Source organism: Vulpes vulpes, chromosome 8, assembly GCF_048418805.1.
Source record: "Vulpes vulpes isolate BD-2025 chromosome 8, VulVul3, whole genome shotgun sequence".
Taxonomy (NCBI): Eukaryota; Metazoa; Chordata; class Mammalia; order Carnivora; family Canidae; genus Vulpes; species Vulpes vulpes.
Window position 1 is genome coordinate 69,525,683 of NC_132787.1, and position 144,179 is coordinate 69,669,861.

General features: G+C 34.4%; 1 pseudogene; it reads right to left on the minus strand.

Annotated features, from left to right (window-relative positions):
- Nucleotides 1-33,347: 33,347 nt before the first annotated feature.
- On the minus strand, nt 33,348-96,214 carry LOC112916884 (Y-box-binding protein 1 pseudogene; annotated as a pseudogene).
- Between the last annotated feature and the right edge of the window lie 47,965 nt (nt 96,215-144,179).

Sequence of the window (144,179 nt, forward strand, 5' to 3'; positions counted from 1 at the left end):
TCACTTGGGATACTCCACAATTCTCCCAGACAGTTAAAATGTCCTTTTAGTATTCAGTGAGCCTTACATTAGTAAGAATAAAACCTTGGGGGGGTAAATTTGTGTCTTTTTGCCTTTTCCTCTCAAAGAACTTAAATCAGGTCTGAAATTAGAAAACATGAATATATATTTCTTCATGAATCAGTTGAATGCCCCAGCTCCCAATAGACAGCTTAAAAGTGAAAGGACTGTTATGCATGGCTGACATACTGTGTAGCACAAAAGTTAGATCATGGGCTTTAAAGCCAAACTCCCTAAGTTTAAATTCTGGCTCTGCTATTACCTGCTGTGTTTTGAGTTAATCTCTCCATGCCTCAACTTCCTTACTTGGAAATTGGATAATAACAATACCAGTCGCATAGGACAATTGTAAAAAGAAAGTTGATTAATACATCACAAAAGTATGGGACAACTGGGTGGCGCAGTAGATTAAGCATCCAATTCTTGATTTCAGCTCAGGTCATGATCTCAGAGTTGTGAGATTGAGCCCCACATTAATCTCCTTGCTGGCTGTGGGGTTGCTTAAGATTCTCTCTCCCTCTTCCTCTGCCCCTCCCCCAGTCCCACCCCTACTCACTGTGATCTCCCTCTTAAAAAAAATAATGTATTTGGTGGTATGGCCAATATTTTTAACGAATGAATGCATAAACAATATAAATGAGAATACTATTCTGTTTTTCTGGAATGTATCTCACCTCTGCCAAATCATTCTGCTTGGGAAACCCCTCATTCATTCACCAAAGCTCAAATCAAATATGCTCTGGTATTTCAAGGAATTTTGTTTTATTTGATATCCAATGCTGTGGCTACTAAGCATGTTTGGTTATTTAAATTTTAATTAATTAAAATTAAATGTAATTAAAAACTTAGTTCTTTAGCCATACAAGCCACATTTTAAATGGCCACATGAAGATAGTGACTATCATACTGTGTAGGATCAATTATAAAACATTTCTATCATTGCAGAATGTTGTATTGGACAGTGTTTTACCTAAGACAAACTGGGAAATTGTTTCAGTAATTTAATCTCTGTAGTATCATGTATTATTTCTTATTGTATTTATATACATATACAAAATTACATATATATTTACATAAATATATGTGTTTAAAGGATATATACATATTTCTTACATATACCTTAATGCATATTTTTACATATGTGTATGTTATATATATGTAATATACATATCTACACATGGGATATGTCTATATATTCTTTATACTAGGTATGTTCCTCATGCTAGGGAAAATTATCTTATTAATTTTGTATTAGGTCTCTTACTAATTTTTTCTCAATATACAGTAGTGTTCATGATGCATACAGAAAACACGTCAAAATAATTGTGAAGTAAGAAAATGAGTTGGTCAATGAATAATCTACCTTACAAACTAAAATAGCAAGGTTTACTTTAGATTCCTAATAATATACGTATAAGCCAATGAATTTTAAAAAGTGTATAGTATGCAGCAATTGATACCATGATATAACATTGGTGTATTACTTTAATAACATACTCTGTAGTATATATAAAAAGTTTTAAATTCATGACTTATCTCAGTAGCATACTAAATACTGTATTGCAACTTTCTGCTTTACAAACAGCTGAGTAGAACTCATCTCAGAACAACCTCTTCTTAAATGGTCCATTCCTTGCCAATATAATTCTTTTTAAAGCTTGCATCTATATGCTCCATATTCATATACTCTGAGAGAGTCTAAATAGTCAATGTTTGGATAATGGTATATTCATACTTAACCTACACTGCCAGTACCTAATCAGTTAGTGAAATTCTGGCTCACAAGAGAGAGCCAGAAAGGGATTAATCTTTGCAGACAGACTTGGTATGGCATGATACCAATTATAAGGGGAAGTGATAACAAATATTTGGAACCTTTATTAAGCATCTAACTTTCCTCCCTGAGCAGAAATGAAGGCATCCTACCTATCCCAGTCATTTGATTGCCTCTTACTGCCCAACTTCCTGAAGGGCCCAGCTATTTGCAGGACAATATATTCCCACTTTTTAAAAAAACGCCTTGACTTCAAAGAGATAAAAGCAGTAATTCATTTGGCAAATTATAAGTATACATCAACTACCAATAATTATTTAAGGAGGAATTATCTTGGAAAAAATAAAGAGGGTTGAAAATGTATCTTTAAACATCGCTTAGAACAGAAGCAGATTGAAAAGGATGGGTCTGCTAAACACATGTCTTCAGTATATTGCCACATATGTTCAGATGGCATGCTACCCTCCAGTTCTAAATTTCTGAAATAGAAGAATTTTGTAGGTGTGTTATATTTAGGTTTTAAAAATCATTTGTAATGGTAAGTGTATAGAAATTACATCCAAAGTGTAATTGGTAAACCCAAAAGTATATTTATATTTCATGTACTGAGGTGTATACAACTCAGACTCTAAATGGTACTAATATTAATCTTTTAAAATTTTCTTAATCTCCATGTTTCCTGTTAGTTAAAAATATATCTGTCAAAATCCTTCACTGTGGGCAGCCTGGGTGGCTCAGCAATTTAGCGCCACCTTCAGTCCAGGGCATGATCCTGGAGACCCAGGATCTAGTCCCATGCCCAGCTCCTTGCATGGAACCTGTTTCTCCCTCTGCCTGTGTCTCTGTCTTTCTCTCTCTCTCTCTCTGTGTCTCTCATAAGTAAATAAATAAAAAATCTTAAAAAAAAATTCCTCACTGGGGGGCAACTGGATAACTTAGTCAGTTGAGCGACTGAATATTGATTTCGGCTCAGATCATGATGTAAGGGGTGTAAGATTGAGCCCCCCTTGGGCCTCTGCTCTCAGCATAGAGTTGACTTGAGTTGGCACTTCCCCTTTGCCTCTCCTCACCCCTCACTCTCTCAAATAAATTAATCAATCTATATCTATTATCTATCTATCTATCTATCATCTGTCATCTATCTATCTAAAATAAAATCTCTTACCCAGAATTGTAGGAGGCAGGGGGTATTGTGAAAAATTTTATGTTCCAGAGAGTCTGAGTGGCTCAGTCAGTTAAGCATCTGACTCTTGATTTCTGCTTGAGTCATATTCTCATGGTCATGAGATAGTGCCCCAGGTTGGGCCTCATGCCCAGCACAAGTCTGCTTGAGATTCTCTCTCTCCCTCTCCACCTCCATCACACTCTCTCTCTAAAAATAAATAACTAAAATCTTTAAAAAATACATATTCTAGGGGGTGCTGTGGGTGGCTCAGTCAGTTAAGCATCTGCCTTTGGCTCAGGTCATGATCCTGCATCAGGCTCTCTGCTTATTAGCAGGGAGTCTGCGTCTTCCTCTTCCTTTGCCCCTTCCCTCCCACTCATGCTCTTCTTCTCTCTCTCACTCTTTCTCTTTCAAATAACATATCTTAAAAAGATATGTTCCAATTATTTTCCCTTCAAATAATTAAGCTATAGAATTCTGTTTTAGAGTAATCTAGATGTTACATAATTCTTTTTATTTTAGAGGTCAAAGGAATCAATGCAGCATTTATCAGGCTCAGACTTGGGGCTCAGAAAAAAATGGAAATTCTGTGTTTACAAAATAAATAGATGCAATTGCTATAGACCTAAGCTTCCTTCTTTTGAGGGTACAGATTTTATGTCAATATAAGCCAATTAGCAAAACCATATGGGAGGCGATTCATATTCAATTCTCTCCTTTTATCATATGATGATCTGAAATGAATCTTTAATTTTTTTGTTATTTTTTATTTTATTTATTTTTATTTCTATTCTGAAGTGAATCTTTCCTTTAGCTCATCCATGTACAAATGCCCCCTTTCCTTAGATCAGCATTATTCAAATACCTCAAATTGTAATAGGGACGGACTATCCCTGGTATCTACCAGGAAGCCTCTTTTCCTGGTAAGGCCTTATCACCTGGACCTAGTTTCTATCCTCTTATGTTGAGTAATAGTAGCATGTATGTATCTGGTAAACAATTGTGTTGGGGCCTACTCTTTGATTTCAGTTTGTATTGACTTGATTTAGTTCATCTCAGGACATTAATTTGTTATTAGTAATTTCTCTGATAATACAATTAATGCTAACAAATAAAAGCAAGGCAATGACTCATGCAGATTTTGAGAGGCTCCAAATATAAAATAAAATTAATAAATCTCTGATGATGGGAGTTTCAAGTTCCTTAACAGATTAGAGTAACAAGATAAGCAGAAATATATTAGGGTACCAAAGAAAAAGAGCTTGTAAAAGAGTGTACTAGTTAAATGGTATACATCTTAATTATCATAGTCTACCTGCAGTTTCTAGAAGTTATTTTTATTCTGAAGTCACTTCTGATTAGTCAAGTGTTAACCTAGAAATCTTATTTTTATCTAGTTTCTAGTTAATGAGAGATCCTTTTTCTCTCTTGCCATTACTGTGGAGATTGAGGTGCAGCTATTCTAGTACAAGCAGTTATTCTAACACTCCACGTGAGGTAGTATATCGTATGCTTGGATTCCAGGGAACAAAGGGCTAGATGAAACTTCTCTTTCATTTCTTATCCCATTTTCAAACTTGGCAAAACCTACACCAGACTCTCTAAAGACACTGGATGACAAATACCTTTGTGTTGCTTTCTTTGCAACCCTTATTTGGGAAGGTCTGTTTTTGGAGGGACTTTTGGATCTGTTAGTTCCTGCTTCTTAAACACCACAGGTTTTACCAATCATGAAGGGGAAAAAAACCTACATAAAATATGTATTTAGGCAAAAAAATAAATAGATGAAACTTTTCTCTCTCCCTGTTCTTCGACTGTCCCTTATGAATTTGTATCTATTACTGTTTTTGAGACTCTAATTGGTATATTTGCATATTGACAGTTTTACTTAGTATTACAGTTTCCTTGTAACAGAAGGTGCTTGTTCTATTTTCATTGATCTAATTAGAAAATTTACATATTGACAGACCTTAGAAGATTCTACCTGGAACATATCCTTTGCATTTATTTGAATATTTTTCTAAGCCTCCAGGTTGCCCTGTGACATAGTTTCCCAATACCTAGCATGCCCTGGCACCCTCTGGAGGTGTTTCAAGTTCTCTGTTTCCAGAGACTCAGTACTTGATTTATCTCCTTTTCTGAGTAGTCTGTCATGTATAATATAGTGCTGATGTTTGGTTTGTTTAATGAACTGGTGCACAATTGATGCTGCTTTCATAAGCCACTTAAGCAAAGAAAATGATATCCTTTCTGTGCAGGAGACCCATTTGAAACAACACATCTTTTTGGAGTGTGATTTTATGGAAAGTTGCATGAACCATAAGAGAATGCTAAGCAAAACTGAATAAGGTATTTTCATTAAAAGTTTCACCTTTAAGTTCTATCCTTAAAATGCAAGCTATACAAAATCTAGAAGGTAACTTACATTTATATTAGTATTTATTTTGTACAAGCTTAAGTACAGTTAGGACAGAAGTTTACAAAATGCTTCCTTTCAAATAAAAAAAAATCAATAGATAAAAGATATTGTTAGTGCTCCTGAGCTAGGAAAGTTTGATAATCTTGTATATGAAGAATTTTCTTTATGAACTATTATATACCAAAGAGAATAAATTACCAGACCTATATTTGGAGTTTCAAAAGAGCTAGATGAAAAACCAACAGAAAGAAGAAAACAGGAGGGAGAGAGAGGGAGAGAGAGAGAGAAAAGGCAGTAATAAGAAATTCCTTCTTAGATCATGACCATGATTTCATAAGTGTATAAATCGGTCTCTGTCTCTAACATGAGATGAAATTATCAATCTCTATTGACTGGGAGGGATTTCATCACTTCCTACTTCTATCAAATTTATTGGTCAAGTTAAGGATATCTTAATAGACCACCATCACAGAAGCTGGGCTTTTTGCATGTACAGAAAAGGGATTAAAGGAAGCCCACAGATGAGATAATGTTTTTGGCCTGCTGCCTTTCATGTGAACCACCCAGGTGATGAGAGTGAGCTTCCACTTCACCTTGTGGGAAGGACTACTTTCTGTATCTGCTCTTGTTCTCCCTTTCATTCTTGGTTCTTGAGATTTTTTTTTTCCTCTTCTCTTTCATTTTTACTAAAGATATCTGGGAGGGGTCTCTTCTCATTTAGGAGGAAATGCTTTTCCCCACTTCTCTGTCCATCTTGAATATTTAATAATAGCAAGAGTGAGACACAAAGAAGACCTAAGATCTTTCCTATTTGCCATTCCCACAGATTTTGGAAAGCTCAATTGGTCTAGAATTCAGAATCACCAGTTGCTTTAGGATTGGAATTCAATTCAGCTAGTAACTGAAAATCTGTTAATGCCAAGTATGTCATCAAGAAGTCACAGGGTTATTAGTGGAAGCTAGAAAAGTGGATTGGATTGTTTCTACATCTTGCTTATCCAAATCCCTTCTTTCAGGATCTTTGCAACTCCATAAAACAAAATATTCCACTGAGCTTTCAGTCCCATATTACTAAATGTAGAGAAAGAGTTTACTGAATAGTTAACAATTTCAATTTAAGCCTTTGCTCTTCCATGATAGAGAAGAGTAGAAAATCATTTTTATAAAGAGGTAACCAATTATTTGGTAATTTTATATATCTCACTGTCTCCTATCTCCTGCTTTAATGTATTATTCTGATGGTTCAAAGATCAGAGATACCAGAGATATTCCGTATTTTGCCCAAAGATAAAATAATACTTCAGTATGTATATGGTATATTGGTTCAACTGCAATATATGCTTATTCAGGAAGGTACAACTAAAATGACCAAAATGAAATCTCTACCTCATTTTGACTAGAGACATATAAACATGACTTGAATCATGTTTGTAAAATTTCACAATTTTGACTAGTTCCTACTTTTTGTATGTCTTTTTCAATAATATTTTGAAACTATTTTTCAAACCATGCTATGGTTGATAACTTTCTTGTTGAATACAGTTCATTTTGGAGGTGCTTTTTTTTTTTCTCATTTAAGCATTCTGTCTTTTAGATGGTGCCATTCACATAGGTTTAAATGTAACTCAATTATAAGATGATAAAGCAAATCCCTCATTCATTTTGCAGGGTTTTTTGTTTGTTTATTTGTTTATTTGTTTGTTTCAGGGAGTTGATATTTAAAGGAAGAAAATAACTGAAAAGAAATACCTTTTTTTTTTTTCTTTTGGCCTCACATGCAATTCTCTGAATATTGATGGTCTGTGTACTAACCCCTAATACTTCTAATATTTGAACCTGAACTTGAACAAAACTGAGATACTTATGTCTTTAAATATGACATAAGTACATATATATTGGAAAATTATACTATTTTAATTATGTATATGTAAGCAAGAATAAATAATCTATTAAGTTTATTTTACACAAAATAAGATATTTCAAAAGTATTGGGGTCACCTAACCATATATGCAGGTTCATTCCACTGATGGATTTCAGAGCAAGGGATTATCACTATTATTCTAATTCTCCTTTACAAATAATTTATCACTTATGCAAAGCAGCTAAGGTATTCAGGTAGCTGAGACAATGAAGAATAATCCAGCTCAATTCCAGAAATCCTTTCTCTTATCTTTCCTCTATTTGATGAAACCTTTAAGAAGAATTTATTGAATCTCATATATGCAAACCATTTGATCTCTTTAAACATAGCAACATCTAATACCATGGAAGTATGGACCAAAAATTATTTTCTGAGTGGATATATGAATCAGATTCTTTCATGAAGATGAAAGAAACTAGGTTCTAAGTTATGATTGCTGGCTTTATTGAAAGAAAAAATGTATGTTTAGACAGACGAGAAAAATACAAAAGCATACTCCACAGGGATTTATTAGAACTGTTTAGTTTCTAAACTTGACATCTTTGTGAATGTAGATGAAATGTTCTCTTCCTTCAAGCAAAAATCCTCTTGCCATGCACTAACACCAAAGCTGGCTGACTGGCTGTTCTTTGGCAACTTAGATGCCATTTACTGAGAGCTGGAAAAATGTATTACTTTGGATATGCGGCATTCTACTTTGCAGGATTCTGAAAATTATCCTCTACCCTCTCCTTTTCAAACAAACAAACAAAACCCTGCCAATACCACTGCAACAAGAACCACCATCATAACACCATAAACACGGCAACAGGCTATTCTCAGACTATATACTCAGCTAGTCACTTTGAGCATAATGGTAACTAATTTATTTCAAAAAGTATGCACTAAATTGGATCCACATATATAATGTATAGAAAATTCCTCTCCATTTCCAAACACCTTACTAAGATTTTCTATGCATAGGGTGTACTATTCTAACAGGAAACTTGGTAGTGAAAGTTTTTTTTTAAAAATCTATAGGATTATGATGGTTTCACATAAAAGTGTGACTCAGGAGAAAGTTGAAAACACTTTGGTTCACAATACACCATATTCAGTAAAGGAAGAAGAGATCCACATACGTGGGAACTGAAACTAAGATTCCTTCTTGTCCCTTCTGAGATCAGGCATATTTTCTGTGCCTCTGTTAAATAATATAGAGAAACAGTAAAAATAACTTGGATACTTATCCAAAGAATACTTGCTAATGGAAGTTATGACTATGAACCAAATAAATAAGCTAATTATCAAGAATAACAGCTTTTTCATCAAGGCTTTCTTTTTTAAGATTTTATTTATTTATTCATGAGAGACACAGAGAGAGAGGCAGAGGGAGAGAAGCAGGCTCCATGCAGGGAGCCTGATGTAGGACTTGATCCTAGAACTCCAGAATCACACCCTGAGCCAAAGCCAGACGCTCAATCACTGAGCCACCCAGGCATCACCATCAAGGCTTTCTATAAGAATCTCACTTCATTGTACCCCCAAACCCTAAGTTATTATATCATAAAATTTGCTCAATTTCCTACCATGCAAGACCTATCTGAAACCCTGCTGGCCCAGTGCCTAAAAATACTATAAACTTCCCTGACTTTCACCTTCTGAGATCTGTTCAGATTCTGTAAATGCCTAATAAACTTATATTTGCTTGGCCAAGTAGACTTTTCTGGTAATCTCTTGGTGACCTGATACTTAATAAATCTAACTGCAAAGTTCTTTTAACATCCTATTAAGACAGTCTTGCTGCTGTAGCTCAAGACCCTTGATTTACAAGAGCTCATGTGTTTCCAAACCTCTTGCTCAGCGTTCCAAACAAGAGTACAGTAGATTCTACATTAAATCTGAGATCCAATTTGTCTTCATCAAGCTCCCAAATGATAAGTTTATTTTGTCTTCTAGGAATAAAGAACAATTATAGCAATCCTTTGAATATCTTATCAGACTTGAAAACTTACGTGGCATGGAAAACTGCCTCTTTACTAATAGCACTACTGTTTATCATTCTGTCTTTGCTACTTTTTGTTGTAAATATATAAAAAGAAATTTCATGACAAAGATGGTTAACATAGGTCGGATGAGTCTATGAGAGCCGGCTGTGAGAGTTTACAAGGTCAGCCATTCTCATCAAACTGGCATCTTTATAGGGCAAACTTTTCCTTGGGTTACCTATCAGAATTGTATGAAAACATCTCAGCCATCTCATTTGTTCATGAGAGTCTTTGAGACAGAGATTTTCCCCAAAGTTCCCTTCTATTGAAAGTCACAGATTTAATGGGTCTGCAATTAAAAATGCCTAAGTGTCACCTTGGAGGTCTAAACCACACAAGCAACATTACAACAGATACTACCCTACACTCTTAGGTTCATCTCAGTCCAAGTTCATGATCAAACTGGGCCAGACTCCTCTAACTTAAATACTTTTGTGCTAAGATTATGATTCATATGCTTCTCTTTTTTATATCATAATAAAAAATTCAGAATTAGAGTAGTCATTTGGGGAAATTTTGATATGTACATAATTATTCATTTACGAAGATCATTAGAATGAAAAAGAAGTAACATTAAAAAAAACCTCAGATCTCTAATAGTCTATATTTTTTATTGGAATAAAGATGCTTCCAAAATAAATTTAGATTCAAAATTTATTCTTTAATGAATTCCTTACCCAAAGCAAATAATTTTAGAAACTAAACTTCTTTCTCTTCTACGTTCTCCAAAACCACAGTCTTAGTTTCACTGATTTCATTTCATGATTCCTCTACTCATGTTCTGTGACTTCCATTGCCTTCTGCTCTTAGCACTCTTCTCTTCCCTTCGGGTTAACAAGAAAAACCCGTTTTCCATTTCCTCTTAGTGAATAATCATGTTCAGAAGAGAATAAGGTATTTGACGTTGATTTTCAGCTATAGTTTTGATATGAACTGAAAACCATTGTTAAAAATGTTCTAGTGTCTACAAAATTTAGACAGAAATTTACAAAGAGATTTGCAATATCTCTAGCAGCACATAATCTAGGAGTCCTAATCAGTGTTATTTGTTTCACATATTAGAAGGACAATCAGTGGAAATGATTTGATGGAAAAATCCAGACAAATACTTAAGAAATCATGAAGTAGTAGAAACCAGAAGAGCTTCAAAAAATGACTGATAAAGAGTTGTAGGGCTGATAAAGAGTTGTAGGGCCAATTTCTAAAATATTTGTAATTAGGGGCACCTGGATAGCTCAGTTGGGCAAGCCACTTGCTCTTCATTTCTCAGGGTCATGAGATCGGCTCACATAATGATCTCAGAGTCATGAGTTTGAGCCCGGTGACAAGCCTCATCTGTGGAGGCTTAAGATTCTCTCTCAGCAATGCCCCTTATAAATAAGATAAATTATGAAAATAATTAGAATATAATGCAGTTATGAGAACAAAGACTGAATTACGTTAAACAAATAATGGTAAGGCTCCTTAACACCTAAGATGGCATTTAGGAGTAGCATCTATGATCACAACTCTGTCTCTCACATTTTGTGAACAGCCTTAAGCTAGGGTTAAATGAATAATTATGCAGGAAAAGAAAAATAAAAGATGAGACATATCTCCATTATCAGATCACCCACCTGAACATTTCAAAGAGCAATAAAATAAAAGCCAACTAAGCCTCAGAATAAACTGATGACTTTAGAGCTAAAAACAATTAGATACTCTATTATTCAGTTATTCTGTATTTAATTATTAAATCTAGGAATTGAACATTTTCATAAAGGAACATGTAAAATTATACATGTATACATGTATACAGTATATTAATTTCCTGATACTGCCTTAACAAATTTCCACAACCTGGGTGCCTTCAAACAACACACATTTTTCTTTTTCATTTTTACAATTCTTGAGACCAGAGCTTCAAATCAAGGTGTTAGCAGCATTAGTTACTTCAAGGAACTTGGAGAGAGATTTTTTTTTCTATGCCTCCCTCTTAGATTATGGTATTTTCTGGCAATCATTGGAGTTTCTTAGTTCGTAGCCATCTCTGTCTCTGTCTTCATATGAACTTCTCCTCTGTGTGTCTCTCCCTGTACTTTCTCTTGTAATTGAAGGATCCTATTTTTAAATGAGGTCACTTTTTAGGTTCTGGAAATACATGAATTTTTGGTAATTATTATTCAACCCACTACAACCTGAAAGAAATTTATAAGCACACTCAGTACATATGTAATAAGCTCTTTGATATCAGTCTTAGCAATTTTTTTTGACTCAGTCTCCTCAGTCAGGGACAACAAAAGCCCAAATAAATGAGTGGAATTACACCAAACTTTAAAAAAATAAAACAAATACCACAAAACAACTTTTGTACAGTGAAATAAGTCATCAGCAAGATGAATATACAACCTACTTAACAGGAGAGTCATACAATCAATAAGATGTTAATATCCCAAATTATATAAAGAACTTACACAACTTAATATCAAACAAACACCCCACTTAAAATTTGGGCAAAGAACTTGAATAGACATTTTTCTAAAGAACGTACAGATGGCCACCAGACATATGGAAGGATGCTCAACATTATTAATCATCAGGGAAATACAAATCAAAACCACAATGAAATATTACCTCACACCTGTTAGAATGGCTACTATCAAAAAGATAGGAAATAACAGCTGTTAGCCAGGATGTAAAGAAAGGAAAATCCTCACATAGTCTTGGTGGAAATGTAAATTGGTGCCGTCACTGTAGAAAACCATGGTAGTTCCTCAAAAACCTAACAAGAACTACCATATGATTCATTCCACTTCTGGGCTTTTTATCCAAAATAAACAAAAACACCAACTTGAGGAGATATGTGCAGCATTATTTATAATAGCCAAAATATGGAAGCAATCTAGTTGTCCATCAATAGATTAATGGATAAAGAAGATATGGTATATATGTACAATGAAATATTACTCAGCCATAAGAAATAATGAAATCTTGCCAATTGTAACAACACGGATAGAACCTAGAGGATATTATTCTAAATGAAATAAGTCAGGAAGAGAAGGGAAAATACCATATGATTATACTTATGTGTGGAATCTAAAAAACAAAACAACCAAACAAACAAAACAAAGTATAAACAGACTCCTAGATACCATAAACAAATTGTTGGTTACTAGAGGTGTAAGGGTTATAGAGTAGGGGAAATATTTAAAGGGGATTAAGAGGCACAGACTTCTAGTTATAAAATAAATGAGTCACAGGATTGTAATATATAGCATAGGGGATATAGTCAGTAATGTTGTAATAGATTTGGTGACAGATGGTAACTACACTTACTATGGGGATTATTTTCATAATATTGAATAAAAATAGTAAATCACTATGATGTACATCTGAAACTAAGATTATTGTACATTGATTATACTTAAATTGAAAAAAAGGTAGCCACTCAATAAATATTTATTGAATAAAGAAAAAACACCTAACAATGAATTAGAAGACTTTATCTTAATTCTCAAAAAAAGATAAATAGGACAATAAAGAAATGTTAGAAATTTATAAAAAGAAGTAGTCTGATTGTTGTTAAGGAAAGGCTTCATGGAAGATTAAAGAAATACAAAAGGATAAATAAGATGTAGATACATTGAGGACAGAAGCAGGGCTTTTAAGGTCAATTCAGGTAGCAAAATGTTCCACATGGTATTTTTTTTTCTGAAATTGTTGCTGTGTAAATTGATGGAAGAATTAGTTTCTCTTTCTTCTCATTAAAACATTTGTGGCACTCATCTCTTCTATGATTGTCAAGTGGAATTTTAACTTTTGTTCACATTATAGGCAAGGTACAACATTGGCAGGATGAATTTTATTACTTTTAGTTAGAAGGAAAAAAGCAAAACAAAACTAAACCTGGATTAAATCTTCTATATTTGGATCACTGATGTCTTATTGTAATAAGCAGATCACTTGATTAGCTATGATGTCTTTATTTTCTTTTTAAAAATTTTAGAACTACATATGTTCATTTGACAGAAGAAAAAAATCTGTAGTAGTAAAATATGATATATTTTTCTTAGAATCTATAGCTTGGAGAGCAGTGAGAGAATTTACATAATCTACTGGAAATATTAAAATAATAAAAAGTATGTATTTATGTGTATATATATAATATATACATATGTATTATATATTATATGTATTTTAACAGTCATCCATGTCAATAAACTATTATACCACAAAATAGAAGAGCAATTTTCAAATGCTTCTCACCCAAGAGATAGAATTATTCTGGTTAAAGGCTTATAATCTAGAGTTTTGCCACTAACTAGTCATGGGGTTTAGCCAAGTTACTTAAAGATTTAGGGTCATAATATCTTGACCTCTAAAACTCAGATAATGATTATACTCACTTCATTGGGTTGCTTTTGATAATTAAATAAGCTAGTATAGACAAAACATTTAGAATAATGATAAGCGCTAAAACCTCAGTAAATATTTTCTTTTTACTACCATTATTACAGTTACCGATTCTATGGAAGAAACTATTTTGAGCATTTTTCACTGACATAAATAATGAACCTCTCCTCCAAGGAACTGAAGTGTCACATTGAAGAAAATAACTACTGACTTGAGAAAATGTTTTAAAGTTAAATTATAGTAAAAAAAAAAGATATTGGTTTTTAAAATATCATTATCCTCATTATCACTACCACCACTATAATCACCATTATATAATTAGTTGTCATATTATAATCATTATTATCATGGTAACAATGGCATTGACTGAATTTTTACATTGTACCAGGCATGCCTTTAAAGTTTTAACATATGTAACATAATATAATATAAAACACACATAATTCTCTCACAAGTCAATATTGATGATTAAAGACATTCAGTTAATAAATGGAGTAGCTAGGATTCGAATGCAGAATTTTTGTTTCCAGATCTCATGCTCTTAAAATTATATATATATATAACATAGGTATATACATATATATATATATACACACACACACACACACACACATAACTTGTAGTTCTCTCTCTCTGCACTTCCAGTGCATGTGCTCTCTTGCTCACTCACTCTCTCTCTCTAAAGTACATAAATAAATCTTTAAAAAATATAGAAGTCTTTTGCCTAAGTAGTGGCATCAGGGAAAATTGTTTGTTTCCTTTATATTTTCTCTCATTTTTTTTTAGTTAATTGAGAGAATAGTAAAAATATTCTGTTTTATTGAAATATACACACATTCTGAGATGCAAGCTGATGTCTGAATGCTAAGAGTAGTGATTAGATACTGACTGTATAAGGTTTTGTATTTGGCCATAATGAAAACAGGGAGTTGTTAAAGAGGCTGATCAATATTTTAAAAAGTCTGATTTCAAAGTGGTATGCTGGAAGGAAGGCAGGCTGATTTCAGGCGAAAAGATCTTATTGTAATGTCTGTGGTATTTATAATTGAGGATTGGAGCCATTATTAAAATGACACTGGAAACTTGGAAGAAGCATTGGATGCAGGGGAGATTTCTGACGAGGCTGGGCAAAGCTTAGTGATTGGTTCTAGTAGTTAATAGAAGGACTCAACTTGGTAGTGGTAGTGTATGGCATCCAGTGAAATTTCTGACTCTGTTAATCAGGTCTCTTGGTGAAGTGCCTCTCATAAATCACCATGGCCAGACTCTGTCATTGGATTATCAAAGTTCAATTTGGAAATATGACAATACTGGAAGAGCGAGAATTCTATTAACCAACTGACATAACTGTTGTACTGGGCTAATGACAATTTGTTAATCTGAAATTGTAAATAGAATTACTGAGAGCATACATTTAATCTCTCTTAACATTACAATCTCTTAGTGCTGAGAAATCTGAATGGGAAAATACAGTGTAATTAAAACTTGCCAGATGAACACAGAATCTAAGCAAGGAGAATTAATTATATGATTTGAATGTTTAGTCACATGAAGCTAAGATAAAATGACAAATCCACCTTTACAATTATCTTTACACTCAGACCAGTAGATCTTGTGGCAGAAAGGAAACGTCTTTTAAGAGAGAGAGAGTAAGAAAAAGGAACTTTTATTTTTATTTATTTATTTATTCATTCATTCATTCATTCATGAGAGACAGAGACACAGGCAGAGGGAGAAGCAGGCTCCATGCAGGGAGCTTGACGTGGGACTCGATCCCAGGACTCCAGGATCACACCCTGGGTCAAAGGCAGGTGCTAAACCGCTGAGCCACCCAGGGATCCCCAAAAAAGGAACTTTTAGAATAGCAATGCTAATAGCTCTCTGTCAGTACTCATACTCTACTTCCATTGTTATGGACACCACTCATATCACTTTGGGTCATAGATACAACTTTATATTTCATAATATTTTTTAAAAATTCTAACAGTTAAGAACATCTGGCCTATGGGTTACTTGGATATTTAATATGATTTTCTGTCTGTTGGCTGTGATTCACTATGAGTTAATTTAGTTTCCCTCTCAGGGGACAGTAATAGAAGCTGGCTTTTTGACTTACTGCGAAGATTAAATGAGTTTATATATGTAAAATGCTTAAAAGAGTGCCTGGCAAGTGGTAAGCACTATATAAGTGTTTACTGTTCTGTGTTATTATCATTTTATTCTACTTTTCTTAAAATCTCCGGGGATATATCACTCCTGAACAGTAGTGCTGACACAGACCCCAGGCTGTACTCCTCACCTGTTAACAAGGAGACCAATTCCACCATTCAGAGAAAGCATAGACATTACAGTCAGATTGATGTTTGGCTTCCAGCTGTGCTATCTACTAAATGTTAGTACCTGAAGAAAGTACTTAACTTTTCTGAATCTTATTCTGTTTACCTGAAAATGTTGTCTGACTACCTGTTCATGTTGTTTTGTGGCTTGAATGCATATATAGTAGCTACTTGCCCATTTCAGGATATGGTAGCTACCTATGTTTTTTTTTTTTTTCACATTTTAATGTTATTTATTAAATATGAGGCTGTTGAAATAATTAAAAATGCTTCCACATATATTACACAGATTTTGAATTGTATGTGTTTCCAAGGTTCTAATGAACTGATTCATGATTAGTGGGGAATAATACCTGTAATTGATGCTTTAAGTCATTACTCTTTTTTATAAGAACAGCATAATATATTAGACATGCTATAGTTGTTCCCTTAATCAAAATTCCATATGTAGAGAATTTTCCTACCTTTTCAGCAAAAACAAGGAATGGATACCTTAGCCTAGCTAGACCAAGCAGATTTTGTCTTTTTGAGTTGGAACCCAAAGAGACCTAGAAAGTTAATAGGAGGGCCTATATGCCATCATAGGCCCTAGAGCTGTTGACAACATGATGGGCCTTTTGAAATCAGAAAAAGGAACAGAAAAAAAAAATGACAGGCAGAATAAAAAAAAGGAAGAAATAAGCTTTGATGAATTTCAGTTAGATTTTTTTTTTCTTTCGGGTTTGTGAAATACTACTACTTCTTGGAAATAAATCATACTTATCTGAGGTCACCTTGAGTGAGTTTTTGATGTTTGTTTTGTTTATTTACAAAAAAATTAAGATGTAGCTTATTCTACATCATCATATTTCAATAGTTGCGCATATTGGGAAAGTTAGGGATCTTGTAGGCGAAGGGAATGGCTTGAAATAAAACAGTGAGGTATGAAACATTTACTATTCTGTTCAGTATTAATAGGGCAAACAGTGCGAAGCAGGAAGCCAGGGGAGCTAAAAGGAGGTAAGACACAGCTCATGGACTGTCTTATTTACTATGCTAAGTTTGATTATTTTTCTTCTTTATTTTCTTTATTTTCTTTTCTCTTCTTCTTTCTTCTTCTTCTTCTTCTTCTTCTTCTTCTTCTTCTTCTTCTTCTTCTTCTTCTTCTTCTTTTTCTTCTTCTTCTTCTTCTTCTTCTTCTTCTTCTTCTTCTTCTTTCTTCTTCTTCTTCTTCTTCTTCTTCTTCTTCTTCTTCTTCTTCTTCTTCTTCTTCTTCTTCTTTTTTCTTTTCGGTCCTCTGTACATGACAAGCAGGAATAGTGACATGGGTACATCTGCATTTGGTATCACTATAGACAATAGTGATGAAATTGACAAATATAGATGAGGGAGGACAGGTTAGGTCAAGGTATATAAGCTCAAGTAAGAACAGTTATTTACATACGCCAGAAAACATATGAATGTTGTTTTATTTGCTACTTACAATAAACCCTATGCAATAATTATGATTAGCTTCTGATACTTGTAGCAGCAGGCTAAATTTGCATAGCTAGTCTGTGACCAAGATTGACTCTGTGACCAAGATTGACTTTGAATCCAAAATTCTCACACTTTTAAGACCTGACTTCTAGAACTATAGAAGTTTTTAATAAAACGTTTTCTTCATTTCCAAAGCAGTGTCCCACGGTCTTTTTAGCAGCTGAAAAGGACACTGCATGTGTGGGGACTGTTTAATTTTTCAGCATTTCTGTAGAGCTTCTTCAGAGTTCCACTTTTATCTGATTTTTTTACATATTGGATTTCCACTTAAAATTCCAGTTGGGAAGAAAAGACTTAGGGATAAGATGAATTCTACTGCTGTTAAAGGAATAAATGTATAAATATACCCCAAATAAATGCATTTTTTAAAAATCACACTTTTGAAATCTCACTAGATCTTGTGATCTTTAAGCTGCTACTTAAGTGGAATACCTTATAGCAGACATTACTGAGAAGCTATCCTTAAGATGCTAGATACCTCAAGAGAAAGGTAGGTTGTTTTCCAGAGAGAGGGAACTAATATTGAAGGAAGAGAGTTGCACCTAGTTTTTCTTCAGATTGAATCTGAAAAATGAAGTCTATTTTTAAAATATCAAAAGTTCTAAATTAGAAGTGTACCTGATGTGTCTGCTTTTGATTGTTTTAAGCAAACTGGCTATTCCAGCCACTTGTTTGGTATGTGTGATGAAATAATCTTTAACAGAAAAACTACTTGCTCTGGAAAACCAAGAAAAACTTTAATTCTAGGAGAAAAACCCAAGAAGAAAGATAAAAGGAAACACCGGGACACCCTATTTGCAATTATTTTGCATTGTATTCAGGGCAGCACAGTCCAATAGAAATATTATACGAGCCATATAGATAATTTTAAATTTTCTAATAGCAGGATTTTAAAAGGTAAAATAAATAGGCCAAATTATTATAACATCTTATTTAAAACAATGTATTGAAAATAGTATTCTAACGTATAACCAAATAGCAATGATGAATGATATTTTACATATTGCACATATTAATGTAGACATTAAATTTTATGATCCATACTTGACACCGTGAAATTTATAATTGTAAATATAGATTCACATACGCAAGTCATCCCAAAGATGCTTAAATATTTTTCAATAATTAAATCTAATATCATATTTTAAATTTAAATTCATTATAATTAAGTAATATTAAAAATTTAATTCTTTGGTCACACTTGCTGCATTTCAAGTGCTCAGGAGAGACTTGTGGCCTATGACTATATTAGAATGTAGCTATTTTTGAGTGAAAATGATCAAAGAATGGGGAGTTCTAGCTAATTAAATATTTTGATACCAAAGGACATCTGTAGTTTTCATGCTTATTATTAAAAATATTTTACATTTTCTGAGGTCTTTTTTCTGCCTTGATCTAGCCAAAATATTAGGAGTTTCAAGGTCACAGTTCCATTAAAATATTCTTGTTTATTAAGATTGGAGCTGGAGATGCAGTAGGTATGAGAGATTGAAAAGAATGAAACTTGAAACCAGAAAATGATATTCTATGTGGTTATTTACTCTTTTTAACTGATTTCTTTATTTTTCCCTCTTTCTCCAAAAACAAATAATGGCTACATCACTCTACCCAATGGAGGTATATGACATTTGGGGGATTCTATTTTAAGAGACTTGCTGCATAAATAAAATGATACTTTGTTTTGAATCGATAATAGCCCCCCAATTTCCTTCTCTACTAAGACTATTAGTTAGAACAATTTTAGGTTTTTATTATTTTTTTACTTTTTAAAGATTTTATTTATTTATGATAGAGAGACAGAGAGAGGCAGAGACACAGGCAGAGGGAGAAGCAGGCTCCATGCAGGGAGCCCGACACGGGACTCGATCCCAGAACTCCAGGACCACGCCGAGCCAAAGGCAGGTGCCAAACCGCTGAGCCACCCAGGGATCCCCCAATTTTAGGTTTTTAAAAGAACTGAGAGGAAAGTATAGAGATTTCCCATATATACCCTGGCAACCACACATACATAGCCTCACTATAATCAACATCCCCGACCAGAGTGGTACATTTGCTACAATTGATGAACCTACACTGATGCATCATAACCACCCTAGTCCATGGTTTGCATTATGGTTCTCTATTGGTGGTGTACTTTCTGAGGGTTTAGACAAATGTCGAATGGGATGTATCTGCTATTAGGGTGTCAGAGTATTTTCACTGCCCTAAAATCCTTTGTGTACTGACTATTCATCCTTCCCCTTCTCCAAATCCTGGCAACTGCTGATTGTTTTGTATTGTCTCCATAGTTTGTGTTTTCCAGAACATCACAGATGTGGAGTCATAGAGTATGTAGCTTTTTTTAGATTGGTTTTGATTACTTTATAATGTGCATTTAAGGTTCTTCCATGTCTTTTCATGGCTTGATAGCTCATTTATTTTTTAGCACTGAATAATATTCCTTTGTCTGGATGTATTACACTTTATTTACACAATTGCCTTCTGTAGGGCATCTTAGTTTCTTCCAAGTTTTGGCAATTATAAATAAAGCTATGAAAATATCCATATGCAGGTTTCTATGTGGACATAAATTTTCAACTCCTTTGAGTAAATGCCAAGAAGAGTACTTGATTGATCATATTATAAGAGTATGTTTAATTTTATAAGAAAATCGTGAACTTTCCTCCAAAGTGGCTGTAACATTCAGCATTCCCACCAGCAATGAGTAAGAATTCCTAATGCTTTACATCCTTGCCAACATTTGGTATTGTCAGTGTTCTGGATTTTAGCTATTCTTAGAGGTATTTGGTCGTATCTCATTGCTGTTTTAATTTGCATTTGCCTGATGACATTTGATGTGAAATATCTTTCGTATACTCATTTTTTCATCTGTATATCTTTTTTGGAGGGGTGTTTATAAGGTCCTTGGCCTATTTTTTACCCAGGTTGTAGCCCTCTGATTTTAATGTGCTACTATCTAGCGTTTTCCATGATGAATTAAACGATAGACTAAAAACGCTAAACAGAAGTTAAACATGAGGTTCAATTTGGTAGATGGGAGTTATTATACTATTACATCTACTTCTGTGTATTCTTTTTTTTTTAAATTATTTATTTATGATAGTCACAGAGAGAGAGAGAGAGGCAGAGACACAGGCAGAGGGAGAAGCAGGCTCCGTGCACCGGGAGCCCGACGTGGGATTCGATCCCGGGTCTCCAGGATTGCGCCCTGAGCCAAAGGCAGGCGCCAAGCCGCTGCGCCACCCAGGGATCCCTACTTCTGTGTATTCTTGAAATTCTCCATAGGTTACATATCTGGGCAAAAAGTCATTAACAAAACTGATATTTGGGACACCTGAGTGGCTCAGTTGGTTAAGTGTCTCCCTTCCCCTCAGGTCCTGATCCCAGAGTCCCTGGATTGAGCCCTGCATCAGGCTCCCTGCTCAGTGGGGAGTCTACTTTTCCCTCTGCCTCTCCCCAAGCTCATGCTCTTTCTTGCTCACTCTCTCAAATAAATAAACAAAATCTTAAAAAAAAAAAAGCTGACATTTGAACCCATTCTGATTTCTCCCTTTACATTAAAAACTTCTTTGTACTGATAATGAATATAAAAAAGAAGACACACATTCCTGGGTTATAAACTACTTTCCAGAATCTGCAATTCTTAGGGTTATTCCTTCAGTTATGTAAGTTCTTGCAGAGCATATATTTTTTCCTCTGTGTGCAATGATAGCAGTTACCTTGCTTATAGGTAAAATAATATATGCAAAATCAATATTTACTAAGAATACCTAATGTTTAGACCTTCCTTGCTATATGCCAAGCACAAAATGTTTATCTGGAATAACTTAGGCAGTATTTATAGAAGCCTACAAAGGAGGTAACATTATCTTCACTGTGCAGATGAGATGCAGAGGGATTAAAACCCTGCCTGGCTTCACATAGCCAGCTAGCTATGTCTTGTGGACCCATGGTTCAACAAGGACAAGTTAATTATAGGGCTTGCACTCTATCTGAAATATTATGGAGCACTGACTTACCACATGAGCCCTGTGATAGCAAAGCCATTCTCTAAATTAGCTGAAGATCTAACTGGAGAGGAACCTGGAACCTATTCAAAATGAACAATTCAAACACCAATGCAGAAAAGAATGTTCTGAAAACAATAATGAATCAGAATTGATTAAGCTGAAAAAGATTGCCAAGGGAAAGCTCTTTGTAAAGTTCAGACAGGAGCTGAGCCTTGAAGTATGAGTGACATTTGATGATGGGAAGGGGCAGAGATGGAAATCCAAGGAAAAGTATAAATTAATAAAAGTATAGAAATCTATGCTTCTTGGGCAGCCAGGGTGGCTCAGCGGTTTAGCACTGCCTTTGGCCCAGGGCCTGATCCTGGAGACCCAGGATCTAGTGCCTCATCGGACTCCCCGCATGGAGCCTGCTTCTCCTTCTGCCTGTGTCTCTGCCTCTCTCTCTCTCTCTGAGTGTTTCTCATGAATAAATAAATAAATCTTAAAAAAATAAAAGAAATCTATGCTTCTTGTGGATAGTAGGGGAGAACAACTTACTGTAGCAAAAATACAACTTGGGGAAATAGTCATTTTAAATGAATTAAAATCCAGTTTCCCACAGAGTTTCTTGTGGGTATAGAGGCAGAATCTACTGTTTTTTCCCTAGATTTTGTTTCTACCTCAAAACCCTGAAACTCTGCTTTCAGCAAACAGCAATTACCTTTTAGCATTTGTATGGTTCTTGTGCTCATGAACAACTGCTTTCTGGTCTCACAAGAAATTTGCTATCTTCTTCCTTTTTCAAGGCAGTCACACTCTGTCAAATATAGGCATAGTTTACTGTGGTTATTTCTCTCCTCAAGTAACACATACAAAAACAGCAAATTCTGTCACAGATCAGTAAAAGCAAATAGCTCCTGGTGAGCCTAGAAACACCCGGAATCTGTTGATGGAACACTCATTAGCTTAAAGCCTGGACCACAGTTGGACTTCTTTTACATATGCTTGCTCTTGGCCATTGTCTTGAGGTTGTCTTGTAAGCACTGAGCAACCTGCTATTAACTAGGAAAGATACTCATCCAGACCTAACGAATGCAGAATACTCTGTAGTTTAAAAGTGTAGACAAATGAAGGTCAGAGAATGTTGTAAGTATTCAGAGCAGGACTGGACTATTTTGTACGGATTAAGATAAGGAGTTAAGATTCTGATGGTAAGCTGCAAAAAACTTGGAGATAATCAGCTCCAAGGATTAGTTACTTAAGCAGTAAGTCATACTTTAGTAATTTTAAACATGATCTAGGCTGCACTTTAGTAAATTTTACTTTGTACCAATGCAAAATAATAATGATGATAATAGTTGAATGGTGAAGAAGAAACGTTAGGTAATTGGGATACTTTATACTAATAATAGTCAAAATTTATCATGCCTTTGTTTACATGTAAAATTATCTGTGATGCTGTATAGGTTTGAAAGTTGAGCTACTTCCATGTAAGTACTCAAACTCAGTAGTTCAACTTCAGGCTTAGCAAGTATATTTTTTGTGGTAGTAATTTTGTCGTACCTTTGTGTAAGGGAAATGTTGGAGTAATTACCCAAATTCTCATCGTTACTTTGTCTATGGAGACATAGCCTAAATTTACTATAAATCATGAAATAGTTACTTGATTGGCAAGTGGTGGACCAAACTTCCACAATTTCAAGGGATTATTTAATACTTCAAAATCCACAAAACTCGTGATTATTACTATTATTTAGCTTTTTTTTTTCTTCTGAGAGAGAGATGGGGGGGGGGAGAGAGAGTGCACATGAATGGGGCAGAAGGAGAGGGAGAGAGAGAATTTCAAGCAGACTTCATATACAGAGCAGATCTCGACCTGGGGCTCAATCTCATGACCCTGAGATCATGACCTGAGAAGAAATCAAGAGGTGGACATATTCACTATGACACATTTTTTTTTCTCAAGTCAGTCTGATGAACAAAGTATGTATTTGCAAAACTGTTGCAGATATAAGAAATGCCCCATATATGTGGACCAGTGACCCTACTGCAAATTTTGGTGAGCACAATTAATGGATTCATTGTGTAACATTGGGTGATGGCATCATGGCATACTTTCAAACTTAAGTATGAACAAAAACATTAAAAATATTACTGAATATTTTCAATATGTAACATATTTTCCTTTACATAGTTCTACCATTTTAAAGATACCTATGACAAGCCTGTATCAATATATTGTCTCACCTTAGTGAGCAAATATTTTATTGTGAGGAAAGAATTCACAAATATGAAACAATGTAGATGCTAAATCCTATTTTATAATCAAGAATTAGGCAGAGGGCAGCCTGGGTGGCTCAGCGGTTTAGCGCCTGCCTTCGGCCCAGGGCGTGATCCTGGAGTGCCGGGATCGAGTTCCACATCAGGCTCCCTGCATGGAGCCTGCTCCTCCCTCTGCCTGTGTCTCTGCCTCTCTCTCTCTCTCTCTCTCTCTCTGTTCTCATGAATAAATAAAATCTTAAAAAAAAAAAAAAGAATTAGGCAGAGAATGAGTGTCAGCAAGCACTTTGCAGATGGTTTGAATTATTAAGGTAGACTTCATAGAAGGAGTGACCTCAAGAAATTTCTTGGAAACTGAACAATTGACAGGGAAAGGAAAGGCAGAGCCAAATAAGGGCAAGGAGAAAGGATGGATAGGAAAGAATACAAAGGGAACTAACTTGTTAGCATCAGGTGCACCTAACCTCAACTCTTCAATGTAGATATTGTGATTTTGAACATTGTGGATTAGGTAAATTAGGTATATCTAAAGTTATACTGCTAGAGAGTGATTGAGATGGAACTGAACTAGGTCCAGCAAGCTCTTTTTACTAATTACACTAAGGTGCAAGGAGGAAAGTTAATTCAGGTGAATGTGAATACAGTATACTTTCAAGCTCAGATAACACTATGTCTCAAAATTGTTTAAATAAACCAACTTATTATTGATGGCTGCAATAGGAATTTAGTAAGTTTGTACCTGCTTTATAACAAATATATAAATATAGAAATAGAGGGAATGCCTGGGTGGTGCAGCGGTTGAGCATCTGTCTTTGGCTCAGGGCATGATCTCAGGATCCAGGATTGAGTCTCACATTGGGCTCCCTGCATGAAGCCTGCTTCTCCCTCTGCCTGTGTCTCTGCCTCTCTCTCTGAATAAATAAACAAAATCTTTGAAAAAAAATAAATATAGAGATAGAGATGATAGATTGAGATATGAATTTACTATGATAAAAAGAAAATCATTGTATATATCAACTTCATAAATATGTACACTGAGAAAACAAAGATATAACTAAAACAACTATACTATAAATTTTTAGCCTAAGAAAAGCAGCTGCAAGGCAATAACTGTATACTGGTGAAAGGATTTTATGAAGAAAATTCTTTATTATTGGAAGTTATGACCATAAGATTATAAAACTAACAAGAGCAAGGAACAAACAAACAAACAAAAAAAAAACAATGCCTCCCTGTAGTAAGATGGCTCTGATCTATTGTCACACAAAAAATACTGAACTTATTTTAACATCTTTGGAAGATGTTTCCTAGAGATTTTATACAATGAGTAAGGGTGATTCTTTCAACCAACTCTTAAAGGACACATATTTTTATCCTTAGAAGTGACTTTGAATATTGAAAATAGAGCAAGTACACAGGATTTAGAAAAAAAACATCTTTAATATTTTACTTCTCAAAAATTAAAAAAAGTTTGTGAAGAGTAAAGACCAAAGGTAAACATGAAATGTTAAGTCAAGAGATCCTCAGACATTTCTCCCTCTCTTACAGGGAGAAATAAGGGAATCAAGCAAAATAGTAGAGTGGTCGTGGGTTGAGTTGATAGAGAAAAATTTTGTCAAAGACAAATTACCACCCTGGAAGTGACTTGAAGAACACACACATCTGATGTTAAAATGTAAATGTAGTTTTTAAATGTAGCCTATTTTCAGTCATGTGCACTACACACACTTAAATCTTGCTGAGTTGGTGCTTTTGAGGGACTATGGTCCAAATCTTGGTCCAGGCATGGAATTAAAACTCAAGTGCAAATAGGAGATTGACAAAAAGAGTTAAATGAAAATCAGAGAATGTAAGTCTCTCAGGATTGTTGGATATCCACTAGCTGTGGAAAGGGGGTTAAATCTTAGATCCAGTCTCTAAGCTATTATATACTTCTATTTGAATAGAAAAAAAAATAAATATATGCACACACATTTGCCCATCTCTATGTCTATCTTGAGTGAAAGCTTATTCCAGATAATATTTTTTAAAGATTTTGTTTATTCATTTGAAAGAGACAGAGAGACACAGAAAGACAGAGAGAGAGAGAGCATGAGCAGGAGGAGAGGCAGAGGGAAAGGGAGAAGCAGACTCTCCACCAAGCTGGGAGCTAGATGTGGGGCTCAATCCCAGGATCCAGAGATCACGACCCCTGACAAAAGCAGACACTTAACCGTCTGAGCCACCCAGCACCCCTATTCCAGCTACTATTAAAAAGAAAAAGAATGATGGCTCTTTCCTTAAATTATTCAGGCCAATATGATTATAATAAACACTTGCATTTCTTATAAGGAACTAGCACTGGTTATGTGGACTTTCCATGTGTACAGTTCAACTTAATCTTCATTCTCACCTTGTGAGTGAGATTTTACCATTTCTATGTGTCTTTTGAGAAAGCAAAACTTAGGATGCCTAAATTTCATGTCTAATATGATGGCAAATTTGAGAGTCAAACTTAGATCCCTAATGTTAAAATATGTATTTTTTACACCCATATCACTGCCTCTCCTGATGTTCTGCTTGGCCTCCCTTTGCTTTATTCTTTGTAAAATCAGATCTGAGCAGCCTTAGGGAAAATTAAAGAGTAATCCTGTCCTCCACCACCATTTTTGCGTTATTTCTTGGTTGGAATTGAATTGTCCTCTACCTGCCTAGGACTCCCTGAATAATACTCTAATTCAAGTTTACCTTCTCCAAAATCAGTATGTTTGACTTTTCTATCCAGATATTTTGTTTCTTTTTTTTTTTTTTAAAGATTTTATCTCTTCATTTGAGAAAGAGAGAGAGAGACAGAGAGAGAGACAGAGAGAGAGAGAGCGCGCACAAGCAGGGGGAGTAGCAGAGGGTGAGGGAGAAGCAAGCTCCTGGCTGAGCAGGAAGACCAATGCAGGACTCGATTCCAGGACTCTGGGATCATGACCCAAACCAAAGGCAGAAGTTCAACTGAATAAGCTACCCAGGTGCCAACAGATATCTTATTTCTGAAAGCAAACCTGTTCACACTGAGGGCTTACTATATGCTTATTGAATTTTGAAGTAGCCTCTAATAAGTTACCTTCTGCATTAATTACGGGGGGTAATAAATTAAGCTGTCATGCTTAAATCACTCCAAGACCTTTCCCTCCCATCTATTATGTATCTTCTACAAATGATCTAACATTGGCTTTTAGGTGTCTTTTTTTTTTTTTTTTTTAACCTAAGGGGCTGACATATCTAATGAGGCAAGTCTAATTTTCTTTTAAGTCTTAGAAACTATACAAATAGAGACATCAAACAAATGACAATGTCCCTTTACCTAGGGCACCTCTCTAGGTGGTCGAGGGGGTATATCCTCCTGGGATTATTAGAGCAAATGAATCTAAAACAAACAAATGAACAAATAATGCATTCAAACTGCAATGATAGATATATTAAATATGACCTACTTTTTGGATGACCCATTCTTTTCTGTTCAAAATTTAAAAAAAAATAGGTGACTTTCCAAATCTACTTGAAAAAATTTATACATATTATGGATGTCACAGGTGATGAAGTAAATATGAGGTCGGTTTTCATAAAACTCTGAGGACATGACATATTTTGAAATTAGCTTTTAGTATATCTGATATTTTAATATTTGAAAGATAGTAAAATGGAGCTTAGTTAAATGTGTAATTGTGGGGGCAGCCCAGGTGGCTCAACAGTTTAGTGCTGCCTTCGGCCCGGGGTATGGTCCCAGGGACCCGGGATCGAGTATCGCATCGGGCTCCCTGCATGGAGCCTGCTTCTGCCTCTGCCTGTGTGTGTCTCTGCCTCTCTCTCTGTGTCTCTCGTGAATGAATGAATGAAATCTTAAAAAATAATAATAATAAAAAAAGATAAATGTGTAATTGTGAGCAACAAGCCACATGTCTGTTTTATACAGAAATCATCCTAACTCAATTTTTCTCAGTAGAACTCCAAATTAGTAGAGGTTGGAATTCTAGAACATTTTATATATGTGACCTTTAGTAAACATGTTTCATGAAATTTGATTTCCACAAATTAATTTGAGAGGGCTTAGTTTAGAATATGTTGTTGAAGTGAGAAAAATAGCTAGCCAGACTACAGAAAAAGACTAGAGGGCAATGAATAAATCAATCACCATGATAAAATGTCAAGGAATACGAGGTGGAATCAGTGCTTCCGGGGTTGCTATGAAGTCATGTATTATTTAATGTCTTCATTAAAGCCTTAGAAAAGGGAATTGATTGACACTGGGAATTGGAGTTGGTCCCTCTGTACAAAACTATTTAGATAACACAAATGCTAGTGTTGAATTATAGTGCACCCATTTATTTCCAAAAGAAGGTTGGCACAACTGTTTCATAAGACATTATCCAGAACAAAGTAGCTGGGTTTATTTATTTATTTTTATTTTTATTTATTTATGATAGTCACACAGAGAGAGAGGCAGAGACACAGGCAGAGGGAGAAGCAGGCTCCATGTACTGGGAGCCCGATGTGGGATTCGATCCCGGGTCTCCAGGATCGCGCCCTGGGCCAAAGGCAGGTGCCAAACTGCTGCACCACCCAGGGATCCCCAGTAGCTGGGTTTAAATTCAGTATATCAAAGTTTCCATTATGATATTGTAGGCAAAATTTTATCTCTACTCTGTTTGCAGACACATCAGTATAAGATTTTCATGACATGGGAGCTCTCATAAAGAAATGAGGACTAGGGACACCTGGGTGGCTCAGCAATTGAGCAGTTGTGTGTCTGCTTTTGCCTCAGGGTATGATCCTGGAGTTCCAGAATTGAGTCCCATATCAGTCTCCCCACAGGGAGCCTGCTTCTTTCTCTGCCTATGTCTCTGCCTCTCTGTGTGTCTCTCATGAATAAATAAATATAATCTTAAAAAAAAAAAAGAAATGAGGACTACGGGAATGGTGAAACCTATAGCTTTTTTTTTTTTTTTTTTTTTTTTTTTCGTTGAAACCTATAGCTTTTAGGTTAGATTGACAGAGACAGGCAGTTCTGGAAAAGTAACAACTATGTGGGAAGGCTAATAGAAGATAATAATCAATCCACTAGGTCTGTTCATAGAGAATTCTCTTGGTCTTAGCTTCTCATCCTTGATGACAAGAATGTTACTTTCCTTCTGCTATAGGAAGGACATTTTTTATGTAGGAATTTCATCTGCTCTTAAGAAAAAGTGGGAAAGTCAGAGTGTTTTTCTTGCATTTGCTGTTTTTTATTTTAAGTACCTTTATCTCAAAGCAGTCAATATTCTAGAGTGGCACATTTTGTCATGGCATGTTCTTCTACCTTTTAGTATCAAAATTTCCATTTCTTTGAACTTCCCAAAAGTATTGAAAATGATAGTATATTAAGCATCCACTATACAGCAAATATATCTTATTGGTTGATTGAAAAGAGGACAGTGTTATGACGATTTATTTGATTTAAATTTCCTTACACATTGCCCTCCACATGCTTGCATATATATACTTATCCTGATCCAAATCTGAGGATGGCAAAATGGTGAAATTTAACAAAATAATTGCAGACACCTGTGTATATTCTGAAACAGCAGAACCCACAGAAACAAAATATTAATTCAGGTAAATAATTCCATGTGATAGATGTATACTTAATGTCTACCTGCTACCCTAATATCAGGCACCAAGAATAGGCAGAAATAGGACTATTCTTGGGTGAAAGTGACTTCAGACCAGAAAGAAAAGAAAAATGCTGGAAGACTTAATTGGAAGGACTGCAATTGCTGCCTTGACATTTTTGCTTACTCACTCCTTCAAATTAATCACTTCTTCGGTCTCAGGTCTCACAGGCCCTTTGGAAAGATGGACTGCCTTGCCAGACTGCTCTTTGTGTTCCTTAAAAAGGCATTTTCCTCAGGTGCTAACTTAGACCTGTTTACTAGTCTCAGGAATTTACACTTCAGCCAGGGAGAGAACTAACTTTCAAATGTGAATGAACTAAAATATCTACTTAGGGTTTGATCAAATTCTTCAGTTTTTAATCTTAATTAAGCTCAAAGAAAATAATATACATAAACTTACAACAATTCCAAAGTGCTACATAAGTATGTAGATTGCTCAGAACATCAAACATAGCTGATCTTTAAGGGAAGAGATATTAGATGGAAGTATCTTGTTCTTCATTCTGGAGGACACTTAGCTCTTCTCTGTCATTTGAAGAAAATAAGAAAACATGAGTCATACTAAGATTTTGGTATATTTTCTACACCTATATAATTATGTATGAATATCCAGTTGCCCAATGCACCTGACATGAGCAAATCAAACACAGAATTAGTAAAAAAGAAGTGTTGCCTTTGCAACATTTTCATAAAATTGAAATAGCTATTTTTTCTGATTATATGAGTGATACAAGTCAATGATTGTAAAAGTTCAAAGCAATGCAGAAAATTAAGAAAGAAAGTAAAAATTCACTGGAAATCTCAGTGCTCGGGGTAAATATGGATGTCATTTATCTGGTACGCATTCTTTAACGCCTATGAATATGCACAAATACATAGCCAAATGTATAACTCTACATGAGTAGAATCATATTACACATGATATTTTTACTTTAAGCACCACTTTATTTATTAATTCTCCCATTCCTCTTCCTTCTCTCCTATCTCTTGACCTTCCACATTCACACCTTCCACATATTCAGAATTAAATCATCATTTTCCATGACGTCGTCATTATTTTCATAATATGTGATAATGCTATTTTTTGGATCAAACATGATTCTAGAAATTCTTTTAAGGTGATTACTAAAGCTGTAACTCAGGATGCCTGAATGGCTCAGTCGGTTAAGTGTCTGCCTTCGGCTAAGGTCATGACCCCAGGATCCTGGGATCAAGTCCTGCATGGGGCTCCCTCCTCAGTGAGGAGTCTGCTTCTCCCTTTCCCTCTGCCCACCCCCATGCTCATGCTCTCTCTCTCAAAATAAATAAATAAAATCTTAAAGAGAGATAAAAGTAACTTATCACTTGTAATGATTATGTAGAAATAATTTATAGTTAGTTATAGCAGAATTTATTGTTTCCTGTCAGTGATTAACATTCTGATTTCTTAGTCTGCTCCCTTAGAAAATGCTGCAGTTGGAGATCCCCAAGTGGCTTGGCGTTTTGGCGCCTGCCTTTGGCCCAGGGTGTGGTCCTGGAGCCCCGGGATCGAGTCCCACGTTGGGTTCCCGGCATGGAGCCTGCTTCTCCCTCTGCCTGTGTCTCTGCCTCTCTCTCTCTCTCTCTGTCTGTGTGTCTATCATAAATAAATAAATAAAAAAATAAATAAATAAATAAATAAATCTTTTAAAAAAATGATGCAGTCTCCATGGTTATTTTCTTTTAATTATGAAATTCCCCAAGGCAGAAACTACTCTAATAGTTATGGCTATAGTGTTATCCAAAGAGTTTTTAAGATATACTTAATGTTCATTTTATTAGCAATGAATGAAAATATGTTTTTTACTCTGCAGTCTCCTCTTTTTTTTTTTTTTTTTTTTTTTAAAGAGAGAGAGTGTGTGTGCAAGGCGGTGGAGTGAGGGGCAGGGGCAGAGGGAGAGGGAGATAATCTCACTTCCAGTACAAGCTGGACTGGGGATTTGATCTCATAACCTGGAGTCATGACCTGAACCAAAACACAGAGTTGATCACTTAACTTACTGAGCCACCTAGGTGCCCTGCATCTCACTTTTAATCCATTTTGCATTTCCCTAGCTTCTACAACATTTGAACAACTTTTAAAGGTTACTTTTCTCTTCACTTTGGTGATTACCTATTTATACTTTCCCCCTGTTTTTCTATTGTGCGTTTTTGGTCTTTTTTTCCCCTAATTAAATTTCCCAAGTTCTTTATTAAATGTAGTTTTTCACTTATTATTTGCCATATGCATTGCCAATATATTTTTTTGAATTTTATTTTTATTTTTTATAATAAATTTATTTTTATTGGTGTTCAATTTACCAACATACAGAATAACACCCAGTGCTCATCCCATCAAGTGCCCCTCTCAGTGCCCGTCACCCATTCACCCCCACCCCCCACCCTCCTCCCCTTCCACCACCCCTAGTTCTTTTCTCAAAGTTAGGAGTCTTTATGTTCTGTCTCCCTTTCTGATATTTCCCACACATTTCTTCTCCCTTCCCTTCTATTCCCTTTCACTATTATCTATATTCCCCAAATGAATGAGAACATATAATGTTTGTCCTTCTCCGATTGACTTACTTCACTCAGCATAATACCCTCCAGTTCCATCCACATTGAAGCAAATGGTGGGTATCTGTCGTTTCTAATGGCTGAGGAATATTCCATTGTATACATAAACCACATCTTCTTTATCCATTCATCTTTCGATGGACACCGAGGCTCCTTCCACAGTTTGGCTATTGTGGCCATTGCTGCTAGAAACATCAGGGTGCAGGTGTCCCGGTGTTTCACTGTATCTGTATCTTTGGGGTAAATCCCCAGCAGTGCAATTGCTGGGTCGTAGGGCAGGTCTATTTTTAACTCTTTGAGGAAACTCCACACAGTTTTCCAGAGTGGCTGCACCAGTTCACATTCCCACCAATGCATTGCCAATATTTAATTGCAATCTGCTATTTACACTTTTTTCAGGATAGTAAATTGTTATATCAAAACTTAAATGTTTATGGTCATGTATTATTAGCCCGTCTCTCTCTCTCTCTCTCTCTTTTTCTTTCTTTCTTTCTTCTTTCTTTCTTTCTTTCTTTCTTTCCTTCTTTCTTTTCTGAGAAGGGAAGAGAAAGAGGGAGAGGAAGAAGCAAGGGAGGAAAAAGGAAAGAAGAATCCCAAACAGACTCTACACCCAGTGTGGAGCCTAATGCAGAGCTCAATCTCCTAACCCTGAGATCATGATCCAAGCTAAAATCAAGACTCAGATGCTCAACCAACTGGGCTATCCAGGTGCCCCTATATTATTAGCTTTTTGAAACAATGTTATTCTCTTAGGGAAATAAGTCATACCAACAAATGAATCCTCCATTCTAATGGAGAAGTTAAGGAGAAAATAATAATACTGAAAAAACATTAGCTGGCTTACAGGCATATAAAGTAATACAAAAGCAACTACAAAGACAGAATTTCACAAAAAAAAAAATTATGCAGAAAAGTAGAGGAGAAAAGAATAAAGCTTTTCTGATGTACTTTGGAATTGTCTTATATTTAGCTTGTGAGAGACCTTTGAGTTAATTTTGGAGGGTTCCCAGGGTCAGAATGTCTATGAACTTACTCGCATTTTAATATCAAAAATTTGGGATTTTTTTATTAAATAGTTTATGTTCTTACAGAGATAGTCTAAAAAAAAATTTTTTTTTTTTTTTTGAGTGGAGTACCTGGTTTATTTCTGATGCAGGGGAATCTCGGGACAGTGGCAGATTCTGGGCTGAGGGGGTGGTTGTCGGGAACGGAGCTAGAACTCCACCTTGCAGGCGGGGAAGGCCTCGTCCTGCATGGACATGGTGCTATTGCTGCCCAGCATGGTGATGCCCAGCGCCTGGTGCCGAGCATGAGTCTCCTCGTACCACTCGTGCATTGCCACTGAATCGAAGGTGGGGATCAGGGTCACCTGGAGGTCACGGTCCCACTGCTGCTTGCCCACGAGCAGTGCATCCAGGACGGCCCGCATGCCCTCTTCCTTGCGCTGGTCCTGGCCACTGATGACATAGCAGAGTGCACGCACCCGCCAGAAGAATTCCTCATCCACTAGCCGGGCACTGCTCCCGCTGGGCAGATAGGCCAGGTCAAGGTAGACGGGAGACCCTGGAGGGGCTGCTGACCCACCTGGCCGGAAACAAGTAGGCAGTAGTCCCACTTCTCATCATTTTACCCTAAGTCTTTCCAAAGATGTTTTCTGAATAACTGACTGATACACTAAATCATCCATTCTCCTTTATCATTCATTCATTCTTAAGCCATTGTTCACATGGACATGCCTCTATTTAAGTATTAACAATAACTGTTATGCATTGGTCTCATTTCTTTCTGTGCAACACAAGAAGAAAGATACTTTAATAAATATCATCAAAATAAGTTGAAATAAGCAACTATTATTTGTGAAATGGTTATTCCAAATTAAAAAAATAATAATTTTCAGTAGATCATAATAAATGTTGGTGATTTGAAGGTGGTTCTGTGATAAGCAAATGTGTGATTTTAATATAGCAACAGTTGCAAATTACCCTCTTAAACATAGACAAGGGATTTGCACATTTAAGGAATTATGAATTATTGAAAAGTGCTCAGGGCTAAATTGGCTAAGAGTGCATGTTAAGTGAGCAATCAGGGACTCGGTACACAAAATAACTCACAGCCAAAAGTGAATTATTTTCAAAAGGGAAATTGAAGAGTCAGTTGAATTCTAGACCATTGTACATCTTCTGCCAACACATTCTCTTCATGACTAAGAACATTATGTTGGGAAATTAATGGGTTGCTTCAGGACAATCTTAGAAACTGTTTCAACATTAGGACTGTAGGTCACAAGATGAACATGATGAGTTTCTTTTTCTGTGATTAAAATTGATCATAAAATCATTCATCTTATAGGGTTTAAAGCTATTGCAAAAAGTTTTAGTGGTTTTGGTCATGAAAGATCATGACTATAAGTCGTATTTCAAATTAACTGTAGCCTATGTAATTTAGAATCTTTAGCACTATGAATACTTACAGGCATAAAAGAAGTAACTAATTAACAATGCAGTGATTTAATATTTTAAATACTCTCTTTAATAGCAGTTTAAATGTGATATGCATTCTTGTTGGGGTAGATTTCCAGGAAATACTGAGGTGGGACTATAACAACAAGATATATTTAGAAAGACATACAGAAAGCTGAAATGAAGCAGTCATTAGGATAACTTTGTTCATGAACAGTTTGAGTACCAGGCCAAACTTTGTCAGTATTATCTAAGTGGGCACTAAAAAGTGTGTGTGTGCATGTGTATGTGTGTGTATGAGAAAGGAAGAGAGAAAATGAGAGGGAAAGAAAGAGAAATAAAGGAGGCTAAAATGGGGGCATTTGGCTATCACTAGATTAATCCATCACCATAGTGTCAAAGTAATACAGGGTCAGGAGGGAAAATGAATTAATTGAAGTAGAAAGGTTGGAAGCCAGGAAAGTAGATCAACCAGTGGGTCTAATGAGGGGAATTAAAGAGAAGATTTATAAAACAAGGCAAAGATGGTAAGAATGATATACATGAAAATTGGAGAAATAATTATTCCAATGCCATCCATCATCTGGAATTATTTCTGTGAATCACAATTTCTTAAAGTGACTTCATGGCCCTGGGAGTGCTTTACCTAAGTAATTAGACAAACCTTTTCAAGGATAGATACTTCTTAGGGCTTATGAATGGCAAGCCTGCTGCTCTGCTACAGTTGTCGAACTCTGAGATCTAAATCTGCCTTGTTAAATTTTTACATTAAAACAGGAAGCCAAGTTGTTTTCATTAAATTTGAGATGATTTGTTATGTGTACATTTGATACTATAAATATATAATTTTGGGCAGCCCCGGTTGCCCAGCGGTTTAGCGCCGCCTTCAGCCCAGGGCGTGATCCCGGAGACCCGGATTGAGTCCCACGTCGGGCTCCCTGCATGGAGCCTGCTTCTCTCTCTGACTGTGTCTCTGCCTCTCTCTCTCACTCTCTGTGTCTCTCATGAATGAACAAATAAAATATTTATATATATAGATTATATATAATTATATATGATCATATTTATTTATAAAATGATATATATATATAATTTTGGCCATTAATTTTTTTAGATTTAATTTATATAGCAGAAACCAACTTTGTAATAAAAATTGCCATTTACTAGGAACCCTTTATATTTTGAGAATTTTATATGTTTTTCTGCCATCTCATAGAAAAACATATTAAAAGGTGAGAGAACTAAAGTTTTGGTAGGTGGAATCACTTGTCTAGGGTCATGTACTTGAAAATAACTGTTCCGAGATTCATTCCCAGGTCTGTGTGTCTCCAATGCATAGGCTTTTGACTTTGTTTATTTTGTCCTGCCATATCACATGAAATCATATCATATCAGCAGAAATGTAGGTTAAAAGTACAAGCAGACTTGGAAAAAGTTGTTACAAATCCTCAGAGAAAACTCCAAAGCAAGCAGTCAGGGATATGAGAAACCATTCCCAAACTTCTGAAATCAACTTTGTGGAGAAACAAAATGTCTCAATAACAAGATCATCAAATAATGCCCATTGGTGAGGCTGTGCCAGAGACTAGCCCAGCATATAATCACCTTCATTATTGTTTTCTTCTTTTATTCTGTCTTTGTGTGGCTTTCAAAACTAATAGAGTCACCTTGTATTAAGATATATTATTTCAAGCAGAAAATTAGGATGACTAATTCATCCCAGTTTACCTGGGACTGTCTTCATTTGCCTAAGACTTTCTGCTTTGACATTGAAATCCCCATGTTCCTGGAACACCCTCAGAAACCAGAATGAGGGGGGATCCCTGGGTGGCTCAGCGGTTTAGCGTCGCCTTCAGCCCAGGGCATGATCCTGGAGTCCCAGGATCAAGTCCCACATCGGGCTCCTGGTGCATGGAGCCTGCTTCTCCCTCTGCCTGTGTCTCTGCCCCCTCTCTCTCTGTGTCTCTTGTGAATAAATAAATAAAATCTTAAAAAAAAAAAATAAACCAGAATGATTGGCTAATCCACCTGAATTGCAATATAAGGAGAGAGAGAGTGTGTGAGGATAGATCAACTTCCAAATGAAAAATGACTTAAGAAGATGGATGGCACATTCAAGTTCATGTGGTTCAAACTGGTGGTGGTTTACAAATAAGATGTAATGACATTTATTTAGTTTATTCTACAATGAAGGAAACAAATAGAAGCATTTGGTAAAGAACATTTCATTTCTGGATTACAAAAAATCTACATTTTTCACCTTCTTGTTTATATTAAGAAGCAAACTGCTCAGACCATAAACTTTGTTCCAAAGTAACTGAAATTTCAAGACTCCCCATACTAGAATTTCCTAGCTATAATTTCTTTACGGTTCAAATATTTCTAAAACATAATAGTCTGACTCCAGTGTTTTAGAGTGTGTGTGTGTGTGTGTGTGTGTGTGTGTGTGTGTGTGTTGGGGAGAAGGCTACTGGGTTGCTTTCTCCAGGGCACAAAACAAAACAAAAACACAAGAGTGTTTTTAGAAAGCTTGGAGTCTGCAGAGGAAAAAGGGAAAGGAAAGGGAATCATGATCAAAATGGTCACTGCAAATCTTTGATAAAATTTGAAGGAGTGCTTCAGAAGAAAATTATTCCTCATTATTGGACATGAACACATTCATAAATCTTGATACTTTTTCAGGATTTTAAGATCTACAGATACAGGAAGAAATATTTCGGAGCAAATATAAAGTCATGAGAACTGGATAAGAGCCCATTGTCTGAAAGTATCTCTTTTATCCTGTTTTTATATATTCCCTTTTGCATACTGCAAATCAGAGCAACATTAAATGATTTACTGTCTTATCAAAACTGCTGTAATCCCAATAAGCAGTTACATTATAGAGGGTAGAGCTGAGGTGCATTGTGCAACTAACTGCACTGTTTTCCTAGTAGCCCAGAGACAACAATTAATATTAACTTAATACTCCCGTGTAGAGCTTGTGTATCTTTTTAATAGCCAACTGATTTGTCATATTCTTTTACTTTTTTTTATTTCTCATAAGCCATTTAGTTTCTAAGAGTAATAGTTTTTGCATGACTTTCTTTAGTTACACATATTTTATTTTCAATAGTTTGAGATATTTGAGTCCTTCTATTTAAATATATATTTCACATACATATTATTAACAAATCACTGTTGTATACATTTTAAATAAAAAGAAATACAGAAAAGCAAAAGGTAAAGTAATTTTATTTCTTACATCATTAAAAATGGCACCCCATATGATTGCTTACTTAGTTTTGTGGCCTGCTTTTTCATTTAACAATATATATGAACTTTTTTCTGAAGTCAATTACATACATACATATGCATGTATATATACATATACATATATCTATGTGTTTATATCTGTGAGTGCACACACACACATGCATGAGAGAATGAATGAATTGGGTACATAAAGTATGAATGTCTGGTTGCATAAAGCACCACTTATGGCTTGTGGTCTTTAATTTAAAGTGAGACCAATGAATGTATTTTGTTTTTGTTTTTTCTTCCCATGTACATGAACCTATCTTGGTACAAGAATGGAGTAAGAAATTTCTTGGATTTAATCAGAAATGTGGTTTTGGCAAGAAAGTTGGATTAGTTGAGAGGAAAAAAAATGTTCTAGGTATAGATAATGGAGTGATTAATATGATTTATCATGGAATTTGAACTAATAAAAGAAGAGATTGAGGACATTGAGGACAGGAGGAACTATAAAAATCATTCAGATGGAATCATGGATTGTTGATACCAGGATCCTAAAAGCAGAAATAAAAAAAAAAAAAAGGCAGAGAACAGAGATGCTAGTCACAGAATAGAAAGTATAAAATTAAGGTGACAAATCAATTTTTAGTATTGATAATGCCAAGTGCAGGCTATATCTGAAGTGTGAAGGATGTGATCATTGGAGAAGATGAGCTCAAGGATTGGAGAAGCATGAGCATAGGAAGGATCATCTATGCATGAATTGCAACTGCTATGAATTAACTAAAATGATAATATTGGTAAGCTGATAACTTTAAATCAATTAAGGGAAAGTACCTGGTTATTATTTGATTATAGCCTTGAAAGGTAGTGGATGAGGCAATATAGTAACATAAAGCTCAGAGCTAGTATTTTGGGGGAGAGCAAGGAAGAAATAAGAATGTTCTGAAAACAGAAGTAGGATACACCTACACCACCTCCCAGGCTCAATGATACAAAAAATATAGGAAAAGTTAACAAAACAAGCAGTGTAAGACCCTTTTGGGGTGGCTGAAGGCAAAGCAACATCTTTTCTTGAGACGTAGCAGGATCTTTCCTGCCTCTCAGACATTGATCTCATGGATTTCCTCCTTTCTAGAATTAATTAGTTCACTCATTTATTTCTTTATTTTAAAAACACATGTGGAATTTAAGAAACAAAACAAATTATCGAAGGGAAAGAGAGAGAGGCAGTGTGTGTGTGTGTGTGTGTGTGTGTGTGTGTGGTGGTGGGTACTAAGAAACTTACCTTTAACGGTAGAAAACAAACTAATGGTTACCAGGGTGGAAGTAGGGGAGGGGTAAAGATGATTAAATGGGTGATAGGGATTAAGGAGTACATGCGTGATGATCACTGGGTAATATATGGAAGGATTGAATCACTACATTATACACTTGAAGCTAATATTACATTGTATGTTAGCTAACTGGAACTTAAATAAAAACTTAAGAAAAACAAACATTGACCATCTGGTAAGTGATAGAATCTGGGTATGCAGCATTGAATTGCATATCAATGTTGGAGACAGATAATAAAGAAATTAATAACTAAGCATAATAAAATTCTGAGATCAGTGAGAACCATGAAGAATAATGTAGCAAAGCATGGAAAAAAAGAGTAAGAGAGTGAAAGATACAAAGTAGTCACAGAAAGTCTTTGAAGTTCTTGCCCATGAGGAGAAATCAAAGTAAAGAGAACCAACTCAGGTATCATCTAGAGTAAAATGGCTCTAACACAGGAAACACAGTTGAGCAAGTATTGAGACCCTGAGGTGGAAATGGAATAGAATAGTTAGAGCAGAAACGGTTAGATGATGGTTAGGTGATGGTAGAAATTTAAGTTTAAGTCAAAATGATAGTGAGATGCTTGATCATACTGAGTCTTGTCAAAGAGAAATTGTACCAGGCAGTTGTTTGAAGACAAGGAAGACTTTACTCAAGACTATTGCAGTAGGAAAGAGTCTTTTGCAATGGTGCAAAGACATCAAATTCAACTCCACCAAAACACAAAGTATGATAGTTTTTAAGCACGGGGTAAACTGGAGGCAAAGTATGGGAGGATACTGGGGAGAAGTCATGTGTTTGCTAATTGGCATTTATTGAAGTCATTCTCTTACCTTCCTATAGAGGCTAGGAAATACTGTCTCCATCTTCCTAGATGGTTAGATTTTAAAGGGATGATTCCCAGGTCTTTGAAAAAGCATTACTGAGTTGTAAAGTTGGCGAGAATCTGGGAGACTTAAATCTCATAAGGACAGAGAAACAATTTATAACAGCAAGTTTTCTACAGTAAATGCTTGAAGAAAAGGGAGTTTAGGAGCCTGTAGTCAGGAGGACTGGGGAAATTTTAGTCAAGTGGAGGGGAAGATTGCAGAAATCCTAGTCAGTTTTATAGGCTGTGTAGGGACTTTGATCATAATTGGAATATGATGAGGAGGCTATGGAAGCTTCACAAGAAAGGAAAAACGTGGACTAATTTATACTTGTTTCTTTAATATTTCCTTTAGTTTCTTTTTTAACCTAATACAGTCTTATAGATAAGGTTAAAATTCACTGTTTACCAAGTGGATGATTTGTTTTCTTCCTTTCCCAGACATACTCACTTTACTGAATTTGGTGATTATCATTTTCATACAGGTTTTAATATCTTTCAATTATTTATGTATGCACAAAGATGATACAGTCTTGTTTGGCATACTTTGACATTTTTCCTATTCACTCTTCTATAGAGAATCCATCTTACTTTAACATCCTGGCTTTTATCCATTATCTTTATTATAAATAATTTGTTACTCTTTCACTGTTTTAAGTGTTTGCTTGCTTATAAGACTGTAAGTTGCAAGAAATCAAGGAATATCCCTATTTTGTCCAAAACAGTATCCTCATATAGCTTATGTTGTATGTAAAAGGTAATCAAATATTTGTTGAAAAAGTGAATTATTGAATATCATATTAATCATAGATTTTTCAGAACATTCATAGATTTGAATCAGTTTGAGTATTTCTTCTACAAAAATAGAAGACTTTAAATTTCCTAATTGGACAGTAGAACAATCTCATTTGGTTTCATTTCCACAGGGTTGTTTTCTGTTTTATCTTAATCATAAACCTCTAACTTCACATTCTTAAGAGAGGGCCATAAAAACACATAAACTTGCTACTCCTTGAATAATGCATTTTTACTTCGATATTACAGTCACCAATTGAGATGCTATCATCACTCTTAACATGATCACCATTGAAGATTTTATTTTAGACACAGGGAAAAAGTGGGACTTGACAACCCCTAAAATGGTAAAAACCATGTGCCAAACATTGTAGGCAAATTTCAATGAACTCATGGTCTGTTTTCTGGGTTTTATAAATGAAAAGCCAAAGTTATGAGAATTGATTTTAAAGGACTTAGTCTGGGCACCCATTAAGAGGTAAATTAAATGTTTGAATTAGAAATTCTCTTGTTCACTTCTCCCACATCCCTCCATAATATTTACCTGCAAGCAAAAGAGGAGGTTCCCTTAGGTAGGTAGAAAACAATATCTACATGATATAGTGGCAGATGGATGCAACTTTCCAGGTGAGCAGTTAGAAGGAATGTCGCATAAAAGTCACAAATTTGGAGATCCTGAAAATGCAGATGAACAAAAGTATATGGTTAGGTACTGTATGCATAGGCTCTATTAATGAGCTCTGACACTAGGAACAGGACCTCACACACAGCCTAGAGACCAAGCACAGGACTTCATTCTCTCTAAAATAGAATAGAAAGGAGGGGTACAAACAAACAAAAAAGACAATGTAGAACTTTATTTCTAGAACAGCTTATAAAACAAGCCAGGAAAATCAGAAAAGGAGCAAGGCAAAGATAAAGCTTTTCAAACAAAAATGGATGTAAAATAAGAGAACTGGCACCAATGGTCAAAGTAAGGCAAGGGTGAAGTCTGTTTGGAGAGTGAGTCCCTTATCTGCAATATGGACCTCTTTAGAATTGGTATAGCAGTTTAAAAGCATGAACTATGGAAGCCAACTTTCTGTGTTGGAATACCATTTTCTAGGTGTGCAACCATGGGCAAGTTATTTATTTAACTTAATATCAGTTCAATTTCCTTGTTTATAAAATGTGAATCATAAAAGTATCTACTTCACAAGTTAATTCACTAAGGAGATTAAATTAGTTAATTTATAAAAGCTCTAGATGAGAACATGGTAAATATGTGCTATGTTGCTGAGTAAATTAAATAATTAGCATGATCATGCTGAGTAAGAGCAGAAATTATTTCATAGTTTAGGCTTAGTTTGAAGTTCAAAGCACTCTAAATATGAGGTTTGACACAGGCCTAACTCTTCTGTTCTAAGTTACATTTTAGTATCCACAGAGCGAGTTCATTGTTTTAAACAATTTGCAGTAAAAAAAGCTCGTGGATATTTAAGGTTACCCCAAACTGATTTATGTGATTATGAGCTCCATTTGGCTTTCAGGAAGCAGTGACATGGCATGTAAAGATGTGAAATGCTTAACAAAAAGAGTCCCTAGAAGAAGAACTCAAAAGGCTAAGAAAAAGGGGAAAAAATAAATCTTACTTTGAGCTTAGGGGAGTTCAGGTGGTAAAAGCAGTCCCATTTCCCTATACTCATGCTGTTACCTTCATTTGAAACTCTAGACATGCTATGAATATGAAGTCTATGGGGCTGTGCATTAAATGAAAAGATAAATAGATTTTGTGTCCATGCATAAAAAGCTTGAGTTATTTGAATAAGAAGGGAGTAATGTAGGTTAATTGTATTAAGAAAGGCAAAATTTGAAACTAAAACTATTAATTATTAGATGAAGGTGTGCTATGTAAATGGGCAATAAATGAACAGACTGCAAAATTTCAATAAAAAGAGGAAGAGTGGGTATCCATTTTAGCACAGGAATTTGTCTGATTACAAGCCTAACCAACCATATCAGAGTAACACCCATTCTTGGATGAAAGATAACTATGTCAAATTAAACTCTACACAAAAGTCACTGAGAGGGCCCCAAGTGCTCCCTCCAAATAGTCTGCATTTCTTGAATTTATATTCTCATTATTGTTGCAAACCTCCTTCTGACCTCATTATTCAGCTCCCAGGCTTGCTGTCTGATTCTATGCATATTTATATTGCTTGGTTCAAACTAACTTTATGCCCAAAGTTAAAATTCTACTGGAGAAAATATTACCCAAACCCAGAGGCTGTACCGTTTTCTTTCTATACTTTAGGCATAGGAAGGAAGATGTCATTTTCCTAAGGTTCACATTTTCTACTCCTTGATATTCAGAGGATTTGGATAAGCTTGACCTGCGCTGCACTATGACCCAGACTAGAAAGAAATATGTTAATAGGATAGATTGATTCAGAGGAGAAATCAGATGGAATTCTAATAGTAAATCGAATAGAAATGGTGTCAGTTCTGAGAAATCATTCCCCTGCTTCACATCATTTCCCAAAACCATTTACATGTGGCCTACAGACCTAAGGGTAAAAGAGTTAACAACTCTAGAAGGAAAAGGGAGGACATTTCAAAATCTTGGAAATCGGCAAAAAAATAGGACATACATTCAGTAACCATAAAAAAGATGGATAAATCAGAATTAATTCATTCTGTGTTCATCAAAATTATTGCATTACGGTGAGAAAAGGAAACCACGTAATAGAAGATAATTGCTATATATATATGTGTGTGTGTGTATAAAGATTCATATACATAATAGGAGCTCTACTCCTATTACTCAATAAGACAAAGATTAAAATATGGGTGAAAACATGAAAAAATACCTCATGAAAGAGGATCTTTAAATGGTTAATTAATATATAAGAAGGCACTTAACCTTATTAGTCATCAAAGAATTGGATAAAGTCACAATGCAATTCCACTGCATACCTATTCAGATTACTAAAATAAAATGAAAAAGAGACAGTTCTAAGTGTCAGCAAGGACAAAGATTTTGGAGCAACTGGAACTTTCCTCTATATAAATTGATACATGAACTTTGGAAAATTATTGGGTGGTACCCAATTATTGGGTAGTAGACCATCTACTCTAGTCCTAGGCATGATCCTTACAGAAACACATATATGTCTTTACCAAAAAAACTTTGTATTATTAATAACTATCCAAATACCCATCAACAGCAAAGTGGATAGATATATGGTGGTATGGTCATAAAGAAATACTGTAAGAAAAGAAAGGGAATAAATTACTTCAGTAAGCAATACCATAATTGCATTTCACAAATGTTGAACAAACATGGGGGCACCTGCGTGACCCAGTTAAGTGTTCCACTCTTGGTTTCAGCTGAGGTCATAGTCTCAAGGCTGTGGGATCCAGCCTCAAGTCAGCCTCTGCACTCAGTGCAGCGTCTGCTTGAAAATTGGTCTCCTTCACCTCTCTCCATCTCTGCCTTCCCCTCACTCGCACATGCCATGTGTTCTCTATCTCTCAAATAAATAAAATCTTAAAAAGAAAGACAGATGCAAGAGAGTTCATGTATCATGACATAATTTATAGCATGGAAATTTACATGGCAAGTAAAAGTAATTTCAATTAGAGTAGTGGTTTGCTACTACTGGTGAGAGAGACCAGGCACTTCTAGGATACAGGTGATATTCCTTTGATCTGTCCTCTCATCTGGGAGGTGGTGACAGGGGCTGTTCATTTTACAAAAATTAACTGAGATTTACTCTTATGATTTATGCACTTTTCTGTATATATACTGTATTCTATGAATAAAATCACTCTGAAAATATAAACATGAACTATTATTCATTCAAAAGAATAGTTTTAAATCCTGACCTGCATCCTTACAGAGTTGTATAGATTAGTTAGGTATACTTCCCATATTTCACTTTCTTCATTTGTAGCAGGAGGTTAGCAATTTGTGTGTGTGGGGTACGGTGGTAGTGAGGAAAGTGTAATTGCTTCATGTGACATATTTAATACTAAATGGCAATTTTGAACACATAGAATATCTTATTTCATTTTGGGTTCTATTTTGACAACTCAGTGGCTTTTTAAAAATTGTTATTTTTAAAACTTCAGCAAAGTACTACATATGTCTTTAGAAAATTAAATAACAACTCTAAGGGTTTTTTAAATTTTTAAATATTTTTTATTAAAAATGATTTTTAAATTACAGAAAAGATGCAAGAATAAGGATAGTACAAAGAACATGGGTATCCTTACCTAGTTTCACGTATTGTTAACGTTTTGTCCTGCTTGCTCTATAATTTATCTTTCTCTCATGCTTCATCTCTCTCATTCACTTTCTCATTCCCTGCATGGGTGTGTGTGTGTGTGTGTGTGTGTGTGTGTGTGTGTGTGTGTGTTTACTTAACCATTTGAAAACCAATTGCCTATATCATATCCCATTACCAACAAACACCTTCATGGACATTTCTTCTAAATATGGATACTCTCTTTCATAATCACAGTGTATTCATCACTCAGTAAATTTAAGATTGCTGCAATACTTTTGTCTAGTTTATCATTGTTATTTATTTTTTAAATGACCTTACAGTTTCCCTTATAATGTTTCTTACTCTTTAGTATACAGCCAAAGGTGAAATACTGAATTGCTTGTCCTGTCTTTTTAATCTTTTTTCAGTGTGGAATATTAACACAGCCTTTTTTTGTCTTTATGACACTGACATTTTGGGAGAGTATAGTACTTTATATTACTATTATTATTATTACTATTAGAGCATTCCTTGTTTTAGTTTTATTTGATATTTCCTCACAATTAGATTCAAATTGTGAATTCTCAGCTATTGTAGTGCCTCAGTGATATTGTATCTTTTTCTCAGGGCATTTCTTCTAAAAATGCATAAGGAGTATCTGTCCCTCATGTTAATTTTGATCACTTGGGAAAAAGGTATGCTTCCGTACTGTATAGTTATTATTGTTTTTATACAAATAATCTGTGACAAGACTCTAATAACTATTTGTGTATTTGAATCAGCAATGTGACTAAGAAACTCTTTTACTTTGACACATTAAATAATGTGTCAAGGGACGCCTGGGTGGCTCAGTGTTGAGCATCTAACTTTGGCTCAGTGCATAATCCTGAGATCAGGGATCCAGTCCCACATAGGGCTCCCTGTGGGGAGCCTGCTTCTCCCTCTGCCTATGTCTCTGCTTTTCTTTCTCTGTGTCTCTGATGAATAAATAAATAAATCTTTAAAAATGAATAACTGCTGGGGATTTACCCCAAAGATACAGATGCAATGAAACGCCGGGCCACCTGCACCCCAATGTTTATAGCAGCAATGTCCACAATAGCCAAACTGTGGAAGGAGCCTCGGTGTCCATTGAAAGATGAATGGATAAAGATGTGGTTTATGTATACAATGGAATATTACTCAGCCATTAGAAATGACAAATACCCACCATTTGCTTCAACGTGGATGGAACTGGAGGCTATTATGCTGAGTGAAATAAATCACTGAGAGAAGGACAAACATTATATGATCTCATTCTTTTGGGGAATATAAAAAATAGTGAAAGGGAATAAAGGGAAAGGGGAGAAAATGAGTGGGAAATATCAGAGAGAGTGACAGAACATGAGAGACTCCTAACTCTGGGAAATGAACAAGGGGTGGTAGAAAGGGAGGTGGGTGGGGGGTTGGAGTGACTGGGTGACGGGCACAGAGGGGGACACTTGACAGGATGAACACTGGGTGTTATGCTATATGTTGGCAAAGTGAGCTCCAATAAAAAGAAATTTAAAAAGTAATAAATAAATAAATAATATGTCAATAAGATGCATTCTTAAATTCTTAATCAATTTTAGTACAGTCTCCAGCTGTGGATCTGAAGACAGATCTCAGGGTGTCTCACTTTACTGGTAGAGCTTTTGTACATTGAGAAGAATACACATATCTGTATGATTTGAGCTTGAACAATGCTTTGACGGGTGGGATCAAGATATGTGAGATTGGCTTGTAAATTACAAATATATTTCAATGTGAGCATATAAATAGTTTGTGTTCTGTTATATTAGAACAGATTAGAATGAATAATTCTGCAGCAATGATACCTTACCAAGAATTAATAACCATTTACAAGATATTTAACAGACAAAACTGTCCATATATGAAACTCTGCATCTCCATTATCATTCCAGCTCAACCTGAATCTTTGTTTCAGTGTTTTTCTATTATCTCACAGATGTTTAACAACAAATCAGAAGATTAATTGAATTGGTGTTAGAAGCTACACCATTATCTAACACATCTTAGTGTATTAAAAATAAAAATGATATACATGCATTACATGTATTAGGTCTCTAAATTCTACTAATTATAGTTCTTTGTTGAAAATAGACCAAAGTACACATAACTGTTATAATCTTTCTGTAAATTCTATTAGTTTGGGAAGAGGTTCTCCCATCCAAAAATATTTGGACCTTGCTCAAATATAAAGAATTATAGAGCTTGTTAATTTTTACTTTGGATATATTGATTCAACAACTCTATGCAAATGCAGCTTTCAAAAAAATCAATTGGTTAAAATAGCCCAAGTTGAGATATATCATAGGGAGTGTATTAACAAACTAATCCTGTTGCGACATGTTTAAATATTTAAAATTCAGCATAACTGATGAACAACTAAAATGTATGCAAGTGTTCAGGAATAATACATCCAGCTTTTGCTGAACACAAATATTTTCTCATAAGTCCCTCGTGCCTCCCAACTTTCTTTTCTTTCTTCATTGGCTCCTTTCTTCCTCATATAGGTCATTAGGTGAATTATATAGGATGCTAGTATACAAAATTTACTTTGCTAACTACTTGTATAAACTGAAAGAAACCCGTTTGGGGGTCTGTGCACACAACAAAATTCAATGACATAAAAGTACAGCTATTTCTGGTAATTTAATAATAGTGTATAGCATGTTACTGTGATTAGTTTGGGCTGATAAGAGAAATATGAAATAAAAATATTATTTTCTAATAATAGTAAAATCCTTTGAAGAAGAAGAAGAAGAAGAAGAAGAAGAAGAAGAAGAAGAAGAAGAAGAAGAGGAAGAAGAGGAAGAAGAAGAAGAAGAAGAAGAAGAAGAAGAAGAAGAAGAAGAAGAAGAAGAAGGGGAAGAAGAAGAAGACAGCCTGGGTGGCTCAGCGGTAGTGCCACCTTCAGCCCAGGGCCTGATCCTGGAGACCCGGGATCCAGTCCCAGGTAGGGCTCCTTGCATGGAGCCTGCTTCTTCCTCTGCCTGTGTCTCTGCCTCTCTCTCTCTCTCTCTCTCTCTCTCTCTCCCTCTGTGGGTGTGTCTCTTGAATAAATAAATAAAATCTTTAAAAAAAAGGAAAAAAAAAAAACCCTGTACTTTAAAACCTTTGTTTTATCCTACCCCTCTAATTTAATAATGAAGCCAAAGCTGTAATTCTAGGAGCACTCTTATTAAATTGTTTTGTCTTAAAAAAGAAAAATATTTATGCTGGGTAACATAATTTTACTGATTAAATCATGAAGTAAATGCAGTATGGGTGTCAACTTAATAAGGAAATAGAACATTTATAAGTTTTCTAAATTCAAATTTGATATTAGAGAATTTTATTTTGATGCAGATATTGACTTTTCATCAATGACTTTGATTTTTTAATGTTAGTGTCACAAAATAACTTAGGGAACACATTTTAATCTCCTGGAAGATTGCTTCCCTATAGCAAAACCTAAAAGAATTATTATTTTTAATGGTGGATTAAAATCACACGAGTCTAAGTTAAAAAAATAAATGTTGAGGAGCCTGGGTGGCTCTGTTTGTTATGAATCTAACTCAATTTTGGCTTAGAATATGATCTTAGGGTCGTGAGATCAAGGCCCGTGTCGGGCTCAACTGTGTTGAGTGTAGAGTCAGCTTAGTTTCTCTCTCCCTCTCCCTCTGCCCCTCCCCACTGCTGCACTCTAAATAAATAAATAAATAAATAAATAAATAAATAAATATTAACAAAATATTGTAACTATCCAGTCTTAGAAAAATACCTCTGTGCGTGCCTGGGTAGCTAAGTTGGTTAAGTATCCACCTTCAGCCCAGGGTCTTGCTCAGCAAAGAGTCTGCTTCTCCTTTTACCCTTCCCCCTGCTCATGATCTCCCTCTTTCTCTCTCTCAAATACATAAAATCTTAAAATAAAAAAAAAACCCTCTGCAACCATCTCAGACTTCAAAATCAAAGGTAGCATGAACGAAGATGTAACGCTGCATACTTATTAGAAGTAAGCTGTCTAAAGTAATTACTTCAAAAGATTGACTTATAAGCAGTCATTTCAGATTATTGTCTTTTCTCATTCTAAATGTTGGTCGATGCTTCCAATTTCACTTCACTCCATCCATATTTACTATAAGAATGTTATAAGTCAACTGTATTTTACTCTTATTTGTATTTGGCTCCCAATAAAGCCTAGAATAACATTTGGAAATGAAATGATTTACCATAACTGCGGTTGGTGAATGAGCAACCTGAAAACAAAGCAGCGTTTCACTGTCATCCATTCCTATCTGGAGTATGATATGTAACATATTTTTTCATTATTTTCCATCTGCTATTGTAATAATTCCTATTGCATGCTTTCTGACTTATCTCAAATAAATGTGAATATCATGAAAAAAGATGCTTATCTATGAAGCAAAAGAGTAAGTTTGGGAAAATATGATGCTGAAGCTCAATCATTTGGATACATTAGTATTTATTTATTTTATTATTTCTTAAAGTATTTTTAGTATTTAGAATAATGGGTTCCCAAAAATGTCCATCTCTTAATCCTTGGGCTTATACTTCAGTGTTGTACATGAAAGTTATTATCATATCCAAGGTCATTCACATTTTCTCCTGTTTTATCTCCCAGTTTTATAGTTTTGCATTTTACATTTAGGTTGCTGATCAATTTTGAGTTAATTTTTTTCTGAAAGGTGTGAAGTCTGCATCTAGATTCTGCTCCTCTTTCTTATTCTTTCTCTTCCTCCTTCTCCTCCTTCCTCTCCTTTGTCCCCTCTTCTTCCTCCTCCTCTTTTCGGTCTTCCTCCTCCTCCTTCTTCACAGGCCCAGTTAAATTGATATGGTTTTATGCTACCAATTTTGTGGGAATTTGTTATAGCAGTAAAAGAAAATTTAAAGCATTAGCAATAGAACTCTTTTTGTTTGTTTGTTTTTAAATATTTTATTTATTTATGAGAGAGAGAGAGAGGCAGAGACACAGGCAGAGGGAGAAGCAGGTTCTATGTAGGGAGGCCAATGTGGGACTCAATTCCAGGTCTCCAGGATCACGCCCTGGGCTGAAGGCAGTGCTAAACTGCTGAGCCACCCGGGCTGCCCAGCAATAGGACTCTTGATTCTACTCATTTTGAACCCAAATTTTGAGACTCTTTGTACAAGGCGGTAGTACACTGGGGAATCCAGTGTTTCATTAGCCATTCTTAGGGACTTCTTCAGTATATCCTGGCTTGTCAACCTCTTTTCTCCTTCATAAGTCTACTCCCATATATATCTAATGGCATGCTTTCCTAGGTTTTAACCTAGCTCAGAGATAAATGGATTGGAGTCCATAAACTGAAAGCTATAATAGAGACCAAGTTTCAGAGCTATCCTACTCAGATGACTTAACAGTTATTGGCATAAAAATGGCTTATACTTGCTCAGACACACACATATACACACCAACTGGTACAGAAACACTTCAGAGATCTTTGATGAAAATTTTTCTGATTTTCCCATTTTTAACAAATGACTTGGTTTCAAGATATCAGCTACTGGGAACTGAAACATACTTACCAAATAGCTTCATCTCCCAAACTCATCCAAACAACAGTTCCAACCTACACTTCCTCTACCCTCCCCTGTCCCCTCCCCCATACACAACGGATTCAGTATTCATCATTCTAAATGTGAGATATGTAGTCTGAACACTTGACACTGCTTAGACTTAAATGCAAAATATTACTTGATTTATCATTATGGTCTTTTTTCATATAGTAAAGAGGAAAAAAATCTAAAGAATATTGAAATGTAGAGAAACTTGAAACATTAGAAATAGTCTAAAACATTTTTAGTAGGAATGATGTTTGGGCGATTGTCCAGCCCAAAGTGTCCTAAATATATATCTATGTACCAGCTGTATTAGAATAACATGGAAATATATTTATATATGTAAATTCCCAGAATCCCACATATACTGTTATGTAAGCTGTTAGAATATCTCTGTGTTAAATTTGAGGTGGAAGCTCAGGAATATTTGGAAAATTTAATCCTCCTGATCATAACTTATACTGTGGGGCAATGGTCATGAGACTTTTCTATAAATACCTTTTATTTCTATTTGGCATAACCATGGCTAGATAAAAATAAACTCCAATTTTAAAATTTACACTTGAAGGAAAAGTTCTCATTTACTTCAGTTTATGGATGCATATTTTTATAAGTGGATTTTTAGTGAATTCTCTATTGAAATAATCACAGAAAATATTTTCTGCCAGAACCTGTAGCAATTTAATATGATATTATTTAAATATAATTAATGAGAATTTAGAGATTATATATACATGAAATTATATGTACATGAAGGGTTAATAGGTATAGATTCCACATCAATTTTTAAGATCAGTTACTGATGCCAGTATTTAAAATCCATTCACTCTATCCACTGCCATTATTATCACCCTTCCTTAGACTTGTCTGTGCATTGGGGTATATTTATTTCTCTTAAGGTCATGCATGCCTCTAGCTTTCTTGAGATCTTCACTCTTTGCACTGGCTTTTATCCCACCCCCCAAAACTTAGCATATGTTTCTCCCTAAGTCAACTCCTTAGTCATAATGTGTTGAGTTTTAGAAAAATGGAAATCATTAGGCAGAATGACCATCTTCATTTTTTTGCTCTTTCTTTTTTCTTTAAAGAGCAGGGGTAGGGGGTTGAAGGATGGGGAGAATCAAACTCCCTACTGATCAGGGAGCCAGATAATGGGGATCTCAATCCCAGGACCCTGAGATTATGATCTGAGCCAAAGGCAGATGCTTAACTGATGTTGGGTCACTCAGGTGTCCATCTTGCTTTTTCTTTTTAGCCAGGTCCTCAAGTCTTCTCTCCCAAACAGTCCCTTATCTAAAGCATTTAGCATTTTTACATTCTGAGCAGCCCCAGTAGCCCAGCAGTTTAGCACCACCTTCAGCCCAGGGTGTGATCCTGGAGACCTGAATCGAGTCCCATGTCAGGCTCCCTGCATGGAGCCTGCTTCTCCCTTTGCTTGTGTCTTTGACTCTCTCTCTCTCTCTCTCTCATGAATAAATAAATAAAATCTTAAAAAATTATTACATTTAAAGACATTTAGGCTTATCTCTAATATTCCTTCCTTTAGTAAGATGTCACAATTAAAACTATTTGATAACCATGTATGGAGCCAATATCCCTATCATGTTTTTTTCTCACAGAATATTTGTCTAACCAAAATATCTGTTCTTGTTCATTCTTCATGGAGATCATTTAGTGCAATTCCCTAAGTTTGTAGATAAGAAAAAGAGAAATGGCTTGCCAAAAGTCACAGTTTTTATTATAAGAAGAGCCATAATTAAGCTACACTCCTCTCAATTGTGGTCAATGCTGTTTTTTATTTCCTTTTGCTCCCAAATGGCATCTCTTTCCTCACATCATGCCTTAACTCCTTTCCTCTGCATTCAAGGAAATGAAATTCAGCTCTACTCAAAATAAAAGTTGTTCTCTGATTCATATTTCAAATATGAAACAAATGTTGGTCTTCAGCTTATCAATGAGAAATGAGAGATTTACTCTTGCCTGGGTGTCCATTAGTTGTAATTTTTTTTATAAAGTGAAGAGAGAATGCACTCTCTAAGAAAATGATGGTTCACTTCACTAGCAATTTAGTCTTCCTCCTCTTCTCTGGCTTTCCGTTTTCTGCTTATAACTATTGCTCATGTGGGATTCTGGCCTGAAGTCATCTCCAGATGTTTTAGTATAGTGGAATGCATATTCTAGTACATCTTTAATAGTTTAGAGGAAATAACACTTCCCAGCAATATTGGTTCCATGTGTGAGGTGGAATATTTATTCCTGGGAAAATATATCCTCTGACATTAAGACAGCTTTTGGAAGTTCATGTTGCTGGGTGATCCCTTACTGGCCTTTAGTCAAAACTCTTTTTATGAAATATCCTTTGTCTTAACTAGGTGATCTTGTAAGACAAGATATTGAAAAATAATTTCCCAATAATATTTTAAGCGCTTACTGCTTTCAAAAAAAAAAAAAGCTTACTGCTTTCAATCAAGTGGAAAAGCACAAACTATTTCTTTCCCAAGTGCCAAATTTTCTCTTCACCTCCCTAGACTATTGAGAAAATGTTTTAATAAATATTTAATAAATATTTCTCTAGGTTTTTCTTTTATGTCCCGTTTTATCCATCAAATGCTAAAAGATAGAGGTTTTTCTCCAGAAAGCTGGAGAGTGACTGACCTTGGACAATGACTAAGGAAATTGTACCTTCTTAGGAGCCAAGCTCTTTTCACTGAGATCAGAAGTATGTTGAGGAGCTGGGGAAGACTACTCTGCCCTCACTTGAACACAAGAACAGGAAGGACAGAGAAAATATTCTGTGTTCTTGATCTTTAGATCTGTATGTGCTACCCCAATTAAACATCAGTATTAGAGAGAAATAACACTGAAGGTGTAAGTCTCATCACCTTCACTTCCTATTTGATTCAAATAAATACCAAAAGCATCCTGCAGCATAGTCCTACCAGAGACCACCTTCATCCTGCCAGATTTAAGTCATAGTCTCAGACTCCATGAACATTACAAGTGTGCATCAAAATTTCATAGTGCTTGGTAAAATCTTAGACACCTAGTGGTACAGAGATCTGGATTTTTTTTTCAGAGATTTTTAACCATTGTCCATGAGAGGTTCTGTTGCCAGTGCACAACTGTCTTGCACAACTATTCTAAGGAATAACTATCACAAAGCCTGAAATACTCTGATTTCATTATACTGTCACTTCTATGCCAGTCCCTGAAACTGGTTGTATGAACCTCGTCTATAATCAACCTGGATACCCTGTTCCATATACACTATATTGTTTTCTATCTTCCAACATTTCTTCATAAATATCCTTCAAATCCTTGCTACTTTTAACTTACTTTGTGTACTCTTGTGATTAATTCCTTCATAGAGACAGTGAGGACTTAGAGAACTCCACTTAAGCTGGGATGTGACACCTGAAGTTATATTTGCCTCTGGGAATGGTCTGGGTGTTTTCCCAGTTTATAAGCAATGGGACTATGCTGAGAGGTTTATTTAAGATGCATCATCTATGAGGGACCCTGAAAGTAAAAGCTGGTCATATTTTCTGGGCAAACTGTCAATTGGAAGGGACAGAGAGAAAAAAATATATCTGGAATAGAAAGTGGTAAAACATAAGAGATTAAAACATAATTTAAAAAAAGGTAATCAAGGGTAAATATAGAATAGCTGCTGAAATAAACTAGTGATTTTTTTCATGTCCTTAAAAAGTAAAGTTAGAGAAGAAAAGGTCTAGTTTATGCCAACATCAGTCAACGGGTATGACAGAAAACCAAAGCAGTCACTTTCCCAATATTACTGCTTTCATATTTATGATAGCACAAGCCATTTATCATCAATTTCAGTGCTGTTCAAGACACTGGATCACATTTATTGAAAAATTTACTATCATATCGGCTATAGTAAATCTATGGTTCTTAAATACAGAATATTCCCAAAGAAGGGATAGAAGTGTGAGTGATGAGTTACTTTATATCATGGTTGTTTATCAAATCTTAATAAAATTGAGAGAAAGTCACACTGCAAGGAGCATATGGTCTCATCATTTAAGGAATTACATGAGTAAATAATGACATTTACATGATCAATCAATAAATCAGTGACTATGAAATTAAATTGAATATATTTAACCTCTTACAAAACTTCAAGACCTTTTGACTTTATTCAAATTAGGGTATTGCAGATTCTTAAATCCTTCTCATTCCATTAGAGCATATAGTATTAAAAGATCATGGATAATGATCGATAATTATGATGACCATTATTATCATTTAACTATCCATATAGTGGTTCTCTTAGCTAGGGTGAATTAAATGCCTTTCCTTTATAGATATATTATATATATATTCATATATATCTTTATATAGATAGATAATATATCTATAATATATATTAATATATATTATATATATAATAATATACTTTGAGTAATATTATCCTGAAAAGGGATCCTTAGGCTTCCCTATACTTCCAAATAGTCTATAACACAAAAACTGGGGGCCAGAGGCTATGGTTCTCACTGCTTTGCATCAATAGTAGCACTGTAAATTTTCAAATTACTATATTTTAATTATGTGCAGGAATGGATTTATCTATATTGTTTTACGGTAAATAACATTTTACTAAAATTTTGATTTTACTTATAAATAATCTTTAAGATCTTACCAGGGCTACTTTATACTCCAATAAATTTCTATTTATCTTTTTTCTATTTATTCTATTTCCAAGTACGATTTGAGCAAAGTGAGCTCACATTCAAAGAGAGGTCATATTGATGGTAAAGAGAAAGAAAAGTACTCATAAGGCTGAAGTCCTGGCTTTAAAGTTTGTCTCCTTGAACAAAACATTTAACTCTTTTAAGTTCATCTTCCTTATAATGGACACAGGAATGCATTCATTATTCCAACAACAAATATTTATTAGTAATTTTTTATTATACATCATGAGCTATGTTAATGGAGCATAATAATGCTTTACCTTTCATGAGGTTTTCATGAGCAACAAATGACAATGTACGTGAAAGTACCTTATAAAATTTAATGGGCTACAAATATAAGAAACATTTCTAATGCTCTGTAAGATTTTAAATTGCTTTCTGAAATAGAGAAGACAAAATTATATCCAGCAGAGCTTTAATATTCAGGGAATTTTATTGAATTATAATTCTTGGAAATTGCTTTATATTATAACTTTCTCTAAAGTGTATTATCCATTTTATCAGAACACCAGAATCTGTGATACAGTATATAATCAAAAACCTCTTTATTAAAGGTTTTTATAGTGTGTGTGCACATGTGTATGTATTTTGGGAAAGGGTATTCTGGCTATTTCATTTGCTTTTTCAGTTCAACTTATCTTTGGAAGCTTGTTGTTTTTGTTTCTAAATATATATGTTTTATATTATGATTATTATTAATTTCCTCTTGTATCCTTCAATTCAAGAAGCTTACCCTTTTTGTAGTTACTTTGTTCCTGATAATTATAATTAACCTGTCTGGGGCCTTACAAATATGTCTATAGAAGATGGTCATGAAACAGATGTCTGCTTTATATTACCCGTATTTTTTCCCGTTCTATCTAATATGAAGACAGAGTGGACTTATATGCAGGTCAAGAACCTAACAGGAGTTTAAGAGATTTATATTATGGTACCTAATCTTTTCAGGAAAAAAATTCACGATACTTAATTAAATACTAAATGAGCATTTGTTGAGCACTCATCTTATATCCAGAATTGTTTTAAGTGTTGATGGAATAACAAAATATTAAGAACCTTCTTAGATAAAAAAAAAATACTTAGTTGATTAAAACTGGAAACCTACATTATAGTTATACTGTCAGGTGTTGATGAGTGATCAATGTGAACTCTCTCCACTGTTCATGGACAGTTGGTGCTGAATTGATCCTTAACAATGTTAGGGATAGATAAGTAGTATTATGGATTATATGCATGTGTTTGTTTTTAAATTTTTTTTACAAATACTAGCTGTATCCTCTTAAGAGAAAATTATAATTCTTTGTCCTATTGGCTCAAGAGCCATTATATTTGCTCAGAATAATGAAATGTGAGCAAAAGCAGAGTGCATTACCAATAAGGAACAGCTTGTAGAGCTAGTGGATGAGTAATAATGATTTCTCTTTTTTTTTTTTTTATCATAATAGGGCAAGGTAGTTGAAGGAGACTGCTTAATCAATCTGCATTTTGGATAGTAGAATAGATGGAGTAGAATCAGAGCTGACCCATATTGGTCATGTAATATGGGCAAAAAATAAAAATTTGCTCTTACAAACCTCTGAGTTTGAGGTCATGTGTGTCTGCAGCATAACTAGCCTCTTCTGAGTAATATTAGTAAGTGAACCTTTTTGGGCTTTTTTTAGCCTTGGCCCATAGGTGGTGCTCACTTACTGTTGGACAAATTTTAAAATGCAATAATTTTAAGTGAAATATATGCTAAATACTACAAATGCAAACAAGGAAAATGATATAGGTTCTTAAATTACTCATTACCTCATTGCAACCAGACATATCTCTAGTTATAATATCATGTGATAAGTGGAGTAATAGAGGCATGTACAAATATTTAACTAAAATGGCAGTGCATAATTCAGATGGGTAAGGTAGGGGGGAAAGCCTTTTGCTCTTCTTCCCACCCATTTACCAGTACCCCTCCCCACTTTTTCACTTCTTCTTTACGGGAAGAGTCATTGATAGTTTAATTGGTATGCTAATTTTATTGATTCTATGACAGATTATCATAAACTTTGTGACTAGAAATCAAACAAAGGCATTAAATTAAAGTTCTGTATATTAAAAGTCTAACATAGGTCTCGGTGGCTAAAATCACATGTTACTAGGGCCATCTTCCTTTCTGTAGTTTCTGGAGAGAGAACTTGATTTCTTGTCTTTTCCAACATCTAAAGGCTGCCCACATTTCCTTGTCTATAACACCTTCCTCCATCTTCAAAGTCTACAGCTCCAGGTCAAGTCCCTTGCACACTCTATCACTTTGACCTTCTCTTTTCCTTTTTCATTTTCTTTCTGCTTTCAAGGACCTTAGTTATTACAGGCCCAGGTCAAGTCCTTTGCACATTCTATCACTTTGACCTTCTCTTTTCCTCTTTCATTTTCTTTTCACTTTCAAGGACCTTTGTTATTTGTGGTCCCACTCAGATAATTCAGGATAGTCTCCTTGTTTTAAGGTTAGCTGATTAGCAAACTTAATTCTATGTGCAGTTAATTCCCCTTTGCCATATGGGATAACATAGGTTTCTAGGATTAGGACCTGGTCATCCTCGGAAGCAGGGGCTACTCTGTTCTCCACCATAATTACTAACTGAGTGGGATGTATCACAGATTCATTTCATTCCACTGAATTCATTCTATTTAATGTCCTAGATCAGCAATGTCTCCTTATACTGAGTATATAACTCAAGGGATTAAGTATTGAATGAAAACAGCAAAGAGGTGTCCTATTAGATGCACTAGACCAAATTTATCTGATAAGCTAAGTTTTTATGCCTTAAAATACAAATATACCCTCTCTGATTACTGATTTACACTTAAGTGACACTTGCCTCTGGAGACAGCCCAGAGTCTGCTCTATTGCAAATGTCTAAGAAAGTGGGTTCATGGCTACCCTTGGAGCCATTTCTTATTTTTCTCTGTAGGTGCACAGCCCCAAGCTAGCCACATGATTTAGAACTTGGGAGAGAAATGAGAACCACACTTCAGGACTAAAACCTAACTTACATTCTTTAATTACATGTTTATCAGAAAGCCCTGATTCAGATCTGAAATGTAGCCTTAGTTAGTTATAATGAATATTTGTGATAATGTATGTATATCTCATTCTTCTATTTTTCTCAAAAGTCCATTTGTTGGGAATGCTGGGGTAATGAAACATTGGCAGTAAAGTTAGATTAGGAATAACAGGAGTCCATATGTGCTATTTTTCTCCCTCTGGGATGAATCCACTGTTTTCTGTTCCCTCTAAGAAGATACTTAGAAGTTAGTTGATTTGAGTGCCACAAGGGTCAGCTTGTGGGAACCTATTTCCAATTTCTTAGGGTCCAAAATGGATGCCATGGTAGAAACTCAGTGGTTTTCTAACCTCAAGCAAAACTAAAGTGAGGCCATATTAGCAGATGGAGTCTCATAATTAGGACCAAACTAGTTATAAGCACTGCCTTTACTTTGTACATATGCTTGTAATATGAATAAGTATGCAATCCTGATATGTTATATAGTTTGTCAAATGCTGATTCTCCCAAACTTAATAAAAATTATTTGTTGATAATACAAATTTTAGAATATTGTTTCAACTACTCTAGAGAAGGTCATTTTGCTAAGATCTTAGTAATGTCTTAGAAGGGGAGGACAAAGTCAGGATATTTACTAAGATTTTAATATTGGCTTAAAGTAATTCTTTGGTTACGATTGAGAAAAATAGCATGATATAATAGTTCAGTGATTGTGAATAGACTAAGGTGAGGATTTTAAAGCCATAGGTTTCAAATGTCTGTCATAAACTGTAGCTTGATACTTCCTTTTGAAGATTTGATGACTATTTTAAGGAAGTTCCTGGAATGAGCAATAACAATATTTGCAACTCTAACTTCCTGAGCAAGAACGTCCTGGGACAGTAAAAGAATATTGATGAATACAGTGAAATAGGAAATTTATGTTAAATACTAAGCTGGGTAGAAGATCTTAGGTTTCATAATCAAGGAAATGTGGCAGAACAGTAAGTCTTAGCATGCACAAAGTCAGCCAGTGAATTATTGAATTAGGACGACATCTCATCATTATTGAGGACATAAGAAGATTTTGACTAACCACCATATCTTTGGTGTTTTCATTCAATACCTAATCCCTTGAGTTTTATCCTCAGTATAAGGAGACATTGCCGATCTAGGGCATTAAATAGAATGTATTCATTGGAATGAAATGAATCTGTGATACATACCACTCATATATTCTCCAACTTGGTCAAGGGTAAACTTGTCCCAAGTTTCTGGAAAGAGGCATCTATCAGAAATAGACTAGTGTCATTCTTTAGGGGTTTTATTGATGAAATATTACCTTTGATGGAAAGATAATTTTCCAACTCACTTGGAATAGCTTTGACTTGAAATATGAGAGTCTATTCTCCATGATAAAATTAAGATCACCAAACAGTGTAAAAACCTCTAGAAATTACTGCTTATTTAGCCCTTTGGATGCCAAAATTAAGAGCTACCTCAAAGCATCTGTCAGGGAAATTTTAATACATTGTGGAAAGATGTTCATAAGGTACTTAAGATCCAGTTGAAGGTAAAAGTCCATTAACAGGTGTAGGGATTTCAGACATTAATGAATGTTGAACACCCTGAGATTGTGTGCTTGGCTACTTCCTTCTTCTGGGAATTGGTATTTCTTCCCCTGCCCTCACAATTCACATGAAACTGTAGTGAGAAAACCTATAGTATAATGTAAGCTACTATCCCTTGGCCACAGTTCAATAATTCAGGAATAGAAACATGGCACAAATTTGCCACTGAGAAAACTTTTCCCTAAGAATTTTGGATTTGGAATCAAGAAAATCAAGCTAAACATTATCCATTTCCTGAAGCTTAAAGATTTACATAATAGTACTTTTAAAGTCTTTGAAAGCAAAAAGTGTATCCTGAAGTTAAAGGAGGGAAGTTGAAGAAATAAATGCCAGCAATACTCTATTCCTAGAGCAGTGGTTCTCAAAATTTTTAAAACACAGATTTCTGGGCCCCACATCTAGATTTTCTTATTCTTTAGATCTGTGACAGGGCTGGAGATTTGAATTGGTAATAAATTCTCAGATGATACTGATGTGATCGGTTAAATAACTGTACTGATCTAAAACCACTGGCCTAGAATAAAGGGAAAAACCCAGATGTTACACTAAAAAAAAAAAAGATGTCTTAGGAATATGGCAAAAATGCATTTGATGGCATCAATCCATATTAGTGTGTTTCCCTTCCTAGATTTAGGTGCTTTAATAGCTTCATGCTATGTAGTAGCCAGGAAGAGTGATTTGGAGATAAGGAGATTTCCAGGTGGAAGGCTAGTGTGATTCTCAAAAGATGGTAGGGTTGGTAGGGTTTTGAATGAGTTGGAAATGCAGTCATTTTTCAACCTTAGTAGTGGGAGTCCTGTATATCCAGCTGTCACCAATTAAACTCCTTAGTAAACTGCCAAATTTGTACTTGGCTTGTCACCCTGATTTAAAAGGAAATGTCAATATAGTGAATATGGCAAAAGGGACATGGTTGCTAAGGTTCCCTAATAGCAGTGCATTTGACAGTTACAGAACACTTCAACTGACAGTTCCTAATAATAAATCTCTGTGTCTCTGAGAATTTGAGGCCAGGCTAAGCATAACATGTATATAACACGTTATGTTTTTGAAAAAAAAATGTTGTAATTTAGTAGATGTTTAAAATCATATATAGTCTTTATGTGTGCTGAGCTAGAAATTTAAAAAAATAATATTAAGGACAATGATGAGTGAACAATAATTTTCATAAAAATAATTGGCCCTTATTATTAAGATATTTAAATTAAATCCCAGGAATTTCTCCTTCCATTATGTAAAATTCATTTAAATAACAGAATTTGAGTAATTCCACTTGAATTGGTGGAAATAATTGCACAGTGCTGAGAAAAAAGTTGCATGCCTACCTACACAAATGAATTAGAGTTCTAAGGGTCTGCCATTTTTAGGATAGAAGGCACTAAATTTCCTTAAAAGGGTCTTTAAAAACAAATTAACAAACTCATAGAAGGATTTTCTATAATTAGCATTCCATGGTCCCATCCAAAATCTAACCTGCCTGAAAACTAGGATAAATTCTTCTTTTAATATTATATAAATCTTTATTATTGCATTTTAAGCCTTTCTCCTCTGGACATTTACAGCACATAATATGTATAATTTAGAGACAAGACAATTAACACATTAATTGAGACAGCAGATAATCACAGTTTCTGTTTTAAGTTTCAAAAAGATAAATTGGGAGACTGATAAACCAATCAATTGGACCAATCTGATCTATTTTGGCAGTCTATACTATCGTCATGCAATGTTCTAATTACTAACTGACTTCCCCACTTTGAATTTAACATGTTATTATAGTGGTTGGAATGATTTTCAACCATTTTGGAATAATTTTTATGAAACAAAATTCATAGATTCAAATAATTAATAACATACAAGTATTACAAATAAGCTGGAAACATATGAAAAAGTATATAGCTTCAGTACCCCTAATAATTTGAAGAATTCAAATTATAACAAAATACTTTTCTTTTCATTTATCATACAGACAGTAATTTTAGGAATATACTTTATGGGAAAGTATTGTATGGATTTTAGTTTACAGTTCAATGAGACTTGAGAAATTTTTAACACTCATGTACCTCCATCCTAATCAAGATAAGGAACATTCAAAACATTCAGAACTTTTTAAAAATATCAGTTATCTTTAAAAGAAATTTTTAAATGGAGAAAAAATTCTTTACTTACTTGTTTACCATTTCCACTGTTCTTAATTATTTATTTAGATCTAGAGTTCCATTTGGTGTTTTCTTTCTTCCTAAAGGCACACCATTCCTGGAGTGCAGAAGTGATTAATTCTTTCAGGTGTTGCATTTCAGATGGCAATTATTTCCCCTTTACCTTTAAAAGGTATTTTTACTAGGTATAAATTTCCAGGTTGACATTTTATCCTTCTAATGCTTTAAAGATCTGCTTCAGTGTCTTCTGACTTACATTTCTAACATTTTTTTGTCTTTATCCTTGTTCCCTTGGACCTACTGTGTCTTTTCTGGAAGCTTTTAAGATGATCTCTTTATCATGGGTTTTGAGTAATTTGATTATGACATTTCTTAATGTAGTTTTCTTCATGTTTCTTGTGCTTGGGATTTGGTTTGTTGAACTTCTTGAATTTTCAAGTTGATATTTTTCATCAAATTTGAAATATATGGGCTGTTATTTCTCAAAGACCCCTCTTCCCACTACCCTTCAGGGTCCCCAGTATCATGTATATTAAGCCACTCAAAGTTGTCCCATAGTTCAAATTGTTGTTAATTTATTCCAACTTTTATTTTTCCTCTGTGTGCTTCATTTTGAATAATTTATTTTGATATGAGTCTGTATTCTTCAGTATTTATTTTGCTACTAATTCCCTGCAGGATATTTTTTCATCTCAGACTTTTTTCTTTTTCTTTTTATACGTTCCATGTGGGTCCTATTCTATTTTTCATTTCTCTCTCTAACATTCTCATACTTTCCTCTATATTCTTGAATATATGTAATAACTCTTTCTACTAATTCTAAAATCTGCATTGTTTCTGGACCTCTATTCTTCTTATTGATTTTTTCATTTATTATGAATCATATTTTCCTGTTCTTTTGTATGCTTGGAATTCTTTTTATTGGATACCAGATATTGTGATCTTTTTTCTTGTTTTGTGCTAGATATTTGTATATTCTTATAAAAATTTCTGACCTTTTTTGGGGGGACACATTAAATCACTGGAAATGGTTTGGTATTTTCAAATCTCACTGTGAGGCTTATTTTCAGAGGGAGAAGAGCAGCTGTTAGCCTAGGACTAATTTCTCTCACACTACTGAGGCAAAAAATTCCTACCTGATGTTAAGTCTATCGTAAGGTATTGGCATTTTGGCAGATAGGAATACCAACTATTTGTAGCACTGAGCTCTAAGAATCGTTTTTCTGTTTTTTTGTTTTGTTTTGTTTTTTGTTTTTGTTGTTGTTGTTGTTGCTGCTGTTTGTTTTTTGATGTGTCTTTCCCCAGTCTTGGGTAGTTTCTTTACATGTAGGCATTCATAAGTGTTTAGCTCCAGACATGAGGGGAACCCTGTGAAGTTCTTCAGAAGACATCTCTGTGTGATTCATTCCTCTCCATGCAGCTTTTTCCTCTCCTGTATTCTGCCTGAAAATTTCAGCTGGCCTCCCAAATTCCTATTCTACTCAAAACAGGACTGGGTATGGGTTACCCATTCATACACTGTAGCTCAAAAGATTCCTATCAGATAATAAGTTGGGGTATTTGCAGACCTACCTTGTTTGTTCCTTTTCTTTCCAGGTTACCCTCTGGCATTACCTGTTCTCCAATGTCTTAAAACTGCCTTTCCATTTATTTTATCTGGTTCAGTAGTTGTTTGAAGCAGGTGTGCAAATTTGGTTAATTTTACTCCATCTTGGTCAGAAGGTGATATGCCAATAGATCAATGTAGAAAACAAGCAAACAAAAAAAAAAAATATAACTTAGAAACTCATAATGTTTTCTATATCATCAATAGAAAACACAAGTAAGTGGAAACTACATTATTAAAGTCCTTTGCTTGAGTTATCTCTATAGTTGAGATCAAACTGTACAACTTTATCTGTTCTTTTACTCGGTTACATGGGATAGTTTCTATAAAGAAACTTAAATGTAAACAAAAAAAAAGACTGATTTTCAATAAAATCTGAATGATGAATTTTTACAGAAAATAGATTAATGTTGAAGCAACAATGATAAGTTTTTTAAAAATACACAGATATACAATTATTATTACTTTCTATCTTAATCTTTCTTTTAAAATATAGTAAAAGGAACACAGTGCTATAAGATAAAGCTCGGTGAAGAAATGAACTCCAGTGTGAAATAAAAGGCTTTATTTTCACTAGACTTAAAATACTGATATTATTTGGGATATATTCCAAAAAGAGTAATAAATGGAGAAATCTATTTAAAGAAGATGCATCTTTGAAAATTCAATGTTTCTGAAATTATTTTATTTCATAAAATGTCTACCACTTTAATCCATATCAGAAAAACAATTTGTTTCAAAACATCAAAGAAGCTAGTTGGAGGATTCCTGACCTTGTGGTTGATAAAAGAATAGCTTACATTATATATGTATATTAATATGGAACTTTATTCTATAAAAATTGCAAAGTTTTAAAAACTCTATAAATGAATCCTTTCTGAGAGACTGAGACAATATGATTTATTTGATGTTTAATTAGAAAAGATTGTACAGTATATCTCCCAAATCTGTATTTTTTGTATCACTGGTTTGAATTTATAAAACCAACTAGCTGTTTTATGACTATTCATATCTATTTCATTTTTTAAAAGAGTATATATTTTAAATGTTAACAATGTGAAAATTACTCACTTAGAATAGATTTTGCTTCAAAAATAACCTGGTTTTCCAAGTCATAGCAGCCTGAGTTTAAAATATGGGGTCTGGGGATGCCTGGGTAGTTCAGTGGTTAAGCATCTGCCTTTGGCACAGGGCATGATCGGGGATCCATAAACCAGTTCCACATTGGGCTCTCTGTGAGGAGCCTGCTTCTCCCTCTCTCTCTCTCTCTCTCTCTCTCTCTCTCTCATAAATAGATAAATCTTTAAAAATAAATAAATGAATGAATAAACAAATACAATGGGGTCTGAATGATTTTATTTTTGACAATTTACTGCTATTCTTTTTCTATATCACTACCCTTTCCCTCCTCACATGTATGACTAATTTCTCAGAATGTCCTGGAGCAGCTCATGTGTACCATGTACATAGTCCTCTTTGCTTTTAGAGGACATCTACTATTTTCTCCTTTTTTTTTTTTTTTTTACCTTCCCTGTGATAATTCTATTACTGAGACCTCTGAAGCCTGTGAAAACTTTGTAAAGCTATTATTAACAAAGCCAGTTAAACTCTAGAAAAAATCATCAGTGCTATAGTGCTCTGATGCTTCCTTAAGTAAATATTTTCTCTTACATCTTCTCTATTCCCAGTGGTTTCTACCCTGTTTGAATTTGAAGATCTCTGAACTTGCAGCATTCTGTCAACAACCCAAAAAAAGGGAAATATCTTTGAGTCATATTCTCTTCCAAAATGATTTAACATTCATTTTCACAAGCAATCCTTTGCTCCAAGTATCTTGCAGAAGTTTTAACTTTTTATTGAATACCCCAGCACCAAGGACCTAAGCTTAATTAACATTAAAATTAATTTCACAAATTAGGACAATTCTTTAAATCTCAGAAGATTATAATTTTTATATACCTTATTTTATTCTTAATAACTTTTAAAAAATACTTTATTCATAAGAGACACAGAAAGAGAAGCAGAGACAGGCAGAGGAAGAAGCAGGCTTCCTCTGGGGAGCCTGATGGGGAGCTCCATCTCAGCAACTTGGGATCACGACTTGAGCCAAAGGCATCAGATGCTCAACTGCTGAGCCACCCAGGTGCCTACTACCTTACTTATTCTTTGAGAAGTTTAGACTATAAGAGGAATTTTCTCTATTAATCATATGTAATTTTTATTCAGTATCCCAATAATACAAAGACCAGTACTAGTTAGAGGGTGCAAGCTTTTAACCTTGAAAATTTTTAGGAAATAAAAAAAAAAAGAATTTCAAATCAGTTAGTTTGCCTACCTATTGTATTATTTTAGATGATTTATTTAATCACAGTGCATAACTAGGGTGATGTTCCCAGTTAAACTGATTTTCTGTTTTTCAGCATGAGATTCCTTAGCTCTCCTTATAGTTCCAGTATTTGCTTGCGTTAGTACACTTTGCTTCCTAACATATTATTTTGGATTTGAGCTGACTGTGGGGTAATCAAAGAAAATACACAAGTACTAAAATTAATTATACCACAATACCAGCAGTCTCATCCATGATTTACTTCTAGATGCATGTTGCAGAAACCATCTAAACCAGCTAATAAAGTGGAAGGAAGAAAGGAAAGAAAAGGGGAGAGAGGAAAGAAGTGAAAAGGAAGAAGAGAGGGATGGAAGGCAGGAAGAGGGAGGGAGGAAGAAATAATCCAGACAGGAAAGCATTCAAGAGCCAATAATTCCCTCTGACTTCTAGTATTCCTTTTCACATCTATTTCAGTCTGCTCTCCTATTAAAACAGTTTTCTAAGGACTCACTGTTCACATAAAATAATGATCCCAAAACTTTTGAACTTTAAGTGTCTTTCAGTTTCACCAACAGAGAGAAGATAGTTATTTTTGAATCCCTATTTATAGTTCTGGTAGCAAATATGGATCCTGTGTCCATCCCTGGTCCAAGCAACTAGACAAGTTGAAGAAATAGAAATATAGTTTGTGAACTGAGAGAGCAGGCAACCATAAGAAAAAGGAAATAAATTTTCAGAGAAAAGAGTTGGGATAGCCTGGACAGAACTGCCAAAATTTGTCTATGACACAGGAATTTCAATAAGGGTCAAACTGGTCAACTTGAAAAACTTATACAAAACAGCATGAATAATACTGATTAAGAAGGTAAAATGTAACAACCCAAAAATATCACACTAGATCCTATTTGTCTAGTCTTAGTATACACCAATGTGCACCCTCCTTTAGCCCCATTTCTTAACTATTTGATTCTTGTTTGCTTTAATCTTTGTATTTCCCCTGTGTCTTCATATACTCCTCTATACAGATTATTCTTGTCATTCTGTATTAATCTAAAGGTACTAATTTTCCATTAAGGCTTCCACAAATTACAACCCATATTGCACTTGGTTGATTATGTATTGTGATATTATTTTCTCTTTTTTCTCTCTTGTAACATTTCGTTCTCTAATTTTCTTGAGAGAAGGGATTGTAAATTACACATTACTTTTATTCTCTAAAAATGTTGAAATATTGTGGACACTCCTTATAAAATTATTTTGTCACTAATTCAGATGATTTTTTTTTCAGTGCATTTATTTATTAAGGCTTCCTATATGTAAGAATATGTGATACAGTTCATGAAAACCAAGTATAAGAAGATATCGGAGTGGATTTTTTCTCTTATTATTATTAGTCCTTCTATTTTAAGGTATCTAAATGCATAAGGGCATTACAATGTAACGTAAAGTAAAAGTCACTTTTCCAAAGTCAATTTCATTAAAACTTATGCTTAAACAATTAGATTGAGTTCATAATTTGCAAAGAAGAAAGGGTGAATTTCAAATTCTACCTTGAAATTATTCCTTTCATCCACAAAGTCAGACATCACACTTTGAATTAGGCATGATTATTTTTTTTCTCTTTGTACCAAGTTCAAATATAAAGTCATTCCCAATTTTAGTTAATAATTTATACACACATATATTACAAGGATTTTAAAAGATGAATCCAATTCCAAGTGAATAAATCAAATTAGAGATATAATGTGAAACCTTACCAGTTCAAACTTTTAAATTAGGGGAGAAAATATGTTGACATTTACTAAAGCTTGGTCAGTGTAAAGAAATGCAATAGACATATTTATATTGTAAAGCAGGAGCAAAGGTTTGTTGTTTGATTCCCTCAGTTCTGCCCTGGTTTCTGCAACTGTCAAGGCATCAGTGGTGCTATTGTGGGCTTCAGTTACAGAGCCAGTTAGTGGCATTTATGACGTGTGAAATCACTGTACACTGTACAGTTATCACATAGGTAGAATAGGTTTACAGAGTGTTCATCCCATATATTTACTAGACAACTGTTATGGACTGAATTGCACTTTCCGCTGTCCACCCTTGCCTGCCCAGTTCATACTGACATCCTAACCCCCAAAGTGATTGTATTTAGAGAGAAGGGTTGTAGGGGGTAATAAAGGTTAAAGGAAGCCATAGGGGTCAGATCCTAATCCTATAGAATTGGTGACATTAAAAGAAAATGAAGAGAGAGAAATGTGTCTGTCTGTCATATACAGCAAGCCAGGAAGTGAGGTCTCACCAAAATCCTAGAATGCTGGCACCTTGATCTCAGACTTTCAGCTTCTAGAACTGAGACACAATACATTTCAGTTATTTAAGCCACCCAAACTACAGTATTTTGTTATGGAGACAAGTTGATAATTACAACAACTGATCATGATGATTTGAAACTTGAGTACACTTTAATAAATTCATGATTTTAATGCTATATGTATGTGTACATGTGAGTGTGTGTGGGGGGGGTGTTATTTGGGATGACATAAGCACAGAGAAAAGGTTTTTGTGGAAAATAATTAAGATGGGAAAAGAACAACATAACAGTGTAGCAAAAACAAAAATTATTTATAATGAAAAAATAAGGTTGTATCACAATGTCTATGGTATTACTGCAAATATTGATAAATTGAATAGTCCTGTGAGCTATTTTTGAAATAACTACAATAGAAAGAATGACCCCTACATAAGATCATTTTGTCCTTGGCAAAGTTAGATATTCCACCGTTAGGCCTAAATATTGTAGAAAGATAGTAAAACTTTTCTCAAAATAGTGCCAAAGACCAAATTTAGAAATTCCATGACTAGTCCTAAACTGTTTCAATCCTCAGCCCTCAAATAGCAGTACTTTCTTTGTAACATGAGTTCCTCCCAAAATTAGTAGAAAAAAAAAAGAGAACAACAACGGGAAAATACTGTATGATTGTACCCAAGCAAACTAAAAAGTTAAGAGGACTGTCTTGCTGATATCAAGGTATGTCAATTTATTAATACTTTCAATTATCAGAAGGTCAGAGTCCAGAGACCCACGTGTGGAAGATAGGGTAATGATCTAAATGGGCTACAAAAATTAAAAAGTAGACCCAGGGGCATTCTATTTTGAGAATTGGAAGTATAAGAATTAATAATGAGGGGCACCTGGGTGACTCAGTGTTTGAGATGACAACCTGGGGCTCAGGTTGTCATCTCAAGGTCCTGAGATCAAGTACTGCATCATGTTCCCCACGGAGAGCCCACTTCTCCTTCTGCCTATGTCGCTGTCTCTTTCTGTGTCTTTCATGAGTTAAAAAAAAAATCTTAAAAAAAAGATTAATAATGCGTGTAAGGTTTTGATGATAAAGTGATGGCCATGACTCAGAATAAATTTTAGAATGACTTAAATATTTAAATACATTAAAACGGTTGTTGTATTATGTTGTATTAATATGTATTGTTGTATTAATAAGTATTGTTAAGTGTTAATACAACCGCCGTATTTAAAGTATTTAACAGTGACTCTATTCTTCATCTGGTCAAGTAATTATGACCCTGGCCCAATTGTGAAATTGTGCAAGAAAAGGATGGAATAACTTCGGTTTAAAAATATTAATATCACATATCAATCATTAATAACAATTCTTAAATGGGATGCAATTAGATAAAACATTTGATAACTAAAAATAAACATCAATGATTTATACTCTCAGAGCCATGGAATATAAGAAATGTTCATCGTAGACATAAGTGATAGAAAAGGACAGAAGTGAACATATAAGAGGGCCAACTGTGGGTTGTCATTATGAAAATTCTTCTTACATTCAAAACTATTCAGAAATAGGCTGAACTAGTAATAAGTTATAGCTATAGAATTAGGACTGTCACTGAGACTTAAATTCAATGAAGGAATATAATAAGGCTTGATAGAGTAGTGGCTGAATGATAATGATTTTACAGAAGTTAGTCAAGATTTTATATGAAGCCAAAAAATACTTTTAAAATCCCATCCTAGAAATATCTGCAATTTAGTCATTTTTTAAAACACACTGTTAGACATACACAGGTTTGTCTTCTAGCCTTGCCATCATTAAACAAAATGACATAGAGTTTTTTCATTTTACTGTTTTTGAAACTGAGTTTTCTATTTCTAAACATGAATGAAGTAACTACTTTCCATAGATTTTGGAAAAATGAATGGTGTATATGAGTGTCAGAATCCACAAGACCCTCTGGAAGGACTCACAGGTCTCAGCATATAAGTTAACCCCTGAACAACGCAAGAGATGGGGTGCTGCCCCTCCAGGCAGTTGAAAATTTGTGTATAACTCTTGACTCCCCCAAAACTTAACTATTGATAGCTTTCCATTGACCAGAACTGTTACCCACCACATAAACAGTCAATTGACACATATTTCATATGTGATAAACGTTATATGCTATATTCTTACAAAAAAGTAAGCCAGAGAAAAGAAAATGCTATTAAGAAAATGAGAAGGAAAGGAAAATGCACTTATAGTACTGTAGTGAATTTATCAATACCATAAGTTTATGTGATCTATTTACAAAATGAATTGTCTGTTATTACCTACATCAGTATTGTATTGTAAGGTATGAACACTGTAAATGTCATACATGTTACTAACACTAGGCATAAAAAATGAAAAGATAGTGGTGAAAAAGAAATTCATATTTATTTACAAGTATAATGATTTGTGCATTGATAATGAAGAAGTAGCAATATGATTGTTTCATAGTAGCCTGCTATAACTGATATAGTCAATCCATGATGCCCTAGACTATACCCTAATGAATGAATCCTTTAAATTTTTATGGCATATGGTATTACAGTCATATTTATAATATAGTATTAGAAATATTATTACATTAAAAACACACCTGTGATATAGGCTGATACACAGTTTCTCTAATTACCAGAATAAGAAGTATACTGTACAGTACTATAATTCCTGGAAAGCAAGATTATAAAACAGTAAGAAAACTAACACATTATGAATTTTACATTAATATCACTCATCTTATGCCTACATAGGGACAGGGTGTCCATGTCTATACTTGCACAATGGTGTTCTACACAATGAATACTTAGGCAATTACAGTGATGCCACTGAAACGTCTCATACAGTTCTTGTCACACATTTATTAGATCTTCACATAAAGATGCACACATACATACAAAACTGATATGTTAACTTTACAGCATGGTGATTATTTACTGCTCATTAAGTGGAATTGGTCCATCATAAAGTTTTTCATCTTCATTGTTTCCATGTTAAGTAGTCTGAGGAGGAGCAGGAAGTGGAGGAGTTGGTCTTGAGGTCTCAGGGGTGGCAGAGGTGGAGAGAGTGGAGGAGTGAAAAGGGAGACAGGAGAGGCAGACACACTCTGTGTAACCTTATGGAAATGCATCATAATTTCTTTTTGCTCCTTCATTTCTCTAAAAATTTTCCCATATCGTACCAACCCTTCTTCCTCCATTTGCTTTAGTTGCAGTGCCCATATCATAGAAGGTCCATGTCCTAAAAGAAGTCAAAAGTAATCTTGAATAATCAGATTTCCTAATGTCTATCTGTTTTCTGGCACTGCTTCTAGTATGTCTTCTTCCTCATTATTTGGCCCTGGTTCAGAAGCACTCATCTCCATCTCCATCAAGCTGTCTTCTGTCAATTCCTCTGGTGCCTGTCAGCTCTTCAATTTCTCCAAGATCCATATATTGAAAGCCTTCACCTTTTTTTCTCCCCATATCCACAATCTCATTCATGGTTTCCTTGATTGACTCTGGTATAAATCCTATGACTCTGTTATAAATCCATGTACAACATCTGGACACACTTTTTCAATCAGGAGTTTGTTGTTTGAGGATTGAGAGTTTTTATGGTTTCTCTAGAACAATTATAGGATTTTCAATGATGTAATCCTACCAGACTTTTATCATGTTTCTTATGTCATCGTTCTCTTCCATAGTGTTGGCTACCTTTTCCATACAGTACCATGTTTAATGAGCCTTAATGATCCTATGAAGCCCTTGATCTAGAGGCTAAATTAGAGATATTATATTTGGAGTCAAATAGACCATTTTGACACTTTAGGTGTTGAACTCATAGTGTTCTGGGTGGCCAGGGGCAATTTTCAATATCAAAAGAACTTTTAAAGGCAGTTCATTAATGGGAGGGTACTTCCTGACTTTAGGGATAAAGTATCAATGGAATCAATCTCGTAAAGGTATTCTTATTGTCCAGGACTTCTTATATAAACCAAAGACTGGAAGTCAGTGTTTACTTTTCCCTTCAAGACTTGGGGGTTAACAACTTTATAGATAAGGATCATAATTCTGATCATAAATCCAATTACACTTTTACAAAACAGGAGAGTAAGCCTATCACTTCCTACTTTAAATCCCAGGGTTTACTCCTCTTCCATACTAATAAATGATCTTGTGGCATTTTTTTTCTCACAAAATAAGATATTTTTTATCTGTAATAAAAACCTGTTCAGGAAGATATACTTTCTCCTCAATTATTTTGTTAATGGCATTTAAGAATTCATCTGCTGTCTCTTGATCAGCAGAAGCTGCTTTTCCTGTTATCTCGACACTTGTAAAGCCAAATATTTTTCTAAAATTATCAAACCATCCTTTGCTGCCATTAAATTCTAGATCATTCAACATCCTTTTACTTAAATTGTCATATAATGATTTTGCTTTTTCTCAAGTCATATTAGAGTCTATAGGAATGCTTTTCATATAGCAATTCTACACCCACACAAAAGCTGCACTTTCAGTCCAAGATAAAAAGGTATCTCACAAGTTTGGTGGCATAGCTGCAAAGATGGCTTTACAAAAATCTTTTTCTTTTTTTGCAGTGATCCTTTTGCTAAATTCATTTATCTTGAAATTGCAAGCACCCACAGCTGCAGACCTCAATTTATGACATATATCAAGCAATTTAACTTTTTCTTGTAATGTCATGACTTTTTTCTGTTTCTTGGGAGCACTTCCAGCATCACTGGTGACATTTCCTATTGGTCCCATGGTATTATGCAAGTAATATAGTATTGCATGATTAAAAAATATGCAAGAAATATAAAAGATGACTTTTTGCTGCAATATGAAATTTACTAGAGATGAACTGCTCATACAGAGATGATTTACGTCACATGACATTTTAAGTAAATACAATATTTGAGCTCACTGCAATAGCAACAGGAGCTAGCTACAAAATTAGCATAGCAGTACAGTTTGTACTACTGTGCTAATTTTATGCAATTATTATTTTACACTGCATCTTTACATTTGTGTACATTTCTCTTGACTCTAAATACCACCATATATGCTATTAACTTTTTATGATATATTTGTCTATATTCTGTGTAGTAAATGATAAAATAGACTAGTATCTACATATATTTTATGTATTTATGGCACACCTAATATTTTCTTAATTTTTTTGGTATTTCTAGGCTATGTGGTTCAAATTGTTGCAAATCTCCAAAAAATGTTCTATACATTTATTGGAAAAAATGGTCTTATAGGTGGACTCATAGTTCAAACCTGTGTTGTTCAAAGGTCAACTACACTTCCACTCACAGCTAAGATCTATTAAAGCAATTTATAAGGATAAACGGAGTTTGGAAGAATCCAGGTATAGGCTTCCTTATGCTCTGTCCCCATCATAAGAGGTCACACAAAGTACACTTTTCATCAGCAACAGAAACACACCGACATGTGTATGATGTCTCTGCTCAGGGAAGCTCAATTGAGGCTCAGTGCCCAGAGAATATTTTTGAGGCTGGTCTGTAGGCATCTTCTCCCTTATCACATAGCAAAATTTCAGACTCTCAAAACAAAAGCAGGCATTCAGTAAAAACCACATTGTCGAGCTTGGTGGCAAGACGGCCGAAGAGTAGGGTCTCCAAGTCACCTGTCCTCAACAAATTACCTAGAAAACCTTCCAATCATCCTGAAAATCTACGAATTCGGCCTGAGATTTAAAGAGAGACCAGCTGGAACGCTACAGTGAGAAGAGTTCGCGCTTCTATCAAGGTAGGAAGACGGGGAAAAAGAAATAAAGACACAAAAGGCCTCCAAGGGGGAGGGGCCCCGCGAGGAGCCGGGCTGAGGCCGGGGCGAGTGTCCCCAGGACAGGAGAGCCCCGTCCTGGAGGAGCAGGAGCTGCACCAACCTTCCCGGGCGGAAAGGGGCTCGCAGGGAGTTGGAGCAGGACCAGGAGGGCGGGGATGCCCTCGGGCTCCCTGGGACACTAACAGGCACCTGCCCCGGGAGAGTGCGCCGAGCTCCTAAGGGCTGCAGCGCGCACGGCGGGACCCGGAGCAGCTCGGAGGGGCTCGGGCGGCGGCTCCGCGGAGGGGGCTGCGGGGCGGGAGCGCGAATCCAACAGCGCAGGCCCCGGAGCACAGGGCGCCGGGACACAGCCCAGGATCCGGCCTCCCCCGGGACAGGCAGAGGCAGGGAGGGCCCAGGACAGCAAGGACGCTCCTGCCCCGAGCTGAGCAGATCAGCGGCCCCGCCCCGGAGCCCCCAGGCCCTGCAGACGGAGAGCCCCGGAGCTACTGCGGGGGCTGACTCCAGGGCTCCAGAGCTGCCCCCGCCACTGTGGCTTCCTCCCGGGGCCTCACGGGGTGAACAACCCCCACTGAGCCCTGCACCAGGCAGGGGCAGAGCAGCTCCCCCAAGTGCTCACACCTGAGAATCAGCACAGCAGGCCCCTCCCCCAGAAGACCAGCGAGACGAGCCAGTTCCAGGGGAAGTCAAGGGACTTAAAGTACACAGAATCGGAAGATACTCCCCCGTGGTTTTGTTTTTTTTTTTTTTGTTTGTTTGTTTGTTTTTTGTTTTTGTTTTCTTTGTTTTGTTTTGTTTTGTGCTTTTTTTTCTTTCTTTCTTCTTGATTTCTGATTGCTTCCCCCACCCCACCCCACCCCACCCCTTTTTTCTTCTTTTTTCTCCTTTCTTTCTTTTTCTTTCTCTTTTTCTTCTCTTTTTCCCCTTTCTTTTCTTCTTTCTCTTTTTTCTTTTTCTCTTTTCTTTCCTTCTCTCTCTTTTTCTCCTTTTCCCAATACAACTTGTTTTTGGCCACTCTGCACTGAGCAAAATGACTAGAAGGAAAACCTCACCTCAAAAAAAAGAATCAGAAACAGCCCTCTCTCCCACAGAGTTACAAAATATGGATTACAATTCAATGTCAGAAAGCCAATTCAGAAGCACTATTATACAGCTACTGGTGGCTCTAGAAAGAACCATAAAGGACTCAAGAGACTTCATGACTGCAGAATTTAGATCCAATCAGGCAGAAATTAAAAATCAATTAAATGAGATGCAATCCAAGCTAGAAGTCCTAACGACGAGGCTTAACGAGGTGGAAGAACGAGTGAGTGACATAGAAGACAAGTTGATGGCAAAGAGGGAAACTGAGGAAAAAAGAGACAGGCAATTAAAAGACCATGAGGATAGATTAAGGGAAATAAATGACAGCCTAAGGAAGAAAAACCTACGTTTAATTGGGGTTCCCGAGGGCGCCGAAAGAGACAGAGGGCCAGAATATGTATTTGAACAAATCCTAGCTGAAAACTTTCCTAATCTGGAAAGGGAAACAGGCATTCAGATCCAGGAAATAGAGAGATCCCCCCCTAAAATCAACAAAAACCGTTCAACACCTCGACATTTAATAGTGAAGCTTGCAAATTCCAAAGATAAGGAGAAGATCCTTAAAGCAGCAAGAGAAAAAAAGTCCCTGACTTTTATGGGGAGGAATATTAGGGTAACAGCAGACCTCTCCACAGAGACCTGGCAGGCCAGAAAGGGCTGGCAGGATATATTCAGGGTCCTAAATGAAAAGAACATGCAACCAAGAATATTTTATCCAGCAAGGCTTTCATTCAAAATGGAAGGAGAGATAAAGAGCTTCCAAGACCGGCAGGAACTGAAAGAATATGTAACCTCCAAACCAGCTCTGCAAGAAATTTTAAGGGGGACTCTTAAAATTCCCCTTTAAGAAGAAGTTCAGTGGAATAATCCACAAAAACAAGGACAGAATAGATATGATGACACTAAACTCATATCTGTCAATAGTAACTCTGAACGTGAACCGGCTTAATGACCCCATCAAAAGGCGCAGGGTTTCAGACTGGATAAAAAAGCAGGACCCATCTATTTGCTGTCTACAAGAGACTCATTTTAGACAGAAGGACACCTACAACCTGAAAATAAAAGGTTGGAGAACCATTTACCATTCAAATGGTCCTCAAAAGAAAGTAGGGGTTGCCATCCTTATATTACATAAATTAAAATTTACCCCGAAGACTATAGTGAGAGATGAAGAGGGACACTATCTCATACTCAAAGGATCTATCCAACAAGAGGACTTAACAATCCTCAATATATATGCCCCGAATGTGGGAGCTGCCAAATATTTAAACCAATTAATAACCAAACTGAAGAAATACTTTGATAATAATACACTTATACTTGGTGACTTCAATCTAGCTCTCTCTATACTAGATAGGTCTTCTAAGCACAACATATCCAAAGAAACGAGAGCTTTAAACGATACACTGGACCAGATGGAGTTCACAGATATCTACAGAACTTTACATCCAAACTCAACTGAATACACATTCTTCTCAAGTGCACATGGAACTTTCTCCAGAATAGACCACATACTGGGTTACAAATCGGGTCTGAACCGATACCAAAAGATTGGGATCATCCCCTGCATATTCTCAGACCATAATGCCTTGAAATTAGAACTTAATCACAACAAGAAGTTTGGAAGGACCACAAACACGTGGAGGTTAAGGACCATCCTGCTAAAAGATGAAAAGGTCAACCAGGAAATTAAGGAAGAATTAAAAAGATTCATGGAAACTAATGAGAATGAAGACACAAACGTTCAAAATCTTTGGGATGCAGCAAAAGCAGTCCTGAGGGGGAAATACATCGCAATACAAGCATCCATTCAAAACCTGGAAAGAACTCAAATTCAAAAGCTCACCTTACACATAAAGGAACTAGAGAAAAGCAACAAATAGACCCCACCCCCAGCAGAAGAAGACAGTTAATTAAAATTCGGGCAGAACTAAATGATATCGAGACCAAAAGAACTGTGGAACAGATTAACAGAACCAGGAGTTGGTTCTTTGAAAGAATTAATAAGATAGATAAACCATTAGCCAACCTTATTAAAAAGAAGAGAGAGAAGACTCAAATTAATAAAATCATGAATGAGAAAGGAGAGATCACTACCAACACCAAGGAAATACAAACGATTCTAAAAACATATTATGAACAGCTGTACGCCAATACATTAGGCAATCTAGAAGAAATGGACGCATTCCTGGAAAGCCACAAACTACCAAAACTGGAGCAGGAAGAAATAGAAAACCTGAACAGGCCAATAACCAGGGAGGAAATTGAAGCAGTCATCAAAAACCTCCCAAGACACAAGAGTTCAGGGCCAGATGGCTTCCCAGGGGAATTCTATCAAACGTTTAAAGAAGAAATCATACCTATTCTACTAATGCTGTTTGGAAAGATAGAAAGAGATGGAGTACTTCCAAATTCGTTCTATGAGGCCAGCATCACCTTAATTCCGAAACCAGACAAAGACCCCACCAAAAAGGAGAATTACAGACCAATATCCCTGATGAACATGGATGCAAAAATTCTCAACAAGATACTAGCCAATAGGATCCAACAATACATTAAGAAAATTATTCACCATGACCAAGTAGGATTTATCCCCGGGACACAAGGCTGGTTCAACACTCGTAAAACCATCAATGTGATTCATCATATCAGCAAGAGAAAAACCAAGAACCATATGATACTCTCATTAGATGCAGAGAAAGCATTTGACAAAATACAGCATCCATTCCTGATCAAAACCCTTCAGAGTGTTGGGATAGAGGGAACTTTCCTCGACATCTTAAAAACCATTTACAAAAAGCCCACAGCAAATATCATTCTCAATGGGGAAGCACTGGGAGCCTTTCCCCTAAGATCAGGAACAAGACAGGGATGTCCACTCTCACCACTGTTGTTCAACATAGTTCTGGAAGTCTTTGCCTCAGCAATCAGACAACAAAAAGACATTAAAGGCATTCAAATTGGCAAAGAAGAAGTCAAACTCTCCCTCTTCGCCGATGACATGATACTCTATATAGAAAACCCAAAAGCCTCCACCCCAAGATTGCTAGAACTCATAGAGCAATTTGGTAGCGTGGCAGGATACAAAATCAATGCCCACCAATAAAAATTAATTTAAAAAAAAAAAGAGGAGAAAATTAGAAGATACCGTAAAAAAAAAAATAAATAAAAAAACAAAAACATTGCCTGCACAAATAATCTGGACACAGTGGGCTATCCTGATCAATTAGGAAATGGTGAGAACACATGAAATTCAAGTTCCCAGATGCCAAATGACAAACTTTGTAAGAAGGCCTTTTTTTTAAGAATAACAGTGGCAGGCCTGCTATGTTTTTTTTTTTTTTTTAAGATTTATTTATTTATTCATGATAGACATAGAGAGAGAGAGAGAGGCAGAGACATAGGCAGAGGGATAAGCAGGCTCCATGCCGGGAGCCCTACGCAGGACTCCATCCCAGGACTCCATCCCAGGACTCCAGGATCGCGCCCTGAGCAAAGGCAGGCACCAAACCGAGGAGCCCCCAGGGATCCCGAGGCCTGCTATGTTAATACTTTTCTGCGTAGTGTAAAAGGTAGATCTCAGTATTATGCGTAAAATAAACATGTAAAAAGTATAATTTTTTCTACCTTCCAACTCCCCCCTCATTGATTCTTTGCACAGTTAGAACCATAGGTTCAGTCATCCTTTCCTGAAAACCCTCACTGTATCTTTACTTGATGCCCTATAACATTAGTACTCCTGCTTTTATTGCCTGAAGAAATGGTTTTCTCCAATCTTTCTTTCCATTATTAGCCCCAAATCAAAATTTCAGGTTAGGTTTCTGTGCCTGAAGTTCAAGAAAGGCTATATAAGGCTATATTTCCTTTTCTGACTTTATACACAAAAGTGGGTAAAATTTCCTGAGAAGACTAATAAAGTAGAAAATTATCACCTAAATATAGACAAATACCTCTGGTTTGTATTTGTATACAAAATATGCCGCTCAAAGGCATATTCATTGCAATAAATTTCTAATGCTAGACTTAAGTACAAGTGTCCCTGCTTTACTTGATTCAGAGGCAGAAGTCCTAAATGTAGTTGGGTTGAATTCTCATAAGGAATTTTAGTTTAAGTTGGCCTTGCAGTCTATTTTCTTAAAGGAGTTATTGGGTCCTGGAAAAATTCAAGGTTCTATTAAAACTTAAAATACAATGCTTAAAATAATAAAATACAATGCTTCAAGTTTAGAAAATCCAGTTGAGCCATGCTAAATTCCTAATCCATGGAAACCATAAGATTGTAAATTCCAGCATTTGGATTCTCTCTATTCAGGATCTCACATTCAAATTGTTGGTTAACTACATGCTCATCTAAAGTTGTGGGGAATATTCTGCTTCCAAGCTCATTCAAGCTGTTGGAGAAACATTTTCTTGCAGTTGTAGAAATGAGATCTCACTTTCTTATGAGCTATCAAGTAGAAGTCACTGTCAGCTTCTGGAAGATACTGATTTCCTGTCCATAGTTCTCATAAATCCTCATAAACATCGCAGTTTGCTCCTTCAAGTCTGGAAAAAGGATCTGTCTTGTTGAATTGCCCTCACACTTTGACTTAACTCTCTAACTAGCCATAGATAACCCTCAGCTTCAAGGGCTCATGTGGTTGGCTTAGCCTCTGATGCCCAGACAAGCATCCTAGTTGAAGGTCAACTGATTAGTAATTTACCCACATCTGCAGTATACATTTGCCTTGTAGCTTACAATTAAAGGAGTGACCTCGGGGGTAAAAGTCATGGGGACCATGTTAGAATTTTGCCTGGCAGCCTTTAAGTGCACCTATATCTCTAGTAGTAATTCCCATATTAAGGATTCATGGTTTTATCTTTAGAGACTATATACAGGCTTGCATATAAGGCTTTAATTTTATGTATTTCTTCTTAAAGTATCAGAAAAGTGGATTAAAAGTGAAGAATGCAATGTATCTTTTCTAAAGTATTTATTTGACTATCTCTCTATCCATCATCTAAAATGTGCTTAATGTTATAAGACTAGAGAGCAAAATTACCAGATATAATCAATCTATCATCTATCTATCCATCTATCATCTATATTACTTTTCATACACACACACACACACACACACACACACACACACACACACATATATATATATATATATATATATATATATATATATGGCTTAAGTTTTATTTGTATAAAATTAGAAAAATAACTGTTAAATGTCTGGTAAAGTCAAGTGAAAGTAATTTTATATCAATCTTTTAGACAATTGAGTATTTTCACTAAAGAGGTTTTCAATTTGAATTATTTCAAAATTGTTTTTATGCTCTACTTTCATAGTTATTTGTAAATCATCAAAATCAATAGTTAACATGCTTCTTCAAAGTGTTAATGAATAATTTTCACATCTCAACTGGATCTACAGTTTAAAATATAGACACCAATGAATGAGTTCCTCAGCAGTAACATCAAGGTCCTTAAAATATGGATGCTGGAGTTCTGAGTTCAAATATAAGTTACATCATTCAGGAACTTTAGTCCTTGGTTTAGTTACTTCAACTATCTTTGCCTGCATTTTACAATTTGTTACCACTTCCATTATTTTGGCTCTAGTAGTTAGTATGCATGTTAAACTTAAAAACTACCTCTTTTCTCCATTTATTGGTATAAATGTTGAAAATTACTTCGTGTACAAGTTTGCTATGAAACAAAAATAAGAATGTATAAAAGCATTTTCTAAATTGTTTTTCAAATACCATGACTACTAGTTGATTGGGGAGTTAGCCTCTAGTTAATGTGAACCCAATATGTTTCAATGATAATGGAACACTATACATTTAATGCAGAGATAACAGTTTTTGCATTCACAGAAAGAGTGTTTTATTAGGGACACAAGGATAACACAGTGAAATATGTAGTAGATTTACAAAAAGTAAAAATACATCTTGTCACTTTGACTAGACGATGCTGCAGATTATCAGGAAAGTAAATGAAAAGCGAAGAATGAAATCAATAGGGAAGACATCAATGAGAGATGAATGGAAGTGGAGACCTAACTTGGGATTTGAAGAATGATTGAAATTTCAATATTAGTGATTTTCAACCCTACAAATATTCCAAAGCCTGGGATTCACCTCAGATTCTAATTGGTACTTTTTAAAAGCTTTCTAGTTATTGCAAATATGTGGTTGACTTGAAAACTACTGTGTTAAAGAGGCTTCCAGTCACTTTTGTTGCTGTAGAGCTTGTTAAAAATGCAGAGTCTCAGACCCAAATCAAGACTCACTGATTTGGACCCTGCCTATCAAAGTTGTAGAAGTTATAGAAACAAGAGGAGAGTTGAAAATAAAATTTCAAGTTACCATCAGGGAGAAATGTACACATGTACTTCAAACCTTCTACCAACCTTAGATATCCCAGTAGGATTTTATCCCTTTCTTGTTCTAAATTCCAATACTTGAAATTATTTCCTGATTGAAATTACATAATTCATTCAGTAAAGTATAGTCAAATATGCAATATATTTTTAAACTTTTGATGATATTCCAAAAGACGCAGTTATAAGCCAGAAAGTTAGATTTCAAGCACCACCTCCATAAGACTTCACCATTTTTTAAAAGATTTTATTTTTTCATGATAGAGAGAGAGAGAGAGAGAGAAAGAGGCAGAGACACAGGCAGAAGGAGAAGCAGGCTCCATGCCGGGAGCCCGACGTGGGACTCGATCCCAGGACTCCAGGATCGCGCCCTGGGCTGAAGGCAGGTGCTAAATTACTGAGCCACCCAGGGATCCCCAAGACTTCTCCATTTTAAACAACCAAGAGGCCTGTTCACTTTCTTCACTTATGTTCAAGGCTTTACTGTAATAATTCTTTTTTTCTTAAATATCTAAAGAACTCATAACATCTAAATGGATATCAGAATGATATAACTATTTTTATAACCAATATCAAGTTTGGAATCTTGAAGACAAAAACAGGAGTTCCCAAAAGCAAGAAATTATGCTTTCTTTAAGACATACTTTTCACGGGTGAACAGGGATAGTAATTCATATTTCTGGGTTTTTAGGTTGCGCTTCAGGAATGACTCACCCCATGGCACTCCACAAACCACTTAACCTCTCATCCCATTAAAAAAAAAAATAGCTTGAAAAAGCAGATATTGACATCTGGTAAGTCAGACATCAAAGTTTATTGATCAGACAAGGCAATATTGTCCCCCAAAATCAAGAATAATAATATGTACTGCAATAGAGGATGTATTTCTCTTTGCGTCATTTTGCAGTCTGGTACTAGAAATAAGGCTGTTTAAAACAGCGAGTAGAAAGAAATCCTCTCAAGAATTATTTTATCTGATACGTCATTTGCAAATATCTTCTCCCATTCTGTAAGTTGTCTTTTAGTTTTGTTGACTGTTTCTTTTGCTGTGCAGAAGCTTTTGTGTCCATCAAAAGATGAATGGAAAAGATATCAGAGAGGGGGACAGAATATGAGAGACTCCTAACTCTGGGAAACGAACAAAGGGGTAGTGGAAGGGGAGGTTGTCGGGGGGATGGGGTGACTGGGTGACGGGCACTGAGGGAGGCACTTGATGGGATGGGCACTGGGTGTTATGCTATATGTTGGCAAATCGAACTCCAATAAAAAATATATACAAAATAATAAAAATAAAAATACATAAAAAAGAATTATTTTATATCCCATTGCACTCCATATCTCTGAGTAAAAATGGACATTTTCTTCCCATAAAATTCCAGAAAGCCCATTACTATTTCCAATGGAGGAAAATGGGAAGGCTTGCTTTAAATGTAGATTAAAATGTTGCCTTGGTAAGGACAAACACAAGAGATACTACACATGTACAAATCAAGGTGGCAGCATAGAGAGACCTTGAACTCACCTCCTCCTATGGACAAAACAAATCTACACCTACATGTGGAATGATTTTCCTCTGAAAAGGACTTGAGAACTAGGTGAACAGTGCCTCATCTACAAAAGACTTTTTAAAAGAGACACCTCAAGAAAGGTAGGAGAGGCAGAGACATGACCTTGCTGGGAGCACGACTAGTTCCTTGATTTCAGAATACAGCCTGTGCCATGGACAGATTCAAAGGAATGGCAGGGGCCACCTTGGTGGTACAGTGAACTGGGCATCCAACACTTGGTTTTGGCTCAGGTGGAAATCACAGAGTTGTGAGATCAAGTCCCACCCACGTGAAGCCCTATGTTGGGCTTTGCGTGCAGTTCAGTTTCTGACTACGTGTGTCTCTCCCTCTGGTCCTTTGCCCTGCTCTCAGGTGCATGCGCTCACACATGCTCTCTCCTCTCTCTTTCAAATAAATAAATCTATCTTTTAAAAATTTAAGAGGAATGATTTTTTTCTTCATTGAAGCTCACTTGTTATGATTGCATGTTTCCCCGCTTTCATAGTTCTTTCTTTTTCAAGGAAGGATGTGATATAACTCAGATAGCTTGGATGAAATCCTGCAAAAACTGCAAGCGCATTTGTATTAAAAGTTAGAAGTAAGAAGACTTTTGTTTAAGTTCAAATTATGAACTGTGAGTGATAAAGTTGACTGTGGCCAGGAAGTCAGTGAGATATACTGGAAGATACAAAAGTATTTCCTAATGTCCTTCTTATCAAATCACAAAAGACATAATTTGTGTGCATATAATATCTACCCTGCTCCTGAACAAGTTCTGCTCTCTGAATTTGAAAAATAAATTATGTTTTATTTTAGATTATATTTCATTTTCATGGTCATTGATGAGATAATCTTCAAAGTTCCTTTGTAGCAGCAGAGAAAAGCCTAAATGTTGAATGTCTGTGTCAATTCTGGATCAGTTTTGATTGTTTTGTTTTTATTCTCAGTATGGTTATATTTTCCTGCTTATTGGCATGCATGGCATTAATTGATTAGATGCTAAACATTGTGAATTTTACTTGATGGATGCTGAATGTCTCTGGATTCCTATAAATATTCGTGGGTTGTGCTCTGGCACAGAGTTAAATTATTTTGAAACAGTTTGATCCCTTCAGGGATTACTTTTAAAAAGAGGTATGATTCACATATCATAAGACATACACTTTTAAAGTATACATTGGATTCATTGTTTTTTTTTTTATATTCGAAAGTTGTGCAAACATTACCAATAACTAAATCCAGAATATTTTTACTTCCCCCCAAATTAGCCTAGTACTCATCAGGAGTAGTAATTTCTAATTATTTTACTGACTACAGTAACTAGAACCATTAATATAATTTTTGCCTCTATAGATTTGCCTATTTTGGCTATCTAATATAAACATAATTATATAATATATGCCTTTCTGTGTCTGGCTTTTTTAACTCAGCATAATGTCTTAAGGACCCATCAATGTTGAATTATGTATCTGTACTTTGTTCCTTTTTTATAATTGAATAATATTAATTTTATGGATTATACCATATTACACTTACTAACTCATTAACTGATGGACTTTTGGGTTGTTTCCAAATTTTGGCTACTGTGCATAATGCTACAATGAACACTGGTATATAATATTTGCATGAACATATGTTATTAATTCTTTTTGGTATATCCCTAGGAGTAGAAAATATGGATTATATGGCAACTGCTAAATTGTGTTTCCAAAGTGTTTGGAACCATTTTATATTCTCATCAGTGATCTGTGATGGGAATTGTCATTCCAGCAGGTGTAAAGTATTATCTCATTGCTTTTGGTTGGCATAAAACTAAGCATCTTTCTATGTAGTGACTGGTTATATACCTTCTTGAGAACAATATCTAATCAAATCCTTTGTCCATTATTTTTAAATGGACTGTTTTTTGTTGTTGTTCAGTTGTAGTAATTATTTATTTATTGTATATATAATATAATCTTTCAGATATATGATTTGCAATTATTTTTCTTTGTTCTGACTGCCGCCTTTTACTGTGTTGATTGTGTGCTTTAAAGCATGGAAAGTTTTAATTTCTGTGAAATCCAATTCATCTATTTAGGTTTGTAATGCATTTAGAGTTAATTTTCCTGTGTAGTAGGAGATAAGTTTCCAAATTCTTTTTTTCTTTTTCTTTTTTCCTTTTTTGTCTTCTTGATATCTAGGTGTCGCAGCAACCTCTGTAGAAATACTATTTACTATTTTTTTTTTCAAATTAAATTGTCCTGGCACCCCTGGCAAAGAATCAGCTGACCATAAATGTAAATATTTATTTCATAACAATTCTATTTCATAGAGCTGTATGTCTAAACATAATGCAAGTACTACACTACATAGATTATTGTAGGTTTGTTGTAAAAATTTTTTTAAAGATTTTATTTATTTATTCATGAGAGACACAGAGAGAGAGAGACACAGGCAGAGACACAGGCAGAGGGAGAGGCAGGCTCCATCCAAGGAGCCCGACGTGGGGCTTGATCCCGGGTCTCCACGATCACACCCTGGGCTGCAGGCGGGGCTAAACCGCTGCACCACCGGGGCTGCTCAGTTGTAAATTTTGTTTAATAGAAAGTGTGCCTTCCAGTAGTTTTCATCTTTTTAGAAATGTATTTTGGCTATTATGTGTTCCTTACTTGGATTTTGGGAACCGCCTTTTAATTTCTTACAAAACAAACTAGGCAGCGGGAATTTTGATAGAGATTGAAGAATATTAGATCAATTTTGAGAGTATTGCCATCTTAATAATATAAGCCTTCTGATCCATGGACATGGGTTGTAATTCCATTTATTTAAGTCTTATTTAATTTCTTTTATAATGTTTTATAGTAGTTACTATACATGTCTTATACTTTTCTGTTATATGCTTACCTATTTTGTCATTTTTGATTGTTGCAGAATTGTTTTTTAAATTTTATTTTTAGATAGTTCATTGATAATGAGTAGAAACACAACTGATTTTATACTTATCTTTTATCCTGCAATCTTATTAAATGTATTTATTAGCTGTAATATTTTCTTGTGGATTGTGTAGAATATTTTTTACATACAAAATCAGACCACCTGTAGATAGAGGCTTTTACTTCTTCCTTTCTAATAAGGGTGACCTTTTTTTTTTTTCTTTTTCTTGCCTAACGTCCCTGAATAGAACCTCCAGTACAATGTTGAATAGAAGTGATGAGAGCAGGGATCCTTGTTTTAGTCCTGAACTTAGATGAAAAGCTTTGAACTTTTCACCATTAAGTGTGATGTTGGTAGTGGGTTTTATTAGTTTGAAGTTTCTTCATATTTCTAGTTTGTTAGTGTTATTATATTGATTTTTGTACATTGAACCACTTGTGTTCCCAGGATAAATTTCATTTGGTTATGTTGTATAATCATTTTAATATATTGCACAATTCTGCTTGCTAGTATTTTGTTGATGATTTCTGCATCTATATTCATAAGGTATATTGATCTATAGTTTTTCTTTCTTGTAATGTGTTCGTTTTGTTTGCTCTCAAGGCAATACTGCCCTAATACAATGTGTTAGGAATTATTCTGTTCTAACTTTTGAGAATTTGTAAAGAATTGATATTAATCCCTCTTTAAATGTTTGGAAGAATTTAGCACTGAATCCATCTGGCACTGGACTTTTCTTTAGGGTTAGTTTTTTGTTTTGTTCTACAAATTCAGTAATTCAGTCTCTCTCTCTCTCTCTCTCTCTCTCTTTTAAGACAGAGGAGGAGGGGGAAGGAGCAGAGGGAGGAGGAGAAAGAGAGTGTCAAGTAGGCGCTACACCCAGGGTGGAGCCCACTGGGCTTGATCTCACAACCCTGAGATCATGATCTGAGCCAAAATCAAGAGTCAGACACCAAATGACTGAGCCACCCAGGCGCCGTTCTTTACATTTTATAAATTTGTTGATAATTTCTGTTTTTTTCTTAAGTCATTATGGTAAAATATGTCTCTTTCAGAGTTTACAAATTTCATTTAGTTCATCTGATTTTCTCTTCTGGTTTGGTTATTCTAACTAAAGGCTTGACAATTTTGTTGATATTTTTAGAGAAGACAACTTTTTGTTGATTTTATATTTGTATTCTCTAATTTGTTTCAAAGATTTATTAATACTTAATAATTATAATTTTTGTCCTCCTTGATTTGGGTTAAATTTAAACTTTTTATCTTAGTTTTTCAAGTTGGGAGACTAGGTTTTTTCTTTGAAATATTTCTTCATAATGATTTTTTAATTTCATTCCATTTTGATCATGCTAAGTGTCTAAAATCTAGTATGTGTTTTGTATTTGCTTAAAACTAGCCGTATTTCAAGTGCTCAATACACACATATGGCTAGTGGACTCTGTACTGGATAGCAAAATTTTAGCAGCTTCAATTCCTCATTGAATCTCCCAGTTAATTTCACCTCAACAATAAGTTTTGCCACTTATCCTAATCAAAGCTATTCATTTTGCCAAAAGACTGTCCACTTTCTAACAGGGGGGGAAAAGAAAGGGACTCAGTTAGTAATTGACATGAGAATAAAAGGAATGATTTGAGTCCTCTAATTTTTAGACTCAGTTCTACATTCTGTTGAAGTTAGAGTACAAGGTTAAAGTAGGCCCAGCACCAATTTTTAGCTCCTTGAACCTTGTCAACAGCCTTGTAATAGGTCACCAAGAATGGGCTTGTCTTGGCAATGTTAGAGAGTCTCAAGCTTGGGGACCTGGGTGGCTGTGATTGAGCCTCTGCCTTTGGCTCAAGTCATTATCTGAGGGTCCTGGGATCAGAGTCCCACATCAGGCTCCCTGTAGGAAGCCCACTTCTCCCTCTGCTATGTCTCTGCCTCTCTCTGTGTGTTTTTCATGAATAAATAAGTAAAATATTTTAAAAATTAAAAAGGAAAGTCTCAGACTCAACCCCATATGTACTAAATCAGAAAAAATAGTTTAACAAGATCTACAAGTTATTATATACACATTAGGTTCAAAAACTGTTTTAGAGCAGTAGCAATAATAATAGATAATAATATTAGGATCATCTGGGGAGATTTTAACAATTCCAATACTCAGAACCACAAATGCATTAAATCAGAATCTTTGAATTGTGACCAAAATATCATTATTTGTTAAACTCCCATATGATACTAAAATTCAGCCAATGTTGGAAACCACTCTTAGAAAAGGATTATTTTCCAAATGTGGAAACTTAATTCTTTTCTCCTTCAGAAAAAAATGGGTTTTCAAGGTAGGTAAGTCCTGTTAAAATTTCAAGAGATTCTGATATTAGATAGTTCAAAGGCCACATTTATCCTGTATAGCTCATTGCATTGGATCTAGGGGACTCTTAATGGAAACAATAATAGAAAAAATTTAAAAAATATATATATTCTTCTCCTCCTATTTTTCAAATAAAAACCTGAGGGGAACCTAGGTGGCTCAATTGGTTAAGTGTCTGCCTTAGGCTCAGTTGGTGATCCCAGTGTCCTGGAGTCAAGCCCTGTATTGGGCTCCCTGCTTAGGTGAGCCTCTGCTTCTTCCTGCCTCTGCCCACTCCACCACTCTCAAAATAAATAAAATATTTTTAAAAATTTAATTTAATTTAATTTTAAAAATAAAAACAAATACAATAAAATAAATAAAAACCTCAGATTAGGAATTTTCCATGACTTATACAAAGTCACTCTACTCTTTCTGTGAGAGAGATGGTACTAGATCATTTTAGTTAGTGAAGTAGAATGCCCTAGGTATGATACTATCCTGACATTTTCTGTTCTGTTTATATACATATAACTCTGACTTTTTCCAATTATGTCATTTGATCTAATAGATTACATATTTTATTCAAATATCTTGTCCAAAAGTTGTATTAGAATTATTTATTGAGAAATGGTACTCTAGGGGCTCCTGGGTGGTACAGTTGGTTGAACACCTGACTGTAGGTTTTGGCTCAGGTCTTATTCTCAGAATCATGAGATCAAGCTCCTCATTGGCTCTGCACTGAGTGCAGAGTCTGCTTGAGACTCTCTCTCCCTCAGCCTCTCCCCCAGCTCTCTCTCTCCCTTTCTCTCTTTCTAATATAAATAAATAAATCTTAAGAAAAAAACAAAGATATGGTACTGTAACATAGATTACAACTTACTTATCATTTTGCATCTAAGAGGTTATTAATGCCTGAGGTTCTTATTATTGAATAGAGAACGATTTTTACCTAAATGTTGCTATGTTTCTTGTTTTCTTTTTTTTTTTTTTAATTTAGACAATAGTGTTAAAAGAAGACATTCTCAGTTGTTACCCTGAAACTCTAGATGATTTGTGAAGATCTGAGCCTCTAGGGAATATTCCATCTTGCATAAAAAATTTAAAAAGCCACTACTTACAAAGAGCATAATATGTGTCAGATGCCTTAATGCATTATGTTATATAATCATAATTGGTTCAGATAACTTCAGTGACTTCTCTGTTTATTATCTTACAGTTAATAAGAGGTTAAACTGAGATTTCAATCCTAGTCTACATAATTCCGAAGTCCGTGCAATTTCAACTAGATATCACATCCACCAAATGTTTTAATATGGCCTTTGATTATGAGAATATAGACTTTGAGTCTTCATCCTAAAATAATTGAGCTGACAGGAAACTCCTAATTCTTAGATGTGGACTGAAGTTGTGGAGCAAGGGAGGAAACTGACAAGATCACTTAGCTGAATTTATGCTAAGAATAGAGGTGTTTCACTAATTTAACTTTTCTAAAGGCTATAGAGTTGGTGATTATCTTTTAAAGACTATAAAGTTGCTATTACCTTCACATTTATATTCTCATGCCTTCTGAATGATGAGCATGATTGCTCTGGAGTTGCTGTTACTTTGTGGAAGGAAAGGACTTCAAAAGCAAAAACATGTATTTCCAAAAAGCAATTTTTGTTTTTCCCAACTTTTACTACAATCATTATCCTAAAAATCTGAATGGATTTTATGGAGAACACTGATAAACATATCACCTAGATTAATATTTTCCTATACATGCTCTATCATGTACTCATTTCTCTACACAGCCATTAATCTGTTATTTTCTGTACATTTAAAAATAATTTTTTTGCTAAATATCTAAACATGCATATCATTAGAGTTCGATATCTGTATTTTACTTTTAATGCAAAATCTACATACAGTGAATGTACAATTTACACTTATCTATTCAATCACCTGTTTAACCCCAAACACTAGCTTACAGAACTTTATCATTGATCAGAAATCTCCCTATGCACTTCATCACTTTCTGCTCCCATCCCTGAGAGGCAACCATTTAGTCTTCTACCTTTTTCCCATGGAATTGATTTCCCTCTTCTAGAATTTCATATTAATGAAATCATGCATTATGTATTTTGGGAAAGTTTCTTTTTTCATTATATAGATAATATTTTTTGAGATTCATGCATGCAACTTAGTATGTTATCTCTATGTTTATTTAATAATTATATACTATTTGTTCTTTACTATTTTCCCACAATGTTCTAGATTATGCCGTATGTTCTATGTCCTTTATATTTCCATTAAAATTTTAGATTCAGCTTGTATATTTCTGTGAAATAAAAGACCACTTCAATTAAAATTGTGATTGTATTGAATCTATAATTGAATCAGTTAGGATTCTAACAGTATTGAGTATACCATTTCATGAGTATGACTTCTATTCCCATTTACTTGGTCTTTTCTAATTTACCTTATCAATATTTTATAATTTTCAAAGTAGAAGTCTAGACAACCTTTAGTCAATATATTCCTAACTTTTAAAAATATTTTAACACTAATATTAATGGTATTTATTTTTATTATTTCCAATTATTTGCTACTAGTATCAGAAGTACAGATTTTAACAATATTAACTTTGAATACTGTGATTTTACTAAATTCACTTTTTATTTTATTATTATTATTTTTTAAGATTTTATTTATTTATTAATGAGAGAGACACAGAGACAGAGAGAGAGAGACAGAGACAGAGACAGAGACACAGGCAGAGGGAGAAGAAGGCTCCACTCAGGGAGCCCAATGTGGGACTCGATCCCGGGACTCCAGGATCACACCCTGAGCCAAAGGCAGGTGCTAAACTGCTGAGCCACGCAGGCGTCCCAAATTCACTTCTTAGATGCAGAAGTATTCTTGTATATTTCTATTACTAATAACCAATTATTTAATATTCAAGTAGAAATAATTGTTCCATATATATGTAATATGTATGTAATTATCATTAGATAATTTATATATGTATAATATATATAATTTATATATTTTGTATATATAAAGTTTCCTATATATAATTTTCTCTATATATTATCATTAGATAATTTATATATGTATAATATATATAATTTACATATTTTATATATATAAAGTTTCCTAAATATAATTTTCTCTCTATATATGATCTTGACTGGTAAATGCCTTCATAAGATGTTGGATTTTTTTTTTTTAAGATGTTGGATTTATATAATAAAAATGAATCTTTAGAAGGGAAGTAGTTTATATATACCAAGATAATTATTAATTTTAGTGTTCTTCATTCCTTCTTGAAATCTGAGTATCGTTTCTTCTCTGAGAAGAATTTTCCTTAGAATTTATTGTAGGGTGGGTCTGTTGATCCTAAATTCTCTTGGTTTTCTTTTTTTTGAAAATATATTTTGCCTTAAATCTCACAGGATATTTAAACTGGATTTCAAATTTTGAGTTGACATTTAAATTGTTCTCAGTGCACATAATGAATCCACTATTTTCTAGATTCCAGTTTCAGATGAGGAATCAGTGATTATCTGAATCAATTTCTACTACATTAAATCTGTTATTTTATCTTGGCTGCTTTCAAGATTTTCTCTTCATCTTTGGTTGTCAGCAGCTTTAATTTATTATGTGTAGAATATTTTGTTTGTATTTATTCTGCTTTTATTTGCTAAGCTGCTTATATCTGTATATTTTTTGTATTTCATCAAATTTGGGAAATTTTGCCCATTATTTCTTCAGATACTTAGTTTTGCCCTATTTTCTCACTCCTTTCCTGTTAGGTCTATATTTAAACATCTTTTTTTTTTATATTAAATATTAGGCAGGTTCCTAAGACTGTGATATATATTTTTTTTTTCAATAATTGATCTCAACTCTCATGGAAACTATGATTTAGCTAAGAATAAACCAACACATATGAAACTAATAATACATATAACTGCTGTACACATAAAAATAAAATGTATAAATATAATGGGATGTCTATATGGTCAACCATGCTGTTTGCTTTTGTTTTTGTCTTGTTTTGAATTTGTTGTTTCATTGTTGAGTTACCATGCTGACATGTTGCTACCTTTGAGGGAAACACATATAAACAATGTTTTTATTTTCAGAGATTGTTTCCAGTACAATGTTGTTCCTTTTTTCCCATTCTCAGATGGTATTTACCCATGCTATGCAAAATTTTTTTTAAAATAATTCAACTTATTTCAACCAATATGTTACATTATATCTATTTAGAAAGTAAAATCTTTGAAATAGTCTGTTATTTTTATTTTAACCTAATCATGCCCGTCAACTTTCCATCCATTTGCTCACAGGCTGCTCATCATATCTCATTCAGATCAAAATGGGTTGCTTTGTAATAACTCTTAGGGCTTTCTGAGGATGTTGCATTTTCTAGAAATAGTATTCTCCTCACTTCAATTTAGCTTGTGCATGGGCTAAGAGCAAGCCTTTCTCATTTAAAGTACGCTATGCATGAAGAAAACTAATAATGAGGATGGTGTTACAAGTAGGCTGGAAACATGAAGAGGTGTTTGCTGTTTTTGAGGAAAAATGCCATATTCAATTGATAGAAGTGTACACAGCTGTGTTTGGGTTCATCAGACATCTCATGATAAAAGTCTGAGGTTTGCTTATTTTCGAAGTGTTTTGCCACATGCATTTCCCCTTATTTTTTAGCATGGAGAGAGTTTCAAAAGGCCCATATGCTGCAAGTTGCCATTTCATCTGTTTATCAAAATAAATGCATAAATAGGCTTTGTTGTCAATAAATTATATTGAGTGGGTTTATAGCCTGCTTTTCTTTCTTCCAGATAACCAGATAGCTCGGAAGTAAACATTCCAAAGCCAGAGGATTCAAGTATCATTGCCAGAATTTTCATATATCCTGGAATATGTGCTTCAACTTTCTAAATGTTAACAACTTTTTTGTGGTAACCAACTCAAGTCAGTTTCCTAGTTGTATCATGTCTGCAGCTCTTACCTGTTTAGACTAGTTAACATTTTCTTTTTGAAACAGAATTTCAAGAAAGAATCAGGTTATTTCTAGAATCATATCTTATAAAATTCTGAACTGAACTACTATGAGTCATTGATACAATCAGTACTTCCCTAATCTTCAGTCATGACCATAATCTGTCCTACTTCTAATTGAAAGTTTGTGATTTTAGAAACATTTTTTAATCTTGATTGTGGTGCTTCATCATTCTCCTACTTTACTTTTTAGCTCTCGGCTAAAGCTTAATATTTTGCTAATTACTCAGAAGTTGCTCTTTTTGAGTTTGCTTCAGTTTAAATGTCTGTCTTCTTGGATGCTATTACTATGAATGGCCTAGCTTTTTGACAATTATTTAAGACCTTTGTTAACAATTTGTTGGCTTGTTGAAAAAAATAGGTTATTACCTTTTATTAGACATTACAAGTTAGGTTCTTAAAAAATCTCAATTTGACCAGAAATGAAACAATTTAAAAAACTTTAAAGGTGTATTGAGAAAAAAAAAACAGGCTTACAAAAACAAATACAGCATATTTGTCATTACCAAAAAGAGACAATTTAAAAACAACCATGCTGAATAGATAATGCAGGTAATCCTAGTTATCTGGACAAAAAGTATCTGGACAGTCTACAACTCTCATCAATTGTTCATTTTTTATTGGAGTTTCATAATCATTTCTATTTGTTGGATGACTAAACCCTAATATGGATGATGATAAAGATGGTAATGGTAAATCAGCATTTACTTAGCCCCCCACCCCACTTCCAGGTTTGGGAGTGGGCACATTTTCAGCTGCTGAATGCCCTGCCTTTGTCACTTTGTCATCTTGTGGGTTAGGGTTTTCTGAAGGTCTCAGCAGATAATTGAAGATGCTGTGGTACTAACTTTGAAGTGGCTACTGACATGGTCTCTCTTCTCCTTGATTTTCCTTATCTTCTTCATTGCTGTCCTTCCTAGGCTGTCTTTGGCAGTGAGGACACCTGCAGAATATCGATCTATAACCCTGATACATATTCTGTCTCACTGGTCTACCTTGTTCTCCTGCACCCTGTTTGTCAGCTCCCTCCACCACCTTTCCCTGTACAGGAGGTTTGGAATACTCTAGTTGGCGCCCATGGGGTCTCTGCAGATAGAAAGGTGGCAACCATTACCTGAGCTAGGATAGGCATGTTGAGCCTGGCCTTCAAGAGTACTCTCGGATCTCACATTCTTTTCCCCATGCTCACTATTCTGATTATCCTGATGACAATTGCATTGAACCCCTGGGATATGGACGTGGAAGGGGTCTATAGTGGTGACAATCTGCTATATGTTTACTGCCTTAAATTGAAACTCCACCAGGATTGGTGACATTTGCTACTTCTGCACCCTTTTCTCCTTCAACAACATCAATTCCAGTCTCTCCATCTCCTATACTTCTAGGGTTAGTCTTTATGACAGTCTGGTGTACAAATGCATCTTCCTTGGTTTACATATACATCATTTTTGTTGATGAAACCACATCTGTTTCTTACATCGAACCATTTTACTTTCCCCAAAACATTAGTTGCAATGATCTTCTTGTCCCCACCTACCGGCACTGCCTGTGTGAGGTTGCCTGGGTTTCTGCACACTGTGGTGCCAGGTTTCTAAATGTTGACAACTTTTTTGTGGTAACCAACTCAAGTCAGTTTCCTAGTTGTATCATGTCTGCAGCTCTTACCTGTTTAGTCTAGTTAACATTTTCTTTTTGAGGTTAAGGGAAAAACCTGTTGCATTTATTCCTTGCCACAAAATACACTGGGAATCAACAATCCAAAGGGTTAAGTTTGTTTTGAACACTGTCTTGCAGCATCTTTTTCTTTTGTTATCCATTTTCAAAGATTATAATGAGACCTTAATGTATGTAAGAATTTTTCACATTGGAAATTATACAAATATTTGATATGCTAAAATCTTGTTAGCTGGATATTTCAAGGAGGTAAAATCAAGTAATCTTACTGGAGACATACAGATTTGGTCCTCCGCCCCCCTGCCTTTTGATGGATTTTAATGAGTGAAGCAAAAGCACCAATCTGGAGGGAATGTGTTTTGTCACACCAAAGAGATGAAATTTTTGTAAATTTACATCTCACTTAGGTTGCAGATTCTTTGCCATAGGCCAATTTGCTTTCATCTAAAATTCTATGGGAGATAGGGATGACCAGGCCAAGTTGCATTCAACATAATGTTAAGCTAATGAGGTTCTGTTAGTTTGGGAGGTTTTTTTCTTTTAACCTGAAGGAAAACCTATTTGGGGCTTCTAAACACTAAAGAGAAAATTTTGGTTTAGACTAGTATTCAGTCTGGTGCCAAACTTCCAATGGAATTCAAATCCACGGAATAGAAGTTTTATCCATAGAGGCTATCCTAATAAATTAATCCTTCACTTTGATCTATTTGATGGTCTTAAAATTTCCTGTTTCAAACAGCTACATTACTTGATTAAAACAATGTTAAAAAAAAAAAAAACTGTTTTTTTTTTTTTTTTCTGTATTTGCTGCTGACAGCAGGTGGATCTCAGCCTGGCTGCTCATGGTTACCTTGATGGTGACTGGGGTTTCTTTGTGGTAGCTTCGGCTCTTCCTGGTTATAGTGGAAACTAGGCAGGTGGCAGGGATGTGGCTGCTCTGGGCTTTCTGGGGTCCCCATTTTCCACTCCCACTGCCTATCAACTGAATGGCTTAGCTTTTAAAGTTAGACACTTTTTTGATTTAAACTGCATTTCCTCCTTGTTTCTTATAAGCCTAATTACTGTAAAATGGGAATAAAATAGCTATTTTTTAAGTAATATTATGAGGACTAAATGAGAAAATTAACGTAAAACTCAGTAGCATTGCCATGAATTTGACATGAGATAACAGATAATAAGTATTCATTTCCTTAAACTTCCTATGAAAACTTAAAGAAATTCAATAGGAAAATAACTTTAAATTTTAACTTTGAGTTATTAGCATTATTAGCTCCTTATTTTGACATTAAGAAAAAAAAGGGAAAGAGAAGGTACATAAATGAGGATGCTGAAAAGCTAATATGAAATATCAAGTAGTATTACAGATATACATGGCAAAAAAGAAAAAATGATTAATAATTTCAGTTGCTCAACTCAAATGTGTGGGTCTTTCTATCACACAACCACATCCCTCATTGCCAGAGGAAGAGATCCTCAGATTTCCAGAACTTCTTCTAATTTCATCACAAAGTGAATGACAGTATTTTTTCTATTTCTTATTTAATTTAGAAATTAAGTAAAAAATAAAAGAGGATAGAATACAGCCAAATCTTGAGTCATGGGGAATTCACAGCATAATTTTCCAAATAAAAATATATAGAAAAAATATAAAAATCTACCAAATATAAATATAGATACATTTTAAAAATTCAAAGTAAGTCCAAAGATAGGAAGTACTTGATTTTTAAGCAGAAAATGTAATGAATTATATAAGATGGAAAAAATGTTTACTAATATGCCCAAAAATACTGCCTTTGAAAAAGTTAATAAATTTTGATAAAAGTACAATGTCAAAAGGAATAGACATTAGAAAAGCTATTAAATTATTTGCCCCCTAATGAGGATCACCATATGCTGTTTTTATACATAGTTTCTTCAAATCTTGGAGAAAGTTATATAGCATATCATTTATACATATGTAGCACCAGAGCATATAAACTTCTTCAGAATTTCAGGTGAAAAAAAAGCTTGATTTGCCACCTCATTTTTTAAAAAGATTTTATTTATTTATTCAAGAGAGAGTGGGAGAGAGCACCAGCCTGGGACGGGGGAAGGTAGTGGGAGAGGGAGACTTCCCTCCTGAGCTGGGAGCCAATGCCAGAGAGATCCCAGGGCCCTGGGATCATGACCTAATCCCAAGGCAGATGCTTAAATGACTGAGCCTCCCCCATGCCCTTGCAACCTCATTTTATTAGCTGAAACTAAAATCAGACAATACAGTATGCAAGAATATGCTCAGCACACTTAGTTTTCAGTTTCGATTCCACAATTTTAAACAGAGTATTAGGCATGTAACAGGTAACTATTCTTTTACAACAAGCAGGAATCTAAAAAGTCAAGACCTAGTACACTCTTAGACAATATATTGGAGGCTAAGGAAAAATAAGAGTACCTTACCGCTCATAATTATTCTGACAGATCTATGCATTATTCTCAATTACAAAGTATTTGATAAAAATATAAAAGGAAAATAGCTGTTTCTGTTAATAGCAAGATACAACTTCAATAATCATTTACCCAGCTTAAAATCACTGGCCGATGCAATAAAATTAAAACATAAAATATATTTCTTAAAAGATGAATTATTAGTATCTTCCTATTGTGTATAGATTTTTGTAGACTAGAAAACCTAACATAATCAACACAAAAATACTAGAACCTTAAAATGATCCACATGTGGGAAAATTTCTTAAAATGCATATATGAAATGCCATACATTTTCTAAGTCAGAAAATAAACTGAGAAGACCAAGAATAAAAACCTTCCCAATATAATAAATGATAAAGACAAACTACTTAGAAATAAACATTAAATTTTACTTAGCAATTAGACAAAGAAAAGTATATATGTGTAAGTAGACCCAAAGATATCAATAAATATAAGTTAATAGTGTATTACTGGGAAGAAAACATTAATAACACAAATATATCTGTTATTTTAAGTTTAAGATTAGTAGAATTTTGATAAAAATTCTAATAAGATTGGGGAAAATGAACTATTATTCTAAACTTTATTTAACAAAGTACTAAAAATTAAAATTAAGGAAGACTAAGGAAGTGTGAAGGGGACCTTCACATATAAAAGCCTTACAACTTTTGATTGAAATATTACTAAAATAACTTTGGAAACCTGTGTCCCTTCTGTAGATCAAATAGTACCTAAATTATTTCAGCAAATAGGATACTTTAATTTCTGAAATACTATATAGTATCATAATTCACAACAGAATTATGAAGTCGCTGGGATGCCTGGGTGGCTCAGTGGTTGAGCATCTGCCCTCAGCTCAGGGCATGATCCCAGGCCTGGAATAGAGTCCCACATTGAGATCCCTGAGGGGAGCCTGTTTCTCCTTCTGCCTATCTCTCTGTATCTCTCATGAATATATAAATAAAATCTAAAAAAAAAAAAGAATTATGAAGTCACATTAAACATAGCTAAATGATTTCCAATTGCATAGAGATTTGAAACTCACACTATTGAAAAAAAAATAAAAGAACTTGCAGAATTTCATTATGTAGTGCATTTGTTCCTCCTTAGTCATGTAGTTTTTCTTCTACCTCTTCCACAAATATGCTAATTTAACACATTCCTATGTTTGAAAGTTTTTAAAAATGATTTACTACACTAGGCAACAAAAATATGTACACTGATAGACTTATGTGTATGTATGAATAATTTGTATGTATATATAAATCATATATAATATTATTTTAGCATAATATTAAATATATAGTATATAAGTTATCTCTAATGTATTATATATATATAATTCCCTATAAACAAAAGGCCCAATATTTCAACACATTTTATCTATTTAGCTAGCATATTTAAAAATTACACATTTTGGGGGGCTCCTGGGGAGGCTCAACGGTTGAGCATCTGTCTGCCTTTGGCTCATGGCATGGTCCCGGGGTCCCAAGATCGAGCTCCACATCAAGCTCCTTGCATAAAGCCTGCTTCTCCCTCTGCCTGTGTCTCTGCTTCTCTCTGTATGCGTCTTTCATGATTAAATAAAAAAAAAATCTTAAAAAAATAAAATAAAATAAAAATTACACATTTTGAGAAAATATTAAATGTAAAATGTTAGGTTTTACTTAGTATATCTCTTTAATGATGTATAGCTAGATGAATATTATGTCATACTTAAAGGAGACAACTCTAACATCGATTTGATTTTTTAAGCTACAGAAATGCCTTGTTTACATAGTTAAAAATAAGAGAATAGAACTTCTATATCTGTAAAACACTCAATATTTGAAATTCTTCCGAAGACATGGCACATATCACATAGGTCATTAAACAATTTTGAATTATGAACAACTCATTTAAAGCTTGATTATGAGGCTTCAGGTTTTTTGAAAAAAAAAGTAGATCACACATGTAAAATGATTTTTCATTTCTTTGAATCTCATGTTCTACACTTTTAAGAAAAGTAACAATAATGCCATATTTACCAAAGGTCTATTAATTTCAACTATTAATCTTTTTGTGTGCAGTGCTTTTGCACCCCAGCTACACAATGAAATCATCTAGAGAGCTTACTGAACACTGTAGTCTGAGTCACATCACCAGAAATTCTAATTATTCTAGTAAACAACCTAAACGCAATTTTTAAAAACTTCCCCATTATTCTTTTTTCCCCATTATTCTAACATGAAGCCAAGACAGAATTGCTATACAACTTGTTTTTAACCAATGCATACAGAAGGGTTGAGAAAATTGGGAAATTGATTAATTCAATATGTCTGCAAATATTATGGTTGAAAAAAGTCTTTATTTCCATATATTTATAAGTACGTTGATACAGAGAAATATTAAAGCATATTGGCTATTCATATAGTATATTATTGTACAAAAATTGCAAATGAGAGAGTATGATCAAACTATAATAAATGAAGAGTACAAGTTAATAGATTAAAAAATCTTTACCTTTGAAACATGGGGAATTTAAATAACTTTGAGTTATTCAAGAGTGTATTACAAAAAAAAAATCCCTACTTTCCTTTTTTTTTTTTTTTTACATTGTCTTCATTGGTATTATAAAAATAATCTGATTGAATTAAAAACCTGTAGGTTACATATAATGTGAAGGTTTGCTCTATGGGCACAGATTATAAGAAAAACAAAATAAAATCAAGTGAACATCCTGGGTAAACAACCTGGGGATCCCTGGGTTGGCTCAGCGATTTAGCACCTGCCTCCTGCCCAGGGTGTGATCCTGGAGTCCGAGGATGGAGTCCCACATCAAGCTCCCTGCTTAGAGCCTGCTATTCCCTCTGCCTCTCTCTCTTTCTGCGTCTCATGAATAAATAAATAATATCTTTAAAAAAATAAGAATTAACAAACCTAAGAAGCTCACCCATCCACGTAAACAGTTTTTAACGCATCAAAAGATAATCCCTAATTAACTTGCCACTTCTTAAATACCTACCTTAACCAAAGGAACCTACCCTTTACCCAGATTTATGCTTTGTTTTCTTTTCTAAAACATTACATAAAAATATAATCTAAGAAAAACATCAATGTTTCAAGTTGTTTTTAAAATTCTTCTAAAGCAGTAGCTTAATCAGTTAAGTGTCTTATTCTTGATTTCACCGGAGGTCATGATCTCGGGGTCCTGTGATCCAGCTCCAGGATCAGTCTCGCCTTGGGCTTCATGCTGCAGAGTCGGCTTGAGATTCTCTCTTTTCTCCCTTTGCCCTTCTTCCACCACAGTCTAAATAAATAAATAAAATCTTCCAAAAAATAAAAAGTAAATAAAAATATAATTCAAAGTACACAACAGAAGAGAAAATTAAAATAAATAAGATTTATTAGGAATTTTATATCTATTTTTCCACTTAAATCCAAATTTTATAGATAAAATCATTATAATTAAAAGGTTACAGTATATTTCTCTAGAAACAAATTAAACAAAACTTTTTATTATGAATCTTATGTTTAGTTCTGGTTGATGTTTTTAAATAAGACACAAATGACAAAAAATAACCATAATTACAAATTAATTTAAAAACATATATAAGGCACATTCAGCCTATATACCTGTACTGCATCCTCAACACTATTTTAGGGTACTGGACACTGAATTTAAATTCTTCTATCCTGGACAAACATTATATGTTCTCATTCATTTGGGGAATATAAATAATAGTGAAAGGGAATATAAGGGAAGGGAGAAGAAATGTGTGGGAAATATCAGAAAGGGAGACAGAACATAAAGACTCCTAACTCTGGGAAATAAACTAGGGGTGGTGCAAGGGGAGGAGGGCGGGGGGTGGGGGTGAATGGGTGACGGGCACTGAAGGGGGCACTTGATGGGATGAGCACTGGGTGTTATTCTGTATGTTGGCAAATTGAACACAAATAAAAAATAAACTTATTATAAAAAATATAGCAGTAACACAACCAAAAAAATAAAAATAAAAATAAATAAATTCTTCTATCCTAAATAAAATAAATAAATAAAAAAAAATAAAAATACAAAGTTAAATAAAACGTTTATTTTATTAGATGAGACAAATTACAGAAGAATGGCTATTACTAAAGTCTTATAACGATGGATATCTTTCATGAGTGAGTTTTATACTGTAGGTCAGATAACACATTAGGGGACTATAAAACAACAACTTTGTAGACATGAACATTGTTTTAAAGATGAAATAGAGTTGAACATGTGTGTATTATATTGGTAGAGTGGAGTTTAGTGAAATGCTTTTTCAGATTTTGCATGTTTATCTTAAGCTGTGGTATACAATGTATATCTCATAGTATTTTTGAACCAGACAAGTTCATAAACCACTGATTGTACCTGGAAGGTGTTCCCCAGCTAACTTTGCAGTCATGCAGAATATTGTGTCAGAAATAGATTCTGCTTCACCTAGGTTTGCCTTTGATTTTTATCTAATGACAGCTTGCTAATGAGAGAGATGAAGACAAAGAAGAAGGATGAGAAGAGGAGAGGAAAAAGAAGGAAGAAAAGGTAGCATGGGAAAGATGAGTGTATAGAATTCAATCTGAATTACTAATTCCCAAATTGTGGACTCCGATGTGTAGACATTTTCTTTGTTGTTCTTTTCAATTGTATTATACTTAATAACTGACTTACTTAGAACCAAAGTGGACCAGAAACATAGAGCTCTGAGTTAGTTTATCATAAACACCTGTCATTTACCCCTTCCCCAAGAGGCTAAAATATCATATTCCTGATTTTCAAGTGAGGATCCATAACATTACAGAGTTTGTACAGTGTCGTGTCCAAGGTTGAAGAGGTGGAAGAAGATGAACTTACCCAATAGATGACATACATGTCTGGATTACTATACAGTCATGGATGTTCGCATGACAGGATGTCTGCAATATGAAGTTTCCACTACAAATTAACTATCAAATTTAAATGAATATGACTTTTATATACATTGTCTATGTATTGTGTGCTTGTGTATGTGTTTATGTTTGTTGGAGAAAGAGAAACAGTATGTACTTTGTTATGTGAGAATCCTCCATTGCGGGTTTGGGCCTACGTAATCCTCCTGGCAGTTCACATGTCACACAGTTGTACACAGCTTAGTGTATTAAAGAAGCATGTTATTGAATGCATAAATATTTACAGTTCTAACTTCTTGTTGAATTGTCTCCTTTGTGATTATATAATGCATTTCTCTCTTTTTACAAACTTTGTTTTAAGGTCTAGTTTGTCCTATATAAATAAGTATTGCTACTCTGGCTTTCATTTGACATCCACGTGCATGATAAATGTTTCGCCACTCCTTCACTTTCAATTTGCAGGTATCTTTAGGTATAATGTATCAGAGCAGAAAACCCAGAAATCAACCCGCAACTAAATGGTCAATTAATCTTCAACAAAGTAGCAAAGAATATCCAATGAGAAAAAGTCTCGTCAACAAATGCTGTTATGAAAACTGGACAGCCACAAGCAAAGGAATGAAACTGGACTACTTTCTTACACCATACACAAAAATAAATTCAAAATGAATCAAAGACTTGTGAGACAGGAAAACATCAAAATTCCAGAAGAGAACATAGACAGTAACCTCCCTGATATCAGCCATAGCATCTTCTTTCTAGATACATTTCCTGAGGCAATGGAAACAAAGCAAAAATAAATAAATAAATAAATGATTGGGGCTTCATCATGATAAAAAGCTTTTGCACAGTGAAGGAAACAATCAAAAAAACTAAAAGACAAACTATGGATTGGGAGAAGATATTTGGAAATGACGTATCTGATGAAGGATTAATATCCAAAATATATAAAGAACTTATAAAACTCAACACCTGATAAATAAATAATCCAATTGAAAATGGGCAGAAAACATGAATAGATATTTCTCCAAAGAAGACATACAAGTGGCTAACAGACACATGAGAAGATGCTTGACATCATTCATCATCAGGGAGATGCAAATCAAAACTATGATGAGATATCACCTCACACGTTTCAGAAGGCTAAAATCAACATTACAAGAAACAACAGGTGTTGGCGAGATGTGGAGTAAAGGGAACCCTCTTACATGGTTGTGGGGATGCAAACTGGTGCAGCAACTATGGCAAACAGTATAGAAATTCTTCAAAAAGATAAAAATAGGAATACCCCATGGTTCAGCAATTGAACTACTTGGTATTTACCCATCAGATACAAAAATACTGATTTGAAGTGATACATGCACCCTGGTGTTCATAGCAGCATTATCAACAATAGCCAAATTATGGAAAGAGCCCAAATGTCCATTAACTGATGAAGGGATAAAGAAGAAATAGTATATAAATACAATAGGATATTACTCAGCCATAAAAAATGAAATCTTGCCATTTATAACCACATGGATGGAGCTAGAATGTATTATGCTAAGTGAAATAAATCAATCAGAGAAGGACAAATACCATATAATTTCACTTATATGTGGAGTTTAAGAAATGAAACAGGTGAACATGGTGTGGGGAGGAGAGAGGGAACCCATAAAACAAACTCTTAACTATAGAGAACTAAACAAGGATTACTAGAGGTGGGCAAGGGGATGGGTTAAATGGGGGAATGGGTATTAAGGAGGGCACACGGTGTTACATGTAAGTTATGAATCCCTAAATTCTACTCCTGAAACTGATATTACACTATTTGTTAACTAACTGGAATTTAAATGAAAACTTGAAACAAAAATAACTAAATAAAAGAAAAAAGTCTGTTTGCATTTCATCTTAAAAAATAAAGCAGAATACAGGGAAAAAAAACAGGAATAGAACCAAAGTTGCTTGATTGTTCTCCATTTTTTTAAGCTTAAAAAAAATCTAACAAAAAATAGATTGGGTATTATACCAATGACAGTATGTTCTGAGAGTCTAAAGTCACCTCACTTAACCCCCCAATTTTCCTCATCTTAAGGATTTTTTCACCTTTTCCTAATTCCACAATTTCATTTACTTGAAATGTCCATGATAGTTAAGACATATTGTAGGTTAGAAAGAGAGACGTTTATTTACAGTGGCTGTCTCACTTTGTTCATCTATACATAGGGCCATGGCCTTCAAATATTTTATAGCCTTTATATTTTAATATATCTCTAGATGATGGCATTTCACAATAATTGTCAACAATGGAAACGTCTTAACCGGGAAAATGCATCACAACGCTTCAAAGCTCTTTTTCAACAACATATAAATCATTGATATAGCTAATCTGTTTTGCTTTGGATTCCCAGTTTCATTTATATTTAGAAAAAAATAAGGAATGTATTGTTATAAATAATCACCAAATATTATCTTTTTATCGTGGTAGGTAGTATAAGAAACACAAGCAAAGACAAATAATAAGTTGTCTTTTTCCTCAAGCTACTTAGATTCCAATAAATTTCTCTAAAATACAATCTAATAATAATAGTGTTACATAGAAAGTAGTGAAGGCTTGCATCTCCACTAATATTATGGGCTACAAACCCAGAACAATTATTTTCACTGATTGAATTTCCAAAAAGGAATAGAATTGTATATCAAAGACAATATTTAATTGGGTAAAACTCTGAGACTGCGTAGAACTGATGAGAGAGACTAATGAAAGGATTTATGAAAGATCCAAGAATCCCGGAGACTCACAAGTATTAACAAGCAGGATAAATAAAATGAAACTTACATTGTGGTAATAATGAAGAACACTAAAAATAAGACATAGATTTTACAAGCTGCCAGAACTAAACGTTTACCTTAGAAGAGGTAACAGTTTGACAGATGACTTCCCTTCTGTCACAATGGATGTGAGAAGACAGAAATATGACAGTGCCCATGCGCTGAGAGAGCAGTAACTGTCAGCCTAGATCATTATAACCAGTGAAGGTGTCTTTCAAAACGAAAGTGATATAAGGACATTTTCTGACAGAAATCACCATGGTGTGCCACCCACAGATATTCTATAAAGAAAATTCTAAATGTTGTGCTAATGGGGGGCTTGAGTAGGAAGTATAAGGGAAATCAATGCGTTAATTATACATGGGGAACACTAAATGTATATTAACTGCATAAAGCAATATTAGTGGTTTGTGGAATTTACATGAAAAAGGAAAGAATTAAAATGCACACAAATTAGCACGCCATTGTTGATGTGGAAGAATGAAGTTAAAATGTTCTAAAATCTTTAAATTTTCCAGGACAAGTAAAATGTATCAATTAAACTTTGAGATTGATCAAGAGTGCATATTGTAATGTCTAGAGCACATAATAAAGGACAGAAACAAAGTGTAACTTACAAACTAGTAGAGGGATATAAACAAAAGAATAAATAATAAATTCAAATAGAAGCTAAAAATAAAAGGGAAAAAACATAAAATAGATGGAATGTAAAGTGAAAAACAAGTCCACTTTAGCTTTAGTTTTTTAGCTAAAATTGATTAAATTCTTCAGAAAAAAAGAAGTTGTCATCATGGGTTACAAATGTAATCCAAACTGTGCTGTTTATAAGCAACATAACTAGATAATAACATACCAAATGATTGATAGTAAAAGATGACAAGGTACTGCTAAGCAAACTCAAACTAGAAAAGCTGATATAGCTTTAATGATAACAGACAAAATAGAATGTAAGGCAAACATAATTACTAGTTAAAAAATTACTCATTTCTTTGATAAAAAGATCCAATTACCATGATTACATATGTACTCTAAGAGATCATTCACTTAACAGTTTACCCTCAAAATGTAGAAAGCAAAAGACAGAAATACCTGGCATTTCAATTTAACATACTTGTCTTAGCAATTGCTAGGACAGGTTACTAAGGTTTAAAAAAAAGTTATGGGATACTTAAACACGTTTTTAAAATCAACCCAATATTTGGAGAATCTGGATGGAAAAGTCAGTTGAGCCTCCAACTCTTGGTTTCCACTCAAGTAATGATCTCATGGTGGTGAGATTGAGCCTCACATTGGGCTCCATGCTCAGGGTGGAGTCGCTTGGATTCTCTCTCTCCCTCTGCCTCTGCCTCTCGCACTCATGCTCACTTTCTTGCTCTCTCACTCTCTATCTCTTTTTCTAAGATTTTATTTATTTATTTATTCATGAGACACGCACACAGAGAGAGGCAGAGACACTGGCAGAGGGAGAAACAAGCTCCTCACAGTGAGCCTAATGCGGGACTCGATCCCTGGCCTGGGATCATACCCTGAGTCAAAGGCAGATGCTCAACTGCTGAGCTACCCAGGTAGCCTCTCTCTCTCTCTCTCTCTCTTTCTCTTTCTCTTTCTCTCTCTCAAGTAAATATTTTTTTTAAATCCACCTAACATTTAAATATAGAACAGTGAACCCAGAAACCACAGAATTTAATCTTTCCAAATACAAAGATATTGATAAAATTGACTGCATATAAGGACTTCAAGAATCTGTACCACCAGTCTGTGTTCTGATTGCTAATATGCTAGGCTAGAAGTGAAAGGATTCCACGTAATTACATAATTAACATGGGTTTGAAAATTAATAAGACTATCGTAAAATAATGTCTGGGTAGAAATATATATCATAGTAAGAATTAGAAAACATTTATAACTAACTGCATGGTGATTAAAATATTGCCTATCAAAACATTTGGGAGAGAACTAAATTGATGCTGAGAAAGATATGCAGTCTTAAAAGGTATATCTTAAAAATAAGGGATGAAAATTAATGAGGTAACTCAGCCTAAATTAACAAAAAAAGGAGAAATAAAATGAGAAGGATTTCAATTTAAAAAGAAAATGTAAAATGGAGAGGAGAGAATCAATAAAATTAGATTTTTTGAAAGGCTAATACAATTGACAAATCTCTGGCAAGACTGAGTGTGGAAAGAGAGCCGGGAAGAGAAAGTGTGTAACCACACACATACACGCCCCAGCAGTGAGATAGAATTACTAATTATATAAACTGAATAGAAAATTTTAGGGACAACTCGGATCAAAAATTGTACTTTTAGAACTCGTACAAGAAGAAAATAGAAAATCTTCATTGTTTCATAATTAATGAAGACTGAGTAAATAGACAAAATATTCTAAGAAGAAATCCAAACCTTGGTGGCTTCATTTAGCAAGTTTAACAAATGTTCATGGAACAAAAAATTGCATGTTTACTCCTGCTTTTCCAAAACAATGAAGAAGATAGAATAAACTTATCAAAGAAGATAGAATACACTTATCAAACTTGTCAAAGAAGAAGCCAGGAGAAAATAATGTTTTTATATAATTAAACAGTATAAAAATAATTATATTTCAGGTCAGATAAGAATGAAAGAGCCCAAACACTTGTTAAAGCATTCATAATTGTGTCAAAAGGGTAATTCCTTATATGCCAGATTTTGTGAGTATGATTTACTCAAGTTTTTGGTCTTAATTTCTTCTGTAATTTCTTGTAAAAGTGGCTATAAACTGTTTTTGCAAAATATCTTCTTTACTCCATTTCTTGGCTTTTCTTAGTCTTGATGGGTCCTTAAATAAAGAGAGCTTCTGAATTCTGATACAGTCTGATAAAGTTATTTTTCTTCTAATGTAGAGCTCTTTAGTTCCTTTTTTGATTATTCTACTTAATAAACCGTAAATTTACTCAAAGTATATTAACGTAATTATCTAAAAGCTCCATATTTTTATTTTGTATTTATATTATTATTTTAATCCTTTATGTGTAAATCTATAACACATCTGGAATTTTTATGTTGTATGAAGTGGTGTAAGGATGATCAATCAGGATCAAATCATTGTCTTTATGTGGAAAAGCACCTATTTCTAAAAAATCCATCCTTACCTTGCTGCAAAAGAGTTTCATCTTTCTTATAAGTCAGCTGAATGCTGCAGTCTGTTTTCTCTGTTTTTTCCCCCTCTTTACTGTATTACCCTATTTCTGTATTCATTAAACTAAAATACACTAGTATACTATATGCTTATATTCAAGATTGTCTTGGCTATATTTGACCCATTGCATTGTCATATAAATAATGAAGCAGGGTTTACCCCAACCAAGCTTTACTGAAGTATAATTGATAAATAAATAATATATATATTTAAGGTGTACAACCTGATATGTTGATATATTTATTCATTGTGAAATAATCACCACAATCAAGCTCATTATTCATCATTCCACATGCTATTCATCACCTCGCAGAATTACCATTTTAAAAATTATTGAGGTATAATTGACATATAATATTGTATGTTTCAGGTATGCAATATAATGATTCAATATTTCTATATATTGTGAATCAATCACTACAATGAAACTAGTTGATTTCCATCACTGCACATAGTAACAATTTTTTTTCTTGTGATAAGACTGTTAAGATTTACTCTCAGTAACTTCGTAATGTGCAATGCGGTATTATTAACTATAGTCATGTTGTGCATTATATCCTTATGTCTTATTTATTTATTTATTTTAAAGATTTTATTTATTCATTCATGAGAGACACAGAAAGAGAGGCAGAGACTTATGCAGAGGGAGAAACAGACTCCCTGCCAGGGGCCCAATGCAGCACTCCATTCCAGGATCCCGGGATCATGCCCTAAGCCTAAGGCAGACCCTCAACCACTGAGCCATTCAGATGTCCCCCTTATGACTTATTTTATAATTGGAAGTTTGTACCTTTTGATCCCCTTCACCCATTTCCTCTGTGCCCCGTTCCCCCAAATGTGGCATCCACTAATATGTTTTCATTATATATGAGTTCTGTATTTTGGTTGTTTTATAATCTCATATATGTGAGATTATACAGTATCTGTCTTTCTTTGACTTATTTCACTTAGCATAATGCCACCAGACTCCATCCATAGTGTTGCAAATGGTAAGATTTTCTTCTTCTTTATGGATGAATCATGTTCCATTTTAACTACATACCACAAATTCTTTATCCATTCACCCAGTGATGAACACTTAGTTTGCCTTCATGTTTTGGCTATTGGAAATAATGCTGCAATGAACATGGTGCCTATATCTTTTTGAGTTGGTGCTTCCATTTCTTTCAGATAAATACCCAGAAGTGGAAATGTTAGTTTTATTTTTAACTTTTCGAGAAATCTCCATATTGTTTTCCATAGTGGCTGCACCAATTTTCATTCCCACCAACAGTATACAAGCATTTCCTTTTCTCTATACCCTCATCAATACCTGTATTTCTTGTCTCTGTAATTGCCATTCTAACAAGTGTCAGATAGTATCTCATTATGATTTTGATTTGCATTTCCGTGATTATTAATAATGTTGTGCACCTTTCATATACTTGATGGCTCTTTGTATGTCTTGTTTGCAGACATGTCTATTCTTGTCCTTGGCCCGTTTTTAAAAATTGGGTTAATTGTTTTGTTTTCTATTGAGGTTATGGGAGTCCCTTATATATTTTGAGATTAACCCATGAGGCAGATATATTTGCAATATTTTCTCTTATTCTATAGTTGTCTTTCATTCTGTTGATTGTTTCTTTTGCTGTACTGAAGCTTTTTATTTTGATGCATTACCACTTGTCTATCTTTGCTTTAGTTGCCTGTGCTCTTGCTGATATACCCAAAAAGTTAATGCCCACTATTTTCAAGGAGATTTTTCCCTTTATTTCTTCCAGTAGTTTTATGGTTTTAGACCTTACATTTAAGTCTTCAATCCATTTTTCAGTTTATTTTCATATTGATATGAGATAAGGTTCTAATTTCCTTCTTCTCCATATAGACATCCTATTTTATTTAGTATTTAATTTTAAAATTCTATTAAATTTATATTTTAATAGAAATAAAACGAGGAAAGTCATCATGTACTCAACAACAATATCAATTAACTGGACATAATTGGCATCTAGAGACTATTTAATATCAAAACAGTAGAATACATATTCTTCTCAAGCTCGCATGAAACATTGAGCAGACAGACTACATTCTAGTCCAGAAAACAACCTGACAAATTTGAAAAATAGAAATCATACAATGTCTGCTCTCAGACCCTAGTGTAATTACAATAGAAAGCAACAACAGAAAGATAACTGGAAAATACAAGAATACATGGAGATTAAACAACGTAATTCTAAATAACATATGAATCAAAGACCAAATATTAAGAGAAATTTTTAAATATTTTGAACAATGTGTAAATAACATGATATTACAATTCTGAACTCTGATATAATCAGGTTGCCTGAAAGGAAGTATAAAATCTCACATAAGTAGGATAAAAATACAACACTGTATTTTTTTCTATCATTTCATACCACTTATTGTTGAATTTAGTTCAGAACACCACAATTTAAAATTGTGATAGGACAGGTCCTATCACAATGTGTCCAGGGAGAGTAATCAGCATAGAAAACAAATCAATACCACATATATGAAAAAAATTTTTTTCATTGATTAGAGAAGATTCATGAGGAAATTTATTTTTATTTCATCTTAGTTCTATTATTTGGAAGAAAGATTACAGTTGATCTACATGGCTCCAGATTTTTTGGCCCAATAGAGTAAATATAAAGGAAAAAAGAGATGTCAGTTTTATTATGACAACGAAATTTCTATTAGTCAAAATTTCCAAATAACTAGACCACCCTTGGTTACTAGACCATCCTTACCTGATACTTTTAATCAGAGAGAAGATATTCTTTCTTAAGGAAATGCATTTAGGGATTTGTGCACAAGAATTCCTGCAACTCTTTTTTTGCATGATATTTTACTTTTTGAGATTTACTAACGGAGCATAGTTATATGATACAGAATCCTCTAGAAATAAATATGTAACAAAGCACCTTAATCTCTAAGTCTTCCATTATCTTTTTTTTCCTTTTTTTTTTAAGTGGTAAATCCAAGACCATGTAATTGAGGGTTTTATTATCTGCTCCATCTTCTAAAGAAAGCTAAAATAAGGTTATTTAAAGCAGATAAAAATGAGCAGCATATTACAAAAGCTGTTTTGTAATATACTGATCAAGATCACTTTGTGCTTCTTTAGCCTTTAATCCAATACTTATTGGTTTTGAGTGTTCTTTATCCGAAGATACCCTGAACATCTCTGATCATTCTTATCAGCTATTGAAATTAGATTTTAGTTGCCCAATGCTTGTTGCCTTTAGATTATCTTTATATCTTCTAGAATCTAACTTGTTACAAATCTGATTAAGAATGCCAACATGTGGGATCCCTGGGTGGCACAGCGGTTTGGCACCTGCCTTTGGCCCAGGGCGCGATCATGGAGACCTGGAATCGAATCCCACGTCGGCTCCCAGTGCATGGAGCCTGCTTCTCCCTCTGCCTATGTCTCTGCCACCCCCCCGTGACTATCATAAATAAATAAAAAATTAAAAAATATATATATATTAAAAGAATGCCAACATGTTAATGAATCATAATTGATTAATACCACATCTATACACATACTCAAGATTCTTTTAAAAAATATTCAATCATTGAATTTCTATACTGAAAAAAAATTACAATGGAAATCTCAAGCCTGTGTAATGTCTTAGTTAATCGTTCGACAAAATCTTTTGTTTTTAAAACTCCATTTTGAAGTTACTAGTGTTTTTTTTTATTTTAAAAAAAATTTTAAATATTTTATTTATTTATTCATGAGAGACACACATAGGGAGAGGCAGAAACACAGGCAGAGGGAGAAGCCGGCAGCATGCAAGAGCCTGATGGGGGACTTGATCCTGGGACTGGGATCACGCCCTGAGACGAAGGCAATGCTCAACCGCTGAGCCACTCAGGTGTCCCTGAAGTGACCTGTTTTAACCTTCTGACAAGCATGATTCAAATGGCTATACCAATTGGTATTGGCTTTTATTAAGCAAAGGAAAGAGGTGAATATTTTCACTCAGTAGTCAATGCTCCCTTTTCTGTAATTTTATAGTCGCTTTGGCAAGCAACCTCAAGGACCCAGCAGGAACCGAAGGCCAGAGTCCTTATCTGGATCACTAGTACTGGATAGAAGACCCTGTCCTCAGTCAGCAGTTCAGAACTTGCCCCCCATCTAATAATACCAATAAATTATATTTATAAAAGATTATCTGGCTTTTTCAATCAGACTTTTTTCTTGATTCACAGTTTGCCACCCTCTCAACCTTCTGGCCCTAACTTGGACAGGGCTAATGATGGTTATACAGTTGGGAGCAGAAATGAACCAAGGAAGGAGAAATAATAGCTCCCTTTCCTATACTCTTATGAAAGGTGATGTCTACAGATTCTCAGGAGCCCAGTCTCTGAATACTCAGCTGGAAATGTCTGCTCCTTGTCTTCTTTGAAAACCAAGGTCTGTTTCAGCACTGTGACCTTGTCATTGTAGAACTTTAATTAGTATTGAATGTACCCTGGTAGGATCCTAAGTATCTGTGAGGCTACATTAGTTCTATATGATTCCTGTGCTCCAGTGACTATGAATTAAGGACAATATCAACCTCAAGGTTCTTCTTTCTACTTTTAACTTTGCAAGATAGCCATTAGCTAGATTAATATTTTGTTCTTAACTGTTCTGTCTTTCCCCCTCCACATCAAGTCTTTCAGATGACAAGTATTTTATCTTGAACTAAATAGGAACATATTGCTTCTTTTTCAGAAAATGTTTATTATTTGTCTAAGCCTAATTTAACTTACCTTTAAAATGTGATTCTTCATGGTCTTTATTAGTACTGCACTATAACTCTGCTTCATTATTAGGTCTGTGTCCCTTTAATAACGGTTTTATCATAGCAAAATATCTTTTTGCAATCCAGATGATGAGACCCAAAGCATTGAATACATTTAATTTTAATATCACTGGAGAGCTTCTCTATAGTCAAACAAAATTTCACCCCCATCACAATGTTTATGGGAATGATTTGCAATACTGTATATGATATAATTCTTTAACAATAGTCCAATAAAAAGGATATTATTATATGGTCACACAAATGTCTTTCCCTTCAATAAAACTTTTAGTTACATGAACAGTCTATCTTTTAGAATGACTTACAAATAAAATTTTCACCCTGACTTGCGCATTAAAACACAGGGAGGGGAAGCAAAATCTATTTTTCAAAACATGACCTAACCACCTAATGACTTGTTTAACTGGGCATCAATCTTTGTAGCTGCCAGATCTTTTCTCTTTCCTTCAAATAAACTGGCATAATGCTGATTTTGTTCATATGTAAACACACAATGCCCTCTATCCTAGAGGAATAATTATTAGCTTTTCCTTAGAGCAATTTGAAGTGAAGAAAGTCCTTTTCCCCCAGGAAACAAACAAAACAAAAACAAAAAACAAAACCCTATTCTATTGCTTGCTCCTTCCTGCCCCATTTGAGGAGTGATGAAAGGAAAACAAAGTATTTTCAGTAAAAATGAGGCATACAGAAGTATTCTTATATGTTTCAATGAGAAAGCTTAGATTCTATCTAGGGGGCAATTTTAAGTAAATTTGTTATGATGTAGGTTACTCCTTGGACCTGTGCATCACTATTTTCTAAATCATTATCCTAGATAACTCCTGAGCTTAGCCATTCATTAGATGGTCTTGAACAGCAAAACTCTCATTGTTCCTCAGCTCCAACATGCCATATAAATATACTTCATCATCACTGGAACCACCCCCACAAATTTTATGCTTGCCATATATGCATTAGTATATTTGGATTGCTGTAACAGAATACTGTAGACTGTGTGGCTTACAAACAGCAGAATTTTATTTCTCACAATTCAGGAGGCTGGAAAGTCTAAAATCAAACTGCTGGCAGATTTGTGTCTAGTGAGAGCCCTCTTCCTGGTTCATAGATAGACATAGTTTCGCTGTGTCTTCGCATGTTGGAAGTGCATGGAAGCTCCCTGTAGTCTCTTTTGTTAAGGGCATTAGTCCCATTTGTGATGGCTCCCCCCTCAGGTAAGTCCTCCCAAAGGTTCCATCTCCAAATACCATCATACCAGGCATTAGAGTTTAACATGAATTTTGGAGAGATACAAACATTTAGTCTATAACACCATGTTTCCTAATGATATATGCTGCTTACATAGGCAGTGTACCTGGCCATGGAAAGAGTTTCACCAGCATTCCTAGACTAGATCTGATTCAAACTGTTGTAAGCCTTCTTTTTCTGAAACCGTATGTGTTTTGTTTCCAACTCATTAATGTCATTGGATACTTTCAAAAGATATTGTTGATAGCTAGTGATTATTTTTAGGATTAGTGCATATTTTTTCTTTAGCTCTTTCAAATCAAGCATGCCAGCTGTTTTTAGTTGCATTGTCTGCTTTTCTAAAGATATTCTTAGTTTGGTAAAACTACTTCCAATAAGAAACAACAGAATAAAATCATCTCATATTCAATGTTCTAATCCCATGGTTCTAATAAGTAGCTCTAAAATGATCACTTTAGAATGATTTGCACTTATGAACTTCCTTAAAGTTAAAATAAACAAATGAATATAAATATATATGTTTTTTGATGTGTGAGATGATGAGTTTCATATCTTGCTCAACTGAGACTGTCTTTCACATGGGTTTTAAGTGAAAAGTATATCAGTTGCAGGGGAAGGAGGTATGCTTACTTGCTTCATTGCTCAGATAGGCATTTGTTCAGATCCGAAAGAAGTCAGTGAAATCTATTTAGCTAACTACCTTTACCTCCCTCCATAAAAGACATACACACACACACACACACACACACACACGTGCACACAGTTAAAGAATAAATAGAAGTCCTATGCTAGAATTTATTGGATGCAAAGGTGTACATATACCTACACACTCATACATATAATTTATTTTTGAAATGCATCAGTTATCAGTTATTTTTTTATAATTACAAAAGAAGTAACAGAAATCAGACAGGTTATAAATACTAGTGCTACCATTTTCTGGGTATATTCTCTTCAGTAAATCTTACTACTCTGAAAAACTTTTCCTTCATTTTTAAATGATAAAATTTAAAATTCCTCTCTTTACTCACAATGTTATTATCAAGATCAAATAATAAAGTATATTTGTCAATTCTCCATAGACTGAAACTTACTATATACATATTATTAAGAATCCCATATGAAAGATTTCTCTTATTGATTGGTAATGGCATTCTAAATTTATTTTTATTTTACTTTATTTATTTATTTATTTTTAAAGATTTTATCCATTCATGAGAAACACAGAAAGAGAGGCAGAGACATAGGCAGAGGGAAAAGCAGAGGGAGAAGCAGGCTCCCTACAGGGAGCTTGATGGGGGACTGGATCCCGGGGACTCTGGGCCATGACCTGAGCGAAAGGCAGACACTCAACCACTGAGCCACATAGGTGCCCCAGCATTCTAAATTTAAATTGAACAGAACTTTTTTCTTCTACTCCTCCTCCTCATTCTCCTCCTTCTCTTTGTCCTTAGTGCTTTCATATTGTTACTTAGTAAAAATTACATGACATGCTCCATGCTTTCAATTCAACCTTATACTTGCAAGATTTGGCTGCCTTTGAGCAGGGACTACTAATGAATATATTGATAACCTGACATTTCCAATCTTTTACAAAACCTGGTAGCCTAATGTTAGTTTTCCTTTTTAATATATGTAATAAGAAGTAAGTCCCTTATTAAGTGAGGAGACATCTCAAACCTGGGTTAAACTACCACCTCACGGTAGGGTACTCAGGTCTACCTGATATTGATATTTCACATCTGTTTCTCTGTTTGTTTCCATTCATTTTAGAGTTCTGACCACTTGACAGGAAATGTTACCCAGCTACTGATGGGATGCAATTACACATATCAAAATTACCATCCTGGGGTAACTGTCAGCATAGTGCATCAGCTAAAGCTACAATTACATTGTGACATTTGGCTAATTGTCATTCAAGCCCCAAAGACAAAGACGCTGACTCTAAGTTTCAAAGCTGACCTTTTTAGAAGGAGCTATTGGAAGGGTTCCTTCCCTTCTCAGGAACCTTCTATTTAGCATCTTTAAATAACCTACAGAAGCACTTACTAGCATTAAGATACATAATGCAGTCACTTCTACTTAATCTGATCTCTGGATAATATTACATTTATCATTTGATTTGAAATATTAAAATCCTACCAGTCTTCTTTTCTAGTCAATAATTATATCAAGCAAATTTTAATGGATAATTCAATTATAAGGTCCTCAGAAACCTACCACCTTTAAAGGCAATGAAAACAAGCAATTAAACAAAAAACACAAAATAATAAAGAACAATGAGGAGCTGAGGCAGGACCATGAAAGACCCTTATAGCTAAATCTGAACACTTCTTTTATCATTTGATGTGGGAATTTGAATAATATAAATGCAAATATTAACCTAATAAGTACATTCCCTTAGAACTCAGAACCACAGTTGTTTTGTTGTATTGTTGATGGAAAAAGTATTACATAGACATTCAAACTGAAGGCTCAGATTTAAATTTTGATTCACTATTATTTCAGAGTTTGTTTGCAGAGTTTGTTTGCAGTGAAATAATTCACTATTATTTCAGAGTCATAATGGATGTGTTTGTGTGAAATATGGGTACCAAGCCTACTCATTCTCTATTGCTAGCACCCACAAATAGTAATTTGCAGACCTCTAGGATAAGGATAAGTGATTTAAGTCATAGTTTAAAATATAAAACAATAATACAGATTTATTCACTAAAAGTTATTGTAGCAGGAGAAATGTATTAGTTACTTATCGTTGCATAAGTAAATTATGACGAAACTTAGTTGCTCAAAACATTTATTCTCTCCTAGTCTTTGTGGTTTTGGAATTTTTGCATGGCTTTTCTGGATTGTCTGATTCAGTGTCTCTCACCAGTAAAGTAGGCTGTGGTCTTATCTGAAGACTAGATTGGGGAATGACACAATCTCAAATTCTGATAGTGTTTCGTATGGTTCCATTCCTTGTGAGCTATCAGACTAGATTTTCAATTCTCTAGTGACTTTTGACCAAACACTGCCTTTAATTTATTGTAACAGGATCTCTCCATTGGGTAGTCCACAGTTTGCTTGATCAGAGCAAGCAAGGAAGATGATAGAAGGGGAAGGAGTATAAAAAATATATGAAGAAAAGAGACAGAGTAAAGGAAAGAAGGAAGTTAGTGTTTTCTGTCTAAACTTGAAATGATGGGGAATCCCTGGGTGGCTCAGCAGTTTAGCGCCTGCCTTCCACCCAGGGCGTGATCCTGGAGCCCCGAGATTGAGTCCCATGTCAGGCTTCCTGCATGGAGCCTGCTTCTCCCTCTGCCTGTGTCTCTGCCTCTCTCTTTCCCTGTGTCTTTCATGAATAAATAAATAAAATCTTTAAAAAAAATAAACTTGAAGTGACAGCCTATCAAACTTTTTATAACATTCTACTTACTAGAAACAAATCACCATGACCATCTCACACACAAGAATGTGAATCATTGGTGATATTTTAGAAGGCAGCCTATCATAAGAAAAAATAGAGTTTTGTTTCTTTATTCTCCAAGATAATGTGGGAGGTTTATCATGCTTGAGTTGAGGTCCATACCACCAGTATACTTCTGACTGCCTTTTCAGTTGCAAAAAAGCAGATACATGGATGGTAGATAGAAAGACAGACTGACACAGGTATAAATACAGATACAATCACAGATACAGAGGTTGATATAGATAAATTATAGGACTATCAAGCCTTACATTGGGTAAAGCAGAAGAATTATATGTGGCTGTTTTAGGTTGACTCACACATTCTTTTTTTAAAAAAATTTATTTATTTATTCATGAGAGACATACAGAGAGAGGCAGAGACATAGGCAGAGGAAGAAGCAGGCTCCATGTGGGAAGCCTGATGTGGGACTCAATCTCAGGACTCCAGGATCACGCCCTGAGCCAAAGGCAGACGCTCAACCTCTGAGCCACCCAGGCATTTCTCACACATTAATTCTTATGAACAAATATACTCTATATTATAAGTAGAAACAATAGAGAATACATTTTACATATTTTAATAAATTTATAATTTATTTTTGAAAAGTATTTCAAATTCTTTATTCCTTTGAATACTTCCTCTGGTAAGCATATAATATAGCAAACTCAGTAGTTATAGGTGTTGAATTATTTAATGGGAAATATTTTCTAATAAATAAATTAAGTATCATTTAAAAACATACTGAACATGATATGGTTAGCATAGCAGGTGTATGAAAGCCTCTTGCAACATTTAATCACTTGTGAAAGCATTCATTCCACAGTTCCTTATTAGGGCAGAAAGGTGTGATTTGTTTATTAGCTAGCATAGCTTATCTGGATTTGAGTGCAGGAACCTCATTTATTAACAACTAAGAACTCTAGTAATACAGTTTAGGATTCCTCATCCCTTATTTTGTGTTTGCTTCCCATTTTTAAGCAAAGATAATGAAATAAAACCTAAAGAGTAAGTAAATCTACATGTTCAAGTTCTTCAAGTAATTAGTTATAGACCTTGGGCTAAAATCCATTTATCAGACTCCAATTTTAGTACTTATCCTAAAATTGCATATTTATGCCAATATGTTACAAACCAGAGAGTACAAGTAAGTGACTACAGAATATTTCATAATTTTTCTTATTACCCTTTTCCTTTGTTAAGAGCATGAATGAGCAAGATTGAGATGGGTAGGTTTTAAAGAAATTAGGAAAACAATATGTTTTAGGGACTCTCAACCATGGTAGAAAAGTATTCATTTAAAAGAAATCTGATAAGTACAAGTATATTCAACTCAGTAACATAAGTTCATCTAGTGAAATTAATAAACTGAATAATAAAATAAATGAGTTTATTTTTCTGAAAAAAATATTGTCTTTCTCAAACATATACTATAATACATATTAGAGTCACTGTTTACTGTGGGCTGACCCTTAGGTGCTGGATATTGAACACCGATACTTTGAGTATGATTGCTCCTGAGATAAGTGTGAATTGGTGCCATTATGCATATTACCAACATGGATTATCTATTGATCCTGCTCCTTTCATTCTAGATTGTTGAACTTACACACACCTCTACTTCTTAAGAAAGTCAAACTAGGAAACTATGTATCTGGACTTACCATTTTTTTTATCTTATAGATTTTTAAAATTACATTTATCCTGTAGGGGATTCTCCCAATATTCAGATTCTCCATGTTAATATATGAATCAACAAATGAGGGACAGGACCTCTTTTTTTTTCTTCTTTTTTTGGGGGGGAAGAAATCTTTCCAGTGAGCCGACCATATGACAATAATAATGCTATGATATTAAAATGTTTTCTTGTTAAGCATCATATCAGTCTTGTGAGATGTAATTAATCCCATTTTATGTATAAAGAAAATTAGGATTAAAAAAGTTAAACAATTTGCCAAAGCCCATGGAAAAAGCACCAATTAATTCAAGATGTTAGAATCAATCCCCTTTGCCTCCATAACCCATGTTCTTTCCATTATTCTGCTGTTATCAACAACCACTGATGGAGAAAAAAAAATAGGGGGGATAGAAAGTCATTTTATATTGAAGAATAATTAGATTACTCTTCAAAGCCATTGGCATACAACTAATAACAAGCAGTGCTTAGATAATGATGACTTTCAAGTACAAAAGTTCAAAGGTATTTATTTTTGTTTTTATTATTACTTGGAATAATAAGCTATAGCAATCTCATAGCAAGAATATTTTTCAAGTCTTTCAATGGATAACAGAATGAGACTTGATCACTTTTAAGGTCATCTACAACTTAGAAACTCCATGAAACCCTAATATTTTATAGTTCTAAGTTATTAGGAAATCAGAAGAACAGCGACCTCAGTGCAGCATATAATTAGTGAAACAAGTTGCACAAAGAAACAAATGCTATGTTTCCTACACTGGAGATCCATATTGATCATATAAATATACTAATTTTAAACCAAATAAAATGGAAGAATTAGAAATTGGTAACAGTTTGTCCTTCATAATGATTTGAAAATTGTGGCATCTTTATATGACTTTACTTAGGTAATCACTATTGATAAAATATCCTTCCAAATAATTTAAACTCTCCCTCACTTAATATGAAAGAAGCCAGTTGATGTGGTATGAGTTGGCTTATGGAGAGGTCCACATGGTAAAGACCTATAAGCTCCAGTGTGGAACTGAGAACCTTGATTCAAGAGCTCATAAGGAATTGAATTCTACCCTAACCTACCCTAATGGGTGAATCTAGAATGGTTTGCATTCAGTTGGCCCTTCAGATGAAACCACAGAGCCAGTTGACAACTTGGTTGAAGTCTTGTCAGAGACCTGATTCAGATGACTGCAAGTTATATTTGCCTGAAATTTCTAAGTCACAGAAACTGTGAGATAATAAAGTGTCTATCCTGAGGTAATTTGTCATGCAACAATTGGTAACTAATACAAGCTGGATTATTTAGTTATTTAAATCAGAATAGTGTTAGTGATCAAGAAAACTGTAAGACTAATGATATTGTCATCATCTAGTGAAAATAATAAGCCAGGAAGAAGACTAAAAAGTTTTATCAAAAGAGCTCTGATAATGCATCACAATTGCCCCATATTACTAGTGCAATTTAAATTTTATGATTGGAACACAATACAATTTTAACATGTTAAATACAATTTTGGAGATAGATGTAATGATCTTTACTTTTGGCTTCTATTTTTCATCCTTTGGGAAATCTGATTTTCATAGGTACACAGCTTTATAGAAAAAGCTTGTTGAAACACAATTTTCTGTGTCCTCATATATTATGCTTGTAACAAGTCCAATAGAATTTATCTATACTGTAGGTCATTAAATGCTTTCCATACAAAAATATTTTACCAAGTTTTATTTAATTTAGGAAGTTAGTGCTATATTCTTGGCATGTGGTTAATATTTACTGGGAAAAATTTGGAAGTGTTTCTTAATACTTTTCAAAGTTTTGAAGGAATGGCTACTATAAATCTTTAGTGTGAAGCCCTTTGGATTTTACTTTGCATATGCAGAGAAAGGGCAAGGACTAGACTCACAAAAAATATGCATTGATGTTTCTGAAAGCATATAGAATATTAACTCAGAATCTTAGAATTTAAAGAAACAAATTTATTTCCGATATATCAAATAGATGATATCATGTCAAATTTAATCTATTTTGTTCACTCCCTGCAGTGCTAAGAAGGCTTCCTACCTCATCCACATTCAGAAGAAAAACAAAAGTATAATAATTAATTGTATTTATAATTGATACAGCAGAAGAACAGAGATGCTTGTACCATTTATATGCCACTGCTGTCTCAGCTTCCTCCCATAGTTTTGTCATGATGGAGTAACACTATATTTGCAAGAAGACCATTTCAGTATATCCTGAAAAGTTTTCACACTGAATTAAAGTCTACTTTCATGATTTTCTAGTCTCAGTTTTGCTCAATACAACTCATTTCTATTTTAACTTTTCACTGATCCCATCCCAGATATTTTCAAAAATATAATTTTTTAAGCTCTTACAAAATCTTATTCTAATTGTCTACAATTTCTATAAATTTTCTCTACAACAGAATGCATTTTTGTGGAACCCTCAATTGGGGAGATCATGTATTGATCATACTTTCTATATAGCAGTGTTTCTCAAGTTAGGTTACTGAATCAGGCTACTTGAGAAAGTTATCCTAGTGATTTTGTTATTCACTTCTAATTAATAAAATAAAAAGAAAATATTATAAATGAAATATAATAAACACATAAAGTGTGCTTATATGTATTATAATATATATTATAAATTAAATAAAAAGAAAAAGTATTTCCTTTTATTTCCTTCTTTTTAAAAGAATGAAGTAGAGCTTTGTGTCCTTTATACCCATCAGGTGAATTAAACCCACTTTTGCTACAGCAGATAAGATATTATCTCTTTGCTTATCATGTATATTAAATAGTATATACTAGTTAATTATATGCTCTCCTGAATTTTTTTTATTAATTATCTTTTGGCTAAAATGATTTTTTTTAAGATTGTATTTATTTGTTCATGAAAGACTCACAGAGAGAGAGAGGCAGAGACACAGGCAGAGGGAGAAGCAGGCTCCATGCAAGGAGCCCAATGCAGGATTCGATCCTGGAACTCCGAGATCAGGCCCTGGGCTGAAGGCAGACGCTCAACTGCTGAACCACCCAGATGTCCCTGGACTAAAACTTACTTCCTTAAAGGCTCTAAGCTTCCCAATGCATTAGATAATGGGATGCCTTTATTATATTGTTAACAAACTTTACAGTTGGCTCTGTACTTTTATCTGTATCCATGAATATTAGAGAAAATGAAATTCAGCTCTGATCTAGGGTGTCCTAAAATGTAGTAAGGTTGGGAATTATTACAATTTCATGGTTTTGTACCATAGCTATTGTTTAATTCGTGGTGTCTTGTTAGTATTTTCCAAGTGATTGTATACTGCCCAATACTATTTGATTTACAACAAAAGCATATACTTAGCTCTTATATATTCATTTATTTAAAAATATATTATATATATATTTATTTAATATATATATTTGGTGTATATATTTAAAAATATATATAAATACATAAAAAATATATATATATATATATATATTTGGTGTTTCCCTGAGTTTTCTGTGATGGCACAATAACTTCTATCTGAATAAATGATACAAAGTGTGAGATAAGTAACTACAGTTTAGTATTTAATGGCTGTCATTTGTGGAAACTCAAAATCAGCTGTCTTATCAAACATGCACTGAGCTTAATTTTGTTTTCCTTATATCATATAAATGATAATGCAGATGCTGATACTGATAAAAACAATTTAATTATCATTTATCAGGGGCATCATAGCAAACATGTTGCATAGTTTATTTTTGTTTATTTTTAAGATTTTATTTATTTATTTGAAAGAGAGAACAAGTGGGGGAGGGGAGGTGCAGAGGGAGAAGGAGACTCTCAGCTCAGCAGAACTTGATCCCAGGACCCTGGGATTGTGACCTGAGACAAAGGCAGATGCTTAACCAACTGAGCCATCCAGGTGCCCCAACCTGTTGCATAGTTTATCACCTTGTTTTCTTTCAACATCACTCTAATAAAGGTTGTTTTTGCCATTTCAAAGATAAGTAAACTAAAGTTTATAAGGTCACACAACTAAAAAGTATTAGGACTCACTCATCAGCTCTATTAATCATAGTGTAATGTTCCCATATATTCAGAGAGCATATTTAAAATTTGGGAAGTACTTCAGTCTTTGTTTTCAGCTTTTCATCAAAACTGTTTTTTTTTTCTTATTTACTGTTTTTGTTGTTTGTTTTTTTTCCTTTTCACTCAGCTCCCTGGTCATTGTATAAAAAGTATTAATGATTAAAATTAATTACACATTATCTACAGGGAAATATAAGATGGGAGACAAAAATAAAGAGAAGAAGAAACTTAGAAGATATTTATTCATGTAGCCCTATCAACAGACATGAGAATGTGATTTGTATTATTAGTCAATATCACTCATTACTTTTAAGATACCAATGTCCATAAATTTACTTTCAAGGTGTAGTAGAATCTGTTTAAGTTATCTTGGAATGATTTTCAACTTTTTAAAAGGAAAGTGCTCAGTTTGAGTGCTCTGGGACATGGGAAAACATTCTGTGTTCCCAAGGCAGTACTTTTTTAAAATGATTTTATAGCTTTGGGTACAACAGTTTTAGGTTTTATTTTCTCTTCTGATAGTGAAAAAAATCATTGTTATATGTCTAGTATATTTACTGAACTTCAGACTATTTTGGATCTCAGGTTTGCTTTTACTATAGAAGGCCACATTTTATAGGTTTGGAATGTGATCCGGGACTCTAATACACATCTTAAAGCAGAGGATTGTGCTTATAGTTAGAACTTGAACAGTGATGGTTATATGATACTTCCTACAAACATGTGCTTTCTGGATTGTCAGTTCCTCTTCCTGTAGCAGTGGCTCAACAACTAACTATCCATATCTCAGAACCTTACTTTTGTCTCATCTGCCTTTGTTCTTGCACTATTATCCTAAATATCTCAGATTTTCTCTGCATGCTTGCCCTTTACTAAATTTCTGATTTTCCCTAAAATATCTAGTCACTTCCTAATTGACTGTGTTGGTCGTATTTTGCACCATCCAATTCAGTGATGTATATATCATAAATTGAATTTTCTCAATAAATTGAAGGGAGATGACATGATTTGGCAAAATAAGTGGAGACGAATTGGATTAGATAAATCTTTGTTGTAATAGAATGAGAGAAACAAATGAATCTAAGAAAACCTCATTAGAATGAGATTTCCAAGAGAAAGAGTATTAGGAATAAAAATACACATTTTAAACCTCCCAGGTTTGATCAATATGTAGAAAATGTAGAAAAAAGGATAACTCTCATAAAAAAAAAAAGAAAAAAAGAAAAGCATTACATTGGAGATTGGGAGTGTAGTTAAAGCTACCATTTTTTGATCTGTACTTTTTACCTGGCATTTTGCTAAAACCCATGGCATATAGTTTTATTTACTCAAACAATAACACAATATATACATTAGCATTTCTATTTTGTAGATAGGGAACCTCAGATGTGGACAGGTTAAGAAATTTATTTAGAAATTCAAACAGCTAGTAAGTGACAAATTAAGGACTCAGATTAAAACCTTTTTTTTTTTTTAATTCTAAAATGTCTTGTTCTAAACTCTCCATGATGAAAATAAGAGGGGTAAGGGAAGCAAAATTTTATCTTTACCTCTTATGGATTTTTGGTTGGGCCTGAGAAACTGGCATAAGATAGATTAACAGGAGAAAAGCAAACAAATTGATAAGTTTTATGTGAGTTGGTATCCCCCACGAAGGAAAAAAAAAAAAAGAACGGAAGAAGTGCCAAAACCCAAATACTTTTATGCTTGTGTGAACAAAGAGAAGTAAATGTGGAAAAGTGACTAAACTATGTGAGGAAGCTAAAGAAAGGTAAGAATTATTTTACCAAGTTCTCTTTGTATGAAATTTTCTCAGCTGTAACTCTTATTAAAGAATGTTCCTTTTTCCTGGTATAGGGGAGTTTTTATTTCCTGTTTTCCAGAATTAAAGGGAAGGTTCAAATGCCCTTCTTGCATCTCCTGTATTTCAAGTGCCTTAAATTCAAACTAATCCTTAATGTCTAAGTGACATATTTGGGGTGGCATTTTCTGTCACCGTTTAGAGCCAATGCAGAGGGATGTACTTCCCGTGTGACTTACAAATATTCAGATATTCAGAAACAGCATAATCAACAGTTGTCAGATATCTGTGACTGACAACAATTGTGACTAAGGGATTTGTCATAAATAACCCCACTTTGTTTTTCAATATTAATCAACATTCTCCTATTTGGTTATGGAACTTACTAACTGATGCCCAAAGTTTGATACACATGTGCAGCTGGCACATTACTCTCTAAGAAGCTTATGAATATTTGCTCCTACAAGCTGAATCTTATGCTCATCAAGATTGATTCTGTTGTTCCCAAGCATACTCATTTCAGGTATATCAGTTATTATATGTTTATGTAATTTAATTAAATGTTGCATTCATCCAGTTATGATTGTCAAAAAAGAATTTTTTTGTTTCCTGAAATTTTTTGTTGAATGATTCCAAATAAAAGCCAGACAATTCACTAAAAATTTGCTAATTGAGTACTCTTTTTTTGCTACAAAAAAGGTGGGATTTTATGAAAAAAAAATATTAGAAGCACTTTGCACTAAGATGACTTTGCAATCAGCTTTTGTTTCCCACTCCATTTTAAAGAACTTGACACTAAAATTATAGAATTCATTTTTAGATGTGATTTATGCAAGAAAGATGATGGAGATTGCCAGCTAGCAGGCATATACTCAAACCAAAAACCTGGATTTTGCATCCAACAATAGGCCAGTGAATATGCATCATGTGAATGTATGTGTTTATGTTTGTGGATAATAACATATTCTACTTTTTCATAAAAGTGCTACCAAAAATATATTGTTTTCTTATCTTAAAAATACAACATTGGAAAGCAAAATTCTAGTTGTAATTCATTACATATTTTATTAACAGTGGTGTAAGGAATACATTGATAGTAGAATGGATTTATTTTTGAAATATAAAACTGTTCAAGAGTTTGACTTTGCTCTTTTGTAACTTAAAGGTGAGATTTTTGCTGATTTTCTTCTTGGGGATGTTCATTTGTTACTGTAAATACTGAGACACAATCTTTTCCCCTAGCTTTTTGACTGCTATTCTGTTTTCTGGGCCCTGTCTCAGACTTGCTTTAAAAGTTTTCTTCCAGTTGAATTTACCTTTCACAGAAACATCCTGATCTTCCTTTTCTCTAACTTCAGAATGTCCTAGGTATTTTTTTCCTTAGAATATGTTTCAACTTCTGGATGCTTGTTTTTCTTTTTCCTACACCAGTTTTTGTCTCTTTGCCATTAGTGTCTTTCTCAGGACTCTTATCTCCATCCATTTTTCTCTCCACATCTGCCCTGGCTTCTCCTTGTGCTTTTCTTTCTTTCTGAGCTAGTAGCCTTAGAGTTTCCATACCTGTAGCTTCAAGCTCAGCCTGCTGGTGCTTTTTAGGTCAGAAACTTAGTATTCTATGTTGTTTTTTTAATGTTATTTTTTCACCTATTTTCAGCCACTATCCCTTCTTCTCTTTTTTCTTCTTCACCTTTGCTTGCTCTTCTATGGTTTCATTTGGTTTGGAGGACTGAGCCTTGCCAGAGATTTCTGTATGCAGGCCTGTTCCCTGTTTGAATGACTGTTTATCTTGCCTCTTACTGACTGATTCCTTTCCCTGAATGATAAGGACATCTCTTCTGCAAGTGCCTTCCATTTATTTCTTCCCATAAATGAAGATACAAAGAGGTTCTGTTGCTGGAAGCTTTAGAAAAGATAATCCCCACCTGTTCAAGAGTAGATTTCTTACAAACTTTTAAACGTAGTCCCTTCTCTAATTCTGAAGTTTTACCTTTTTCCTTTGACCATTGTCAAACCAGTAATTTGTCCTAAAGGTTTTCCCACATTGTGGCTGATGTTGGGTCTTTTTATTAAGTTTCTTGATGTTATTCAGTTTCTTAATCTGTACCTGTTGTTTAAAATCACTCTTTGTGGTTTTACTTTTGTAACCTCTGCTATCATACTGCTGACTGCACCTGAGCATTTCATGTGTTTTTTGTCATCATTGCTCCCTCACTCGGAATCCTGTCAGTGGAAGTGATTTTTTTCCCAAGGTAGGGAGGAAGAACTCTACTTCACAGTCATCTCTGATTCTCTAGTAAGATCTAGTATCCTCTTCTACTAAATATCTCTCTAGGAATCATTACCAAAGCCAATACAAGAAAAGCACTCATGATTTCTGCCAATTGGCATGTACTTTTCTAACTTCACTTTCTTCACTGACTCTCCACATGCATTGCATATAAAAATAGCATTTTAACTAAATGAGCAAATATTAGATATTAATAAATATTAGTACTTAAATATTTATTTTTAAAAGATTTTATTTATTTATTCATCAGAGAGAGCAAGGCAGAGACACAGGCAGAGGGAGAAGCAGGTTCCAGACAGGGAGCCTGACATGGGACTCAATCCCTGGTCTCCAGGATCATGCCCTGGGCTGAAGCCACCTGGGCTGCCCTAGTATTTAAATATTTAAATTTTGTTTCTCAACCAGTACCTGCCATTGTTTTCAACACACAAGAAATTGCCACAGCCTGCCTTGAACATCCACTGCTTTTCTCCTAGGCTTACCTATATAGAATGCATGCATTTGAGTTTTAAGGTAAAATTTAAGATAAATTCACATTACCATTTACTTACTAATTCTGAATGTTAACTGAAATATTCCAACCAAAATCCATCCAGATAAAGCTTCTGTAATAATACAAAATATTATTTTGATTTTAATAAAATATATATCAATCATCTATATGGTTTAACCTTTATTATATACCTAGAAAAGAGTTGCAAATCTTAGTTATACTCAGTTTTTCATACACTTCATGTTCATTCATTCATTAATAAGTTTTTTTAAGCATTAACTCAAGAGAAGTAGTTGACTTTTGAGAACAGATTCTGTGTCCTAAATGCCTTGATGAAATTAATAGTGTGACACAGCTGATAAAATTTCCCCATGCCTCAGTTTCTTCAAATCTAGAAAGAAAAGTGAATTAAATAAGTTAAGAGGTCATTTTCAATATCAAATGATTTATGTTCTAAGAATATAAGGATTTCCACATGTCAGCTTTATTAGTGCCAGCATATGAAAGGTAATACTATACATTCTGATAATGGGCAAGGCCATGGCTCATAAGCTTTAAAGCTTCCATTCTTGCCTGGGCACCAAATACATACACACACACACACACACACACACACACAGACATACACACAGATACACATATGTATACATCTATACATATATATGCATATATACACATATATAGAAACACAGATATATACAGATATCTATATATCTATAGATGATAGATTGATAGAGATAGATGCCTATATATAGGCATATATAACCATATATATATGCTTGTGCTCTTTAACATAACTCTATCCACGTGGTTACAAATGGCATTTTTCATTCTTTTTTATAGCTGAGTAATATTCCTTTGTGTATATATGCACCATTTCTTCTTTATCCATTCATCACTCAAGGACATTTGGGCTTTTTCCATAGCTTGGCTATTATTGATGATGCTGCTGTAAACGCCACGGTGCATGTATTTCTTTTAATTGATGATTTTGTATCCTTTGGGTAAATACCTAGTAGTGCAATTGCTGGATCATAGGGTAGTTCTATTTTTAACTTTTTGAGGAATTTCCATACTGTTTTCCACAGTGGCTGTACCGTTTGCATTCCTACCAACAGTGCAAGAGAGTTCCCCTTTCTCCATATCCTCACTAACAACTGATGTTTCTTGTGTTGTTGATTTTAGCCATTCTGACAGATATGAGATGATATCTCATTGTAGTTTTGATTTGCATTTACCTGATGATGAATGATGTCAAGCATCTTTTCATGTGTCTGTTGGCCATCTGTGTGTCTTCTTTGGATAAATGTCTATTGGTGTCTTTTGCTCATTTTTCTGATTGAATTATTCATTTTATGAGTGTTGAGTTTTATAAGTTCTTTATATATTTTGGATACTAATCCTTAATCAGATATGTCATTTCCAAATAGCTTCTTCCACTCCCATTCTGTAGGTTGACTTTTAGCTTTGTTGTTTCCTTCACTGTGCAAAAGCCTTTTATTTTGATGAGGTCCCAATAGTTCATTTTTGCCTTTGTTTTGGTTTCCTCAGAGATGTATCTAGAAAGAAGTTTCTATGGTATATGTCAAAAAGGTTACTGTGTGTATTCTCCTTTAGTACTTTGATGATTTTCTGTCTCATATTTAGGTCTTCTATTCATTTTGAATTTATTTTTGTGTATAGTCTAAGAAAGTGGTCTCATTTCATTCTTTTGTATGTTGTCGTCCAGTTTTCCCAATAGCATTTGTTGAAGAGACTTTTCCCCATTGGATACTCTTTTCTACTTTGTCAAAGATTAGTTGACCACATAGTTGCAAAGTCCATTTCTGGGTTTTCTACTCTGTTTCATTGGTTTATGTGTCTATTTTTGTGCTGGCACCATACAGTTTTGATCACTACAACTTTGTAGTATAACTTGAAATCTGGAATTGTTATGCTTCCCGCATTTCTTTTCTTTTTCATGGTTGCCTTGGCTATTTGTTTTTTTTTTTTGTGTGTGTGTGTGTTTCCATACAAATTTAGGATTATTCTAGCTCTGTGAAAGGTGTTGTCGATATTTTGATAGGGATTACAAAAAATGTGTAGATTGCTTTAGGTAACATAGGCATTTTAACAATAAATTTTCTTCTAATCCATGACTATGGAATCTTTTTCCATTTCTTTGTGTCCTCTTCAGTGTCTTTCATCAGTGTTATATAGTTTTCAGAATATAGGTTTTTACTTCCCTGGTTAGGTTTACTCTTAGATATCTTATTATTTTAATGCAATTATAAATGGGGTTGATTTCTTAATTTCTCTTTCTGCAGCTTTTTGTTGCATAGAATGCAATAGATTTCTGTATATTGATTTTATATCCTGTGACTCTACTGGTTTTGTGTAGCAGGGTTTTTTTGTTTTTTTTCTTTTTTTGGTGGTCTTTTGAGCTTTCTTTTTATAAAGTATCTGGTCATCTGCAAATAGAAAGTTTTACTTTTTTCCTTGCCAACTTAGATGCCTTCTATCTCTTTTTTCTATCTGATCGCTGTGTCTAGGGCTTCCAATACTATGTTAAATAACAGTGGTGAGAATGGACATCTTGGTCTTGTTCCTGATCATAGAGGAAAAGCTCTCATTTTCTTCCTATTGAAGATGATATTAGCTGTGGATTTTTCATGTATGATCTTTATGATGTTGAGTTATGTTGCCTCTAAACCTACTTTGTTGAGGGGTTTTATCATGAATGGATGTTGTACTTTGTCAAATACTATTTCTGCATCTATAGAAATGATCATGTAGTTCTCTTTTTAAGGTTTCTTTATTTTTTTTGGTGGGGGTGTGAGCAGGAGGAGGAGCAGAGGGAGAGAAGGAATCCTCAAACAGACTCTCTGTTGAGCAGAGTCCAATGCAGGGCTCGATCCCAGCCAAAATCAAGAGTCAGCCACTTAAACAGACTTGAATCATGTAGGCATCCCAAATGTTCATATGGCTCTTATCCTTTCTTTTACTAATGTGGTGTATCACATTAATTGATTTGTGAATATTGAACTACACTTGCACCCAGGGAATATATCCCACTTGACTGTGGTGAATGATATTTTTAATGTATTGTTGGATTCAGTTTGTTAGTATTTTATCGAGACTATTTGCAGTCATGCTCATCAGAGATATTGGCCTGTAGTTCTCTTCTTATAGTGGAATCTTCATCTGATTTTGGTATCAGAGTATTGCTCATTCCTCTTGGACAGAATTTGGAGATTTTTCATTCCTTTTCTATCTTTTGGAATAGTTTGAAAAGAATATGTATTAACTCTTCTTTAAAGGTTTGGTAAATTTCACCTGCAAAGCCTTGTAGACCTGGACTTTTGTTTATTGGGATATTTATTTATTTATGATTCTATATATTTGCTGGTTATTGGTCTTTTCAACTTTTCTATTTCTTCTGTTTCAGTTTTGATAGTCTATATGTTTCTTAGAGTTTATCCATTTCTTCTAGGTTGTCCAGTTTGTTGACATATAGTTTTTCATAATATTCTCTTATAAGTGTATTTCTGTGGTGTTAGTTGTCACCTATCCTCTCATTTTTAATTTTATTTATTTTCATTATTTCTCTTTTCTTTTTGAAAAGTCTGGCTAGAAGATTATCAATTTCATTACTTTTTTTTAAAGAACCAACTCCTAGACCCAACTAGTTTCATTGATCTGTTTTATTTGTTTGTTTTAGTTCCTAAATTATTTATTTTTGCTCTCATCTTTATTATTTTCTTCCTTCTGATGGCTTTAGGCTACATTTGTTGTTCTTTATGTGAAAAAGTAGGTTGTTTATTTGATATTTTTCTTATTTCTTGAGGAAGACAGGCCTGCATTACTATGTACTTACTTTTTAGGACCACTTTTGTTGCATCCCACAAATTTTAGACTATTGTGTTTTCATTTCCATTTGTTTCCATGTATTTTTTTAATTTCTTCTTTGATTTTCTGTTTTACCCATTCATTGTTTAATTGCATGTTGTTTAGATTCCATGTATTTGTGGTGTTTCTCTATTTCTTCTTGTGGTTGAGTTCTAGTTTCATAGCTTTGTGGTCAGAAATGGTGTATGATATGATTTCAAGTTTTTTGTATCTACTAGGGCATGTTTTGTGACCTAATATATGACCTATTCTGGGGAATGTTCCATGTGAACTTAAAAAGAATGTGTGTTCTGCTGTTTTAGGGTAGAATGTTCTGAATATGTGTTGCCTGTCTAGTCCGGTGTATCATTCAAAGCTATTGTTTCCTGTTAATTTTCTGTTTAAATGATCTGTACATTGATGGAAGTGGGATGTTAAAGTCAACAAATATTATTATGTTATTATTAATTCATTTATGTTTGTTATTAATTGTTTTATATATTTTGGTGTTCCCATATTGGTTGTATAAATATTTATAATTGTTATATCTTCTCATTGGATTGTCCCATTTATGATCATATAATGCCCTTTGTCTCTTTTAATAGTCTTTGTTTTAAAATCTAATTTGTGTGGTATAAGTATTGCTACTCCAGCTTTTCTTTTTCTTTCTTTTTTTTTTTTTTTTTTGACATCCATTTGTGTGATAAATATTTCTCCACCTCATTACTTTCAGTGCAGGTATCTTTAGGTCTGAAATGAGTCTCTTGTAGGCAGCATATAGATAGATCTTGTTTTTTGTTTGTTTGTTTGTTTGTTTGTTTTGTTTTGTTTTGTTTTGTTTTTTGTTTTTGTGGGTTTTTTTAAATCCAGGGTGATTTTGTCTTTTTTTTTTTTTAATATTTATGTATTTGAGAGAGAGAAAGAAGGAGTGGGGGAAGGGGCAGAGGGAGAAAGAGAATCTCATGCAGACTTCCCACGCAGTGCAGACCCAAAGTGGGAGTTAATCATAAGACCCTGAGATTATGACCTGAGCCGAAATCATGAGTCAGACACTTAACCAGCTGAGCCACCCAAGTCCTGTATGTCTTTTGATTAGAGCATTTAGTCTATTTATATTCAAAGTCATTTTTGGTAAATATGTATTTATTGCCACTTTATTGCATGTATTGTCATCATTTCTGGAAATTTTCTCTGACCCTTTCTTGTCTTTGTTACTTTTGGTCTTTCCTTTGCACTTAAAGAATCCTCTGGTTTACTTCTGGTTTAGTGGTCATGAACTCCTTTAGTTTTTGTTTGTCTGGGAAACTCTTTATCTCTCCTTCTATTGTGAATAAAAAAAAAAAAAAAAAGAGTTTTTTTGGCTACAGATTTTTCCCATTCAGCACTTTGAATATATCATGGCATTCCCTTCTTGCTTGCCAAGTTTCTGTTGAGGAATCTCCAGCTAGCCCTATGGGTTTTCCCTTGTCAGTTAAGGACTTCTATTGTCTTGCTCCTTTTAAGATTTTTAAAAATATTTATCACTACATTTTGCAAATTTAATTCCAATATGTCAGTGTTGGCCTGCTTTTGTTGATTTTGATGGCAGTTTTTTGTGCTTTTTGGATCTGGATGTCTCTTTCCTTCCCCAGATTGGGGAAGTTTTTATGCTATTATTTCTTGAAATGAATTTTGCCTCCTTTCCTATGGCTTTGTCCTCTAGGACTACTATAATACAATGTTATTACATTTGATGGAGTCACTGAGTGCTCTAAGTCTATTCTTATGTTCCATAATTCTTCTTTCTCTCTGTGTTCACCTTCATTATTTTCCATTATTATGTCTTCTGTAGCACTAATTTGGTCCTCTGCTTCTTCCAGTCTGTTCTTCATTGCATCAAGCCTGTTTCCAATTTCATTTATTGTGTTTTTTTCATTTCTGATTGATTCTTTTTTAACTTTTCAACAAATATTTATAAAGCCTCTACTATAAGCAAGCACTATTGGAAATAAAAGATGTTGAATGCAGTATGGATTTCATTTTCTGAGCCATCATAACTTTATGATGAGGATAATAATATCAGAACCAAACTGGAAAAAGTGTATTGAGGCTGTGCCTGTGTTAAGGCAAGTAAGGCCATTTGAACTCTATTAAAGTTTTGGGCTATATTTAGACCTGTATAATGCTGATATATATTTAAACCAAATTTAGCCCACATATGCAACATTTATTTCCACTTTCTAAAATTACCTTGATGTTCTTTTGGTGAGATAACTTACCCCAACAGAATTCTATGTAATGAACCTTTTTCCTATCCTCAACAAAGAATAAATCTGAAATCTAAGATACACAATTGAAACTTCATTGTCTGAAGACTGAATATGACTAAGGAGATGAATAAAGTCACCTAAATATTTGGAGCTCATTCAGTTCTTGCAGCTAAATCCCCACATTGCTACCCTTATTATACAACTGTATCAGAACCAAACACATCTGAATTTGATTGATGACTATCGATTTCCAAGTCTGATTGCTTGGATTGATCCTTTCTAACAATTACACTTCTGATTATGTAACTACAGTCAGACCATCTTGATTACAACTAAGGAATTCTAAGTGATAAATAACTTCAAAATAGAGAATTAAATCTATTCAATAGAGACTGAAATAAATTAATTTATAATAGGATAGAAAACTATGTTTATAATCTGACACAGGGCTCACAGTCCATGATGTTTATGGGGAACACAATTAAGTTATTCCGTGGAAGAAGCTGCTCTTGACTACTGCACAACTGCTGCCCCTATTAGTGTGATAAGCAAGAATACAAAGGCCACATAGTAGGGTAGTCATGACTGAATGCCTGAGGAAATTTAAAATAAAAGAATAGTCCAGATCAAATCACTAAATTCCAACTACAAACTGAACTCAAGGAATATGTATGAAAGTATTTTAATACAACTATCTTCTTACAACTGGACAGTTGATATGGCCATAAATCAGATTTGCAATTTGTTTCTGCAGGTAGTTTAATTGAATTGTCAGCTATATTCTCAACTTTTTCTGGTCTTTCTGTGAAGAATTATTAATGCAAATAAATAAGGAAAGACTAGCACCTGAAGTGTTGAAATTGTGTTATGTATGAAGATCTGGGGATCCCTAATGTCTGAAAATCCTCTTCTGTCATTCTCTTCCCATATGAATAAGTTCCCTCTTCCTTTTCTGAGCATTTTCTGCTAAAAATACTATAGTCCCATAACCTGAATGAATGTCCTAATAGTAGATACTTAAAGATATCCCTCATTTCCCTGTTATGTGGTGCCACTCTATCTATAATTGCACTTGCATCCTAGTCTCTCCCACACTGGCATATAAAGGATATATCCCAAAAAGGAAAGGATCACTCAGGAAATGAACTATAGCAATTAACTAAAACCTGGAAATTGTGTGTACAGAATGGATTTTAGTGTGTTTTCTGAAGGAGGAAGGAGTATATATTTTAGCTAAATTTGAATTGGAAGTTATATGTGTGTTTATGTGTGTGTATACCAGAATCCATGTTCATTCAAGCAGATGAGCTTCTATCTGTGTGTAAGGTAAGTTAATGCAGATCCAGATGAAATAATGGCCTATTAAAAGGAGATTAGTAGGCAGATGATTCACAAGATAATAAATTTGGATGTATTATTATACCACTAAGCTTTTTCCACTCCCCTAAATAGTTACAATGTTGATACAGAAACCAAAGTCTCCTAATATAAACTGGTGATGTAAGCATTGTGATCTTTAAGAAAATGTTTTAAAAAGGAAAATGTTTTTAAAAATGTGGCCTCAGGGGAATTGTCCCTTAGTTAATAGTTAACTAAGGTTAAAAAAACAACAAAATAAACCTAGTTTAGGGATGATATTTTATAATGTATTGAAACCAATTTCAGGTTGATTAAAGTGACATCCGAGTCTAACTTAGAAGTGAACTTTACTTACAGGCAATGGATAAAGGAAATTTGTCCAGTGAGCAGAATAACTTCTTGTCCATTCTTCCTGGTACAATTGATATTTTTTAAAAGTTGAATCTACTGTGATAAAAGAAAAGTATCTAACACTTTAAATGGTCAAGGAATTGGAACAAAAAATGGAGAACTTGCCTTATCAAAATTTGAGGAAACCATGTAAATGGACATCTCAATATAATGTGGAACATGAGGCTATACATGACCCACATGTAACACTTATCAAAAGCCTTACATTGTGGACAAAGCATTTGATAACTTGGTGGATTTCTCTCAGGCTCCTTTTCCAGCATCCCCAGGATGACTGAATTAGCTAATGGACAAAGTGGCCATGATAGCAGGAATGAAGGCTCTTCCTTAATTCTCTAAAGTTGACCAGGATTTACTAGGTGCTTAATTTTCTGGCAGTGGTGATTAGTACTGATATACTACCATACTCTCAGGGAACCAAATAGTTCCATGGGAGAAGATCATCACCTGGTTTATTTCCTTACTTCAGGAGGGGAGATTTGTCTTTACTATTTAGATTTCTTTTACCCTGACTCGGGGATGACATGGTATAACTCACAGTGTCCCAGCAAAAATTTAATGAGATGTATTTTTAAGGCACCTAGCACATTGCCTGCTATGTGGAGGGACTCATCTAATGCTCAGATTTAGTTATTTTTATCTGATGTTTAACTAGGCATAATAATGTAATTGTTGAGTAAAGAGAGAAAGGAGAAAGAAAAGATTAAATGGATGACTGTGGATCTGAGAATGAGAGCTTTTAATTTTGATGTACATTTTTAGATTCAGGTGGGCAGGTGCAAAGTTCTACTTATCTTGTGACAGCCCAAGATGAACCACATTTGTACATCCCCTTGCTTATGAAACCTGCCACCTATGAATCTGGAGTGATCTATCTCTTCCTTTGATCTCTCTTAGCCCTCCATGTGTGGGAGCCAGTTTGTGAATCAAAAGTAATGCATATTAAATTCTTTTTAGATACAAAAAGCTTCCTATTCTTCCTATCATCTTTGTTTACGAAGGCTTCCTACTTCTTTAAAGTATTAGATGATTGCACCAGTTAGCTCATTTCTTTGTTATCCATATTCCCATACATCAAGAGAAAATGACTTTGATAAAAAAATAGAGCCAATTGCAAGGTTAGCACTGGTTTTCCAATGGTGTGTGATTCTGGGTAACTTCTTAAACGACCTAGGCCCATTCCTTATCTGTAAATGTAATTGGAAAGTTGCTTACCCCATCAGCATGTAGGAAACTGATCAATTAAGATTATAAATCACATAACATAAACTACATTTGGGAACATGAGCTGTACTGTGTAAATGCTTACTCTCTTTTCTTTATTCCTGGTTCTTCGCTTTTTCCATGTTTGTTCTCACTAGAACTAATATATTTTGATCATGATTCACCTTCCTGTATTAAGCATTGGTTTCATTTTTTTTTCAATGTGATTATTGACATATATTTATCATATCCTTTCCTTTCATTTAAAATCTGACTTACAAAGAAGACATTCAATATATGTATTGATTGAATTAATTTTGGAATCTTAGTTATTGGACCTGATATCTTATTGTTACAGGAGCATTTGCTGTAGCAGAAATCAGTGGAATTTGGCTTTAATTCTATCTAATTATCTATTGATTTTGATGAAGTCACTGGAAAGTTTTGAGAAATTGTGTATTCAGTATAAAACAATCGCTATTATGTATGTCCTCTGAGACTACTACAAGATTGAATGAGATATAGGCTAATGTGTTTTTTTTAATATAAATACTAAAGAAAATAAAATGCAAAGTACTTAGTATTTTCCACATTATTTTTATTTAATTTTTCATGTGAACAAGATAGTCCTGGTTATGATGTAGTTTTGTGTTTAAGACTATGTATAGCCTATAATGTATAATGCTTACTCAAGTTTATTCCAAGGAGCATGTTTTTGTAATTGTTAGTGCATTTAAAATATTAAAATTACATTCAAAATTTAATCACTTTTAAACTAAATATACAAAGAATTACACTGAATGAAAAGATTATAATCACTTATGATCTGAAATGATCTAGATAGTGGAGGTTTAAAGATATTGCCTCTCTCTGGTCTTGTACACAAAACTACTATGAGTTCCAAAGGCAGGATTTTTTGGTTTTGTTGTTGTTGCTGTTGTTGTTGCTCTCAAAAATGTGTTTTGTTGTTCTAGCAGTACAGAAATAAGCTAGAAAAAGTATAGAGAAGGTCAGAATTCACCCTGATATCAGTATGGGGTGGAAAGGAGCAATTAGGAAACTTTTGTCACATTGTTAAGATTTCCACAGGTTGTTAGGCAAACAACAAGAAAAAGGGGACTAAAATAAGAGTAAATAATAAGTGCTTTTCTGGGTTAGATAATGAGAGCCACTGTTATATGGGACACGAGAAACACTGTGATCATTTTCATTTGCAAATTGCAGCTGATGATTTTACTATTGGTAAAAGAGAAGTTCTAAGAATTAATTAAAAATAATTGATGCATTAATGCTAATAAATGCACTTGCCAACCAGCACAAATAGACTTATAATTTGAGGGCATGTTCTGTGCTCACAGCAGCCTAGAGAAGTCTGTAATTTAAAGATCACTGTTCAAAAAAAAAGTGTCAAAGACAATGTGAAGCTAAAAGAAAGCAGATCAGTTCCCCTGCTATGATGAAGACCAAATCCACTTTTTGAATTCATAGTGAATTAACAGGAAATCCAGAATATGATTAAGAGTTCAACCTGTCTGAAAACCTTGCTATTAGCAGAAGAATATGGGTAACATTGGTGTAGGAGTTGAGGATATGAGTGGAAAAAGTCATGCTTGTTGGGATATATAGTAAGTAATAAGTGCTTGGTGAAGTCAGTGGAGACTAGTATTAGATTAAAAGGAAAAACTCAAGAGTCATAGCAAATCTAGAGATCTTAGCAAGTTGAATATATATGGGGACAGAGCAAAGGGAAACTAGAGATAAGATGGATTTAAAAAGATTCATAGTGTAAGTGAGGTTAATGAGAAAATAATAATTCAGGTGGGGATTTTTATTTGTGTTAAGATAATGAATTGAGTTGGTCTTTCTTTATCCTTAATGTACTGTCACAGGAACAAGGCCATATTCATTATGCTCTGCAGAGGGGTAATGTGTTGGTCTAAGCTGGGGTTGGAACTTCAGAGTATAAATGTGGATTTCGCTTACGTAGACAGGCCAACTGAATATCTAAATTGCCAATATTGCCAAAGGCAAAAGAGAAAAAATGAGCCAGAATCCTGGAGCCTTCAGACCCAGAAAACTTCAAACAGGGCAGCCCGGGTGGCTCAGCGGTTTAGCACCGCCTTCAGCCCAGGGTGTGATGCTGGAGACCTGGGATGGAGTCCCACGTCGGGCTCCCTGAGTGGAGCCTGCTTCTCCCTCTGCCTGTGTCCCTGCCTCTCTCTCTCTGTGTGTGTGCGTCTCTCATGAATAAATAAATAAAATTTTTTAAAAAAAGAAAGAAAACTTCAAATCATCAGAAGATTTATTTTTGTTGTAAATGGGTCAGAAACGTTGCAGTAATTCAGAGTTAAGGGACATCTTTTATTAATTGCTCCCAAATATGCATCCATTTTCACAATTGTGAATCTGAACTCATTGCTATAGAGTAAATGTCTTTTTTCTCCCCCACATGCACTGTCCTTATATTTTTAGATATTTGGATTGTTAGAAGTATCTCATTGCTCATTTTCCTGCAAATAGCACATATAAGTTATGTGGTGAAATGTATTTTTTTAACCTAGATAATTTAGCTTTCTCTGTTTTAATCTGGAAATTTAGGATCTACCGGGCTACATTCAAAGATTAACATGTCTAACTAGATCAGGGCCTCTTTAGGTCAAGTTAGGAGACAGAAGTATATTAATTTAAGGTAGAAAATTAGAAATAGAAATCCAATGCATTTATTATTTGGAAATTCATTTCATTGTACAGGAAAAATAGACATTGAAAAAGTTCAAAGACTAATTAAAGGACTTAAGATCTAGGCTTTATTCCAGAAAAGAAAGGGCAAGAAAAGTTCATTCAGGCAAAGGGCAAACATGCAAAGTTATTAATAAATTTTGAGTATTATTTATTAAATACCAACAAATACCAGATGCTATGGTAAGAACATTTATATTTGTTACTGCCTTTTTTCTTTTACAACAATGCTATCAAAAGAAGTAGGACTTCCCTCATTTTACAGGCAAAGTAACTTTCTCCACAGTATTAGTAAACTATCATATAGTTCGTACTTAAGGATTATAGCTGAGACTTTTTAACTCTTACAATGGTTTGTTTTACAAGTCAACCTGGCTGGGCCATGGTGCCCTCATATATAGTCAAACATTATTCTGAATGTTTCCATTAGTGTGTTTTTGGGTGAGGTTAACATTTAAATTGGTAGACAGAGTAAAGCAGATTCCCCTTCATAATGTGGGTGGAACACATTCATTCAGTTGAAGGCCTAAATTAAAAAGAGACTGCCCCTCCGCCCTCAGCAAGAGGGACTTCTGCAGCAGATAGCTTTCAGACTTGAATTGTATCAGCTCTTAACTAGATCTTCAGACTACCAACCTTCAGATTTACAGCACTCTTTTCTGGGTCTCCAGCCTGCTAGTCTACTCTGCAGATTTTACATTTGCCAACCCACATAATCCTCTGAGCCAATTCTTTAAAATAAATATCTTTAGAGAGAGAGAGAGAGAGAGAGAATTCTATATACTCTATGGTTCTATACATCCTATTGTTTCTATTTCTCTGGAGAATCCTAATAAAAATCCCAAAAATTGTTGTTCTCTGTATATAGCATTTAAAAAAAGATTTACTAACTGGACCATGTACTGATAGCTATGACATTTCAAGTTTGGGATAACAGTAAAATGTGAGAAAACAGATTTCTTACTCCCATTCCAGTTCTGCATTCCCACAATTCCAAGCTTTGGACATTCCAGTTTTCAGCTAGTCACTTTAATGCAGCCCCATTTTAATGAATATTCTTATTATCCCTCAAACATATGATTTTGATGTCAGAAATTTTCATCCTAACACAGGCTACTAACTCATTTCTCTCAGCCTTTCTCTCCCCTGATACCTGGTTAATATGACAAACTCTCAGTTATTTATTAAAGCTATCTCTTTGAAAATTACTGAACCAAATCATGTGTGTTGTTTTTAAATGCATTCTGTCTCCAAATTCTACATCAAATTTCTTGATTCATCATTAATCCATAAATTTTGCTTAATTGCTATTTCTGAACTTAGCTTTAATAAGACTCTCCAGAAAAAAAAAGACTCTCCAGATATATGTAATATGTATTGCAGATGTAATTTTATCCTACTATTCTGGTCTAATGATTTAAAACCAACTTTTGTATTTTAACACCAACTGATACTATTCCTTAGAGTATTTTGCATCAGATTTCATGGACTCGGTGTTCGAAGCATAGAAACTGATGTTTAGTTATCTATTTTAGTGACCACAGGCACAACAAGGTCTTCTTAAATGTGAATAGTGTCAGGGAAGGGTACTCATTGCCAGATTGCATCCACTTAAAAAATAGAATCCAGCAAAGTATAATCAGGAGGAGCATGTTGTTTGATTCATTGGTAGGGCTACAGAACTATTAGTTATTTTCTTTTCTCTTCCAATCTAAGATATACCCTTGGTCCTTGATTATGAGGCTGAATATATATATTAGTATAAGTATATAGTGGGGAGCAAATAATTTATCAAGCAATACCAGAGAATGAAAGTGCAGAAAGATAATCATTGCATTTATGTTTGCATATATATGCTAGGAAGACACAAACAAGCTTTACTCAGGTAAGCATGCATGGGATTAAAAGGATAGCTTTGGATTCAGATTGCCCCTGTTCCAGTCTTTCCTTTAGTCCTTGACTTAGAAAAATTGCTTGAACCTTCCAAGCCTCCCTATCTTCCTCAAAATAAAAGGATTTATCAGTGTCTACCTTGTAGGGATTTTGTAGGAAAAATAAGATAATTCAATTCACAGTCTTAGTATGTGTTATCAATACACAATAGCCAACTAACTAACTTTTAAAAGCAAGTAACCTAAAGAATTATTCAGAATATTAAGGTAGACTTAATTATCCTCCTCCTTCTCCTGGTCTTAGGCTACTTGAATCTAAGGAACGAAACTGATCAGGAAACAAGTTATTCCAAACAGCCTATTTTTACTTCAATTTTTACACAATAGTATCTAAATATAATGCTAGGAAAATAGTAAAAGAAATATGAGATAATGATTGCTCACTGGAAAAATTGGATTTAGATATTCTGCTTGAATTGTTTTAAGAGAAGGGAAACTATATTTGAGAATAGTGACTCAGAGTAGTAATTTTGAAGCTACTTCCTTAGTATATGTGTCTTACAATATATATAAATCATATAGGAAATATGATTCCCTGGGACACTTGAGTGACTCAGTCAGGCATACATCTAACTTTTGATTTCAGCTCAGGTCATGATCTCAGGGTTGTGAGATCAAGCCCTGCATAGGGCTCCACACTGAGCAAGAAGCCTGCTTAAGATCCTCTACCCCTTTCCTTTACTCCTACCCAACCTCCTATCTAGCTCATTCTCTCTCTCTCTCTCTCTCTCTCAAATAAATAAATAAATAAATAAATAAATAAATAAATAAATAAATATTTCCTAGGGCAGGAAAAAAGAAATATGGGTCTGAGTTTTAGTGGTTCTGCTATGGGAATTTAGACACATCAGTTAATGCACCCTATTTAGTAAAATAAAAGTTCTCTGTGCTATGAAGTTATTAAAATCAAACGAGACAACTTAGGAAAGTACTTGGAAAAGTTACAAGTACCAATATAAGGACTTAATTATAAATAATAGAATTTCACTTAATTTTTGCAGGTGCATACCTTATTATATCAACTTAATTTTCAGAGTTTTTGACATTTATTTTTGGAGCATCTACTTACTATGTGCCAAAAACTGATAGGTGTTAGGGGATAATAGTGAACATACAAACAGTATCTCCATCCTCATTTCATATACAGTCAAGAAGCTTCATACTTACTAGTATTCTCCAGAACTTAACACATATTTTTAGACTTGAGTGTTCTACAGAATCTATTCTTTAATAAATGACTAAAGAAATGATTTGAGAAAGTTTTGTTCATAGAACAGAAATAAGAGTGTATTTGTGTGCTTAATATTTTGACAGTGGAATCACAAGATTTAAAAAAGTATATAGTAAAAAAAAAAAAAGTACATAGTGTGTGAGATTCCAATCAGTTCATATAACTTTCTTAGATGTTAATACACAGAATACTGTAAGGTTTTGTTTTGTTTTGTCTTTATGACATTCTTTTTTTTTTTTTTTTCTGACAGCCATTGGATGAGCTTTAAGAAGCTTGCTTTCAAGTGAACATTGAACTTTTTTAATTAGGATGAATTGAGACAAAATAAAAGTGTTTGGCATTGTTTCTAATTAATATAATTTAAGAACCAGCTGACATTTTAAACATTTTAATGAGCAATATTTTTCAAAGTTGCAAAAATATAGAGTTCCCCTTTTTTAATGAGGAAATTTATTTTCATAATAGTTTCAGCTTTTTGGCTAGATGATGCTGTTCTAACTCAAACCTTAGTACAGTAGCCACCCCAACCGGCTCTTATCTGTAAGAGATATGTTCCAAGATACCCAGGAGATGCCTGAAACCACATGTAGTATGGAACACTATATATGCTGTATTTTTTCCTATACATACATACCAGTTTAATTTATAAAATAGGCACAGTAAGAGATTAGCAACAATAACTAATAATAAAATAGAAAAAT